This window comes from Lagopus muta, chromosome 1 (genome assembly GCF_023343835.1).
Source record: "Lagopus muta isolate bLagMut1 chromosome 1, bLagMut1 primary, whole genome shotgun sequence".
In the NCBI taxonomy this organism is placed as follows: domain Eukaryota; kingdom Metazoa; phylum Chordata; class Aves; order Galliformes; family Phasianidae; genus Lagopus; species Lagopus muta.
The window spans coordinates 130,766,856-130,884,107 of record NC_064433.1 but is presented as its reverse complement, the minus strand read 5'-3'; the positions used below and the strand labels follow the sequence as shown (position 1 = coordinate 130,884,107).

The 117,252-nt window shown below is 41.3% G+C and overlaps 2 protein-coding genes across 8 annotated transcripts; one reads left to right on the top strand and one right to left on the bottom strand.

Annotated features, from left to right (window-relative positions):
- The first annotated feature begins 16,406 nt into the window (after positions 1 to 16,406).
- On the top strand, positions 16,407 to 54,793 carry CNGA3 (cyclic nucleotide gated channel subunit alpha 3). Of its 3 annotated transcripts, XM_048961793.1 has the most exons (9): positions 16,407 to 16,824; positions 28,432 to 28,563; positions 34,117 to 34,233; positions 36,970 to 37,149; positions 38,119 to 38,172; positions 41,095 to 41,214; positions 42,589 to 42,696; positions 44,370 to 44,476; positions 47,438 to 54,793. In XM_048961793.1, the coding sequence occupies exons 2-9, from the start codon at positions 28,463 to 28,465 to the stop codon at positions 48,844 to 48,846; spliced, it is 2,196 nt and encodes a 731-aa protein (XP_048817750.1). In that variant the 5' UTR covers positions 16,407 to 16,824; positions 28,432 to 28,462; the 3' UTR covers positions 48,847 to 54,793. The 3 variants fall into 3 exon arrangements, with proteins under 3 accessions (XP_048817750.1, XP_048817733.1, XP_048817742.1); XM_048961776.1 differs by lacking the exon at positions 38,119 to 38,172; XM_048961785.1 differs by lacking the exons at positions 38,119 to 38,172; positions 41,095 to 41,214 and having other exon boundaries at positions 16,408 to 16,824.
- A 1,302-nt stretch (positions 54,794 to 56,095) lies between these two features.
- On the bottom strand, positions 56,096 to 104,114 carry UBE3A (ubiquitin protein ligase E3A). Of its 5 annotated transcripts, none has more exons than XM_048961744.1 (14): positions 103,991 to 104,114; positions 95,678 to 95,745; positions 88,554 to 88,700; positions 87,873 to 87,990; positions 84,814 to 84,858; positions 76,093 to 76,403; positions 70,748 to 72,003; positions 63,688 to 63,832; positions 59,899 to 60,104; positions 58,202 to 58,366; positions 57,607 to 57,762; positions 57,442 to 57,515; positions 56,461 to 56,604; positions 56,096 to 56,248 (listed from the first exon to the last, which is right to left on the bottom strand). In XM_048961744.1, exons 4-14 carry the CDS (start codon positions 87,890 to 87,892, stop codon positions 56,128 to 56,130), a joined length of 2,643 nt encoding a protein of 880 aa, XP_048817701.1. In that variant the 5' UTR covers positions 87,893 to 87,990; positions 88,554 to 88,700; positions 95,678 to 95,745; positions 103,991 to 104,114; the 3' UTR covers positions 56,096 to 56,127. The 5 variants fall into 5 exon arrangements, with proteins under 5 accessions (XP_048817701.1, XP_048817684.1, XP_048817692.1 ...); XM_048961727.1 differs by lacking the exon at positions 103,991 to 104,114 and adding an exon at positions 103,575 to 103,779; XM_048961735.1 differs by lacking the exon at positions 88,554 to 88,700.
- Positions 104,115 to 117,252: the final 13,138 nt, after the last annotated feature.

The following is a 117,252-nucleotide window of genomic DNA, read 5'->3' as shown; positions in this document are numbered from 1 at the left end:
CTCAGTAGTGCCTAGGCTGAACTGTGTGAGGGATGAGTTCAGCACATAGAATCTTTAAGGTTAGAAAAGACTGTCTACTCCAACCACCAGCCCACTGACCACCTCCCTCAGTGCCACATCCACATGGTTCTTCAACACCTCCAGGGACGGTGACTGCACCATCTCCCTGGGCAGCCTGTGCCACTGCATCACTGCTCTTTGTGAGAAGTTTTTCCTAATATACAACCAGAAACATCATAAGATCAGTCTTCTAATTACAAGCCTGTTAGTAAGGTTAGTATGGTTAGTAAGAAATGAACATAAATCACATCTGAGACCTAAACTGAATATCAGCTCTTTTTGACCAGCCCTTGCATTCGAAGCAGCTCCAAGGGCTGGATAGGGGCTTAGAAATGTCAGAGCCATCCTCTCTCCTGAAAGATGCTCCACATGCTACTCCTACTGCTGCTCTTGTAGCATGTTCAGGAAGGAGAAACCTTTCCACCTCCAGCATCATTCCCTGCCCCAAGCAGCATCCTCCCTGATGAACTCAAAGGAGAGAGATGCAGCATCTGAGCAGCTACCCCTCTAATTCGTTGTTTTCCATATCGCCCTAAGGCTCTTGTGAGAAAGATGTTGGGAAATGCAGGACACATTCTGTGGTGTTATGTTGGGACTGTTCTCAATTTCATTATTTAAAATAGAACCAATTATTGTCATTGAATTTCACAGGAGGAATTATGGCAGAGTTTGATGGAAAGCTTTTGATTTTAGGAATGTGGCTAATTCCAACATCTTTAGTTACACTGAGGTAAGCTGCGTGTTTGAGGTTTGTCAGAACTGAAAAACTGAAGACCAACCTGAACAGTCTGGCAGATCTGCCCTGGTTTACTGTAAAGATACAGAGCAGATCAGATTGATGAACCAAGCTTTATTTCCATGGAATGACAAGCTCCAGCTAAGCTTTCCCTCATCCTGGGATGTATTCTGAGTTCACAGCATGGCACATCCGACTTCACATGTGCTGCAGTTCTTTATACCTCTCCTGTTCATCTCTTTTAATACTTCCAGGCAGATTTCTTCTGCTTTGTTGGTCAACCAGAATCCACATGTTGCACCACTGAGCTTGCATTGATCAGCCTTGGTTACAAGAAGCCTGCATTGGCTTGGGGTCCAACCTGCACTGTTGGAGCTACAATGAGGCTCAAAGTTAAAGCAGATCTTGGTTGCTGGTTCTTGAATCCAAAATGTGGGTTAGCAGTTAGTCATAAATGCTTGCAGATGACGACTTTTCAAGGTCAGCATTCTCCTGAGGTTAAATCACTGATGTTTGTATCCTTCTCAGATAGTCCTGTCCTGTTAGGATCTGCCTGAAGCTGCGGCTGAGGCTCTGTGTGGTGCCACCGCAACTCCCAGCCCAGGAAGATGGAGTAGGACATGGCTCTGTGGCACTGCAACTCTGGGAAGCTGTGGGTTGCAGAGCCAGTCTGCCTGCTTGAGGTGAGAGGGATTGTCTGCTGGGAACATGATGATGAAAGGGCTGGAGCACCTCTACTGTGAAGAAAAGCTGAGGGAGCCGGGCTTGTTCAGCTTGGAGAAGTTTTCAGAGAGATCTCATTGAAGCCTTTCAGAACATAAAGGGAGCTTATAAGACAAGATAGACACTGACTTTTTTCACAGTCTAATAGTGATAGAAGAAAGGAGAATAGTTATAAACTGAAAGAAGGGAGATTTAGATAAGATATTCGGAAGAAATTCTTCACTCAGAAGGCGGTGAGGTGCAGGCATAGGCCAGGTTGGATGGGGCCCTGGGTAGCCTGAGTTGGTGTGGGGCAGCTCTGCCCATGGCAGAGATGGGCTGTGAGGTCCCTTCCAACCCAAACCATTCTGTGATTCTATGATTTCTTGATTCTATGAATACAGAGAGGGGCTTCTGTGGGTCGACAATCTCCTCACCTACTACCAGCAATTCCTGAAATTACCAAATGGAAAAATTACCAAGGGAACACCAAACCTTTTACCAAGAGAAATGTGTGTATAGAGTGTATACAGGTGATTCAGTGTGGTGAATACAGGTGGCGAATATAGCTGTAAATGTTTGTTTTTCTCTGCTATTCTTCACATCTTTCATTTTCTCTGCCTGTCTGCAGAGCCTGGCTTTGTTCTGAAAGCCTTTTCATACATACTGCATTCATTTACCACCCGCAGTTGCTGCCTCTTTGTTCTTTCCTGTTGTTTCCATTGATCTAACATGAAAGTCACCTTGAATTGAAGGAGCTTTGCCCTTGCTATGCTTATAAAATCTCAGAAAATATAAAAATTATCATACAAAATACAAGGGCTAGGCAAGTTTTTGTAAGGATTGCTGTTGTAGAAGGTCATGGATGCTGAATATGTGACATCCATAAAAAGGCAAGATGACAATGGATACATTAGATTAACTTATAGCGTGCCTGAAGATGAGAAAACAAGGCAGAGTGTGTCATACCTTTCAGAATTTGTTCTGGTATCCCCTTTTTTTTTCAAGCAGATAGAGATTCAGGTACCTACTCCCTGTTTTTCATTCATATCAAGAAGGCTGACAGGGGGTCAGGCTGTAGTTTTCATGTGCATGTGTTTTATGATGCTTATCACTGGAGAAAATGTCTTTCATAAGAAAGGTTAAGCCCAGGCTTAACAGCACCCTCTATTTTTATGCAGTTCCTTTACAGCACAAAAGAATCTCAGACTTTCCCTTACCAAACAAGATAGAGTGCTTCAATTTAACTACTTGGAATTGGGTGCTTAAATAATTTTTGGCACATGGATTTAAAAGCATCTCATCATACAGTTGCATTGTGAATAGGCCTGCAGTGCTGGCAGCTGGGACTGAGTCTGCTTGTTCTCTTAATTAAATACGTGTCTGAGTGCACTTAGCTGTGCTGGTGCTGGATGGGATGAGTGGTGCCACGCTTGCTGCTCCTGTACAGCTCTGCTAGCTTCTGTGGTCACACACAGCAGCTACATGCTGTGGCCATACACTCTCATCCCAAGTACAGAAGCCACGTGTAGGTTTCTTTCCTTTTCATGCTGGTATTCCTCATCTCTCACCATCAGCTGTGTCTCACACCAAACTTTCCTTTTCGTATATATTTGCTTTTGTGTCTATGTGCTTTATACGGGCTGTGGCAAGCTCTTTCCAACTTCAAAGAAGCCAGAAAAAAAGGTGAGGTCGGGTCTAATCATTCTGCAGAAACTGGCAAACACAGACCCGAGAATAGCTGAGTAGTAGCTAAGGTGGAGTAACTAATCAAAAAGAAAGTCAGCCTTTACCATACTTTTAATCATATCTTGTATATTTTTATACTACATCCTATACATGTGCACACGCTCATCTATTGCTGCTTTGCCTTTTCCTTGGATTAGTTTATGGGTACTTCTACAGAGGCTTGGGCCTTCTGATGAGCTGTGCAGTAGGGTGTCCATAGGGTTAGCTTATCGATAGGGTTAGGGCTATGGATGGACTTAAGGTTAGGGATAGGGTTAGGGGTTTGGATTGGGGGTTAGAGGTGCTCAATAGCACTGCCATTTTGCTCTTTTCAGCATGGCCCCAAATAACTTGAAGGGGTTGTTTTTACAGGCATTGTAGACACCAGTGTGCATGACTTCAATTAATTCCAATAATATTCACCCAATACTTTTCACCACGCATTACCTAAAAAACGTGCCTCATCAGTGACCTAAATGTCTTTCTATGTCTTTCTATGTACTAAAATGTGCAAAAGAATGTTAGCTGAATTAGAGGTGAGAGCCACACTTGAGAATTTTCTTCTGAGAGCAGGTATCTAAATGTACCCCCATGGTGAGGGGTATGTGGGTGTCCAGGATCCAGATTTAGTATCTAAGTGAATGGAGCTGAAGGAAAATCCAGTGATTTGGGCTGTAGATACGATGCTCATAAATACTATATCCACAGATAATCCCTGGCACTCACAAGAGTTCTGAGCCCTGTCAGTGGAATCATTCTTTTGGTGAATACTTAGGGAATATCTCAGATTTGTCTCCTTATATCCATTATATTCAAAAGAAAATGCTTGATTATTTTAAGAAGAATGGAAGAAATAATTTTGTTCTTAGAAAACAAAGGCATACCTACTGATGCCAAGGCACACCACAAAAGATGCCACTAAAACTTTTAATGAGCTGCTGCCCAGAAAGTCACAAGGGAACACTTATCTGCCCTGCAGTGTGCACTGAAAAATCATTCAAGTCTGAAATACAGTCATAAATGACATGAAAACATTAACATAACTTTTATTTGGACACTTTCTGATGGCAAGCCAGGTCTTTCAGTTGGATAATAAAAACAGCAGCTTCCTGCCTGAGAAAGCAGCAGCGGATTTAGTTTGCACCACATGGGTGGGAGGGTTCAGCTGCACAGGGAGCCTCAGGCTCTCCAAGTGCTGCTCTCTGCTGGCGTGCATTTTCACCTTCTCCCTGTGTTTGCTTTTCTGCTGCACTAGCAGAAGAAGCCCCCATGGCTCTTTTCCCACGTCAGCTTGGCAAAGCAAATGAGAAAGGAAGTTACTGCCTCACAGAAGAGCACTGGGCTGTTCGTTGGCATCTCAATCCTGCCAGGAGCCAGATGCTCCCAGATTGCTCAGAGGCAATCATGGCCCCTGGGGAACCTAAAGGGACAGGAACTTACGGGGACATTCATGCCCATCCACTTATTCCTGGTTAAGTGGCTGATGCACCGGAAAATTATATAATTTGTTGAGGCTGGGAAAAGGGATTTGTACACAATTTATTTCAGTGTTGAAGAAAAGACATTGCATGGATCCTTCAGTGTCTTTACACAGAGCCACAGCTTCACAGGGAGTGACTTTTTTGCTATTTATGTCAAACAGGACATAGCCCATACAACAAACTATAGTTTTCCTTTAGGCTGACACCCTCTACTGTTCATTCCTGCACATTATATGTTAGCAAAAGCATTAAAGTAACTGCAGACTTCTGTGTGGAACAGTGATCTCTTGACCACTGGCCGGTTTTTCTGGTTGTTCTTTGAAAAAAGCAGAGCAGAGATGTAGCCACCTGACCTACCTTGCATGTTTTTTTTTGACAAATAACATGCAGCAATGCCACTTTCCAGTAGTTCAAATATAGGAGGATTATTTTTGAAAATACCTTCAGTGTGAAGAATAACCCAATCACACTTTGACGCTGCTGAGTGCTGGAGCCTTAGCTTAGCAAACAGAAACTTGTGAAGTCGAGTTCAGTGGAGTTTCATTGCAGGTGGCAATCACTTCCATTTAAGAGATTTTGGAGATGACACTTATCTTCTTTTATGTGTTCAAAGAGCAAACGTGAATGAGCTCTCACAATCACAATCTCCATCTAAAGAGGCATCTAGGCTGCATACCTCTGAATAACAGGAACACACAATTCATCTGCTCTTCATGTAATCAGAATGAGCCATGCTTTGAGGATAAGGTTGAGGCAAATGAAACATCCCAACAGTAACATATTATTTGTCACAGAAAAAGAAGTTCTAAAGTCTGAAGGACTTACAGCTTCCTCTCCTTGAAAGACAGCTACACGGCAATGAAAGCAGCAGGAAGAAACTGCTGTGCACTTCTCCCCAGCCACTCAGTAGCACAGCAAAAGTATCTAAAGCTCAACCTTCTTACTTTGGCAGAAAAACTTCTAGCACATGCTGCTTTCTAGGAATCCCCATCTCTCTTTGCAAGGAAAGAGTTTAAGAATAAAGTTGAAAATACTATTTTCTACAGGCATGAATCTTGTTCTTTGCTGCTATTCTCCATATAGAGGACAATAAATAGACAGATGACCTTTATGAATATTCTCTGCCAAAACATTCCTTTCCTTCCTGTCATAATCAGCATCAACTCAGCCAGTACTTGTTATTCTGTGTGTAGGCAGGTGCAAGCAGGGTTAATTCTTATCAGCTGTGCAGGGTCTTAGCAGGATTAGTTGCATGAGTTCTTCTGTCTCACTGCCAGCCTCTGAAGCTATTTCCAAAAACTCTTTAGCTCCTTCCCTAACTGTCAGACTTGCTGACCGCCCAAAGTTTTCCCTGGGTTTCCTCTGTGCAAAAGGCACAGTCCTCAGAAATCCCTTTTCCCAGCTGCAGCTTTGCTGCCATTTCTCATTTGACTATTCAGGAGGCATCAGCAGATCAGCAGCAGTCCCTTTGCAGGCTGCTAATCCTACTCATGTTAGAATATGAATACACACAAGTAAGTAGACAAAGGTGCCTCATAGGAAAACCTGAACTGAAAGAGAGGGAAAATTATAAGAGCTAACGATGGGTTTTTCAGGTCATCCAGTGCAAGCTTTCCACAAAGCTGGTTCTTCATGCCCCCAGCACTGATGGCACACTGACACTCCTCTCTGTTGTCTGTGTACAGTCCAGTAAGGAGCTCAGTCAAAACACAGGTGAATTTAGCAGAGGCATATTGATGCCCTTACCTTATTAGATCCAAGCAAAGATATTTATGGGTTGTGACAGAGATGTTTTCACTGTGTGATCACCAACATCTGACTTCAGACTGCCACCTGAGCTTCCTCAGCTCCTTAGTGAGGCCCAGCAGTGACAGCAACTGCCTGCCCAAAGCACGATGCGAAAAGCTTTGAAGCCTTGCTGTAAGTTCCACATCAGCATTCCTTTTCCCTTTGCTTACTTCTAATGGAACACCATTATGTGACTGAAAATGCCTGTTTGGAAGAACCAAGCTGTGTCCTGACCAGTCAGGCCAGACACACACTTCACAGAAATTCCTTTGGAGAGAGCAGAATCATTACATATTCCCTAAGAGAGGACTGTCCTGATAAGCAACATAAAATATAAGCATGCTCCAACTATCCCAAGCTGCTCACCTGGGAAAGAACAACAAGGATGCATTTGCAAATCATGCTTGGTTGAGCAGAGTTGTATGAGAATTCACAGCAGCATCTCTCCAGCTCCCCACACACCTGTAGCACTCTGCACGGCTTGCTGACCCCTGTCTGTGGGCACACTGACTGCACAGGACCACAGACAAGCTTCCAGGCAGGCCTGCAGGCAGTGGCAGCTTCCAGACCAGGAGCTGAGTGCTTTCCATCCCTCAGAGCTGAGCGCTCAGTAAGGCACCAGGCAGCCAAGGTCCTCATCTGTCTGGGCTTTGGTCTACTCTTGTGCAAATGCCTCTATTGCCTTGGCACTAACATCAAACAATCTTCTGAAAATTTAGCGTGTAATGTTTCATACTGTGACTTTGCCTGTAAAAATGACTGCCTTCTGGGGGCTGCTAAGGGTTTTCATTTATATATCAGTGGTACAAAGCTCTGTAGGATGCAATCCATTGATTTAAGTGGGATGCAGAGCCCGCTGCTGTGGATTCTGCATTTATTTTTATTCAAACCAAGGAGAAGCTCATTCAGCTGAGGTAAGTATTGCACACAGCCCTATCCTCCCCCCCTTACTACACCTTATTACACACGTACCATTTGAACCTTTCTTTTCTTGTAGCTGGGCTCCAAATCATAACTGGAGCTGTTTAAATGCCAGTGGCTTTTTAAGGCCGAGTTAATCTGTGTTCCTCTTGGGAATGAAACCAAATGAGCTCTCCTCAAGTTTGCAATTCAATCCAATTATTGCACAGATTTTTGTTCATTGAACTTCTTTGAAGCGGAACAATCAGAAGAAATGGGTAACAACTGCAGCGCAAACAGGAAATGATGACTTCTGAACCTGAAGAAAATGAGATTTTAAACAGTCTTATTCTTCTCTCAGCATCCTGGAGGAGCCTTACTGCAATCACAGCAGTCCTAGGAGAACTGCTGCTATAATAGCTAACGCCTCTCATGGTAGAACCTCATCACCAAAGCTTCAGATTTGGAGAGTGATCAACAACTAAGGTGCATCAGGAAATATAAAGTGTGGTATCACAGACGCATTTATTTCCCCAGCAGTTTAATGCTCATGTACCTCATTGTGGAGACAGACCTCAGTGATTAGCCTCAGATCCCAAGCATTTTCTCACAGAGAAGGAAACTAGAGTCACTTCGCTCTGGAATAAAGTGAATACCTTGCATGTTTCTGCCTATGCTCAACAGCTGAAGTGTTATGTCTAACAACCAATAGACATTACTTGAATTATTCTGGTTAATGTTTGTAAGCTGGAAAATGATTCTTGCTTGAAAAGTGGCAACTGAGACACAAAAAGATTAGTAAAAAAGCTAAGAGCCAGCATCCAGATCTTCTGCATTCCAGCTGGTTCCTTATCCAGAAGTCACTCCTTCCTCCAAACTACCCAGGAAGCAAATCCTGAGTGGCAGCAGGCATCAGCAGCAGAAGCTTAGTGTCTAATGCAACAAGTTCACCTCTCTTTGCCTGCAGGTGAAGGATTGCCATCACGTTGGTGAAGGTGATCCTTCCTCTCTACTCAGCATTGGTAAGGCTGTACGTGGAGCATAGTTCTGGGCCCCAGAACAAGAAACCTGGACATACTGGAAAGAGTCCAGCATAGGGTCATAAAGATATTGAAGGGCTTGGAGCATCTCTCCTATGAAGAGAGACTGAGAGCTGGGACTGTTCAGCCTGGAGAAAAGGAAGCTCAAAGTGAATCTCATCAATGCCTATTAATACCTGGAGGGTGCACAGCCAGGCTCTTTTCAGTGTTGCCCAGTGTGAGAATGAGAGGCAAAGGGCACAAATCAGTCCACAGGATGTTTCCTCAGAACATGAGGCAGCACTTTTGTGCTATGTGCGCGATGGAGCAGTGGCACAGGCTGCCCAGAGGCTGTGGAGTCTCCTCCTGGGGATCTCCAGAAGTTGCCTGGACACAGGTCTGGGCACCCTGCTCTGGGGGCTCTACTGGGACAGGCCCTGGCCCAGTGGGACCCAGAGGTCACTGTCAGTCTCAGCCACCCTGTGATTCTGTGATTCTCTGAAGTTTCTAGCCAGAAAGGCATTGGTTAAATGTCACTTAAATATTATCATCTTTCTGCACTTCAAAATAAACTATAAAAGCCAAAGTATGGGCATTGGCAGTTACGTTCAGTGAAGCCAGAATAAAAACACTATAAAACAAAATTCTTGACACAAAAGCAAAACATGAAAGACAGAAGTAGATGAGTGCAGTTGAACAGGGCTTAGAGGGGTTCACAACATGAGAGATGAAATAAAACAATAGAAAGAATTCAGAACGGACTGACAGCTGAGGAATTTCACTGGGAAGCTCTATATGATTTGAAAAAGAATAAAATAAAAAAGAAAGGTACGAGAGAGAATAATAACAGGTAGCCAAGGAAAAAGACGTGGAAGATTGTAGCACAACGAGTTGATTTTTCTTTTCTCTTTTTCTCTTTTATTCTGAACTCCAGATGTTCCCTTTCTTATTGATCATAATTGCCAGCTGCAAGCTACCAGTGGTGCTCTGCCGAATTTCAGACAGTGTGGAACAGAATTAATATTTAATCTGTATAGAAAACTACTTTGTTAAAATCAGACGTGGTAATTCATGGTTATGTTTTCTGTTATCAGAGAGCAATAATTTCAGATCAGTGAGTTAAATGATCAGCTAACAAATATTTATATCTAACAAATCAGGAAATGGGAAAGTGAAAAGATATTTCTTTTTCTTTTTTTCCTGTTATCTTTGATACCTAAATAACTGGCGAAATCCAGCTACCAGCATGTTGATACCTACTGGTAAGTAGGTTTGAATAAGAGCATTATTGTCACGCAGGAATACATATTGTGTAGAACTGGAACATGTTGCCAGATTTGACTACAGCACTCCGGATGGATTTCTGCTTCTTCATGTCTACTACTTAGACAGTGACTGATAACAGTAACTGGCAACAGTTAAACACCTTCATCAGTTTGCTGTGTATACTTAGTGCTATTAGCCAAGTGTGTTTAGAGCATCAATGATTCCATACCAATGCTTCTCCATGTTTTGTCTATGTCATTTTACATAGATTCCTGTTAAATTATTCCCATTGGGAATTATTTAGCAGAATTAAATCTGTGAGCTTTGTAACCACTTGTGTTACATTTTAGACATAATTTCAGATATAATTACTAGGCACAGGCACTGAGGCTCTCTTTGGAGAGAGATAGTCCTAATACCGATGTCTGGATCAGACATCAATCTTTAGAAAAGCAGTATCCAGCTAACATCATTTTCATTTGGGTAAATTTATGTCAATGAATAGCATGTCCCAGCATTTTTAGGCAACTTTCAGAACAACAGCGCTTAGAATTGATACTATGCTCACAGTAGCCCCTGTGCCTCATAAGTAAATTACACACTCACAGAATGGCCAGGGTTGGAAGGGACCTCAAGGATCATGAATCTCCAGCCCCCTGCCACATGCAGGGCCACCAACCTCCACATTCAATACTAGACCAGCCTGCCCAGGGCCCCATCCAACCTGGCCTTGAACACCTCCAGGACGGGGCATCCACAGCCTCTCTGGGCAGCCTGTTCCAGCACCTCACCACTCTCACAGTAAAGAACTTCCCCCTGAAATCCCACCTAAGTCTCCCCTCCTTCAACTTAAAACCATTTCTCCTTGTCCTGCTGTTATCTACTCTTTCGAAGAGTTTTGTAGGCTCCCTTTAGGCACTGAAAGGCTGTAATGAGGTCACTCCACAGCCTTCTTTTCTCCAGGCTGAACAAGCCCAGCTCCCTCAGCCTGTCCTCATAGGGGAGGTGCTCCAGCCCCCTGATCATCTTTGTGGCTCTCCTCTGCACCCTCTCCAACAGCTCCCTGACTGGGGGCTCCAGACCTGGACATGGTACTCCAGATGGGGCCTCACAAGAGCAGAGTAGAGGGGGACAATCACCTCCCTGTCCCTGCTGGCAACCCCTCTTTTGACGGAGCCCAGGATACCATTTGCCTTCCAAGCCGCAAGGGCACACTGCTGGCTCATGTTAAGCTTTTCATCTATCAAGACCCCCAGGTCCCTCTCCACAGGGCTGCTCCCAAGGACCGCTCCTTCCTGTCTGTATGGATGCCTGGGATTCCTCTGGCCCAACTGCAAAACTCTGCACTTTGCCGTGTTGAACCTCATCAGGTTCACCCAGGCCAACCTTTCCAGCCTCCTGAGGTCCCTCCGAATGGCATCCCTTCCTTCTACTGTATGAACAGCATCACTCAGCTTGGTGTCGTCAGCAAACTTGCTGAGGGTGCGCTTGATTCTGTCATCGATGTCATTGATAAAGATGTTAAAGAGCACTGGTCCCAAGACAGACCTCTGGTGCAAGAGGACCAGAAGGAGTGGCAGCTGGATAAGTAGCCCCCTACCTTTAGTTTCTTCCCACTTTGTATGTGTTCCAAAGCACAAACTTTGCCTCGATGGTGGAAAAGGTTTCTTTCTTGTGACTTGGCCTGTAATGGGGGCATCTGTAATAAGCCTTCATAAACTTGGAGCAAGTTTAGACCTTCTGTTTACCTCACTTTTTTGTGTTTTTCAATCCTTGAATGACGGCTGCATCCTTTATAACAGTGATTCTCTTTCTTGCTAAGGGGCTTTGCTAACACTTTGTCCTTCTCTTCATCACCTCCCAGCTAATCCTAATTTCTCCTGTTTATCCTTCCCTTTTCTTCCTCACTCTTTCTTACTGCCTCCAAAAGTTTGGTTTTACCCTTGCTCTATCTTCCCCTTTGTGTCTGTTGTGCTGCTTTAGTGAGGCATGCCTTGCTATTTAGACATCAAATGGTTTTATCACATATTCTTCTGCAGCAGCAGTGATCATCCTCCCTGTCTGGGCAGTGCCATGGAGCACCGTGTCCCAGGTATCCTGTGCTAGTAACAGTCACTGCTTTTGAGAGGCCCTGTTTCAAGGGAGAAACATGCAGTGTGCCTAACGCAACAGGAAGGCTGAGAATAGGGTGGAATGCTTAATGGAGAATGCTTAATATTGCTGATATCTTTGTTATACATTTTAACTACCTACACAAAGAATATTGTTGTTGGAACTTTAGGCTTTAACTGAGGCTTCTACTCCTCTAGAGACCTGGAAGAGCAGAACTGGTATTTACACAGAGATTGATGACTTCTCTCTTAAACTATACAGACTATTCCAGGAAGAACCCAAGAGAGAAAGGAAACAATCGGTGCATGCTGTAATTTTTCTACACTAATTTGAGTATGCTCCCTTGTCATTTTGAGAAATAATTATCTATTCTTAAACACATGTCATTGAGCTTCACCTAAAAACTGAGAAATAATCCTATACATAAGAAATGAAGTAGCTATATTGACAATGCACTATTTCCTCGAATGGAAAATAACAATTTTTAAGCAAACGTGCATGGTATTTCAGAAAAGCAAAAAAAAGGTTTATTCTCTACGTACTTAACATCTGATAACTTTATTCCCCATGTTCCCAAAAACCAAACCGTTACTTCTGTGAGACTTTGATCTCTATTAATAATGTAATCTTAGATATGGCTACATCTTCTTGTTAAGATTTTTAAAGGACTTGTGACATGGGAATGGGTTTCAGTTGCATGAACGCAGGTGTCACTTCACTTGAGATGCAATAAATAAAGGAAACAACTGAGACTTGCATACATAACACAAGATCTACAGGAGACTTGGGCCCCCTTTGAAAAGCAGCTTGAGGCCAAGGAGGGTAAACTGAGGTATCTAAAATGGAACTGGACACTTATCTTAAAGCAACTTTAAGGGAATCCTTTAGGGAGTGTTTCTATTTTGGGTCAATTATAATCTGTCCACGTGCAGAAGGTATTTGCTCAGATAACTGAAATATGGTGCCTTTGTGTTGTTCACTGAGAAAACATTCCTTTGATTCACATTGGTCCAAAGCATCCAGGTATTTTCCCTGGAAGATTAGTGACTTTTCCAAGTGACTGGCCACTTCTAGGAACTTTCTTATTTTATCTGTAAAGTTATGGTTGAGCCTAAAGTCAGTGCATGCAGTGGAAGAAAGCTAATATGACAGACTGTCCCTCCATATTTTTCTCTGGAGAAAAATTGCACCTGATAGATGAAATGCACCAATATAGATTACTAGGATATGCAGCCAGCTTAGCAAAAAGAAGAAAATTGATATTATTCCCTGCCATGCTTTCATGTTTTTTCTTCTTTAACCTAATTTTAACCAATGATAGAAGAACACAAAGAGCACAGATTTCCTCAGTGTCTGTTCTTCCAAACATATTCAAATGAGAATCTCATGACACGGTGCACTGCTACCAAAACATTGGATAATGCTTCATTTAACTGGAATGACAGTGAAACAAATGTGTTTGTTGAGGTTTGTTTGAATACTTCGATTGCAAATCCATGATAGTTTCTCAGATACCATCACTATCACTACAAGAAAACTGCTTCTTGCCAGTCACCAGTGAAGCACATACAATGAGCTCTTATTACTGCGTATTAGACTAACAATCTATCTCCTTCACTACTGTGTTATTACCTCTTACAATCATTCCTCTGAACTTGTTCAGGCAATAACAACCTTACTTCATGCTTTGTTTGCATCTGGGAAGGACCTGAGTTCAAAAGACAGAATTGTGTATGCATGTATAATTCACTTTTGACTGCCTCCCTTAAATAGTTCATTTAAGTTCATTCAAATACCTACATTTTTATCAAGGTTAAGTGCCAAAAGTAAGAGCTATGTCACAAATTCACATATTCCTGGGCCAAATACCAACCTGAAGCCAATCATTTCAAAACCAAGGAAACAGCATCTCTCTCCCAAAATACGGTAAAATGTACAAGCTGAGAACTTGTCCTCTCTTAAATTGCAGGCTGTGGCCTTCCTTTCTTGGCATTCATCAGAACTAGCATTCAAACTGCATCCCAGACTTAGTGGTGAAGCAACATATCATGCAGCCACAAGTCCTCACTGCCTTGAAGTTCTCTGTCTAAGGGATCAGATTTAAGACCTTTCTGGAAATGTCCACAGTTTTTTTTGCTGGATTCCCTGCCCAGGCTCCCTCCATATAGCAACTAGAACAGGGGGGCAACACACCCTTATGACAAGAAGAAGCGAGGATCTGCGAACAGTACATACCTAAATGGAGAACCTGCAGCCTGAGCCTTCTGAGGGAAAACACCAACTTGGCACTTCTCGCCCTCCTGGTAGGCTTGTTCTCATGTCGCAGCTTCCAAGAAACTGCTGGGAATCTACAGGGGACAGTAAAGCAGCAAAGGATGAGAAAAAGCTCTTCGAGATTTTCTACCTTCCTGTGCATTTCTACTTTGACCAAAAAAACCCCAGCCTATAACTCTGAAGATGGCTGTGATAAGTGTTTCAGAAAGACTTGAATTTCTGATTGGACTTTAAGACTTTGGGTTTTTTCTCTGGTTAGTGTTTGTTGTGTGATGTTCTTAATCTTTCTTATGTGAAATAATTCTCAAGGTAGAGAGAGCCACGGGAAATTCTGTCCCTCTTCATGAACCCAAGCAGTTACATGCACTTTTGGTGTCGTGTTTTGCTCAATTTGCCTGAATCAGTGTGCAACAGCTTCACAGTGATGAATGACATGCCCTTTAATAACTCTATTTTTTTCCAGCTCAAAAGGCATTTTATGGAGCCTTCACACACAGCATTTTGTTTCCAGCTCTTCTGGACCCTGGACAAAAAGCATGATCAGAATCAGATGAAGTTCAGAGGAGTGTGAAAGACTTCAGTGATCTTAAGTGTGACAAAATGAGGAAAATGCATCAGTACAGGTCAGGGGCTGACCTGCTGGAGAGGAGCTCTGCAGAGGAGGATCTGTGTGTCCTGGTGAGCAGCATGTTGGCCATGAGCCAGCAGTGTGCCCTTGTGGTCAAGAAGCCCAATGGTATCCTGGGGTGCCAGGATACTCTTGAAAAGAGTGTGGGCAGCAGGGCGAGGGAGGTGATCTTCCCTCTCTCCTCTGCCTTGGTGAGCCACATCTGTAGTGCTGTGTCGACCTCAGCTCAAGAAAGACAGGGAACTTCTAGAGAGTCATGAGTGGCGCTCTTCATGAGTCAGTACTGGGGCCTGTCCTGTTTAATGTCTTTACTGATGACTTGGATAAGGGCATTGAGTGCACACTCAGTAAGTTTGCAGATGACAACAAGCTGGCAGAAGTGTCAACATGGCTGGAGGAAGGAAGGTCCTACAGAGTGACCTGGACAGCCTGGATTGCAGGGCTAAGGCCAATGGGATGAAGTTCAACAAGATCAAGTGCCAGATCCTGCACTTTGGTCACAACAACCCCAGGCAAGACTACTGGCTTGGGACAGAATGGCTGGAAGACTGTGTGGAAGAAATGGACCTGGGAGCGTTGGTTGACACATGCCTGAACATGAGGCAGCAGTGTGCCCAGGTGGCCAAGAAGGCCAATGGCATCCTGGCTTGTATCAAAAATAGTGTAGCCAGTGGGAGCAGGGAAGCGATTGTCCCTCTATACTCAGCACTGACAAGGCCATACCTTGAGTACTGCGTTCAGTTTTGGGCCCCTCACTACAGGAAAGACATTGAGGCTCTAGAGAGTGTCCAGAGAAAGGCAAATAAGCTGTCGAGCAGTTCAGAGCACAAGTCTTATGGGGAGCAGCTGAGGGAACTGGGATTGTTCAGTTTGGAAAAGGGGTGACCTTATCGCTCTCCACGATGACTTGAAGGGAAGTTATGGTAAGTCAGTCTCTTCTCCCATGTAACTAGCGATAGGACTAGAGAGGATGGCCTCAAGTTGCACCAGGGGAGATTCAGGTTGGACGTTATGATTCCATGATTCTATGAGCGCAGCAAAGATGGTGAGGGGCCTGGAGCACCTCCTTTATGAAGAAAGGCTGTTTATCTCGGAGCAGACTGAGAGATCTCACTGCTGTCTGTAAGTATCTAAAGAGTAGGAGTCAACTGGAGGGGCCAGGCTCCAGGACAAGGAGCACCAACAAGTAGGCTCAAACTGGAACACAGTACATTGCACACAAACACGAGGAAGAACTACTTTACTGTGAGGGTGACAGAGCACTGGAACAGGCTGCCCAGAGAGGTCTCCTTCTCTGAAGGAATTCAAGATCTGCCTGGACGCTTTCCTGAGGGACGCGCTGCAGGAAACTGCTTTAGTATGGAGTTACACTCCAGTGGAGCTGGATCCGCAGCGGTTCCAACCTCCACGATTCCGTGATTCTGTTACAGTTAGCCTGGTATCGGTTTAGGGGCAGAATACTAGGGAAAAAAAATTCACTCAGCAGCGCACGAGCGGAGGGCGCTTTCCCTCCCGGAGAAGGCGCCGCTCCCACCCCCGCCGTGGGACGCCGCCCCCTCACGCTGCCCGCCCGGACCCGCACGCACGGCAGGGCTCCCTCGGCTTGTCAGCCGGCAGCAGCGCTACCGATGAGAACCGCCCTCTCAGCACGGCCGCCGCCGGCGGGTGGGCCGGGCTCTGGCGGCGGAGACGGCGTGTACGAGACGGCGGGATTGGCGGGCACGGCGCGGAGCCCGCCGCCCGCCCTCTCCGCACGGAGCGCGGTGCCGCGGCGGAGGCGCTCCCGGCCCCACGCAGCCCGCCGGGCCGAGAGGGTTTGAGGCGGCTCGGCGTGGCGAGAAATGTGCCGGGGCCGCCTGGCGGCTTTGACATGCTGATCCTTTCCGAGCGCTTAACAGGATCGCAAAACCTTTCGAGCGGCTTTTCCCCGTCAGCCCGGCTTACGCGCGCGGGTTTTGCCCGTAATCCGCCCTCGCCGCGTTCAGGGGCGGCCGCGGTGGGCGCTGCTCTGCCCCGCCCCGCCGCCCCCGCGGGGTACCGCCGCCCCACGGCAGCGGGCAGCGGGCAGCGCCGCTGGGAGCGGGCGCCGAGAAAGTTTGGGTCCGGATACTGCCGAGGGAGGCGTGGAGGGTGAGTAGGAGAAAAGGCAGCGTCTGTCGCGTCCTACCTGGGTGAGAGACCGTAACTCGTAAGTTTGCAGTGAGAACGTCGCTTGGCGGCTCTTTTGTGCCTGTGGTGTAACTTCAGCTGTTCGGTCAGTGTGTGTCTCCAGCGTGGGGCTTGCGGTATGTAGGGTATATGGCTGAGGGTCAGGTATGTACCCGAGGCTGTCCTGCTCAAACAGAATGGAGCAAATGCTATGAGAGCTGCGAAAGCGAATTGTTTCATGCGGTTGAAACGTGTGTTGGCTTTGTGTCTGGTAGTGTGACATCTTTTGCAAAACTTGTGCCATGTCAAAATGTGCCTGTGAGTGTGCAAGGTCCAGTAATTGCTGTGGTCAGTGTCTTTCTTTGAAGCATAGCCTGAGCTCTGGCTGGAAGGAAAAAGCCAAAGGGATGCATGGAAGAGTGACTCGTGTGGAAGAGTGATTTGGATGGTGCTTTCAGTCTCTGGAGAAATGATGTTAAGAGCAGCTAAAGTCATCCGATTAGAAAGCAACACAAGTGGTATGAGGGCTGTCAGGATGTCTGATCGGCCATGGGTAATGGTGGCAAACAAGTGGTTAGCGTCAGGAGATAGAAAGCATCAGCTTAAAAAATGGCATAGCATCCTCCCATGTCAGCATCTCTGCTCTGCCTTCACTGCACCCCTGTGCATCTCAGGCTTTGTCATCCACTTTGCACTCAGCGCTGTCATTTCAGTTCAGCACGTTATCCTGCAGGCTTCTCCAGCCTTGCCGTCTCTTTCATTAGCATCTCTTAAATCCTCTTCAGCCCACTGCCTCCTTGCTGCCTGTGAAACGTGACAAATCGCCTCTCCCACTTTCCTTCCCCAGCCAGGCGGGATGGCTGGGGCAGTTTGCATGGCGTGAGCAGGGAGCGGGTTTGAGGGGTGACATTCACATGCATGTGCCTTTTATAATACTGCCTTTTATAAATATCCTTACAGAAATGTGAATCCAATGTGTTCAGGCTGTATTCATGCCGTTGTTGTGTTCACTTTGAACAGTTTCTTTGGCAAATAAACACCCTGATGGAAATGTCAGAAGGGCCAGATTTTAGCCAGAAGCCTTGCAAAGAGCTTGTGTTCTGTGCGTAAACAAGGATACCTGCAGCGTGGTAATCCATGCTGGCAACAGAAAAAGCACAGTGTGCCTTGGTTGTCCACCCAGCTGTAATCTGGAACTTACTGTGCTGTAATTTACAATGCTGTGTTCAATGTACACAGCTGTTTTCTCCTGAACAGCTTCCAGTCTAAAAAATAATAAATTCATAGAAAGCATTCTGCAAAAAGAATGGAGTAAATCAGAAAACTGTCAGGTATTGTTAATAATTCATAGAAACAGAGGGACACCCAAGCCAAATCATTCAAAAGATTATTATTTAAAAGATTATTTTGCTGCTTCAGGGCATCAAGCATGCAGCCTTTGAATGGATCAAGGATAATTGTATGCATCTCGTTCTGAAACTCAGTTATACACACATGAATATGCAGCGCTGCATGTAATGCATGCACATCCTGGAGTACTGTGTGGAGAGGTGTCCTTGACAGATCTTCAGTGCTGGGTTTATGAGGTGATGAATACAAATAACATGCATTTTTTAGAAGAGAGCAGTGCTTACTGACTGTAGAAAATGCAATATGATTTACGAGAGAATTGTAACATTTGAAAAGTGTTCTTTTGAAAGAGCTAACAAGGTTTAAGCGCTGGTGTTCTAAGGTGTTAGTTGTAGGTAAGGATATGGTGGTGGTGCAGCCCGCTTGTTATTTTTCCATAGCATTGGGGTTGCTTCAGTAGCTTTCATGCAAAGCTGATTTCTGTGAGAGTTTGCCACCATACAGTCTGCAGGTTAATTTAGAAACCTTCAAGTCACTGAAAGAAACAGTTGAACCATCTTCAAATCACACACTTGCTTAATTTCTGCAGTCTCAGAGATCCACATGCTGCCTGCGCTGGTTAATACATCGTGAACTATTGGCTGCCATGCATAATCTACACAGCGCTCATGGGGGTGAACTACAACTCTTACCAGATGATGTAACAAGGATCATGTAGGTGGAGGTCAAGGCCCGAAATAAATCCCAAAGGCTTACCAGGGTTGAACCTGAGAGGCTGTGTGAGGATTTGGGAGTGTGTCTTAACTAAAATGATATAAGTGATCCAATGCACCTTATCACCGCTTCCATTAGTGATAAGTGAAACAATTTTGAAAGCCTCAAGAACAACAGTATATTATCAACTATACAAGTACATAAGATCCAATGTATAATTACATGGAAAGTCACCTGTTACTCTGTGGCAGTGATAAATATTTCACCTTGAAAAGCTGTTTTTGCATTCTGCTGTGTTAGTTATCTGCAATGCTTTTCATCTAAACAAATAAGCTTTAAGAAACAGCTTCGTCTGCCATCGTGACTTGATAAACAGAGACACATAATATCAGAAGTTTTAACAGATGTTTGCTTGGTTAGCAATTTTCAGTTGAGCTAGATTCGACATATTATGTCCAAAATGGGAGCTGCTATAGTAGTCCAAATGTGGCATCTTGATGCAGGGAGAATATCCAGATTCAAAACCTCTTTCACAGATGTTTAAGCTGAAATGTATTGTTGCAGTGTTGACAAGCTACCCAGTTCATTTTGGCGGCTTAGTTGATAGCTAGCAAATTCCTAAATTTGATGTAATTTGTACTATTTATGTCTGCACCTGTGTGTGGTATCTATCTACTTATTTGTTCACATCTTTATTACTTAGTTACTTCTATTAAGCCTGCGCCAAATTGTCAAAATCCTAAGCCATAAAGCTGCTCAGAGGCATTCTCAGCACAGTGAACCCGTGAGTACGCAGGAGGGTATCCTGCAGTGTGCTCGTGGAAGGCTGTGAAGAAAGGAGAGAACCTGATTTTGGCTTGCTTGATTTGAAGCAGACTTGAAAACTTCCTCATTTTTGAGGTGCAGGTCCTAAGCACAGTGCAGTTTGGCGCCCATGGGTGATTAGACTTCAGAAAGGGAGAGATGGAGTTAGGGCCGTGAGCTATGAGCCGCCTACTTTTCGGGCAGGAGTTAGATGCCTAGTTGTTTTTAGAGTCTCCTACTTCAGCTTCATTCATTTAATATGGATTGGTATATGTGGCTTCCTTAAAGGAGCAAAGAATGTCCTGGGTTGGAAAGCATGCACAAAGATCAAGTCCAACTCCTGGCTCCATACTGCCGTGCCCACAGCCCTGTGCATCCCGTTCCCCGCCCACCGCCCTGTGGTGCAGCCCCTTTCCCTGACCCCCAGCTGCCCTCCCCTGACAGCTCCATGCCGTTCCCTCGGGCCCTGTCGCTGTCACACAGAGCAGAGCTCAGCGCTGCCCCTCCGCTCCCTGTGAGGAGCTGCAGCCGCCATCAGGCCTCCCCTCAGCTCCTCTGCTCTGCGCTGAGCACAACGAGGGGCCTCAGCGGCTCCTCACACACCTTGCCCTACAGACCCATCTTTGTTGCACTTCTTTGGATGCTCTCTGGTTGTTTTGTCTCGAGTACCTGATTTTCTGCATGCCTTCTCTAGGAAACCTGGATGCTTGACTTGGCAAAGCTGCTGGGTGGTAGAGTTCCTAAAAGTTAGATCCTGCAGCCTTTTTACCTTTAGTCCTAAGTCTTTAATATTGTAATTATAAGGAAATGAATAGGACCTAATTTTCAAAATCAGGAAATGCTCATATGAATCTGAAATTTTTATTTCTTGCTTGAACTCATGTTTATTTTTAGACAACTGACTGCCAGGGTAAAATGGATCTTGTATACCAAACAGTGCATATAAAATAATTTGATGCAGTGTTAGTTACTATTTCACCCACAAAGAAGAGGACTGACCAGTGTATTAACTACTTGTGTTTGGAATAGGAAAAGCTATCAGTAATGTGTGATTTACTGCATCTTTAGTAGGATAATATGTATTTCTCATTTAGCTCCTGTTTCATTCTTGGTGGTTTGTGCACCAGAAAGCAACAATCATGAAACTATCTGTTTCTTTCAAGTAGCTGGTAGCAAGAATAGAAAAACTGAGAAAGCGTGCTGAAACTCTGCTGAAGTCACTGGTAGAGGTGTCAGTCTTTCAAGAGCTTGGGGTGTTTCAGATGGGTTTTATTTTGCTGTCTGATATCAGAAGATTCTTCACTTCTGAAAAGTCGAGGCAGCCTAAGACAGTTTTGTTTTGTCAGTGTGCTGAAAAACAGGTCACTGAGCTCTAGAAAATTCAAGGTGTTACACGAGTGGGGATTAAAGGACTGAACTTGAGCTTGGGGATAAAAGGCAGTGAGATGGAGGGAAGAGGGTGGCTTAGCTTCGTTATCATCCAACTTTGTTGTAGATGGCATAAATTAAAATAATTCTCCTCAAATCAAGTCTTTTTAGTGTGTGACAGTAATTGGTGAGTGATCTCCCCATCGTTATCAACACATGAGATGTTTCATCTCATTTTCTCCCATGGACTGCTGAGGAGGAGGAGTGGGAAAGCATCTGGCAGCCAACCAAAGCCAACCCTCTGCATCAGCCATGGTTGTAAGCAGAAGGGCAAGCTCTGTGCAGTTCTTAAATCTGTCTTGTAACTGTCTGCTTTCAGTAAAGGTTTAGGGTTGTGTGCTCCAGCTAGCTGGAGCTGTCTCTCTGTGTGCCCTGCAAAAAGTATGTGAAGGGCCTCTCATCTCTTCATCATTTTCCTGGTTCCTGGTAGCCCCATACTCATAAGCTGCTCCCTACTTGGTCTCTAACAGGTTTGGATCCAGTTTAACGGGCTGTGGAGGACACTGCTATTTCTAAATACTTCAGGAACCTAGGTGTAGAAGGAACAAATATTTCTCATTAATCAGATTACCACTAATTTGCCAGTGTTTTATGTGCTTCATGCAAGACCAAAACATGTTGCTTTGGGAAGTCTCACCACCTGCTCTGTACCCAAATTCCTGCACTGCTGATGTCTCTGAGTCCTGTGCTCAGTCTCTCTCCACCACAGCTGAACACACGTAGCACAGTTTTGTGATGACAATCCATGCACTCTTCCTACCTCCTTCCAAAAATTGAGGCACTTTACTGATGAATAGTGGGCTTGGATTACTGTGATTTCTTTCCTCTGGTCTAGTGTAGAATAGGGGCTCAGCTTGCCCTGTATGTTGAATTGGGATTTTACAGCTGAAATCATTGTAAGGCATCTAAAATGAACTCTGAGTTTGCCTACATAATTTTATTTTGTGAGATGAAAATACTTTATAATAATAAATATTAACATATAAATAAAATAGCCATAACAAGTAATAATTATTAAAAGCTTATTTCTTGCCTTTCACAATCATTCCTGCTGTGCATTTGCTCTGCAGTGTGTTTTGTTTAAGGGGAGGACTAATAGTATTCCAGAGAGGTCCATGCTGTCATTTCATAGAGCACTTTTAATATTCTTTTTTGATTTTAACCCTTGCCACGTATAAATCCTTCCACCTTTTTAGCTTTTGTGTCAGCAAGCTTGCTTGGCACTGAGCAGAGCATTTCACTGAGCTGTATGTATATAAATATATAATGCTCAGATTCCCTTTCTGAGAGCATATTACCACTTTGGAATCATAAGATAGTAGTTTACATGCTTTTCATCAGCATCCATTGATTTGCATTTGCCTACACTGCATGTCACTTGCCGTCAAGTTTTGAATTTGATCTAGTTGGTGTGGATCACTGGAATTCCCTGCACTTCTCTTTTGTTTCTGCAGTAACTTTGGTGTCCTGAGGTGTTTATCTCACTGCTTGTTCTTTTCAGTGTCATTAATGACAGATTTTCATATGAAAACCTTATTCTTAAACTTCTGCAGCATTGAAGGTCAACTGTTTAATCCGGTTCTTGCTTTCTAGGCTAATAGTTTTTCATCCAAAATAGCATTTGGTTTTATATCTTGTGAGTTGTGTAGTTTCTTCAGTAGCCTGGCTTTGGAACATCTAAATAAAGCATGGAACTGTTTTCTGTACACACTGCTCAAATGGTATGTTCAAAGCATTCCAGGAGATTAGGACTATCCAGTTCCAGTATCTATTAGTAGTGTCTAATTCCAGATTAGTAGTATCTAATTCCAGGAGATTAATAACAGCTGGAGAAGCCATGCCAGTTTCAAGCTTAAAGAAAAACTGTACTCGGTGTTTTTTAACCAGTCTTCCCTGTAGAGAAATTACAAGTCTGAAAATACATACATCACATCTACAGCTTTTAAAATATAGAAAGGCACTATTCACTGCTCAGCTGGTTCAGAAGCAAGCACAGAATCATGGAGTAGCTTGGGTTGGAACAGACCTTAGATTGTCTAGTCTACCTCCTGCTAAAGGCAGGGCTGCCCCCCACCAGATTAGGCTGCTTGCGGCCCCATTCATCCTGGCCTCAAATGCCTGCAGGGATGAGGCACCCACAGCTTCTTTGGCAGCCTCTGCCAGTGCCTCACTGCCCTCTGAGGCAAAATGTTCTCCTTAACATCTAAATCTCCCCTCTTTTAGCTTAAAGCTATTTCCCTTTGTCCTATCACTATCAGATTGTGTAAAAAGTCAGTATCCCTTCTGTTTACGAGCTTCCTTTTAAGTACTGGAAGGTCACAGTAAGATCTTCGCAGAGCTTTCTCCTCTCCAGGCTGAACAAACCCACCTGCCTGAGCCTTTCTTAATACCAGCCCTCTGATCATACTTGTGGCCTCATCTGGACCTTCTCCAACAGCTCTGCAATCCTTCTTGTGTGAGGAGTGCCAGGCCTGGACACAGTACTCCAGACAGGGCGTCATGAGGCTAGAGCAGAGGAGAACAATCCCCTCCCTCTCTCTGCTGGCCATCCCTCTGTTGATGCAGCCCAGGATATCGCTGGCCTTCTGTGCTGCAAGTGCGTGCTGCTGGCTCTTGTCCCTCTTCTTGTCCACCAGGAGCCCCAAATCCTTCTCCACAGGGCTGCTCTTAATGAGTTCTTCTCCCAGTCTGTACTTATATCTGGGATTGCCCTGACCCAAGTGCAGTACTGTGTACTTTGGCCTTACTGACTCTCGTTTGGTTCTTGTGGGCCCTCTTCTCAAGTGTATCTAGGTTCCTTTGGATGGCATCCTTTCCTTCTGTCATATTAACTGCAACATTCATCTTGGTGTTGTCTGCAAACTTGCTGAGGATGCACTCAATCCCATTGTATTTATCATTAGTAAAGATATGGAAGAGCACTGTTCCCAAAACAGGACCCTGGGGAAAGACACTAGTTATTGGCCTCCACCCTGGACGTAGAGCCATTAACCATAACCCTCTGGCTGTGACCATCCAACCAATTCTTTATCCACTGAATATTCCACCCTTCAAATCTGTATTTCTCCAGTTTAGAGATGAGGACGTGGTGTAGGAGCATGTCAAAGGTGCTGCGCAAATCCAGCTATATGACATCAGTTGCCCTTCTTTCGTCCGCTGATCACTCCATTGTAGAAGGCCATGAGGTTGGTCAGGCACGATCTGCACTTTGTGAAGCCATGCTGACTTCCAGTGAAGACTGAGGCAAATAACTTGTTGAGTATGTCAGCCTTCTGCATGTGACATCTGTTGTAGTGAGTTCTCCCTTCTCGTTTACCAGATGGAGGTATACTCTCCTTGGCCTGTCTCTTCAAACCTTTAAAATTGTACCTGTACAATCCCTTCTTGTTACATTTCACATCCCTTGCTAGGTTCTGTTTCACGTGTGCCTTAGGGCTTTCCTGATCTCATTTCTGCATTATTCCTCAGTCTCAAATCCCTGCTTTTGCTTCCTGTACATGCCCCCTTTTTTCCCCTCAGTTTAACCAACAGGTCCTTGCCTAGCCATGCCAGTTTCCTGCCTCTTCTGCTTGTTTTCCTCTACTAGGAGACAGGGAGCTCTTGTGTTCTCAGAAAGGTGTCCTTGAAGAGCTGCCAGCTCTGCTCTCTTGTCCATAAGGACAGCTTCCCAGGGAATCCTGTCCAGCGATTTCTTAAACAGCTGGAATTTTGCTTTCCTGAAGTTCAGGTTCCTGACTTCGCTTTTTGCTAGGCCTGTATTCCTCGAGATCACAAACTCGGCCAGGCCATGATCTCTGCTTCAATATTAACCTTTTTAATGATCTCCTCTGTGTTGGTCAGCACCAGGTCCATTATTGCTTCATCTCTGGTTGATTTATCTACTACCTGGACCTGGAGGTTATCCTCAGTGCACTCCTGGAGTCTCCTGAATTTCCTGCAGCATGCCATGCTGCTTTCCCAGTGTTTCTTTTTAGTGAGATGCTGCATGTTGACAGCAAACAAGCTACATCATGCCTACACCTCTAGGTTTTTATTATCTCATACTTCTGTTGTCTGTGCAGTTATTCATTTTATTGGAGACTCTAAGCCAGGTGATCTTGGTTTAAGAACTGCTGTAGATAGACATGAATTAGCGAATCATTGGAGCTAGTGGCAAGGTTTTTGTTACATTAGGTGGCAGGTACTGGTAAAGGTTGGGTTGGATGGGGCCATGGGCAACTGCTCTAGTACTTAATCTAGTGACTGGCAACCCTGCCTGTGGCGGAGGGGTTGGAACTTGATGATCCTAGAGGTCCCTTCCAACCCAAGCCATTCTACAATGCTATGATCTTAACTTGGCACTAACTTGGATTTGGAAGTCTACCCTTGAAAAAAGCTTCTGCTCTGTCACTTATGAATCATTCTGATTTTCTCATTATCAAGCTTTTAAAGCTTTGAAGTAGAATAACATGCAAGTCCAATGGTGGATGCGTTATGGTGTTGATTGGAATAGGGGGGAATCATTTCTCTCTCAAAATTCTATTTTGATTTAAATGACAACAACAAACAATTGGCTGAGTTTTGAAGGAATCATAGAATCATAGAATGGCCTGGGTTGAAGAGGATCATAATGTTTACTTTCTAGTTTCAACCCCCCTGCTATGTGCAGGGTCACCAACCACCAGACCAGGCTGCCCAGAGCCACATCCAGCCTGGCCTTGAATGCCTCCAGGGATGGGGCATCCACAGCCTCCTTGGGCAACCTGTTCCAGTGCGTCACCACCCTCTGTGTGAAAAACTTCCTCCTAATGTTTAACCTAAACCTCCCCTGTCTCATTTTAAAACCATTCCCCCTTGTCCTATCACTCTCCACCCTCGTAAACAGCCATTCCCCCTCCTGTTTATATGCTGCCTTCAAGTATTGGAAGGCCACAATGAGGTTCCCCAGAGCCTTCTCTTCTCCAAGCTAAACAATCCCAGTTCCCTCAACCTTTCCTCACAGGAGAGGTGCTCCAGCCCTCTGATCATTTAGTGACCCTCCTCTGGACCCCCTCCAAGAGCTCCACGCCCTTCTTTTGCTGGGGGCCCCAGGCCTGGATGCAGTACTCCTGATGGGGCCTCAGAAGAGCTGAGCAGAAGGGGACAATCACCTCCCTCTCCCTGCTGGCCATTCTTATTCCTAAATTATCTTGCATTGGACTTCCAGTGTATAGCTGAAAACAGCGGAAATGCAATAGGTAGCAAGAGTAACTATTCATAGAAAGAAGCAGTTTGCTCTTGTGCCTTACTTTCTGTATGAGCACAACAATTTGCCAGCAAGGGGCATGCTGCTCTGCTTTTAAGTGAAGCAGTTGTGACAACCTGGCTACTGTGTTAGAGCCTCCCAGTATAACTTCAAGCCTTGGAACCTGGGAAGTGAGAACATAAATTGGAGGCCACCATCAGTAGTAACAAAAGAACAAAGACATTTTATTTTTATCTTGAATTATCTTCAAATTAATATATGAGAAATGGGAGTTACTGCTGTAGCAAAATAAATCTACTCATCACCAAGTCACTATTGCGTGTAATCTATCTAATTCTGCTGTACAAAGCCTGTAATAGAAGCAATAATTGTAACTCACAAATAGTTAACGATAATTTTTCTCGGAGATAAGAGAAATTGGTATCATATCTACTTTGGAACCTGCTCATTCAGCTAGTTAATTTATTAAAATGTTTGTCCATCCAAGGCTGAATTGGTTGAAAAGAAATGGTGTTCCTTGATATTTATAATGGATATACCTTAACAGAATTGTAGAAATAATTCTTTGAACATAACAAATTGATTCATCTTGTGAAAATGATTCAGTGAACATTTTTGTATGCAGTTTTCAGTATAAATCATCCATGTCTTAGGAATCAGTTCTTCTCAGTGAACATTCAGATCTAAGAGTGGGTTGAAAGTCCTCTATTTATATCGGTGTGTCGTAGAAATGCTGATTTTCTCCCCATCAAAGCTGAAGTTACCTGCTATGTGCAGGGCTGGGTTTTAGATCAGACACAGTTATGTATCAGTTGACCTGTGTTGAGGTAAGATTAGAAATAAGAAACACTAACCAGATTTTCAGGTGTTAAATAAGATATCCAGGGGCTGTTTCCAGGCCAATTTTATTATTTCTGGATGCAAAATTTAAGTTAGTCTGTTTTGCGTTTTGAAATATATTAAATTCCTTTAAAAGTTATATGCCATTTCCTTTAGGTCTCTGGGATTTGGATGGAGGGTAAGTCAAATGTCTGTCTTTTAAGAAGCTGAATGCATAACATAGACCTGTTAGTGGGCAATGAGTTTTACTTCAGGAGTGATGCAGGGGAGAGTTTTTGTGTCTGTATTTTGTTTGCCGCTAGTTGCATGCTATATGGTCTTAAGACCATACAGGGTGAGAAAAGGACATTAGATGATCTGAAGCAGTGACCACATCCCAGGAGAAATTGCTTCTAGAGATGTCTCAGATAGAAAAGCTCCCTGACCAGGGCTTCAGTAATTAAAAAAAATTCAAAATTCAGAACTTGCAGTGAAGTCTTTCAGACTGCTGTTTTTAAAGCACTTGTGTTGACTCTTAAAAGCTGTTGGTAAGGCACTGAGGGGCACATCTGGAAAGGAATTAAGTTGAATAACCTTCCTAAATCTTACAGGAGTTGGATGGTTAGATATCTCAACAGACTTTGTCTTGAAGCGCTGCCATAAGAATGATAGACGAGAAGGCAACAGAAGAAATGTTTAGCGCATTGCTTAGATAATGTATGATTAATGGATGCTGTGTTTTAAGCTGAAGGACACATTTGGTTAATGATCTGTTTGCTTCCTATGCAATTTCAGAATGAGAGATTTCATCATAAAACAGAAACAGGTTAGCACAAGAGGACTGACTTGAAGCGGATTGGTTGTCCCAGCACATAACTGCTTTGCTTTCTAACTGTAGTCTTTGAATGAAATTTTGAATGCAGTTTCTCTGTGGATAATATGTCTGATACTGTGGATATCCAGAATCCCCAGAGACAAAAAATGTCGTGTCACGTAAACCTTTTTGTTGGTCCTGATGGGTTTTCTTTGTTACAGGGCTTTTTCATTGTTACGCTTTCATGAGCACTTCTTCTGTCTGGTAGAAGTAAATCTGGGAACGGCTCTCATACTATGTGTATAAATATTGCTGTCCATGAAAATGGTTAAATTAGCTTTTTACTGCCCTCTTGTTGTAGTCAGTCACCGTTTCTAAGAACTGTTACATTGCTTTTGGTGCCTTCATTAAATGCATTTTTTTCCCTGTGTTTCAGCTATCAATTAGATGTTGATATGTAAAGCAAAATGGCAAAAATCAACACCCAGCACTCCTACCCTGGCATGCATGGACTGTCTGTCAGAACTACTGATGAAGATATTGAAAGGATTGAAAATGGCTTTATCAGGTAATGCGTTTGTTTCATCGCAATCAGATAGCCACAGAATTTGGGGCAGTTCTCTGTATCTGTATTTTGGAAGTGATCACATCTCCGTTGACCCTTTGTATTTAAATGACCTAGTGGTGTATTTCCAAAGTACAGAACAGACAGCAATGGGAAGGTTATCATGGTTTGCAGTTTTGTATCCAGGACCTGTATCACCTGAGGAATAAAACACATTTTCCCATTGATGGGAATTACACCATCTCTATAAGGATAAGCATCTTTCTTGAATCAGCTTGCAAGAACCTGCACTTGGAGTGTGTATGGGACGAGCAGAAAAAAGGCTCTTGCCAGTACTATGCAGTGAAAAGCTTTAGGAAAGTTTTTAAAAGCAACTTCTTCAAACTGTTTAGCTCCACTGTTAGGAAACGTGTAGCATATAAAGCATAACAACATTTTTTTTACTGGCTTTTCAGAGCTTCACACTGTACAGTTGAGCTGTACTTGTTTCCTTTCACTTTTCTCTGTTTCAGGGCTTTTTTTTAAGTGGCTGCATAAAACATGCCTATGTGCTGTACACATATATTTTATGCAGTCCCAGTCATTTCTCTGGTCTGGGCAAATGCTACTGCAAGAAATTGTCTGATGATACACAGCACTTGTGCAGGCTGGAAAACGTTGCCTGCTTTTGGCTTCTTGTGGTCAACTGCCTCAGCTGTGGGGGCTTTGTCAGACTGACTCTTGTTGACCAAATATTTAAAAGCCTGTTAGAACTGCTTGTATTGTGATAATTTTGGATCATGTGCCCCTAGCGTGTTGTGTGGATGTGATCCTTGTCCTCTTCACATTATTTATTTTTTTTCCATTTCTGCTTTGCTTATGTGATACCTTCTGGTATGTAGGTGTACTCACACTAGTGAAAATGGAACTGCTTTGATTCTCTGCAGTATGGCTTGCTTGATTTAGTTAATACTGCTTCATGTTGTTCTTCGAGAGATTGGAAGCATCAAGTCTCTTTGTCTTCATTTACAAACGTACCTCAAAAGCAGGGAAAACACACATTGCATTGAGCCTTCATTTTTTGCCCCTTTTTTTTGTAGAAAATATCAGTGATTGGCAGCTTAGAACTTACTAGTGGAAGTGAGAAGCGTAGTTACAAAGGTTTGAATGTAGAATTAAATGGCTGCAGTCAATGAGGCAATGGCTTAAACATAAAGGGGCGAAATTTGAATTATGAATTACACTTTATGATGATAAGAGTCTTGATGGACCATTTATTTAAAATGAAGTTCATTGTGGTCAGCATTGATTATGGGATTTCATAGATGAGTAAAAAACAATTACAGGGTCACTCTATAAAAGAGATCTCACATTTAAGGTTTTTCTATTGCTGAAGTGATTGCCAAAAAATGCTTATATAATACTTTTGTAATGCAGCTAAAAAAAATGGTATGTATATGGGCAAAACTCAATATGCTTGTGTTCATTAGGACACAAATGCATTTTAGACCACTGAATCTATGAGAGTATGATTGTTATTTAACAGAAGACCATTTTAAATTTTCTTTTATAAGACAGAAACCTTCCATTCTGTTTCTTTTGGCAGAAGTTAATCCTTTTTTCCACAAGAAGACAATGGGAATTATGGCGAGGGGAGCTAATAAAAAGTATTTCATGCATTATCTGTCACGAACATCGCAGATTGTTTCTCTTTCCCGTTCTGAACTTAAAACCTCAATCACTGTCAGCAGAAACTGCCACTTTCAGATCTTCGCATTGAAGACAGTTGTGGGGCATTGGTCTTCATGCAAGACTTCATGCAACTTCATGCAAGAAGAAATTCTGATACACATTTTTGAAATTCAGATTAGCAAAAATTAAAACTGTAAACGCAGGGGAAAACAAACAAACAAACAATCAATCCAGCCAACCATAGGTTTTGTAGACTAGTGACACTGCTCCTTATTTTCATTTAAGTCCTGCTGGCTCTAGTTCAAGAAAACAATTAAGCACATTACTTAGTTCCCATTACAGTTGGTGGGTGTTAATTTTATGCTTAATGCTAAGATGTGCTTAAGTGCTTTCCTGTAGTGGAATGTGGTATTATCAAAGAAAAGCACTCACTGGAGCAATTAACTGAAAGCTGCTGGTGGTCTTCAAATTGTAATTTGCTCATCTGGCAGATGAAGTAGCTAAGCTACTATCCATTGTATTTGAGAAGCTGTGGCAGTCTGATGAAATTATCACTGACTGGAAAAGGGGAAACATAACCCCCATTTTTAAACAAGGAGAAAAAGGAAGATCCAGGGAACTACAGGCCAGTCTTGCCTCTGCCCTGCAAGATAATGGAGCTGATCCTTATAGAAACTGTGCTAAGGAACATGGAAGACAAAGAGGTGGTTGGTGGCAGTATGGCTCCACTAAGGGCAAATTCTGCCTGCCAAATGTAGTGGCTTTCTGTGATGGGGTTACAGCATTGGTGGGTAAGGGAAGAGCAACTGACACATCAACACTCCTGCCCACCCTGGTGTCATCTGCTAATGTACTCAGTGTGCACTCAATGCCTTCATCAAACTTGTTGATAAATATTTTAAACAAAACTAGCCCCAGTACTGAGCCCTGGAGCACACCATTTGTGGATTTAACTCATTCATAATGACCTTTGGGACCTGACTATTCAGCCAGTTTTTACTCCAGTGAACCATACATCTCTCCAAGCCGGGAGCAGCCAGTTTCCCTAGGAGAAAGGTGTGGGAAACAATATCCCATGAGGATCATCCAACTCTTGGCTCCCCACAGCACCACCCCAAATTCAAGCCCTCAGAGTGGTGTCCAAATGCTTCTTGAACTCCAGTAGGTTCAGTGCCTTGACCACAAGAGAGCTTGTTGCCTGACCACACTTTGGTGAAGAACCCCCAAATCCCTTTCTGCAGGTCTGCTATACAAGCCTCTCATCCCCCAGTCTGAATTTATATCCAGGGTTTCAACTTAAGCTGAGGAGGCACAGTTATCTAGTGTTCCTACTTTGTAACCTGCTCTCTGTTTCTTAACGTTGTGTAGTCTCTTCTCGTGATGGTTTCAAACTATGTAACATAATGGGACAATAATGGCAGTCCTTTCTGTTCTGCTGCAGATACCAACCAAACTCATGGAGTCCAGGATAGGAGTGAGTTTGTGTTCATAAAAATAAAGTCAGAATTAGGCCACGCGCACTGAAGGTGTTACTTCAGAAGCCCAGTCTGTAACCTTCCTCCGCATTGATAGAAAGTCAGTTCACAAATGAGTTCTCTTGTGTTGTGTGAATGTGGTTGAGAAAAATCAGAAATGAGCCTGTGAGTTTTATAAGGAGTTACAATAGTGGAAGGAAGAGAGCATTTTAGATTTACTTTTCAGTTTGCTTGTGTGAATTAAAGTGGAATGTGTTCATAATTGCGGTGTAATGTTGGACAGATGCTTCCACAGCAGTTTCCTGGTAGCGTCCTGTGAGTATTACTGTAAAGGTGAAATGCCAGTCCTTTAGTGCTGTTTCTGCAAACTTCTTTTGATATTCTTGAGTTGTCTGTACATGCTGCAACTTTTTTTGTGCAGTAAACCTGAATTTACTAAAAGCAGTTAAGCTGCTGCAGCTTAAATACTCCTCTTTTTTTCTTCAAACCTGTGTTCTGTTAATTAAAATAATTTTCTAAGAATTCTTTCTGCCTCCTTTGAAAATGTCTTTTCAGGACTCAAAAATGATGGTGATTAGTAAGTAAGAACAATAGCAACATTAGAATCCATGCTGTTTAAGAACAAGCAAGATACGTATTTTCCTGTAAGGAGGAATACAAGGTAGTAAAAACAGGCATAGCACTGCAGTCTAAAGGATGCTGTCAACCCTTCCCCAGCAGGAGTGCAGATGCTTCAGGAAAAGAAACGGAGTGGGGATAAAGGAGCAAACTGCAAGTATCTATGCTTGCCTTAGTCTTAGCATCCAGCTCAGCAGAATTCCTAAGCTGGGTGTAGGCCCTGTGTATCCAGTAGCCTATAATGGGTTTCTGTCCCATGAGTTTGCTCGTTGTCCCTTAGGAGCTGGGTTGACCTTGGCAACCCCAACAGTCACAGCGCCCACAACGTAAACTGGGTTGTAAAACTTTTTCAATTCTAACCTGTATCTCTTGGTGTCTTATTAGAAGAGGAAAAGAAAACAATTAAGAAATTGTGAATCCCAGGAGTCGCTATCTTTTGTAGCGTGGAGATGCAATGAAGTTTTAATTCTTTGTCTGCCAACTTCCCTGCTGTGAGTACAGACAAAACTAAGCTGCTAATTATCCTGTTGCTGGCACTCAAAATGCTGCTGCCAGTTGTTATGAAGTTAGTGTAAGTATCATCATATTCAGTGCTTTCGTGGCAGTGTGGATTAACAGAGTCATGTGAGAGATTGTTTGCATTACGAAGGGAGAAAAACGTGATCCTTGATGAAACGTGGTGATGGCATCTTGTAAAGGAAAACACAGAGAAAGCCTCAGGAGTCATAAAAAAATCCACAGTGAGCTTTGATAAAGTCCTGGTTCCACTGAAGTCAGTTCCAAAACTCCATTACAGAAAGATAAAGCCAAAGCTTCATCTATTATTTTTCAGTCTAATTATTTCTGTGCTAATAAGCAGTCTTACAAGAACTCACGTGAGCTGGCAGACACTGCATGTGACTTGACAGTATAATCACTATCTGCAGTTGCATGCAGCTGAGATTCTGCATTGTTTTCTGTGTCTCATCACCACCAGAGTAGCTTTGAACATCTATAGGTCTGTTTTACCATGCAGTAGGCTGATTTTCACTTATGGAGCGAGTAAGAACAGTAGTGGTGCTACTCAGTGTTATCTACTGTAGAATCAGTATTTTTCCCTTTCAGTTTAGACAAGGAGCAAAAGGAAAAAGAGGTGTTTGCTTTGAGTCATAAAATGGAACCACATTGGTGGAAATATCAGACTGTTAAACCCAAACAAGGTCTAGGAGATTAATACTGAAAAAAACAGTGAGCAGTCACTTTGAAGCCCCCTGGAGGCTCGGAACTTTCCTCCCTGCTGAAGGAAAGCTGCTGATGCAGTGCAGGAGGAGTGCTAGGAGACTAGCAAATATGCCCAAGGAGGCTGTGGATGCCCCATCCCTGGAGGCATTCAAGGCCAGGCTGGATGTGGCTCTGGGCAGCCTGGTCTGGTGGTTGGTGATCCTGCACAGAGCAGGGGGGTTGAAACCTGATGATCATTGTGGTCCTTTTCAACCCAGGCCACTCTGTGATTCTATGATTCTATGAAGTGTTCTTCTCTTAATTGTGTATCACCAGAGTGGTAATTGACATGTAAGAAATCAGCTTCTGACCTTGCGGGGACAGATGGCAGAGCCTCGTCTGCCTCATTCATGTTGGATGGCTCCAGAAAAGTGGGAATATGGGTTTCACTGTACATTTATCAAATGCATGTCTTATTAGTAGAAAGAGGATAATTTGCAATATTGTTTTCTGGTGCAGTGGTGTTAATAATTGGATGGGGGGAAAATCTGCTGGAGGCTGAATATAATTTAAAAACCATTTCCTTTTGCAGAACCCATTCACTGTGTGAGGATACATCTTCAGAACTGCAGAGAGTCATTTCTATGGAGGGAAGACATCTATCTGGATCACAAGCGAGCCCATTCACAGGCAGGGGAGCAATGGCAAGGTAACATGCTAATTAACACCATTTTCAGTATTAGCATATTTGAAAGAGACAGATCACTATTTATTTCAAGGTAAAGTAAGAAGAGCCATCACTTTCCAAAGAAGATGGATGGAGTGCAGCTAAAGATCCTGTATAGAACGTGACTGAGGCTTCTTTAGACATCGATTCTGAACTCGTTGCTTTCTTGTTTGTAATAAAAGCCTTGGGATCCTAGAGGTGCTGGATGAGCTCACACAAATTAGTCTGATTAAAGAAAAAGATTTTTTTTTTTTACAAGATCTGATTTGAAAAATATTGAACGCTGAGCAAATGCAAGAAGTGACAGCAGGAATGACTCAAGACTGTAGAGTAAATGGATAAGTGGTTCTGGCTGGTAGCTGATGCCGTGTTATTTTCCTATCAGGTGTGGGCTAACGATTGTTGCCTTGTTGACGGTTATCTCTGGCAAAGGAGGAGATAGGGTGTTTGTGTTGTGAATGCTGGAATTTCTGTTTCTAGAATCCACTTTTGTTTGTAATGAAATGGGAGCCTGAGACAACGAATTTCAAGTCAACCATTTGCTCAAGTCATTTACTTTACATAGACTTAAAACACAATCCTGAAACAGAGCTTCAAAAACTTTTTGTGTTGACTTTAAAGATTTCCAACTGAGACTGCAGAGCACTCTCTCTCCTGATGCCATGATGGTACATGCTACAGAGCATACTGAGTTTAAGCATAGTGTATTTCAAAGAAAAATATTGCTATAAAACTAGCAATAGTTTTATAACTATTGCTAAGTGTTAAATGTTGCTAAGTTAAATGACTAAAACTAGTCATTTAAAGAGTTTACGTTTCAAGGTTTTGGGTGGTAGAGAACAAACTTGTGTTGCCTTATTTGGTTGTCAGGTGATGACACCACTGTGTGTACATTACAAAGTCTGCAAGAAGTTGGTTTTAGGTGGAAAACGTTTTTTGGTGTATATTGGAAGCACCTACATGTGTAAATCAATACTGAAAGCTTCTTAATGTTAGTTTATATTATTCTATACCCTTTTCCAGAATACTTTGAGTTACATGCATGTATAACTTCAATTTCTGACTCTCTGAATCTGCAAGGAAACCTTTGATACAAACACGAATGCTCAGCAGTTTAAATAAAGTATAGTAGTATAACATGCCTCTCAAATGCAGATTCTCAAAGACCTAAGATAACAGCCTCTGCTGGACTTCACTGAGAGTATCTTAGGACAAAAAAGGTGAGAATAAAACAGTATGGCAGAAATAAGAAAAGGCTTTCTTCCTTCAAATAGAGAAGTTCTCAATCTTATTTTGTAGAATCTGTTTGGCTTCTTAACTAACAGTTCTCAAAATACCTTGTTTTCTAATATAAGTAAGAGCATCCATGTCAGTGGTTTTTCACACCACTTAAGTGAAAGCTGAGTTCTGCTCAGATAAAGAGGAAAAAAAATCACAATTTAATTTTATGCGATGCTTTCTAAATGAGTTAGGAATCTATTAATTCATCTCAGACTTTGATGTGGAGCTTTGTTTTAATTTTGCATTCCTGGTAGATTTTGAATTCTCTTAGTTGTTGGACATTGGTGACGATTTATATGGTGCTTTGTTGGTATAGGTATAAAAGAACTAAAAATGTCTTTGTCTAATTTCTGACATGTGGTATTGTTCCTGCTTTATTTGTCCTTTTATTTCAAGGTAAGAAATCCTGGGCAAGATCTATGAGATGGTATAGTTAGGCCCTGGAGAAGTGCAGTAAGACAAGTGTACTTCATCATAAGATTGTAATATTATCCAACATGAAGGGAATATGAAGAGCTTTCCTTGAGTAGCCCAGAGCTCCTGTAAGAAGTTACAGGTTGTTGAGGATTTCGTTATGGCATTTTCATGGACAAGGTTGGGAAACCTGAAGTAACACTACTTTTGTCCAAATTGGTCTGCTAATGAGAAAGAATAAAGAATATTGTTTGGGGAGTCAATAAAATCTAATCTATATATTTCAGGGTCTGTTGTTTCCAGTTTTTCAGAAGCACGTTTTTGTTTGAACTTCGGTAACATTACAAGAATTTGTAATGTGTTTCAGTCAATTAGTGGGAGCATAAAATGAGTCGTAACAATACAGTGATAAATTAGTTTTGTTGCCATGATGTTCTGCTTATCCAATTTCAGTGCTCTGCTTGAAATTTAGGATTAGGAAATAGTGCTGTCTATGCAGTAGGCAGGTTTATGTGCAGTGTGCAATTAATATATCTGCAGACAGACTCTTTACAACCTAAGGGAAGGTGACTGAAATTTTACCATTCCTTCTTGCAAAATCCATCCTTCTTCACCAACTATTCAGCATTTTTTTCTACTGTGTGTACCCTGAGAATACGTTCTTGTGAGTATTTTATGTCTCCTGATCTGTCAGTCCAAGATTCCTCATTATCACATAAGGTCAGAAGTTTTTTGTCTCCATTGTGACCACTTGGCAAATCCATCTTTAATCGGAGTTTTTCTATCACCTCTGCAGTGCTGGTACAGTGATGATGTGTGAGATACTTTCCTGATCAATTACAGGAGATGATGTATGAAATTGTGGAAAGTGTCTTAAGTTCACACTGTTAATCTATCAGGCCTCATTTCAGTGTCAGGTGCAGAAGTGGAGAAAAATCCCCCTGAACTGATACTGTGGGGAAAACTTAATCCATCTGACGTCCTTGTGTGGTTCAGTCAGTGTTGTGTGTCTGTTCTGCACAGGCTGTCACGATTTGTTGTATCTCTGAGGTCGTGGGCCACAAGACATCTACACCATGAAGACCAAAGGCCTGACTCTTTCCTAGAGCGTATCCGAGGGCCAGAGCTTGTAGAGGTGTCCAGCAGGCAAAGTAACATCCGCTCCTTCCTGGGCATCCGTGAACAGCCTGGGGGAGTAAACAGGTAAGCAGATGTACTTAGATTTCAGGGGAAGACTGAATATGTAAATTACTGTTCTAAATGTAACTCCAGCCAAGAGAGGAAAATGAAGTCGAAAGACAAAAGTTTGCCTTCTGCTTGGCAGTATAATGTGGAGCACAGAATCCCATGGCTTTTTACTTAGTTAAAGATTGGAATGTAAGCAATTAATCACTTCATTTGTATCAAGAGTCCAGCTAATAAGTTAAATTAAAGCAGAAACTTCGAGGGGCTCTGCATGGTAGTATAGGTGACATTGATTTGTTGTCAGTGATGAACACAGCCTCATCATCTTCATTTGATCTGCTCCTTAGAAATTCAACTTAAAAGCACATTTTGTTGAATTAGCCAGACTGCTGTCCATTAATTGCTCAAATGAGCAGACAGTTTTTTTTCAGATGCCTCTGTCAGTAACAGTTGCAGGTTCCAAATCATCAGGGAGAACGCTGATCTTGGGCCAACAAGCCTCTATACAAGGAAGTATCCATCCTTGCCTTCTCCTGCTTACGCTGTGGCTGTATTACATTAACTCTCAGTTGTTCTGCTGTGAAAATTCAATTTTGCAGCACTGGTAGGTATGCTTGTCACAGAAACCTTGGCGCTGCATTTGTGAAGAAGACTTGGAAGGACTGGAGAATGTTCAAAATAGCAACGGAATGCTTACAGGGCTAAAAATAGAGAGCTGCATGTTACCATGCACTAATACGCCTGAGAACAAGCTTCAGCCATCAGGTGTGGTCACAAACGTGTATGCCCAGCACGTGATAAAGAGAAACTGGTGCCTTGAAATAGTTATGCAAAGGGGCTTAGCGCCGCAGTCAAAGTTGACCTTCCTAATCTTATCAGTGTATATCAGTGAGAGGCCAGTAAGTCAGGCTGTCATGTTGGTAAACACGTGTATGAAATGCCAAAAACCTTTACGCTCTTCAACATGTTTTATTTCAATCGCTGCAGTCCGTGGCCCTTGGCCAGGTTTAATGTCAACTTTAGCAACAACACCAATGAAGAGTAAGTACTGATAACTTCCATATGCCCTTCTGCTACTAGCTCCTTTTTTTTCCCTTTCCAGCCTCGTAACATTTGTAGTATGAACTCCTTATCTCTTCTTAAGCCCTTTCTAAGGCTTTAAGCCTTTCTAAGGTTTTAATTATAAAGAAAGATCTAGTTTTCTCAGTATTAGAAGCATCCTTCGTGATCCCTTTTGTCTGGTTACCCTTACTTTCCAAGGAACGAATCGGATTAATTAAGCATTTGGTCCTTACCTCCTTTTATTCAACTGGCTGATTTCACTGCATTACCAATTGCTCTATTAATGCTTCAATTTTAAATGAGATTAAGATATTCATTTTCTGATGGTCCTTTTCCTCTTCTAACATACTCAATCTCCTTTTGGAAAACTTAAGTGCCCCCAAAATTTCAAAGTTGTCACCTGAGATGTGGATATGGAGCAGGGTGCCAATAAACCCTTTCTGTAGGCATTCAAAATGAACACTAACCTTCTTTCTAAAATGTGTGTTTTAACTCGGCCTGATATGGTTGCTGTAGATGTAGAGAGTGTGATAGGCAACATAGTAAGGCTTCCATTGCAACAGAAGTTTTGACAGAAGCTGCTCTATTTAATTTATTTGACAAGGATATTTTACAGTTTCAGACCAAAGAGAAATCTCTTGAAAAGGTGAAGAACTCCTGTAATTTAAAATCACTCAACATTAATGCTCGTTGCATGTATTAAACCACAGCTATTTGAAGACATACCTCCTCTGTAGCATCTAGCAGTAGATTTTTATGTCATGGACTAGCAGCAAATTTCGTTTAGAAGTGATGCTGTGAAAGTTTTGTGCACATATCTCAACAGATCTTCCTGCTCCTGAAGCAGTGTTTTGGTTTGACTCGCATAAATTTTGTTAAAGCTGAAATGGAAGTGCAGCAAACAGTGACAGAAATGTGCAGCATTTTATTTAGACTGGGATAATTAAAGGTGCTGGAAGCCTGGAGCCTGGCATGCTTGCCAGGGCACAGAGGACTGATTGGAATGGAAATGCTGCTTAGCCTGTTTCTGACAGTGACTCGTGGACCTCGGGCACAACTTACATCCTTCAGGTGTTGCATTATTGCTGACTGAAGACAACACCTGTCTGTCTACCTGCCTGACCGTCTGAAAATTACTTGATTTGCAAAGTAGTCCACAGCTGAGAAGTGCAAATATTCAGCTCATTCACAGACTGTGACGGTTTCTTTGGAGATAATGAAGGCATTTTCTGAGCCTGAAGGTGCTCCTTGTAATGTGCTGGAGACACTGAATAGATGGCACTGTATTGCTGTCAGTGATGACAGGCACAAACAGCTGTTAACTGGATTAGTTTACTCAGTTGTACTAAGAAGGGAAAAAAGATGCAGGTCTTTCTGAAGTTGTGTTTTTTCCCATGTGTGGAAGACCTGTGAGTTCCTGCTGTTGGGGAACTGTAGGTAGTGCTTTCAAGACTTCGATTATGGCCAACCTTTTCTTCCAAGTGACCTCAACTGCCAGACTACAGGTAGCTGGGATTACCATGTTAGGAGATACCTCGAGAGATGAACAGCAGCCGCAGAAATGGAAGAGCCTCACTTCCACTTTTTCACTGACTGTATCTCAGCCTACTTTTCCTTGTCTAACAGCCACAAATACAGGGTGACACTGCCCTTTGGAAATGTATTACTTTGTATCCATCTCTTCCATTCCAGTACCAATGCCAGACTCCTGAAGTTTTCCCCAGCAGTGTGATAACGCTAACAGCAGCAACTGTGCATTGGCTTTTCAGACACCAAGCATAGCAATGCACAGAGAAATCCTGACATGTTTTCTACATAGGAAGGTGTTTTCAGGACAGATTGAAAAGAAATGCAGTAGAAGTCCAAGGGGCCAATGGCAGAGAAATAAACCATTTGAGTAGCAGTTCCTGCTGCTGTGTAGAAGTCAGCCTTGATGAATGAAAAACTGTTTCTTTGGGAAGCTTGTATGAATAATTTTCCAATTGTGCCCCTTGTAGTGTATAATTTTAAATGTTTCAGTGGTGTTGATTAATTTGATAGGTACTTTTCTAGCTTTTTTTTTTATTTTAAGCAAAATTAGTCTGAGAGTTTCCAAATTATATTGTGATACTGTGTCTCTATGGAAATGTCCAAGGGTAAGAATTAGAGCATGTACACATTGCTGATAGGTAAGTTGTTCACTGACCTATTGTATTGGTAAGTGCTATCTTCTTCCAGTCACAAGTCATCTTGTCCTGTTACAGAGATCTAAAATAGCTCATATTAATTGTGTTGACAATAAAACATTTACAAAATAACTTCCTTGTATGTGGATGTCAGAGATGAAGTGAAATGAGACGCACCTGGTTTCTCTATATTTGCTGCTTTTGTTCAAACATGGACAGGGATTCTTCTCCAAGGCAGTTGCTGAAAGCAGAGGTAATCAATTAATCACAGCTATGTTGGTTTTAAACAGCTGTGAGAAGAGGTTCAGCCTCATTTCATGTAATCACCAATAAAGCTTCAGATGGTCAATGTGAGGTTCTGTATATGTCATGAATATTGACCGTTTGTTAAGCCATTTTGTGGTCTGTTCTCATTAAATAGATTTCTTTTTAAGTGCTCAAATTCTAAAGATGGAACAAACTGGAAGCATTTAATTAAAACCAGCCTGGTACACTGCTGTATGAAAAGGCCAAGAAAACATGGGTCACTAATGCACAGAATCAGCCAATTGGTTGTATAATGTAGTGGTGTTGGTCTGAGAACCATTTATACCAGTTGGATAAATGGTACCATTGAGAAATCCTGTCCTACCCCATCCAGAATCCAGGTCAGTAGTTCCCTGTACCTCACTATTCACCCTCTCCCCTAGCTATTAGAGAATTGATAATATTTCTAAGACTTCGATATGTTGCACAGCAAAAAAGAAGAAAAGAAAGAGGTTAAAGAGGAAAAGAAAGAGGAAAAGAAGGAGGAAAAGAAGGAGGAAAAGAAAGAGGAAAAGAAAGATGATAAAAAAGATGACAAAAAAAAGGAAGAGTAAGTATAACGAATGTACTTGTAACACCTCTCCTGCACTCCAAAGCATGGTATGGTATTGAACTGGAAAACTCCTACTCCAGTTATTGATCTGTAGGCTACAGAATGTTATACCATAAACCTTCTATATGTTTTTGCTTTTGAAAGGGTGCAACTGGTCAACAGACTTGTTGTGTCTTTAATATTGTTGTTTAGATCTTCATGAGTGGCCCCCCAGGACATTAAAAGGGAGTTTGTCTACCTCTGGGCATTTGGTTTTCGTGTTCAAGGTCACTTTATTCCTATTGGGGTGTTTTAGGATAGCAGCAGTCTTTGCAAATCTGAACTGGATTTTCATGGTTCCAGAACATGTGTAACAATTTAGAGCTCACACCAAAAATGTAGTTTGGATGAAGAACAAAAATTTTACATGTAGAGAACTACAGATTTGCTTAATAAGTTTAGTTATTATAATTACACTGACCAGCACAACTGATTACTCAAAACTTAGCATAGTTCTTTATTACTGATTACTGAAGTTTTCTCTTGCTGACCAGGAAGAGCTGCTGTATTTCTGCAACAAAATGAGACCATTGGCATGCTTTTGATATAAATAGTTCCTTGTTTTGTTCCCCAAAGGCTGACCTAAACTCAATATGATTTATATATATTTAAGTGTGTACTGTGTCAGTATAGAGATGTGTAGGTAGGAACAGCTTCCAACTGGAATCTACTTGATCTAGGTATCTCAAGTTTCTTAACCAAAGCTTTGATTTGAAAGCCTGTGTTCAAATCTGTGTTCTTCAGCATCAGTTACTATGCAAAGACAGCCTGAGTTTTACAGTACTGGAAAGTAGCTTCAAAGAAAATAAATGTTTCAAGAGTCAAAGAGGTAATGTTCTCTATTGTATGAAGACCATATTTCTTGGTCACCAGCTTTGTGATAATGACCAGTTTTTTGAGAAGAAATGGCTCAGATGCTGTTGTGAAGATGGCAAAGGAAATACTCGTTAGATTAAAGCTGCTTCCTTTTTTTAATGTGTAGGTAGATTTTTACTTTGACGTTTTTAGATGTATTTTAGATACTTAGATACTTTTTAGATGTTCTGCTTTGTCTTTAGTGGGGGTCATATGCAGAAAAGGTGTTATTTTCAGCCTCAGCAATTTGAATAGCTCTGTTTTTCTTTCCAATCCCACTTACTTTTTCCAAAGCTGTGTCAAGCAGGAATGGAGCATCTCAAATAGGATGAAGGTAGTATTTCATCTGGGGTCATGGCTTAGGTACTTTCTCAAGCAGATGTGAGTTAACCATGAGACGATTGGCCTCCAAAGGAGGGGAATACCAGTAAGCTACTGTGAAATTTCCACTACAAATGTACATGTTTTGCTTTCCAGGCAGAAGAAAGAGGTCTTTGTGATTGATCCTTCAAGCAATATGTATTACAACTGGCTGACCATCATTGCAGCACCTGTGTTCTATAACTGGTGTATGCTTATATGCAGGTATGGATTTAAGTTAATAACAATTTTGGGATTCAAATTTAAAGTGTCTATGTTTCCTGCATAAATCATCCCGTAGTTTTTTATGAATTGCTTACCTAGAAGATTTACATATGTCTGTAAGTTCCTCTGGGAAAAGCTGGTCAATGCTTCTCCTTTATCTGCCTCAAAAACCCGACTGTAAGGCGCAAGGAGCATCCCCGTGCTGGCTGGCTGTGGCCTTGGCGTGCCACCTACTGGCTGGATGCAGAGATGTGCCTTGGCCACTGCAGGCTCGGCAACTTTGTAATCGCAGAATCACGGAGTCGTGGGGGTTGGTGGAGATCATCTAGTCCAACCCCTATAGGAGCAAGTTCCCTACAACAGGTTGCACAGGAAAGCATCCTGGCGGGTTTTGAAAATCACCAGAGAAGGAGTCTGTACAACCTCTCTGGACAGCCCTTTCCAGTGCTCTGTCACCCTCACAGTAAAAGTTTTCCTCATGTTCATATTTCTGTGTTCCATTTTGTGCCTCTTGCCCCTTGTTCTGTTGCTGGAAGCCACCAAAAAGATCCTGGCTCCATCAATTTGACCCTCACCCATTAGAAATTTATAAGCATTGATAGGCTCCCACCTCAGCCTTTCCTTCTCCAGGCTGAACAGCCGCAGGTCTCAGCCTTTCCTTACAAAGGAGATACTCCAGACCTCTCATCTTCTTTGCATCCCTCTGCTGGACTCTATCTAGAAATTCTCTGTTTTTCTTGAGCTGAGGAGCCCAGAATGGCAAACAGTGCTCCAGATGTGGCCTCACCAGGGAAAAGGAGCAGGGAAGGATCACCTCCCCTGACCTGCTGGCCACGCTCTTTTCAGTGCACCCCAGGATGCACCCCAGGCCTACTTAGCCACAAGGGGGCAAAAAGCTGGCTCATCACCAGCCTGCTGCCCACCAGGACCCCCAGGTTCTTCTGTGCAGAGCTCCTTTCCAGCAGGTCAACCCCTAACCTGTACTGATGCATGCAGTTTTTCCTTCCTGGGTGCAGGGCTCTGCACTTGACTTTGTTGAACCTCATCAGGTTCCTCTCCTCCCATCTCCAGCCTATCCAGGTCCTGTTGAATGGCAGCACAGCCTTCAAGTGTGTCAGCCAATCCTCCCAGCTTTGTATATCAGCAAACCCTCCAATAGGGAACAGTGGGGAAGGCTGCAGGCAATGAGGGGTCATCTTAAATTAATGCGAGGCATTTATGGATGCTTGAAGGATGGGAAAATGTTACTCAAGTGTTTGCTTTCCTGTTTGGGATGTGGGAAACAACTTCAGTCAAACTAACAGAGTGCTGTGGAAAGGGTTCACCTTGTGCCAAATGGCAGGGAGAGATGCAGATGGTTGGCCTCCCAGAAGCAAATATTTCAGTTGAGAATCACCTTAATGGTGATGTTTATGGGTATGAGATGAGCATTCCTGGGGATCTTTCGTGTAAAATCTGAGGCACATTTAAATGTAGGGGCACTTGCATGCCCCTATCTGTGCATTCACATTTGTGAATTCTGCCAGATCCTAGTGTCTGTTTAGGCACAGCTTCAGTTTGCAGATGTCTAGGCATGGAGATGTGCTGCCCTTCATTTCATTGCCAGTCCACACTAGCACACTGTGGTTATATAGTTGGTCTAATGTTCTTTATTTCTATCTTTGTTTCTTTAGAGCCTGCTTTGATGAGCTACAAGTTGACCATATCAAATTATGGCTGTTCCTGGACTATTGCTCTGATATCATCTATGTTTTCGACATGTTTGTCAGATTCAGGACAGGTGAGTTTTCTGGTGATTTTACAGAGTTTTCTGATACAACATGGACATCAAAGCAAGAAACAGATCTGCCAGGGTAGTGCCCTGTCTCAAGCAGCAGTGGAGGCTTTGGGAAAATGCAGTGTCGTGGCTTAAGGCTAGACTTACCAACACCTGCACTTCATTTGGCTCATCTTCAGCTTCCTCATCTTGTTTTTGTAGTCTAGGCAGGCTAAGGTTTCATAATGAAGTGTGCCAACAGATACTGATTCTAGCCTTAAAAAAATCATCTGTTTTAAACTAAACAAGTTCATAATATAGGCCTACAGTGGTCCATACCACTAAATCGCTAGAGTAGTCCTTGATGCACTTTGACCTATTCCAGCTAGCACTCTTTCAAGCAGCATCATGGCACAGCTAGGGGACAGCAGAGGCTGGGAGTTGTTGCTGGTATTATTTTTGGAGGGGGCTGGGAGAATTTGTGAGCATGAATAGAAGCTGTCACTGTAGCTGGTCTCCAGGCCAGAAAATGTTTCCTGGCTTGCACTGTTTACTGGTACATCTACAGCCCAAAGCATCACTTGAAAAGGTTCAAAAGTGCACTGATCATTACAAAAATGAGAGTTCTTTTAAATCATTGAATTTTACATTTCTTTCTTTCTTTCTTTCTTTCTTTCTTTCTTTCTTTCTTTCTTTCTTTCTTTCTTTCTTAATCATGCTGACAGCTTGACATCAGTTATGGCTTGTGACAAGTTGTAAACATAATTACAAGACAGCTAAAAATGCTGTCAGTTTGAGAAGCACACAACTCACAGCAGCAAGCTGAATTCTAAAATCTAGCAGGTACCTTGTTCAGCAGAGATGTAAGTCTGTCACACTGAAGCCTAACCCTCAAGACTGCCATTTTTGGGACAACTTTGTATAGGCTATATTCTGCTAAAAAGCCAACTCTGCCCTCTAAGTTCCTCTTTTGCAGTTGTATCTGTCACTGTGATGGGAATGAACTGAGCAGAAACTGTGCAGTACAAGTTATAAGCTTTCCACAGGCTGCCCTGGTGATGGCTGTCGGAGCAGATTTGTTCTGCAGGCCTGAGTTGGACCAGAGAAGTGCCTCAGAGATCTGCTGAGAGCTTTGGTGCAGTGTATGCTGCAACTTCAGGCACTCACATGGGGGAGTTGGTTCTTTTAGGTGCTGAGATCTTTGACAACTCACTTTGCAACCCCTCCTGGCTCCACATGTGTCTGCTGTCTTCTCCTGTACCTGCAAGGTGCAGGAAGCCACTGGGGAAGAGCGTGACTCCATGCTGCCTCAGGGTAGGAACTGACTTCACACTGGGATCTGAGCAGCCCCACAGCTACTGTGATCCGTGGCAGCTTCTCTGTGGTGTGCTGCAGCTTCATTGCATTTCTCCTACTTGATGACTGCAGTGAGGCAGAAAGGCGTCACCTCTCACTGATCATCATTGGTTCACACCATGGTTGGATGCTTTCAGGAGGTTTTTCTGTAGAATGCAGCTATATGAAGGGACAAAACAGAGCTGAGAAGCTGTTACCTACCTTCAGAAGGGATGTGTTTTCAGAGCTATTTTTAATAACAATGAGTCAGAAATCCAGTTGCCTGGCCAGCTTTTCTGTCTAGGTATATAGCACTGCTAATAAGGACATATTTGAGCAGCTCTTCTAGCAGTTTCCTGTGAGGTGACACATCCGTGCCACAACAACTGATTCTTTTTGTACTCACCATCAGTTTACAACTACCTACGGACTGATACACACATACATGAGGCAGATGTGCAGGTATGCAGACATTCCAGAAATGCAGCAGTGCTGCACAGGGCAGAACGAAGTGCAGCTGGGTCCCCTGCAGCAGATGCTTCTCTGAGACAGTTGCTGTTGCAAGATTGCTAAACGAGGAGCAAAATGTGATAAGCTCTGATAAACAGGAAATCTCTCTGTGCACTTTTCCTCCTGCTTGCCCTAGCGGGCAGACACTTGGATGCAAGTGTTTTGCAGTGTGTAGGCTGCTCCCTGTGCAATGTATTTAATGCTGTGAGCTTTCAGAGGTAAGATCCAGTCCTGCAGCTGTGCTGCTCGTGCAGTGTTCTGTGAGCACTCTTCCGCAGGTATAGTTTAAGGTCTTACTGCAGTTTGCATCTTCCCATAGCTCTTAAAATCTAATGCTTTTCAGAGTCTTTGGAATGAAGAAATACTAATGTATAAGATTCTGCTTTCAGGCAGCTCTCTCACTGGAACACACAAAAGGAAGAGCAAAGCATTTGCTGCACCATGGAAAGTGAAGTCAGCTGTTACACTGGTGCAAGAGAAAAGGCATGGCTCCAGGGAAAATGGTTGTCATGGCCTTGGGGGTATCTGAATTCTTCTACAAAACTCTCTGGCAATCCATTACACCTACTTAGCATTTATTTAAAAATATTCCACTTTGATTTTATGCACGATTGCTAAGCACACGCTTAACTTCAGTTCTGAGTCATGCCAATGATTCATGAAATACGAGGCAGACCAACCTCCCTGTTCTTTTTGCAGATACCTAAAAGGCAAAGGTACGGCTGTCCCAGAGTGGGGCAGAAAACTGCAGGGAGCGCTGTGCTGAGAATGCAGTCATTGCTCTCATTCGTGCCCAACCTGGTAGTTTCATGCTTTTGTTGCCCTCTTTTTTTGGTTTGAATCAAAAATAAAACTGGGTTTTGTTGCTTAAACACATTTACTGTATTATATATTTTGTACGTGGCCCGTGACAATTCCTCTTTGCTCAGTGTGTCCAGGTGAGCCAAAAGGTTGGACACCCATACGCTACGTTGCTATTTACTGAACTGAAGTATTTAAATGTAGAATAAAGCATGATGTCACAGCGTGTTCCTGGCTGTATGCTTAACAGCACAAGCTTTCATGTTCTCAGGTGTCTGAAACATAAGTCATTCCGTACCACTGGTGGTAATTCTGAACATCTCTTTCTATTCTTTAAAGGCTTCCTTGAGCAAGGCTTGCTGGTAAAGGACGAAAAGAAGTTACGAGATAATTATACCCAAACTGTGCAGTTCAAGCTGGACGTGCTGTCTCTTCTGCCAACAGACCTGGCGTATCTGAAGCTGGGTTTGAACTACCCTGAGCTGCGATTTAACCGCTTGCTGAGGATTGCTCGCCTGTTTGAATTTTTTGACCGCACAGAAACCAGGACAAATTATCCAAACATGTTTCGTATTGGAAATCTTGTCTTGTACATTCTCATCATCATCCACTGGAACGCGTGTATATACTTTGCAATTTCAAAGGTAATTGGCTTCGGAACCGACACTTGGGTCTACCCCAATGTATCCATCCCGGAGTATGGGCGCCTGTCGAGGAAGTACATTTACAGCCTGTACTGGTCAACGCTGACGCTGACAACCATCGGGGAAACTCCTCCGCCTGTGAAGGACGAGGAGTATCTCTTTGTGGTCATTGACTTCCTGGTGGGAGTCTTGATCTTCGCTACCATCGTCGGTAACGTGGGCTCCATGATTTCCAACATGAATGCCTCCAGGGCAGAGTTCCAGGCCAAAGTCGATTCCATTAAGCAGTACATGCATTTCCGAAAAGTAACGAAGGATTTGGAAGCCAGGGTTATTAAGTGGTTTGATTACCTCTGGACCAATAAGAAAACAGTGGATGAAAAGGAAGTTCTCAAAAATCTGCCCGACAAGCTGAAAGCTGAAATTGCCATCAACGTCCACTTGGACACACTGAAGAAAGTGCGTATATTCCAGGATTGTGAAGCTGGACTGCTCATCGAGCTGGTGCTGAAACTGAAACCTACTGTCTTCAGTCCTGGGGACTACATATGCAAGAAGGGAGATATTGGGAGGGAAATGTACATTATAAAGGAGGGAAAGTTGGCAGTGGTGGCAGATGATGGTATAACCCAATTTGTAGTCCTGAGCGATGGCAGCTACTTTGGTGAAATCAGCATCCTCAACATCAAAGGCAGCAAATCGGGCAACAGGAGGACAGCCAACATAAGGAGTATCGGTTATTCGGATTTGTTCTGCTTGTCTAAAGATGATTTAATGGAAGCCCTCACAGAATACCCAGAAGCCAAAAAGGCTCTGGAAGAGAAGGGCCGACAAATTCTGATGAAAGACAATTTAATAGATGAGGAAGCAGCAAAAGCAGGAGCTGACCCAAAAGACTTGGAAGAAAAAATAGACAGGCTTGAAACAGCCCTGGATACACTGCAGACGAGGTTTGCGAGGCTCTTGGCGGAGTACAGCTCTTCTCAACAAAAAGTTAAGCAGAGACTTGCCAGAGTAGAAACCAGAGTGAGAAAATACGGTAGTGGCACCTTATCCATTGGAGAAGATGAGCCTGAAAAACCCGAGCAGCAGAAAAAGGACTGATAAGAGCATTTATATTTCATTACTTAATGGAGAAGGTTGGAATGTGTGAAAGCCATAAATGTATATAAATACGTGTGTGCATACATAGCCATGATTATTTTTATATGGACTTGAGAATGGTTTTTAGCATTTTTAACTGAAGCAGAATTTTCTTGTAAATAGGATAATGTCACCTTCTTCGTAGGGGAGATTTGGTCCATCATTTGGGTACATTTTTGTACTGGGAGTGGATTTCTTCTAAGTTATGCTCAGACCACCCGGTGCTTGTATGGCATGTGTAGGTCTTGACACACTGTCTCTTCACACACACGTTGTGTTAAGAAGGCATTATACTTAAAGTAGAGGGATTACTATGATTCTTTTTTTTTAAGGCTTTGAAGGTATTTATAGAGTACATCTACCTTCCTAGACTATTAAATGCATGGATACACAGCCTGGCTTCTCAGAATCCTTCTTTCACAGTGAAGCAGTCTGCACAAGCTGTAGGACTACAGCTAAGGCAGCGCTTGGCCTACACAGTGTAGATCTGTGTACAACAACCCCCACTTGAGAGGGAATCCCCAAAAGCTCACTGATGGAAGATGTCTGTATAACAATAAGCTTTAGAAAACCTGGGAAGAGCAAAGAGCAGCTCCTGGACACTTGGTTTGCTCAGTGCTGGAAGGACACTGCTAGGAAATTATGCTGCCCAGAGAGGTGGTGGATGCCCTGAACCTGGAGGGAGACACGGTCAGGCTGGATGGGGCTCTGAGCAACCTGATGTAGCTGTAGGTGCCCCTGTTCATTGCAGGGGAGTTGAACTAGGTGGTTTTTAAGGATTCCTTTTAACTCTAACAATTCTGTAAGCTGCAAGGACTGCAGGAAAGGATGTCCCTTTCTGCCTGCCCCCTTTCCTTCCCCATAGGGTTCCTGCAAGCTGGGAACAGACCCTCTGTTGAAAAGTCTTTCTGGCATTGGATCTGTTTTCTTTATTTCATTAACTAACACAGGTAGAGCCACTCCAAGTATTACTTACACCAAACATATGCCTGCCAAAGCCCCTCCCCACACCAAAGACAAAAACTTTTGTTCACCAGATGGGTCCAACAGCTTCAGCCATCAGGGAAAGTGTTTGCTGTTCCCTTTTCCTTTCTCTCTGCTTATCACATGCCAGAAAAAGAGCACTCCTGATATAATTGGCTTTGGTCACTTTAAAATGTGTAGCTTTTGGCACTGTGAAATCACATCCTTTGCCGTCTTTCATCTCTGTAAGACACTTGTTTCCCCTTAATGTGGATACAGCATGTACATTAAATTATTTTGAGTAGCACCGTGTATTTTTTCTCATCCCTCACCCTGCTTTTTTAGTGTTTTATCATAGACTTCAGTAGTTCCAGTACTACATAGCCCAGAAGACCCTGATGTGACAGAAATCCAAGTGGGGACCACTGCATTCTGTGCTTACTGCAGGGCAGCTGGGGCAGCACCCTGCTTCTGTGCCCAGCTCTCCACCCAGAGGCACAGCAGGGATGGGGCCTCATCCAGCAGAAATACACACTTACAAACTTCTACTACCCAAAACTCCTCTCCTGGCAGGAGCTGGGCTGATCCTTGAGCCCACCCAAGAGCACAAAAGCAAGGAACATGAAAGCTGTTAGGGACTACATAAACACACAGCCTGAAATGGCAACCAGCAGTTCAGTGAGCCCACTACCTACTTTGCATGTTAGCACCAGACAGAACCTGGGGAGGAGCTGGGGACTATGCCTGGTAGTGTTGCTCAAAGAGGAGACCCAGGGGTTTTAATATCTTCTGCAGGTGCAGGAGGGCCAGATTGAGGGAGCAACAATGGAAAATGGTGGTGACAGCAAACCAGCACGTCTGCATACACACAGCCTCACACAGCCAGTGTTTGTGGTCAGCCTGGTTGTGCAGACCTCACTCAGCAAGAGCTGAGGAACAGCCCCTGCACTTAACACTCTCAGACATCAGCTCTACAGTTTTGTTCTGGCCAAATATTTATTAACCGGCAAGCAGAGGACTCTGCTTTACATTAAGAAACAAACTACTCTTTTTCCACACCCACACCAGTGTCTCTCTGAGCTGGTCTGTCCATTACAGGCTTAAATCTGCTCCCACAGTGCTGGCCAGGATGAGCAGGGAGTTCATCAGCCAAACCTCTTACATGCTGGGCACAGCAGTACAGCAGGAGGCAGCGCTGACCGCAGGAGAGCTGTTCCACGTCTGGACTGGCAACATGGCAGCGTTTGTGCTTGGCTTCAGAGTCCCCTGGCACTATGAGCGTTTCCATCCTGGAACAGACAAAAAGAATCAGATCCGTGTTTACATAATTCAGCATTCATAAAACCCTTTGTGTGTTCCTGACAGCAAAATGAATTATTTACTAGATGGGTCTGGCAACTGCGCAGGCAGCTGAAGCCAGGCTTTGGGCTGTGGCGGCTTTCCGGAGGGAAACTGTCAGTCTGGGAATCCCCGTTTCCACCCTAAATTTACAGCAGAGAGATGAAAGGAGGATGCTGAGCAGTGGAGCCTTCAGGGAGCCTGGGGAAGCCCCACTGTCCTTCACGCTACCTGAGGTGGAAGGACATACATCCCCCCCCCCCCTCCCCCCCCCAAGGAACACCCTGAAGGTCTACAGCCAGCTTAACCTTTTGTTCCCCAAATTCAGATTTTGCAACCATTTCCAGCTCAAACTTACTCACTGGGCTCACAAGCCAAATGCTGAGGCTTGCAGCGGCCCTCATGGCTTTGCTGCGGAGGAGGAGATTCCACAGTCAGGTCTGCAGCACGAGGAGAGGTAGGGCAGACTCTGGGTGCATGAGGAAGCCAGCTCCTGCAGCCCCATGCACTGGACAGCAGGCTGTCCTCACCCTCCAGAACAAACACAATTACCTCTGCACCAGAAAACCAGCAGCAGCTCTGACACTTTCTCCGAGTGCTCTATCACTGCACTCACACCAAAACTATCCTCCCAGGATACTGAAGACATCATTCAGCTCCAATACAGATCTGCTCTATGTGTAGTTTGTGTTTCAGTTTTTTGCCTCTTTGGACATCTGGTCCATTTGTTTCTAGGCTTTAATTCTTTAGTCTTCTGGTCTCATCACCAGCAGTTGTTCTCCCCTTCCTCTTGCTGGAAAAGCTGCCCCACCAAGGCCACTCACCCTGAGCAGCCTCTCCAGGTGCCCAGTTCAGCAAGAACCAGAGGCCTCTGCACACAAAAAGACGGAGAAGCACTAAAGCATCTTTTTTTTTGGCACTGCAAAAAGCTGTGCTGCAAAGATCCACTCATTTTCAGAGAGCCAATTGTCTGAACGCTGCAGTTCAGATATGTCCAATGAACTTCAAAGATTGCCACTATTTTCATACTATATACAGATTTAGGCAATTAAGAGCAAGTCTTGGGGCTGACTGTTCCAGTGCTCCACACAATGCAGCCTCACACAGCAGGGGTTTGGGGACATCCCTGCGATGCTACACCAGGCAGGTCATTGTGCACATGTCCTGCTACTGACCTTACAATTCAACGTATTTGGTTGCTTCAGTACCACTGAGAGGCCCATCTGTTATAGTTGAAGTTGTGCACAGGTACAAGTGGTGAAGGCAGCAGTCAGGAAGTGTTCCAAGTAACCTGTAGATGTGGCACTTCAGGGACATGGTTAATGGGCGTGGTGGGGAAGGGCTGATGGTTGGACTTGATCTTTTCCAGTCTGAATGATTCCATGACAGACGTGTAGATGTACATCATAGGCACAGAGTGGGAACTGCAGGTAATTGATCACAACCTTTTGTGGGTTTGAGGCTAACCCTAATAGCAAACAGCTCGTATCAGAAAAGAACTGTGGAGCTAAACTTGGGAGAAGCTTCTCTTGTATCTTTTGTATTGAAAGTTGGAGTTGTTCCATGTGATGAATGAGGCACAATCCAAAGCACACCGAAACCTCAGGATGAAGGCATTCAAAGCCACCAGAAGTCTTTAATCCCCCTATGGTGGGGATTACTGCAGTCTGAGGCTCTTACTGCAGTGGTGAAGGCTGCTGTTAGAAGCGTGACTCACGGAGACCCTGGCTCATGCTAGCCCACATCAGTATCTGTTCTCCTCAAGACATGGGGAGGGAAGGCAGTCTCCTTGGTTGTGGTGGTCCAGGCTCATGTTAGTGCCTGCCAAAGGGTAGATAAGCCCAGTCAGAAATTCACAAAACGCTATTCCTTCATTAAGTGATCTTTGTTCACACACTGGTGGCTTTCCCTAAAATCTTTTTAGCAATCAACAAACGCCTTCACCTAAAACGTCTCTGTTCCCTTGAGATTCTACCACTACTATACCTTTAGGCTATACCTTTAGGTTTAAGAAAACCAATCCTTTCAGTCCTCTTCCAAGTACCCAAGAGAGATTTTTAAAGACAGGTGAAGTAAACCTAAACTTGTGATGCTTCTGTAGACCCAGAATTTGCTCAACCATGCCGAAAACCAGTGAAAAACATTCAGGTTTGCTCCCAGAGCCCAGCAAAAGAGAACTGAAATGGCATGTTCTGTACCTTGATGAGCCCTTCCAGAAACAGACCATCTGAACTCCTGTAGAGCAGTAGAGCAGCTTGGAGCTGCACCACTTCAAAAGTTGCTTATCTGGAACTATAACAGCTGCTGTTGGAGGATTAGCTGAAATTTATAACACTGTTGAGGAGATAAGAAGGCATTTTGGGAAAGAGGGCAAATATCTGCATGGAAAACTTGTCAGTTGCAAAGTCTTCATAGCTTACCTGAAAATGATTCCTCAAGAAACAACCTACAGTTTTAAAGGCTAACACAACTATGCATTATTTTAATGCTAAAGAATGACAGGAAAAGTATATTTACAGTAACAGCACTTCAGTGAGAGCTTTGTATTTCTAGGCAATTATGTGACCTGTCCAAGTTTTGGACGTGCCTAAAAACCGTAAGAAACCTCAAGATTCCATCACATCCATCAGTTGGGCATAACCACCATCACAGAATCACAGAATGGCCAGGGTTGGAAGGGACCTCAAGGACAATGAATCTCCAACCCCCCTGCCACAGGCAGGGCCACCAACCTCCACATTTGGCACTAGACCAGGCTGCCCAGGGCCCCATCCAACCTGGCCTTGAACACCTCCAGGGACGGGGCATCCACAACCTCTCTGGGCAGCCTGTGCCAGCACCTCACCACTCTCTCTGTAAAGAACTTCCCCCTGACATCCGATCTCAACCTTTCCTCCTTGAGCTTGACCTCCTGGAGCTTACCATCCATAGCTACACCAGAACAAAACATATCACAGATATACTTTGAACAGTATCGGGCTACTGATGTCAGTTACACCTGCAACAAAACACCTCACGGCACTCAGCAGACTGTTCTCACCACCTACAGTGAACAGAAGCCCTAGGTCCAAATGAATCCACGAGCATCATCAAACCATCTTGCACTTCCCTCTTAAATCTCACACATTCAGAGATGCAAGTGCTTAAGTGCCACCTGAAGATCAAAGATGAGAAGGCAAAGAGTATCCCTCCCTCCCCAGCAAGGCAGATGTGCATCAGCTGGGACTCAAAAGCAGAACACTGCCAGGCCCCATGCCACTACAATGAATGAAAGTTCATTTCTGGAGAGTTTTTATACATCTTCAACTCTCAAATTATGCTATGCTACAATGTTTTCTAAACAAATAACTTAATATCCAGTTTATCAAAGTAAGGAAATCGTTTTCTTTTTCACTGAAACATGGTGAAAAAAGGTCACTGTTTTATTCAGCATCATAGTTACATAGCAGTTGTCTATTACTAGAAAGTAATTATTAAAATAATCCTGAAAGACATCTTTTCTTTCTCCAATGATTTCAAAACTATGCCTTTTTAATGCCAATTCCACACAGCCACTGATCTGATCTGCAGTAGTCAGTTATAGCAATTGTCAAGGCACAAGCTCAGCTCTGCACGCCAGCTGTAGCTTGTATTATAAAAGAGATATGCCAGTTCTGTCTTCTCTTACAAATGCATAATCCCTTTCTCATATATTGCAACAGGAGAAATTAACATTAAACACAGACTACAAAAGGTAAAGGATTTATTTCTGATATGATTTGTTGAGTTAAATTAAAAACCTACTGAATATGTTCTGTAGCAGATGAACATAACCTCATTACTTACTTTCTAACAGTTTATTTAACGGTTGGAAGTGTACAACATGAAGTAGGCCTTCAGGTTTAATATTTTTCAATTTTGCTTATCATTAGATGAGATTAAAACACAGCAGCCATCCCTTTAGATTATGTTGCAACACTGATCATGTGCCTTGATAAGGAGGAACAAATGATTCATTAAATAAATGGCGATGACACAACACGTAGGGAAGACTTTGGATTGTCTATTTAAAAGGTCAACATAATAGGCAATTAAGAATAAAACTTCATTTTAAGTGCACTTCCACATGCTTTGTTTATAATGTAGCAAAAACTTCCTAGTTCCCTCCCCCCAAACACTTCATCACTCCCTACTCTAAAGCCGTTCAGTTGAAAATGCACTTTTCCCCAGTAAACTTTTTTCTTCTTTAGAAAAAGTAACTAAAATTTCTACCCTTTTGTATGCTAAGAAATGTTTTTCTAATTAAAACCACAATTTATTACAAGACATGTGAAGACAACATATAGTGAAATGAATTTTAATTGTTGTGCTGTGACTAAAGTAAAGTTTTCAAGGCTGCAATTTAACATTCCAAGTTCTCCCTTCCATCTTTATTGATTCTTAAGGTTTTGCACAGAAACTCTTTGGGGGCTAGAACAGCAGTAATTGCATCACACTGTTTTCCAAGACTTCAAGTTTCAAAAGCAAACTCTTCAAAAAGTACAGTTCTTGATTTGATTAGATACAGGGACAAAAATATAGCACATACTTGAAGGTTACATAGTCTACAAATGATGGCAATAGTTTCCTTGGGAGAGTACAGTTTGTTTTCTTGTAAATACTCAAAAAGGCTCAACTTCAAGCAGTAATAAACACAAGCAAAAGTGATTTAACCCTTAAAATAAATATTCAGGAAAACCTCTCTGTACATACAAGTGAAAGAATATGTAACACTTTCACGCTAAAAGAAAAAATAAAGATTTTGTTCATATAAGCAGCTGAAATCTGCTGTTCCAGCCCAATGTCCCCAGTAAAGAAGGGAGGCACAAACACAGGTGACTACTGTAGCTCACTATCTTATGGCCTTTTTGGACAGGGACATCACCACCATCTTTTTTTTTTTCATCCCTTTTGTTACATTTATTACAGCATGCCAAATCCCTTGGCGTATGTGATGGCCTTCAATAATCTTTCTTTAAGCTTGTCTTTGCTTGAGTACTCCGGAAGCAAAAGTACATTAAAGCATGTGTGAGATGTAGGTAACCTGTGGGGAAAACAGAAAATAACTGTGATGAAGGAACACGTACGCATGCACTACGCGCAACAAAATACGCTGCTATTTCATTACTATGGATTTCAGAATTCAAAGAGCATCCTCTTTGCTTCAAGCCTCAACTTTCAGATTTAACTAAGCTAATAAATTAAATGAAAGCACAGAACTTGTTTCCGTTTATAAACAAGCAAACAGAATTTTACCTCTCCGTATCTGGGCCATTTTTGGCTATGATCATCTTTAACTTTCCAAGTCCTCCCACAGGGGCTCTGTCTGTGCCTGTTGTAAACTGCAAGAATAGTCTTTTCTGTTCATCCGTAAATGAATGGACTATCTCCCAGAATTCCCTAGTGAGGAAGAAAGAAATAAGTGAATTGACATCAGTCTTCAGTGCGAGACCTTCAAAAGCAATTAAACTTTGGCATTTTAGAAGTCCAACCAATCTTACCAATTCACAAGTTACATTCAAGAAAACCCTCACAACATATTTACCAATCACTGAGACAACCAGGTAGAAATTAGAAATATTACCAAAATACTGTAGTTTACTTTGATCCGCAAACATTCTCTGCCTCACTATTCTTCTGCCCCCTGCAGTAGTACTGGTTCCCCTATACTGCTCAACTGAACCACCTGCTTTCTTAAACACCACAAACCCAACTGCTGTCAAGAGCTCTGCTCCATCACGAACAACAGTTCTATGACACAATCCAGAAGACCAAAGACACGTGTCTCTGATTCTTGCCTTCACAGAGCTTCCCAGTCAAAGGGGACAGAAAAGGAATAAGCACACTAAAAGCATTTCCCCTCTTTGAAATTGTTGAGTTTGCTTGATTTCTGATCAGAGAAATAAGAAGTTCTTCACACACTGTGCCTATTCAAACAATTCATTCCCCCAAAGAAAACCAAAGCGATGCTTATTTATTTAAACTGTCCGATTTGAATGACATAAGAGAAAGATAAAGTCCCAAATAAACGAACATTCAAGATTTACAGAAGCTCACTGGAGGCCAAAGCATTAATGCTCTAATTAACACTCTAATGGCAGTACTTGAGTAAAGTGGAATTATAGAGAAGACTTAAATCCAATACCTCAAAAATACAAAATCTTATGCTATTAAATTTGTTACAAAGAAGCAGGAAAGCGAACTGCATGTAATCCTTCAGAAATTAAAAAAAATTACCTAATAATAAGAGAGTCTCTTGTATAGCCACCATCATATTCTGTAGTTTCTTCTAGTGCTTGAAAATCTAAATTCTGTAAGAAGATGACATTTTTAAGAATGACCACTAATTACATTAGAATCAAAAAAGTTCCACTTTTTCTGATGTACATTCAGGACTCTTACCCTACTTCCACAAATAAGTAATTCAATTTCCTCTGGTCTAAATAAATATTTCAAAGGAGATTCATTGGTCACCATGTGGAATCCTCTCCGAAAGGCCTTGAACTGCTTTTCTACGGATTTATTGAGTATATAGTCAGCATACAGATTGACAAATTCCTGTAAGGAAACAACCCCCAAGAAATCCTTAGTACTTTGATACACACTCCACTCAAAGAGTCCCCTATTAATGTAAGACTCCAAAATAATTTAACTCTATGGCTCTGCCCGGATAACCTGGGCTCAGCTTCTACTCAGTAATGGTAGGGAGCAAGTCTCAAATGTTTCTCAAACAGGTCAAAACACCCCCATAGAAGCTATGTATTTATATGTATACATATATATGTACACAATATATATGTATATATATAAATACATACGTATGTATGTATTTATCAGTGCTCCCTTTAACAAAACAAAAGCAGAACAAATAAATATATAAGTAAATATAGGCTTTTACACTTCCATTGTGAGAGCAAATCTCTATAGAGTATTTCTGTACAGAGCACCCAAAAATTACCGATTACATTTAAGTAAGTTACTTGAGCACAAAGCATACCTTTCTATTTTCATTTGTAATAGGAATTTTATCACCGTTTTCCTTTAAATCATGCATCATTGGATTGCCAAAGAGATCCGTGTGAGATATTTGAAAAGTTATCATCATATCATCTTCCACACTTCCTTCATACTCTAGCAAATCTCTCAAACTCTGGTAAAGAACCTATTAGATTAAGATACAGAGCTGTCATCAGTAAGTTTCAATACAGAGCAATATCAGAAGACACGAAATAATCTGTCATGAAAACAGTTGTGACAAGTTACTTAATTTCCATTCACTCCTAACAAACAAACATCAAACTCAGTGTTTGTAAAAGCAACCAGGAGCACATGCTAAAGAAAGAGAAAGATATAAAAGGCAACAAATGATAGTAACGACACGAGGAAAGCTTACTATTACCCAGGGGTCGTGTCAAACACTGTGGTCTGATCTGTGGGTTAAGAGCCAGTGATTAACTTCTAACTCTTTTGAACCCATATTTACATCCAGAACATTTTAAACCACTAAGTTCAATTTGTGCATTAAAAATCACAGAAATAACTGAATCAGAGAAAAAAAAAATGGACAGCAGGTTTTTATCTCCTACATCTTGATTTAAAAGTGAATTAGGAAGTAATGTAAAAGCAAGCAACATAGATAGGACAGTCATTAAATTAAGAAAGTGTCTGTACAAAAAAAAAAAGGTAAAGTAGTTAAGAAATCCCAAGGTCTTTACAAAATAAGTACAGCTTAGGTCAGAGGTTGACAAGTGCAATCTGAAATTACTTCTGACAGTTACTTCCACTGAAAGAAATGTCAGTCTTCCTCCTTACAGTGCCTTAGGAAAAGACTAGGACTCTCTGGAAACCAAAGCCTATGCAGAACAGAAACAGTTCTTTGGCTAGGACAGAGGTGTAGGACTCAGACTGAATACAAACTGAAGGTAAAAGAAAAAACAAGTGCAAACGTATTTTTGTAGTTAAGTAGAAGTAATAAGTTCTCTCTTTATGTTTTAACTACTGAAAGTTTACATGAAAGCCTCACTCTTTTACTAGCTGTATTCTTTCAACATTTCACATCATCTCTTAAAATCCCTCATATTGGAAATGACAGGATTTGAAACCCTTGGTTGTACCCGGGTAGGAAGCCCCTATCCATCCTCCATGTTCTATTGTTAAAGAAAGTACTGTGTGGCTTGATTACCTGGAACTTCATCTTTGGTTTGTGAAAGCTCTGAAGTAAGTCCTTAAGTTATATTAAAATACCAAGAAGAAGCACAATACAGGCATCAAATCTTTGCAGGTCAAGAGCCACTGTAGTGTATTTTGTAGGAAACTATACAATGCAATTCTACCTACTGTTTTAGAAATTTCTTTGGGAAGCTATACAGTGATTAACAACAAGTCACGTTAATAAACTATTTAATAGTTAGTTAATAACACACAACATTAAGCAACTTTGGTAGTTTGCAAAACAAACAAACAAACAAACAACAAAGAACTAAGCTCTATTAACATCCAGCCTTATTTGTTCACAACCTCCACCAAGTCAGATACAGGTTTTCATTGCTATGGATTTGTTTAAACAGATACAGACTCTACACAAAAGGTTAATTTACTTTCAACTTTGACAGTTCTATGGTATTTAATTGAAAACCTCACTAAGGCAGTACACAGAAAATGCAGTAATAAACACAAAGAACATAATGAACTTACAGGATGAGAGTCTGCCAGATCACGGAAAGTTCCTTTTTTGCCCATTAGCTTCCTGTAGACAACCATGGGAAAATGTACATCCAGTATACAGTTATTGTAAATGGCGAGCCCCAGCACTATGCCAATCAGTGTAAACTGACCCTCAGTTTCAAAGGAGGACGGATTAAACCAAAACAGTTTTGTAGATTCATCATATGTGAACATGCCTGTAAAGAATTATTTTAAATAGTTATGGTCATATTTAAAAAAAAAACCACAAACAAACCACCAACATGTAAAACATAGCTTCATAAACCGCTGTATGTTAGAACATCTCTGAAACACTGAGAATTATGCTGGATTTAACAGCACAGAAAAGCTACTTACCTTTAGGGTAACAGAAGCTACTCAAAATGCTAGCACTCAACATTATCACTAAAAGCACGCATGAGCCTTGTGATACTAAATCCTGCAAAGCGCACTGAAGCTGCATGTATACAACCTTCTATCCCTCCTATTACTGACGAAGCAGCAGCACATTGTTAACACAGATTTTAACTTTGATAAATCCAACAGTGCAAGAGCAGAATCTAATAAAAAATGTGGATGAAACTGCATCGAATTCTAGTTACTGTAAGTGGTGGGCTTTCCTCAAAGGCTTTTCCATGCTGATTCTAGCCAAAGAACAGGACTACATGCAGTTCCCTCACTGAGCCATGCAGCAGGAAAGGATCTGAGGGTGCTGCTAGTCAACAGCTGAAACGAGGCTGCAGTGGGCCCAGTTGACCAAGAAGGGCCAGTGACATCATGGCTTGTATCAGAACTAGTGCAGCCAGCAGCAGCAGAGAGGTGATCGTCCCTCCGTACTCAGCTCTGGTGAGGCCGCATCTTGAGTGCTGTGTTCAGTTTTGGGCCTCTCATTACAAAAAAGACACTGAGGCCCTGGAGTGTCCAGATAAAGACAGTGAATCTGTGAAGAGTCTGGAGCACAAGTCTGATGGGGAGCAGCTGAAGGAACTAGGATTGTTCAGTCTGGAGAACAGGATGGCTCAGGGGAGATCTGACTGTTCTCTACAATGACCTGGAAGGAGGCTGTGGTGAGGAGGGGGTTGTCCTCTTCTCCCAGGTAACTAGCGACAGGATAGTAACTGCCTTAAGATAATGGTCAGGGGAAGTTCAGATTGGATATTAGGAAAAATTACTTTACAGAGGATTGGAATGAGGCATTGGAATGTGCTGCCAAGGGAGGTGGTGGAGTCATTGCCTTGGCCGAGGTGCTCAAGAACTGTGTAGATGTGGCACTGAGGATGTAAGTGGCATGGTGGGGATGAGTTTGACAGACTCAATTATCTGAGAGGTTTCTTCCACCCTTGTGATTCTATGAACTGAAACTTACAGTGATGAGCTGGTGATAAGAGTTGCAAACAAACTTAAAATGAGTTAGGTGCCCAACATGGACTCACACATATACATATAAGCATATAAAAATGTAAACATTTGCTTCAGCTGTCACACACATTCTAACTTGATGAGAAAACACAGCATGGGACTGCTGTTTCATAGAAGGGTTGCAATTTTAATAGTATGTCACTGTTATAAGGGGTAGTGGCTGTGTCTTTTTCCCTATATCCCCTCATTTCAACATACTGTTTCAGGGAACTAATTTCTTGCCAAGTTCATAAAAAGCTTCATTAAACAGCTGAACTGGCATGTGCTGAAAGCTGAAGGGAAAGGATAGGGCTATATGAATGAGAGTAGGGCAAAGAGCCTCTTATCCTTTTTGCTGTAGCAAGCCACCAGATTAGCTCTTGCTCATCAAATCAGTTTTTATACAGTCTATAAACTGTTTAAATGAATCCCTCTATGAAGTCCACTGCTTACAACAAATGTCTAATAACAAAGGACTAACATTTTTCCCAGATTCACCTCTGAAAAGGCTCTAAAATGAAATCCAATTTTATTCACTGACCAAAATTAGGAATACCACGCATTAAAACCACAATATAACATCAGAAAAAAAAAAGGGAAGCTGAAATAAAGGGAAAACAATAGAACAACGTAGCTAGGAGTATTATATTCTTTTATATATTATATATAGAATATATTATTATATTATTTTACCATGAAAATTACTGGTAATAAATCCCCAACTCCGTGTTATTGCTTCCTTGAACAAAATATTTAAGGTGATTTATAATATGAAAAATCTAGCAACATACTTGCAAACGAACTATTATAACAATAAACATCACTCCATGTAACTATCAGAAGACAGCTAATAATCTTCAAAGGATTTTTTTCTACATTTACAAATCAGAAGTCACGCTTGGTAAATACAGTGTGTAAGCTGTTATACTACAGTGCATATTCTTAGGTGCAAAATAAAAATGTGAGAGCAAGCCATATTTTCTGCTTCTACATACCTATGGCATAAGCAGATAAGTTAGTTTTTGTCAGTAAAGTTAATATAAATGAAAAAAAGCATGTAATTATTTATACTTGAATAAAACAGCAGCATTTAAACCATGCATGCACAGCTAATGTATTATGCATTTGTATCTGTAGGGAACACACATACACTAGCCAGATATTACTAGCTGAATCAGACTTCAATTCTGACACAGGACTACTTCCGTATGCAGCGCTGAATAATGAAAAACCCCACACAACTTTCATTAACCCAGTGTTAAAAAAAGGAATTTTACTTTGGAAACAGTACTTTAATCAAAACAAGGAAGCCTTAATACTTTCATACACTCTAATATATTCTGACTAGCCTTGCTAACCTAGATTCTCTCCAACAGCAGTTTTCTGAGTAAGACTTGTCTATGGATCAGTGCCACTTTTTAACAAGATCTGGCTTGCGTGTGCTGAAGGGCAAGTCCCCAGGTTCAGATTCTTTTACCTCTTCTGAGAACTTCCTTTCTTGTCTGCTCAAAATGAATACCTGTTTCTGTGTCAATTTTCTAAACCACAAAGCTCAATACAATGGCTTATTAAAAAAAAATAAAATCAGTTTGATGAACACAAGTTACCTACCAGCCACAAGCTGTTAAGCTTTAATGGAAGCTATGTTACAGGAATTAAACTGTTCTATCAAACTCTAAATAAATCATGAAATTAGTACAGTAACTAGGCAGAAGTCTTTGATTTCTATACTGACACGCTGTATTCACAATAATATTTAAACAATTTTAATCCTCTAAAAGCTGCAAGCAAGTTGCAAATTAAAAGCAGAGTATAGGGAAAAACAGTAAATGTGATTAAAACACAAATATAAAAACTTTGACTATAACAAATTATTTGCAGTTCTTCTTAATCAACTACAAGCAAATCTGACACTACTGGTATGCTGTAGCCATTTTAGATTAAACCATTAGAAGATCTGAGACTTTTTAGAATGAGATTTTTCTTAAGCTGAGGGAAGGGGGGGGGGTGGAAATAACTCAAGAACTCACCATAGTCCTACTCTGGTTTTATTGCAGAAGTTCTTCCTCTTTGGTTTGCTTACTAATTCTAGAAGCTAATCACAAAGCAAAGTGAGGAGAAAGGTGAGAGAACAAACAAAGGAACCCTGCAAAGGAACCCTGTCCTACTGATTCATATTTAAGCAAACGATGGCTTTCACTAACTGCAGTTATGCCTCTCATCACTGCTTCTCAGAAGGACAACTGATGGCAAAACGCTGAACCCTCAATGACTTAAGTACTCTCATGAAGACCAAGAAATCAATCTGTGGAACATCAGGGAAAAGAAGGCACTACAAAAACCTTCCCTTCTGAGTATTCAGTAAGTTATTAGACAACATACCAATATCTGGATTGAAGATTTCTTCCACAACCAGTTGAAAAAATTCTTTGGAAACACCTCCTTCATCTACCCCTTGCTCTCCTTCAAATTCAACATACAATTGCTTCTTCAAGTCTGCAGGATTTTCCATGGCAATCATCTCTAGCTATTGAGTGAACAGATGTAATTATTTAATTAGTACATCTCAGTGGAACATCAAGTAACTAAAGCAAAATCACCCTCCAGCTCTAAGAAGAAAACATGTATAAATCACAACTTAAAATATACCAATATTAATGGTAAATCGCTTTAAACACGTAGTAATTTGGGAATTTCTGTAGCAAGAAACTTACCAAAGATGAGATCCGTTAGCCAGTTAAGTCTGCTAGAGTTCTCTACTGTCGTTCTTTTAAATACTTACTTCAAGTAAGTCAGCATTAAGTTGGACAAAAATCACAAAAACAAATACGAAAACAAGGTGCATTGCTGTGATAACTGAATTCATCTGACAACAAAAGACTGCAGCTTGATCTACATAACTGACAACTACATGTTTTGTGAATACGCACATATTCTTCGGAAGCTTCACGTGATAACTTATAACAGAAGACAGAAGACATGCCTTTATAAGGTGACCACATCTCACTGTCAGTGTAGAGGTGTGAGGAACAAAAACAAAAAGACACTGATATTATCCAAACAAATCTCCTTTCCTCCTGACCCTAAGTGAAGAAATCTCAATTCTCTTGCTCTTTTGTCTTCAGCGGCCTTAAGCAGATCTATGGCATTTCTTCCTGGGAAGCATGAAGTCAAACAGAGGGGATGTTTTATAGCAAAGGGTTTCACTTCTATATACAAACTGTTACGGGGCTGTAACACTCTTTCCAACAGAAATTCATCCTTTAATTAAACAATAAGTTAGAGGCTTTATACGTGGCAAGAAATAATCCTGTTTGAAGTGTAAACATACTAAACTTGTACAGTATTATTATATTAAACATATCTACATGCAGAAGAAAATTCAACAGCAGTACAGTTAAACAAAGATGAACCTGTACATTCCTCTATGAAGAATTCTATGTTGCTGACAGTAACTGTCAAGTGTATTTACCAGTACGTACTGTTAGCACGCTAAACCATTTCTATTTCACTACTCCAGCTTATCCCCACAACCACCAGCACATTCCTTAATGCCCCAGAATTTTACTATGGGAGTGTAAAGGAAAACAGAAAGAAAGAGAATAAAGAAGGAAGTGACACCAGGGACTGAGACATCAGGGCAGATGAGTGACAGAGCTCAGGATGGGTGAAGACTTTGAAGCTCCTCATGCAAAAGGAGCATGTGGAGAAAGCATCACAACAAGTACTGAAAATTAGTATCAGGAACTGTAGATACAGGGTACCTCCATAGGATAGAGATAGGGTAGCTCCACTGATTATAAAGCACTATTAAAGAAATGAAGGTAAGCCGTGAAGACCCACAGTGAGTGAGGTCAGATTACTAGATGAGATATATATTTAGATTTTTTTACATGGAATGTTGTAATTTGGATATGTACCATCTAAAGCAATCTCCCCATACAGTAGTCAATTGACCATCACTGGCAATGAACTATTTTAGCTCCTAAGGAGATTAAAATAACATGCTTTGAACTTCACCATGTTTTTAACAAACAATATCTCTTCTATAAACCCATGCTGTGATTCCCCAAATTTGATATTCTCATCATGTTTCCCACAGTAGTACAGTATAGCATCTTGCCTTCCACTTAAATCTTAAAACTGTACAGACGTGGTAGAAGAATTTTGCTTCTGAACAGGACAAGCTATGTTCTAAGTAAAATAGACAGTCATTTAAAAAACATAGCAGTAATTTTCAGATAATAAATACTGGTTATTATACATGAAAGCTGGATAGACACAAGTGGTGCTAATAATAGTTTTTTTTTCTTCCCAGCCCATAACTTTGTTGACTGTATATTTACTACCAAATATCAAATTACTATTTTGAAAGTTTTATGAATTCTGATGAGTTCTGAAAAAGCAGGTATTGCATGTGCATTTTAGTTGAGGCAGCAATCCCTTTCCACAGCACAAAAATTCTCATGTCAGGAAAGCATTGCATTTCTCTTTAGTTCTCTGGCTGAGAACTAGACTGCAATGAGCAACATAAAAGAAAAGTAGTAAGACAGGGGAAGGAAGCACTCTTAGTTGACCAGTGCTGGCTGGGGAGACTGAAACACTGTGCTGGATGTCTGAGAGGAAGTCAGATAAAGGATTACCAACAAACCCATATTTGAGTCAAAGTCTAATGTTCCTTGGAGAAGATTTTATAACCAGGACAATGTTGCTAAGCTGCTCAACTGAAAGTCACGGATTTAGCTGCTCTTCTGAACATCCGTGTCTCTCAACTGATGCTTAACAAGAAAAAAATAGAACTTGGTAGAAAACAGGCATAATCAGAGAGGTCCTGAATTTCAGCCTAACTGCAGCAGCGTTTCTATAGCGAGGAAGTATGAACATCAGCTTAAAGGATTTGTATATTTCTTTTGTAAATAACCAGATCTACTTCAGGCACGCTAACACAGATACTGCTGGATCAACCCAATCTAAGTGTACGTGAGTTTTAGAAGCTAACATTTTCTGCCAGCATCGTTTGAGCTAAACATATGAAATCACAACACTTTCCAGCAACTTCCCAGAAAGCATAATCCTAAGCTGCATTTCATGGTCCAGATATACGCTTGCTCACGTTGCTGGCATACATCAATAAAGTCAGAATAAGGGCCGAGATTTTCAACTGAACACACAAAGAACAATTTAAGTCTACATGGACACCATAAAGCTCCTGGAATACTTGGTGCCTAACAGTGTGAGAATCTGCACGCTGGTTGCAGTAGTCACACAGTTTTTGCTCATTGATCCAGCTGGCAGAGTCATTTACAAGAGGCTCGCTGCCTACCAGCTGTCTGGATTCAAAACAACATTTGTCCAAGTGAATTTCTACTCTGCAAGGAAGTCCCAGCCACAGATACTAGCTTGCTGGAGGAATCTACCACTGCAAATCTCACCTTGTAGCTCATACCTCTTAAATTACTGCTACCTGAAAATAAATCCATATAGAATCTGTGCAAAAAAAAAAAAAGAGTAAACTCAGAGGAAGAGGATGAAAGAAGTAACTGCTGGGAGATGAAAAGGCAGAAGAGGGGATTTAAGGATAAGCTTTTCATTACCACCACATCCATGTAACATGACTCAGTTTTATTAGAGCTAACCTCTTGAAAGAAATGCATTATACACAGAAAAAGCATGTCAACTGCTTTCTAGGACTGCCAACTGAGCTCTCAGCTCCCAAGTGTGAGAGTTCTGTAATAGAAGTGAAGACTAACACCTTACCATTTTCCCTCTCAGGAATTTTCAGACTAATGTACATAAAAATAAGTATACTGCAAGCATACAGTACAAAGTCTGTTTCATCAAGCTAATTTCAATAGAAAACAAAAATAAAGGTTCAATGGCACACAACAAGCAAAGAAATTGAACCATGAGTTTATACATAAAAATTTTGCTTAGATCTATTTATTCCAGGGACAAGTACAGTTCTCTTCATAGAGAGCAGCTGTAAGTAAGTATTTAAAAGGTATTACTTCAAATTCTCAGGATAAGAAATAAATCCTACTGTAATTAAAACACACTGGTGTTCATATTTGTTTTAACGAAGTCCAAAAAGCAGGACGTACATGATGAATTCAAGTTTAAATACTGAGAGCAAACCAGCTTGACTGATTAGCAGAGATCTGTAGTCAAGTTCACTTGCTCAAATAAGTTATGAAAGTTGATTGCTACAGTTGTTTCTAAAATATCCAGTACTGTCAAAAATATGATTAAGATCACTTCAACCTCACTTTATAATCTATATTCTTAGAATGACTTCATCATGAAATGGTCAGTTATGCATGTTGTAAAAGATTCTGTAGAAAATACCCTGTAAAAACACTGGTGTACTGACACGAGCATAAAATTACTTGTAATTGAAATAAATCAAGCTATTCAGATCAACAGTTCATTGAATACAAATCCTGTAAGTAAAACAAAGGAAAAAACAACAACAGTGCGTGAGTGAAATATCATAAGTGGTGTTACTTACCTGTAACTTAAGCACCAAACAGATTTAAGACTATACTTTCACAACTCAAGACTTGGCAAAATCTTTCTAATAGTTTTCAATGAGATCCTTGCACCCTTGCGTCAGTATCACATCCTAAGCTGCAGCTGTCACCAATATAAACCCGTACAAACTGTTTCACTTTTTGTACTGTGTGTTTCTATGCCAATACTGGTGGCATCAAACTTGTCTTTGACCTGCAGTTCCAACTCTGAGTGCAGTCAGAGGCACCAAGTCACTTCTATGATTGGGACATAATCAAGACTTCTGTCCTGACTTATTTCATGCTACTGAAGTGTCAGGAAGTGGAAACAAATCGTGACAATTGTGACGAGCACTTCCAAATTTGTTACAGGAAGCACTTCTAGCAACAGCACCAGCTTTTAAACTGACAGATCAGATAGCTGCTGAATAAAGTGCAAGGCGGTAGCACTGGGCAGAATTACCCTGACTAAATTGTCCTGTTACCTGCAGATTTACAGCTTAGAGCCTTCCTGAGGTTTGTGTGGGTCACACCAAATGCCTGCACTTATTAGCACCTGATAGAGCCTTCTTTCATGACTGGCAAATAAGATGGGTAACTTTAAGACACATTGGAAGCATTATGTCCTTGAACATTGGTAACTCTTACTGTCAACTAAAACACATTCATCATTTAAAGGTGACTACTATATGCTGTATTATTACTATTATATTCTCTATTAGTATTTGTAATCATAGTTTACATAGAATCACAGAATTGTTTGTGTTGGAAGGGACCTTTAAAGGCCATCTAGTCAAATTCCCATGCATGAACAGGGACACCTACAGCTACATCAGGTTGCTTAGGGTTCCATCCAGCCCAGCCCTGAACGTCTCCATGGCTGGGGCATCCACCACCTCTCTGAACAATCAGTTCCAGGCTATCACTACCCTTACTGCGAAAAAAAAAAACAACCAAACCCAAAACAATCCTTCCTTACATCCAGTCTAAATCTCCACTCTTTCAGTTTGAAACCAATGGTCTGTACAGCAGTGAATCTTTAATCATCACCATTTCTTGAATACAACCCATTTTTCACTTTAGAGAAGTGCTTGGGCCATGCTTGTTTTTGTTGACCAACACTGTAAGTTCAGCTCACTGTTTGAATGTAAAAGCATTCAATTTTTCCTTTAGTTTCTGTCTCAGAATAAATAGTCTACAATTTCTACTATCCTTAGGTTTTCAGATCACAGTAACATAACATGTTTTGACAGCTTACATTAACATCCATTACAGGATCCATGGCAACTGCCCAGGCATGTATTTGTAGACTCTGGCCAGTGCCAGGACTGCTGCACATGCATCACAAATGAGTATATGTTTGATTCAAACCACCAACAGCGCAGTCATGTTTGCTGTGGTCCATCTGAGCTGTAAGAACTCACCAACTAGTTGCTGTCCATGAGCTAAGTTACATTAAACATTTTTTGGCCCCCAAAAATTTCTTCCCAACCTTTAGTATGAGGAAGGTCTGCTGTTTCTCTGCTAGACCTGATGTTAATAAAACATCTTCCCAGAACTAGCTCTTATACTATTTCAGTTCATTTTCTCCTGAAGAGAAAGTACTTTACTCTTTTCCATTATTTATGTGTATCAAAGTTGAAGAGCATCAACAAAAGAAACTTCGCTACTTTAAGGTGGCAAAACTTAACTGGACATAAGGTAAGCTTGATAGATAATAAAACTACAAACAGCATTCTAAAAAAAAAAAATAATCAGAAAATGGGTACACAGGAGAATTTAAACTTACAACAGTGTATTCCTCATCTGCCTATTACAAAAAGTATGCTTTCAGACCAAAGCCATCTTTGCATAGCAAATTCCCCTCTTCATTTCCCCCTACCAGTACTCGAAAGCAAAAGTCTTCTGTATCAATTCCTAGTATTAACAATTCCCGAGAAGCAGCTAACCCACTGAGAAATTCAGATGTATGCTGCAAATCTAAGTGGGAGCTCTTTCAGGGCTCTCGTAACTGATCTTCAGTAGTAGCTGGAAGTCAAAACAGAAATAGCTGCTGCATTGAGAAGCAAAGCCATCTCTTCTCCAAAGTCTCTCCCAAATACACGCCCTGTCTGACGTGTGAGTGGCATGCTTTAAAAGCAAGTTTAAGTTTAAAAATTAACAAGGACTGTTTTGCTTTTAACAAAAAAAAGGACTTCTGAAAAACAACAGCTTTAAGCAACAAACTAAATGGAGGAAAAGTTCTGAAATTAAGGGGCAAATTTATGGAAAAGTGTTTCCCGTTAAATACTCCTTGTAGTTTGTATTCTACACAACTCCCATCTTCAAAAAACACATTAAGTGTCTTTGTTTTACTTCAAGAAGCTAGCATAATCAGAAGCAGGCTGCTCTCACAGTTCTCAGGTACTAACAGGATCTACTTCCCCTTTCTCAGTCATGTTATTTGCACCAAATAGCAATGAGGCTTAGAAAAGTGAGAAGTTCTACTTATCAAGTAGTCAATCTTTACATATGCTTTGTACCTAGAAGTCCAAGTCTCAACAACAGCACACAGCTGAAAGGTTTTAATTCAAACACCCACCTGGAAAACCCCCATTATGAAAAGATGATGCAGCCCAGAGTTTAGAGAAAATAAGACAAAGAATTTGGCCGCTTTCTGCATCAAGATGTAACAGCATGAAACCTGTCTGTGAGGGTTAAGAACTACCTTAAACACTTGTGATGGCAAGTGATCTGAGACGAACATTTAAGTCTCCAGCAGCACGTCCAGAATTTCAAACTTAATACGGTAAAGCTATTTGAGATTCTTGCTGAGGAAGTCTAGCACATAAAACACTGAATTCACATGTAGTCTTTTTCAGTTAGCCAGAGCCTTTGCAGTCTGTGACAGTCAAATGCTACAAACCTAGGTTCCATGTTGCTGCGTGACTTACCCGCACGAGTGCATCATCTATGATGTGATCACGTCTCACTTTAAGTCGTAAATATGGGTTGAGCTGCTGTCCTTGAACTAAGCTGTAGAGCACAGTTATGCGCCGTTCACTGTACATCCGGATCCTATTGTCATAATACAGTCCCAGGTTCTTAGTAACAGCATTCAATATGAAGGGACAAGTCATAAAAGAGAATTTATTTTCCGTTTCTACTTTGAAGAAAGTGTAGTCTTTGTCCATTTCTAGAACATCATTCAGTGGTTCATTAATAAATTCTTCAAAGGGGATAAGTGGTTTTCTGCAATCTATAGTTTTAACACCAAGTTCAGTTTCCAGTGGGTCCACTCGAGGACCTTTTTTATTTCTTCTTTCCTCACCCAACAGCTCTTGAAGAGTTAGTTCACTTGATTCCGGGATGGGTTCTTCATCTTCCTCTTCATTATGATCCGTATCCACATCCCCTCCTACTACATTTGCATAGTAAACCATTTTCAAGCACTTGGAAGCAGCAACAACAGCATCGTCATCGTTCACTAAGTTACGACTGTTGAACTCGTTGCTTATGACTTTGTAAGTAATAAGCTGCTGAAACGTCTCCATCATTCTCCGAATTTGGTCTGCTCTATACTTAGACCACAATCTGACCAGTTTTGCTTGAGCTGCAAGGGGCAGCTTGCTCATTGCTTTGCAAAACAATGGCAGCGCCATTTCCAGATATTCTGGGCTATGAAGATTGCCATTCTCCATAACGATAATAAACAAATTCAGATAGTTAGGATCCCGAGAGTATACATTGTGGTAAGTCAAGTCACATTCCACATTAGGTGACAAGTACACAAGTGCATTTAAAAAGGCAGTTTCTATTTTTTCATTAGAAAGTAACCTATCGTAGACCCGCCTGACTGCTTCAATATCTACAGACACTTCATCAGGGCCTAATTTTTGGAGGTTATTATCTCCTTGTGTATTATCACCTATTCTTGATGATGAAGATGATGACGCGCCTGAATCTTCTTCCATAGCAGCAGCCGAACAGGCAGCTTTTTCCTTTTCATCTTCATCTTTGTCTTCATCCTTCCCTTGAAGAGACTTGAGCTCCTCCTTGGTGTGATGTTTGGCTTTTCTGAAACTCTGTACCAGTGCCTCAGCACTGGAAAATACTCTCCCAATCACTCGGATTAAAGGGGAATAATCCTCTTTCTCTCGACATAGTTCAAGAATTTCATATATCTTGTCTTCCGTTAGAAAAGTCACATCTATAACAAGAGAAAATATTATTATTAATTGTATTAAGATAAAAAATTAAGAAAATGCTGTTAACATGCTTTACATGATAAAGCTGTGCATATTATATCATCAACACATGTTAAAAAAAAACAGTGTCAACTTAGTGTCAATTTATAAATTCAAGACATACCTGACTTTCATTAGCACGATAAACAACAAACTCAGAATTCTTTTGTATACCATCTTATTTGCAATGTTGATCAGAGAACATGCTGTGATAGAAAAACAGCCTTGCAGTTGATTGACTTCGTTTAGTTTGATAGTATTAGATTGTCTAAAGAAGAGTAACTAGAGCAATCAGCAAGATGTTAAAACCTTAAAAGCCTTATAATAAGGCTGTGTGACACAATACCAATGCTTCTGGTAAATCAGTACAGCCAATACACAAGTCATTACGCTACCTGAACTAAACTGTATCGACTTTTTTCCAACGGAGCACACACATGATCCAACTTAAGGATAGATTTTTAAAAGACTCAGTAACTTATTTTGTTGAATATTAGAAATAAGAGTATTAGAAATAAGTAAGAAATTTTATGAGTTCTGCAATAGTTTTCACATAATACATACCTGAAAAACATTCAAAAACCCCTCAACACAGGGTTATAAGTTTTTGCTGCCTTCTAAATTACACACACTGTTGGGCAGGTGGGTTATTTGTTTGTACGAATAACAACTGAACATACTCATCAACATGCTATTCATATAGTCAAGGTGGCTTACACATCAACAGCGTGGTACCTGTTTCCCAGACCCTGTACTCATTTTAAGGTCCACTTGCTAACCCAAATTTTTCTATCTAGTGACAAGTGAGAAATAGCATTGGTTACAGTTTTCTCCACTTCTTAAACAGCACCCACAAGTGCTCTCGCACCAGGTGATGATTTCAGAGTAAGATTACCACCAAACACACTGGTTATACTGGTGGTGTTGATAAATACAGTGATGTGATGTGCATTCTTAGATATGCAGAGATACTACTATGCGGACTGTTTTCATTCTATCTTAATCAGATTCTTCTGAACTAATACACAGAATGAAAACTGAATTATAGCCACCTCTGCAGACAGTAAGCCTATCACCTTTGTATAGACAGTATATGTTGAAGTATTTTCAAATGTTATCGCCTATATTAATGTCTACTTGGAATGAATGTTACATTAAAAATATAAACTAAGTCATGCAGAGAGACAACCCATTTTTTTGCAGAGCCTCATTACCATTCTTAGAGCACAGGTAACATAAGCTTCATCTTTTCTATGTCATGCTACTAAGATTGACTTCCATTAAATAAGACAGCAGAAAAAGCTTCAAAACTAAGATCTGTCCTGTTGAATAAATAACAGCAATGAAGATATTATAAAAAGATTAAATCCTGGTACACTTCCTATTTTTATTTGCTGTAGTGCACATGTAAGCAGCAAACTCGACTAGAATACATTCCGCCTCTCAGATTGTTCTGTGCCATAACCCTTGAAAACAAGGACTACAGCCTCAAGTTCACTGACAAGTGCATGGAAGTTATACATAGCTCAAAAAATTACTAATTTTGATAATTTAATATTATAGTTGATAATTTAATAGTAACACGTTTTAAATTTAGCCGGATTTCTCCAGTCATTCTTTTACATGCTTTTAATATTTAAGAAACAAACCATGTGCTACTTCTTGTTAAAATATTAAGTGTTACCATCAGCAGTTTCACAACAGCTTTGTCATATCCTGAGACCATGCTCCAACTGAGTTGCTATGGAAGGGTCTTACTTTATAGCAGTGATCAGCATCTGATGTATCTGATGTATCAGATACTGACTGGCTGGAGAACAAATCCAGCATAAGCAAAGGTTCCTTCTAACTCCAGTGACTTTTAGCTGACACATCTGAATATGTGCAGTTATTTGTGCCTTCTCTCACACTTTCTACTATAACTAAGTCTTCTAACTGTGTAAACACAGCTCCTCTCAGACCTTGCTCTCATTGATACCCACAACAAATCCACACACAAAGTCAAATTTCAGCAGGGATCCAAAAGCAGCACTTATCTTCCAATTTCACCAAGTACCTTTTTGACCATGAAAAAGGCTGACAGTGATCTATACACGGTTGGCAAACTCCCCAGTCAGCGAAACTTATTAATCACCTTTTTATATCTCTGTTACGACCGTGTCATTACTGCCTGCCCACCATCCTTTCTGTTCCCAACTCAATGTACTGGCAATAAGAGCTGAAGACATGTTTCCAGGCTAATTATAACACAAACTTTGAAATGGTTCTTTTTATATTTGACTGCATTTCTAATCTATATTTGTTTGTTTTTAAAACAAATTCATTATTTCCCTCACTTTTTCCTTCCTCTTTTCAGAATGTCATCTAAGCTATTAGTGACGTGCTAACAGTTTCCAAATAAACCTTTCCTAAGAGATAATAATTCTAGCATTTATCATTACAGAAAAGAATCATAGAATCATAGAATGGCCTGGGTTGAAAAGAACCACAATGATCATCTAGTTTCAACCCCCCCTGCTATGTGCAGGGTCACCAATCAGCAGACCAGGCTGCCCAGAGCCACATCCAGCCTGGCCTTGAATGCCTCCAGGGATGGAGCATCTACAGCCTCCTTGGGCAACCCGTTCCAGTGTGTCACCACCTCTGTGTGAAAAAGATCATTTAAATAATTTCAAGAGGCAGTTCTTCTAAATTATTTGAAACTTCCAACCCTGTGTCAAGCATAAAAGCAAGCCACATATCCTTTTCCTTGGCTTTCATAACTTTGAATGTAGTTTTCTCTGAAACTGTTGTTGAAGCGTCTTAAAAAAAAAAAAAAGAAAAATAACTAGAGTGCTCTAGAGTTACTCTGTCCATACAGCTACAAAGACAGGTCAGTTTTTGTGATTTGACAAAGCACAATGTTTGAGTCACTGCTATAGACAATGAGCTGCCTTTGGATGGATTGCAAAGATTCTTACTTACCTATGTTGCAGAGGGATGGTAGGGCAGAGGTAAACAAATGAAAATCCTGTATGTGCACATCTTCATTCATATACACAAGACTAAGAGACAAGCCACAAAACAGACCTAACATGTCTCTTGCCAGTCTAACACTAACTGGGCTCCTTTTTCCCTTCTCTACTGTTTGCATCTTTGCTCACTCAGATCACACACAATTTGGGGACACATCCTCATATCAGCTAAAGATGAAATTAGTATTGACTGCAGCATCTCAGGTCTCTTAAAACAGTTATATTTCATTGATGATTCTACAAGTCTTTCTCTAATTCTTTGCTGTGAATGGTTTCCCATTTTTTGCTTAAATTTTTTTCATTTGGTAGGTGGATTTTTTTTTGGATGCTTATTTTTAGGCAACAATCAAGGTGCCAGCTTACACTGTGGTCTCTTTCTCTAGTGTTCTCTTACCTTGATTTGCAAATAAATAATCTGTCTAGTAGTCATAACTGGAAGGTCTGGCATTCAGTAAAAACACAGCTTCACACTAACGGTTAACTTTGTACAATCACAAGGAGGGCATGTTTTAAAGCCATGCACAGTCCAAAACAAATCTATGGAAGACAGTCTCAGGGTTTTATCAGCCCTATTTCCGCTTAAAAAAAAAAAAAAAAGCCAACTGAACAAGCATATCATCTATTGTATCATTTTTGTTTACCTGTTATATTTCTTAACACTGGAATTATTTGAAGTGCAACTCTTACATCTCATTTACTACAGAGCAATTACAAAACTGGCTAAAGTAGTCAAACTAATGCAGGCATACAACAGCACTTAAGAAAAATCTCCATGTCTGCAGTAATCTCAGAAGGCAAATGAATGAATGAATTCATCTAAGATGACAGACCAATTTTGGAGATGCAGTGAAGATCCAGATTTGGAATCAGTGTTCAGCATTCATCCAGATATCTCACATGATCTGCAGTAAAATATTTTAAGGCTGACCACTGTATTTTACTTAAGAAGTCAGCAGAACATCACCACACTGAAATCTGCTGGTTTGTACTTGAGCATATTGTGTTCTATTTTATAAGGATTCCAAAGTATCATCTTACCTTTGAAGTCATCTCTTGGGCCTTGCATTTCCTTCTTGTTCATTTTTCTGTCAGTGCAGGAATTGTTATGGGCACCCTTGGAGTTGTTTTCTAGGTAAGCTGAGCTCGTTCCTTTCTTGGAGGGATGAGGATCACAGAGTTTTGCATTAATCTTATAAAGCTCGAGGGCCTTAATGGCTGCTGCATTGTTATCCATACGGAGAAAAGTTGGACAGGAAGCACAAAATTCATTCGTGCAGGCTTCATTTCCACAGCCCTCAGTTAACTGGTGGTAGTAGCGCTCTATTAGATGCTTTGCAGCTGCTCGCTTCCTGTAGCAAACATTCAAACAGTAAGTACAAGGATTAGTAGAGCTTTCACATACAAAGCTCATTCAAAGCATCAGCAAGGCAGAGATTAGTCAGGCACTGAAACACAAGATTTCTGAATCAGAGGGAACATCAGGAGATTCCTTTATAATGCGGGACTCTCGTCTTGACAAATGCAAATGTATTTAACGCAATTTCATTTATGGGTCCTCTGAAATGAAAAGGTAAATCTTGTTTACACACAGGTACGAGCTTCACATTCTAGTGTTACAGTGGACACAATCTCAACTGGTAAAAAAAAAAAAAAAAGAGCAGTTTAGTTGCAAAGCAAGGCTGAAAGTAAAACAGAACTGGATTTACAGGTAATCAACTCTCTGATGCAGTCTTAAGAGGTACAGTTGCCATTGAGAGGACAGCTACACGATAAATAATCAAGGCATTTATTTAGTAATACTATCAATAAATACTATACAATAGGATATAAATCCTTTAAAATATGTTTTCTCTTTTAATATACAAGATTCCAGATGATCACGGTTATCTGATATTAATCTGTTATTTAAAAGAGCAGGAAAAGCGTTACTTGGTTAACTGAACAACTGACAAAACCATGATTAAAGATGAGCTCAATAACCTCAGCTTAGTGAAGTATATGGCTCTCAAACAGCTATTTGCCAAATTCTCCCCTTCCCCCAAAGTAACACAAGGCAAGCATTTTGAAGAACAACAACTGTATCTCTAGATTACTCAATGTGCCTAGCACTGTACACACACAAAAACATCTAAATGGTCAGTTTCTAGAGCCACATGTTTACAGAAACATGCAAATGGTAAATAAAACACCTGAAAGCTACTGCTCATTAAGACAGAAAGAGCTACATTGCAGCACCAAGAACACCATATTTCACTGTATTCTCAAAACAAAACAAAAAAAATCCTATTATTTTAAGAAAGCTAGTTATGAAAGCAAGATATCAAATAGAAACAAAATCTCTAACATTTTGGAAATGTCAAACTTATAGGTCTTGAATGCAACGATACGCTACATGTCTAAAGGTTAGAAGGTGGGAAGAAGACATAAATCAGAAACTGTGACAGCTGAAGTTGCTTTTTCCAGAAGTTGATGCACGCACAGATTCTGCATAGAACAAGTGCATTAGAACTGAAGCCTCAGACCTGCTGGTACTCCTCGGCACTTGCTGTGCCTAGCCATTAACATGGGTTGGTTAAGTACTAGAGTTTCAAAGCAGTGGCTTCAGAAGGGGAAGTGTCCTCATGTTCTTAAAGTAACTACTGAGATGTATGTTATTCAACAGTAACACCTCTATTCCTTCTCTACGATCATGAGATCTGTAAGAGCAAAAGGGAAGAAAACCATTACTCCCAATGTCTGCCTGACCTAAACTTTCCAAGAACAGAATAAAAAAAGTTTCCCTGGTGCCCTGAGGCAGAGTTGGAAGATCACAAAAAAGTAGAGCAGCACCATCAACACCGTCAAAGCCACTACTGCGTAAGGAAATAGAATAGCTACATCCTGATCTGAGGAAAGAGTTCCAGCCTTTCCAGTTTTTACATATTTGGTTTGAGGCCTGTATCTGTGTGCACATGCATACAGAATGGCAGTCATCCTATATCCACATGAGCATTTTAGCTTTATGCTCCCTCATCACACTTTTCTTTCGTTTTATTTCTCCACTGCAGTCTACATGTAGGCTCTGCAGCAATGTTTTTTCTGACCTGTGTAAAAACCTATGAATGTTCTAAGGATTATTTCTCATAAGCCTCTCTACACGTGGGCATACATTTTCACCTAGAGTAGCCAGAATTGTTACTCATATTAAATACACTGTGAAAGGATGACCAATTCCCTACAAGAGAGGGCTTACATTTTCAAGCTGGATAAGTTGCTAAAGAAGCATCCACACCTTTCCTGCTCGTGTAACATTAACTATTTCAGTATATAAACGCTGATTACGTTAGCACTATTTCATTACATCAAACACTATGTTTTAATCAGGTAATATCTGAAATACTAAGGCACAGCATTAAGATTAGAGTTGTCTCTAACAGCTGACATCTAAGGAACTCTTCTTTCCATATCCATTATGATGGAAAGCAAAAAGCATAGAAATGGCATTTGTGAAAACTAAAAAAAGCTACTGCAGAACCATTACATATTTTCTCGTATTAATTCTTGATTTTTATGTAAAAAAAAACCAAACAACCAAAAACAGCAAATGTAAGTGAACACTGCAGCACCCTTTAAGCTCCTACGCATGGGTGTAGCAAACAGTAACTAGTTCCCAACAAATTCAATGGCTAGTTAACTGTACATCAGCACAGAGACACAGCATAGCTCAGACTGCAGCGGATGACTTATATGCATCTTTATAAAGACCCACACTGCTGTTGTCTATCTGATGTCAAAACTTGCTTGTACGTGCACAGTTATACACATTTTACAGATTTGCCTTGAGGATAACTTCCCACACAGTAGGCCTTGTATAACCTTCTTAAGCAAGACACTATACTTCGGTGAGGACAAGAGCCTAGTGTAATATATATATAACTTCTTCCTTCCCCAAAGCCCAATAATTCCACAAGCACATTTTCCATTTTAAAAATTAATATTTTCCGACTTACTTATGCTGCACTTAAAAAAAACACAAGAATCCCTATAGGCTTTTTTAATTGTTCTTTAACTAATAAAAAGCCAGATAAGTACTTTGCATCTGTAATTGAAATGCTGCCAAATCTGCGGGGTAGCACAAGAAACTGTACAACTGAGCCTCCACTTTCCTGGAGACGTTGGTAAAATAACATTTTGAAGCACGGAATGATTTAGATTGGGAAAGGCCTTCAATATCAAGTCCAGCCACCAACCTGGCATACCAAGTACTATCACTAAAACATGTCCATAAGCCACATCAGCATGTCTCATGAACACCTCCAAGGATGGGGACATCCACTCTTTCCCTGGGCAGCCTTTTCCAATGCTTGACCAACTCTCTTGGAGAAGATCTTTTTCCAGGTACCCAGTATAAACTTCTCCTGATACAACCTAAGGAAGTTTCCTCACATCCTAGCACTTGTCCCTGGAAAAGAGATTGACACCCTTCTCCTCGCTGCAGCCTATTTAGGCGGCTGTAAAGAGCTATGAGGTCTCCCCTCAGCCTCTTCTCCACACTAAACAGCCCCAGTTCCCTCAGAGACTCCTCGTAAGTCTCACTTTCTAGTTCCTTCTGCCGGATGTCTAAAAGACATACAAAACAAGGAACTGAATGTGGTAGTTCAAAAGTTTCAACACAACACATCTAATTTGCGCTTCTCAGATATCTTAAGCTAAATACAGAGAAATGCTACATAAAGTAAATATTTTTGCAATAGAGGAAAATAGAAACTTAACAGGCTGAGTAATTATACCGCACTTTGGAAATAAGAACACCTTCAAGCTCAAAGCAGTCGAAATCTTACATACCAAAGTGTAGTTATGGACAGCCATCTTTGCGAATATGAACGCTGGTTTTTGAGAGCGTCTTTCAAATTTTGCTTGTTTTCCTTCTTCTGCTTAATTAAGTGTAATAACAGCAATGCCTGAAGAGAAGTTTCCAGTAAAAGCACTGCCCACAAAGCATGCCTGCACATCCAAATGCCGGAAGTTCCACCCAGAGCCGGAACTGAGCACCACCCCTTGGTTCCTAGTGATGCTATAATACCTTCTGCCCACTTCAGCCAAAGGCATCCCAGCTAATGTATGCCTGCAAAAACACACACGGAGCTCACACTTCCAAACTCTGATCCTTTCAACATGATGTGCCTTTCAGGCAGTGAACACCCAATAGCTGGGTGCAGACTTTGACTCCCTGAGTGAAGTGGGTGGCACTCACTTCACCACACATGCTGGATCTGATGTGCCTCCAGGAATTGTGTGCTGAAAGAGTCACAGCACCTCCTCAAGATGAACCTGAGAACAGAAGAGTCTCCTGGATACATGGAGCAATGCAGAGACCGCTAGAGAGATGGTGTCACTAATATGGTCAGAACATCCCTCAATCTTACCTCACAAATTACTTTGTTACACTCTTATTTGAAAAGCATTCATTACTGCCATTTCTTCTGCTGATTATTAACTAACTCTAGGCACAAGAAACATAACATTATTCCACAGACTAATTCCACAGTTTCATACCCAGGTTCCTATCATTTCAATATTCAGTTAGCCAAGACATTTAGAGATGAATAAGGGATTAACTGCACCCTGGCTTTTCAACCCAAGCAATATCAGAAAAAATGCCTGATTTTTTAATTTTTCTGCAAAACATTTCAGATCTGAAGGCATTAAATAATTGTCTAATAATTGACTTTGCAAAACAATTAATGTAAGCAGTCAACATATGTAAACGAGACTAATTACAGACTTTATACTTTACTGTGATTTAAATGCTACACTTGAGACTACAGAATTAACACCTTTTCAAAAGATTGAGAAATACAAATCTTAATAAAAAAGCCCATAAATGAACTTAACTACAATGAGAAAGTAACTTGAATTACTATCGGAAAAAACTTCAGCTTAGGATTAAATAGAAGCTTACAGTGCCTTACTCTCTTTGAACAAATTTGTTACTGAAGACAAAATAAGAAAGTACAGAGGAATTACCAGGTGTTAGATTAGTTTTCATAAGTTTAACTGCACAAAACATTTCAGTAGCTCTCCAGATTTTAAGTTATTAAGTAAGGAGTCCTAAATACTAATACACTGTACTAGCTGCAAGGCCAAGAAAAGATCAATTCCATCTTTAATGGAAAGAAGTGAAACAACATACTTGCAGGAGGCCTTCAGTCTGTCTCATATTCAGAAGAAAACAAATTTTTTACCAAATACTAAGCAAAATTATTTACTGTATTTTGTGTTGTTTTCCCTCTGTCAAAAACGTCCTGACATTTGTAAAATGTAGTTAACCAGATTAAACTCCATGCCGTACTGTAAAAGCTCACATTGTACGGTATGACGTTTAAACAGTATTTCACAGCCCGACCAACTGCACCTCACTAACAATAAAACATACAGACTGTTTTCTGAGATGCTGATTCTAATCACCTCCTTCTGAGCCACTGCTGTATTCTAGTAGCAAATTTGATCAAAAATAAACTACTTTACAAAAAATATTTATATTAGAGGACTGACTATTGCAACATATATCTAACCTACAAGAAGGGACCTAACTGCTCATCATCACACACTCTCCTTGCACAACTCCAAAGAAAGAGGCCAAGTACAGTAAATGGAACATCACACAACCCTATTTTCAAGTTAAAAAGTTTCTGGAGTTTTTAGTAAGCTTGGTTTCATGGCAGAATTCTTTTACTGAGCTCATTCTATTTGACACTGTTCTAAAACAGCAACCATGGTCACGCAGATACTAACTGCAGGTAGCATGGGATTGAAGACCTAAGCAAACACTTTAGCTCTCATTTCAAGAACAGCCTAGCATTTACGGATTAGAAAGCTTCAGCTTATGCAAATCCAGCTCTCCTCTCAGCTATGAGGAAAATAATTTAAGGCATTCCATGCCTAAAAGGCTCTAGGGTAGCACTGGTATGATGAAACACTAATACAGTCACAGTTCATATTTGCAATGGCTATTAATCATTTTTCTGGCATATTCTGGGAGGCTGCAGCAGAATTTTCCTTTTGCCATTCTTTCGGGGAAATGACCCAGCTACAAAACCTACTCCAGTGTGAGATGACTATGCAACACATCTAATGACAACATTTTAAGAGGGACAGTGATATCTGATGGTTTCAAAACCAAACAGACATTTTAAAGTTTAAAGCAAACCATCCACAAGACCATAAAGGAAGCTAAATTATAGAAAACTATCGTATCAGAATGCCCAAGCCTTGGGCATGACAAATGACAACATATGACAGGTAGTGAAAATACACAAACTTAAGAGCTGTCAAGTTATTCTTAACGTAAATGAACAAAATTTAGTTCTAAATAGGTTTTTAGAATGCTGCACGAATCAACGCCAGATATGATTGCAGGTCTGTAGCAGGAGCAGACAGCAGAAGATGCTGACACTGAGAATGCAAGAATTTGAATGGATGCTAAGGAAAAAAAAACATAAAAAAATAGACTCTGAGCTAACACCAAGATGTTCATTAGGCAGAGGGAGAACTTGAAAAGCTTGGGATAAGTAAGACTCTTATTCATGTAAGAATTTGCTGCATCAGTGTGAAAGACTTGGATTTTCTTTTCATTAACACATGCGAAATGCATGACTATGCTCCTGGTATGGAGCCTTGCAATGCAAAATACAAACAAATAAAGCAATTATATCAGCCAACCAGTGCAAAACAACTTGTCATTGTGCAAATAAAATGCTTCCATAAATTCCTACACTTACCAACAAATTATAAGCACATAAATAGCATTGTTACTATTTTAGCAACACTGCAGGCCTGCAGGTCAAACTGTTATTCAGCATACCATTCCACCTAATGCAAAGAGCAACTATGCAGCAGGATTGCAGAAATTCTCTTTAATTGGTGACATATACATCACATCCTGAAATAGTTCTAAAAACTCACAAGTGTACTAGGTATAGAGGCTCTATACTATGTATACACGCTGTATATGGATCCCTATAGCTTGACTGGCTAGTGTATATTTTAGACACATAAAACCTATGTAGTCAGAGCAAGTCTGATCATCATTCTGCACACACACATACAAAAAACACCTCAGCTTTTACAGAAAAGCTGCAGATGTTAATTTTTCAGATTCAATTTTAGGGAGCAAAACATACTGTCAAATTGCTAGAAGAGAAATAAAGTTGGATTGGCTCTTCTTCCTGATTAACCCCCTTCTTTATACTTTCTTCATTTCACACCTGTCAGGGTCCTCATTACCTTACCTATCTGTGTTTGCGGTGGGTAAAAAACAGCAGATCAGCTGATAACGTCCAGGAAAGACTACAGCCAGGCCACAGCCAAATTGTTTAGGCCAGGAAAACACAGAACCATAACCCAATTTGCCCCAGGATCACTAAAATAGGCTGCTACATCAGCAGAAGACATTACAGCAGAGCCTTTGCCCTACAAACCTCTGACTGACATTTGTCCATATAGCAGTTGTCAGTTACCTCACAAAACCTGTACTCCTATGCAAGCAGCTAGGCAGCACTTCTGGTTTGCATGAGAGAGGGCAAGCAACCTTACCATCCTAGGAGAAATACTCTTCTTTGTACAAGGAAAGAATTTCTTCCAATGAATTTCTAAAAATGCATGGGGAAAGCATTCTTTGTTTCTTTTTCATCCGTTAGGTAATGCAATGCAGTGTAAAGCAGCCTGCCTCAGCTTTGCCCCCTCTATGTTGGGACACTGCAGCAATACACTATGTCCATGATCTGCAAGACACCCAGCCCGTGATGTGTAGAATGCTAGACCACTTGACGGGAGGCTGGGGACAAGACAGTTGACTTAAGGCCACAGAAAATGTCTGTGGCAGCAGCAAAATTAACCCAAATCTTTTGAAGCCTAGGACAGTATGCTAACAAATGGGTTATGCTCCCTCTATTATTTCAGAAGTTCTGTTCTTAGCCAGAAGAGCAATGTTTGTGGCTTCCCTATTTGAATTTTAGCACAGGATGATTTGAATAGCTAGAAAAGAATCTTTGTTTGCTAATGCGCAGAAGAATGAAGCCTCAAGTAACTTTTATCTCTTTAAAAATGGACCTCTCGTTCCCACAACCTTTTTTTTTTTTTTTTTAATTTGAAACTGAAAGGAACATTTCAGCCAAATACAATCTTGCTTCTAGTTAATTTTGACTTCTGGGCTAACGAAGGCAGACCAAAACAAGGTTCTAAACTGCTAGGAAGATGCTAGATGAATACTGTGTAGTGAAAAGAAGTTAGTTTGCTGTTTTTAAGAGTACTTAGCATATGAATTTCCCAAATCAAATCAGACTATTTTTTTTTTCCTTATGCTAGCAATTGATCTGCTCCAATAGATACTAGCAGACACCATGCCTTAGTAAAGAGTTGCCTTCAATCCCACACATGATATTAGTGAGTAGCATGCAGAAACTATACACTACTGCCACATCTGAGTATAAACCTGCAGATTTTTGACACTTATGCTACCATCTACTGGTTCATGTTAAAATAAACTCTTGAGCTCTCCCTTCAACCCATTCAACCCATTCACCTCCCCACCCCCCCCCCCCAAAAAAAAAATCACAGTATTTACAAAATCATTTTTCCATAGTGCAATATTAGTGTGATATTTTGTAATGTGATACCGTATTTCCACTCATCTTCTGAGGTACAAAAGTAACTCTTATGTCCAAATATTCAAAACATTTTTAAACAAGATACACTGAACTCATCCACTCAGGTACTTACATTCGGCTAGTTTCAATGTTTTCAGAGTGAGGTTCTCCTGGTGATCTGCAAATACAGACGAAGTCTTAAGTACTGTTTGTTATTTTAAGTCATTACAATATGAAAAGTTACGAGAAGGGAAAAGCGATTAACAATGGTAATTATATAATTCTGAAGTATCAGCTTTCCTGCACTTGCACATTTAACTTGTTTGACCAAACTCTAGAAAGTTTAACATAAATCTGAGAACACAATCAAGGCAAAGGACAGCATTTTTCCCCACAGTTTATGCAGCAGCAACCACCAGAGGAGACTTCTGTTGGCAGTACTTCCTTATTCAGATTGCATGATGCAGCAGTTCTGGCCTAATTCCTCATAACCACTTCTGTAACCAAAAGGTATATTCAAAGTTTACAGTGATCAACAGCTGAACTTTAAGATGCTGCAGCTCAGAAGCAGGCTTCAACATTCTCTAAGCAAATTTCTTGTCTCTCATTACTCAGATTTATGTATGTAACTTCACAGAACATAAGAGTTACAATTTCCTATTTCTTCATTCCAATCAACAGGTCAGCCAGTAATTTTGAGAATTAGATGTTACTGCCTGGCATTTGTACCTACCATTTTAACTTAATATAGAGTTGTTTAAGGGGTATAGTTTCATATTCACTTAAGACAGCTAAATTACAGGTGCCTGACTCCTCCTTATTCCCATCTTGTTCTTTAACTTCCTGAATCAGCACTAGCATAATTTATTTTTAAAACATTAATTTTTATCCTTCTGGGCTCCCCCAATCCAGTGAGACTTCTAAGCCAGAAGGCAAGGCAATACAAATACAGTTTTGATTTCAACCATATTAAGCTGCTTTTCAATAATCTTGTGAACTGTACTCAACTTTCACTGCAGTAGATTTTGGTATAGTTGACTGGAACTGCTGCACTGGATCTATTGCGTAGAGGAGTAGAAACACACACAGTCATTACAGCAACACTTGGTAGCTTACATGAACAAAAACGTCTTACATGACAGAGCTTTCTCAAAACAGAAGTGAGCGAATATCTGTAAATATAACTCACTCATTTTGTAGGTTTCAACCAAGTTTGGTTAGCACAGCTAATGTTCTCAGTATTCTCTACTAAAACTTTAGTTCCTTTACTGACACACCAACTTTCTAGAATTTACCAAACTGTACTACGTTAGCAGATGCAGTGCCTAGAAAGCATTTCTGGCACACAATTTTAAATTCCTAAGCTAACTGGATACTGTGCAGTGACAGATGATGCAGAACACAGGAAGTTATTTGTTTATATTTCACTAAGTTACAAAATTCAACTGACACTAGGAGTGGAACTCACTATCCAACGAAGTGTATACTCATGCTTAGAATGCACAGCTAAAAAAGAAGTTAGAGAAACAACCCAGCCTCAAAATTTGATCTTTTTACTCCCTCCAAATGATCCTCACCATACTTATTCAAACTCAGGACTGACAAAAGAGCTGCAGTAGAAAAATAATGCTCAACAGCAAAACAAATGAAAGTTTAATCTCCCCTTTGACTCTCCAAACCAAGTCCCCAGATACTTAACAAAGAAGAGCAAACCTCTTCCTAATTATTCGCCTAATTATACAAGTGGTTGAAGCCATCCAATTTGAGGAGTGAAGGAGAGAAGCGTCTATCTTCACACCAGCTAGCTCCTCTATTAACAGGCATGACTTCAGAAACCAAGAGCACAGAGCCAACCTGAAAGTTTGAGGCAATTGGTTTCTCTGTGTTACTCGTATGCAATGTAACCCAATGAAACTACGGATGATGGCGATGCTTTAAGTTGCTATGAAAATACACACAAAACAGTGGTGTCAAGAAGTCAAGACTATTAGTTGCTTTGATCCTTTAAAAACACAATATGAAAAATTGCAGAAAAGAACAGCAGATTAGCATCTAAACCTAATGTTGTAAAGAAAAAACTAGATGGCAGTCTGCAGTGCAGACAAGTAAACAACAAATCAGTATACCCAATCTCTTTTCCTACCCTTATAGTTTATGTATAATATATGAGAAGACTAAGTTCCAGGAAAGCTCAGGGGAAAAAAGACTAGCTAAGTTTAAAAAAGTTTGGTCCTCTGAGGTAAGTAGTTCAACAGGAAAAGGATTCAAATTCCTTCAGATTATCTTTTGCTGTAACGTGAGCAGATCTACCATAAGAGTGACTTGCAGAAATTTTAATCCACTCAATAAACGGATTTTAACAGGTTTCAGATGACAGTGTAAGCAACAAATATGATGAGCTTTGAATACTCATTAAAACAATACGCAAGACCAATCTATTTACAGCAACTGTACTTATTTGTTGAGAAGCTGTTTATAGTAATTGTTTACAAACAGAAAACCTTTCTTATTCTTCTAGGCAGGCAATAATACTGAAAACAACTGTGTAGCATGAGAAATCTGAAACAGGTTCTGTTCAAAGAAAAATCTCAGAGCAAACGCTCTTACAAATTCCAGCTCTGAGTAAGATTGTAGAAATTGATCAAGACACAACTAATCTGAATACTGCGGTATGAGCTAGCAAAGTCAGGTGGTGGCTCACTTCCAACAACACTGGGAGCAACTTCTCCATTCTGCAAGCCCTTCCTTTTACCTCCACTGTAACTCCCTAGGAGAGAAAAGTAAATGTATGCAAGTCTACACATTTTTTTTTTTTAATCATCAATCATTCTGGACAAATACTTATAATAAACTGAGCAAATTGCTTAAATTAGTACATTAAACAACTTACACAAAACTTAGTTTCATAGTGAAGTTAGAGATATTTAAGTGATGGTTTTGCTCTTAAGAGAAGCACAATGGAGCACCACAGAGCTTGCAATTTAAAAAGCAGGCAGGGACAAGATAAGTGAGCTTTGAGATCAGTCTAAGTAAAAGTGTAAGTCCATTTTGCCATCTGACTTATCTTAAATAAACAATACACCTTAGTACTGCCTACAGAATTAACTTCAAGTCATACAAATTCAAGTCTTAGAATAAATTTCATTTTAACAAAATTACCTTGAGAAACAACACAACACGTCTTGATCTTACCTTTTACAAGCTGTGGCCATTCGGTGACATCAGGGTGATCACAATTTTGAGTCACTGATTAAAAACAGTTGTCACACCAGTCCTGTGTCACGTTGGGCTAAGCATGAGCTTAACAACTCTAAATAAGTAAAAATAATTTAGTTAAAAGTCCTTACAAACTATTTTCAGCCAGCCCACTGAACAAAAACACAGATGCTAAGAATTACTGCAAAATAAAGACCTCATAAAGATCTTGTTCAAAGTATTATGCAACTGCCTGAATACTTCACTACAGTGCTCACAACTGGCAAAATTGAAAATTCAACTTATTTTTAATCTCTCTAAAAAGAAAAAACAACAAAAATACTCAACATCTCCTGAACCAGTGGAAAGCACCTGATGTCAAGACAAAAAGCATTTAAAGATTTGGATGTACATAAACGTGAATTATAGGTTCTAACTACAATAACATTTGATAAATTGTTTCCCTTCTACAACTGAATTAGTAGTAGCTCATTACAGAGGTTCTGCGTTTGAAAGGGAAGAAAAAGTAACTTATGCTCTGTTGTATGCCTTTCCCCCAAGTGAAGCTGTTTTAAAGAAACAAGTCTTGCCACTGGTGGCCCATCTTTTATGTTATTTGCTCCATTTACATTGCACGGACTCTCCTCTCTCCTCTATGTTTTCAGAAGTGTATTTTACCTGTCAATTCTTTCCTGTGATCTGGCTCCACTGGTTTAAATTGAAGACTTGGTCCTTTACTTTGTCACTTAGGTGGCAGCCAATGATCACTCAGCAATACTCGGGCTCAGAGCGCTATGGGACCACCCCAGCTGATTACTTCCACGGCTGAAAAGGAACCAATTAGTCTCTTACCTATTACTATTATCTACTCTATAGTTAACTGATAAAATATTTCCAGACATAAGCCTCAACACTCAGTATCACCCCATTCTCTCTCCCACCCAAGCACTATCACTCAACAGACTGCAAAGAGGCCTCTGATGGAGTCAGATCAAACAGCACAAGTTACTTTCTGTTGATATGAAGTTTTTAATTAAATTGAAACATCATTACTGTATTTAGTAAACAAAGGCATTAGTCTCTAAACAGCCTATAGCAACACAGATCTCTGTCCAGTATCTGAAAAAAAGTTTTATTTCTGTGGCTCTAACAGGTGAATATCCACATTTTTAGGTTTTTATGCAGCAAGGTGCACAAAGGCTAAGGAGGCACTCAGACCAGCTCTCTACAACATCTGTAGTCATCGTGATCCCATGCAAATACTAACAGCACATCCTATAGCATGTTTCAGCAAACATGTTTCATCCTATAGTGTGCTTCAGTCCAACATATCACAAGTCTTTCAGTAAGGTCTTCAGTCTGACAGAGCAACCAAGAACTCTCACTGCTAATTTGCATCTAATGACACATCTAAGATGAAATGGCTGAACAGGTCCTACAGTTTTCTAAAGTTTGTCTGAAAAGCTGCTGACTTTTGCTGTTCTATTACAACTTGCAACTCTGCTACAGGCTGCATCACTAAAATGAAGTGAAATTGACATTATTTTTGAAATAATGCTTTTCGATCCGGTGCACTTAGGGTGTTTTGTGTCCATGACCTCTCCCATGTGACTGGGAAGAAATGCATGAAGTGCTGGTGCTGGATTCAAAACCATGAGATTTTGGACTGTTAAAGAATATACTCTGAAGAGATAGCTCCACAGCCACGGGCAAGGCAAGTCTGTGACCAGGCCTGATAGAGACCCATCTGTTAGACACCAAAGCACCAAATACAGAATTTACAGCCCCCATATTAAGCAAAACAGTGTCCAAACCAGCACGAACCTCACTAAGTTGTTAACCCATCTAAGTTTTGTAATGAAATCTAGATCTACAAAGTAAACTTATAGATCAAGACACTGAATCTTGGAGCTGCAGCCCTTTTTAATCTGTTAAATGATACCTTAAGACTGAATTTAATGTACTGAAATCTAAAAATCTCATGCTTCATTTCAACAGTATGGATACCAGCAGCAAGAACCCTTAACTGATCACTTCTTGCCAGCAGGGAGAGGGAGGTGATTGTCCCCCTCTGCTCAGCTCTTGTGAGGCCCCATCAGGAGTACTGCATCCAGGCCTGGGGCCCCCAGCAAAAGAAGGGCGTGGAGCTCTTGGAGGGGGTCCAGAGGAGGGTCACTAAATGATCAGAGGGCTGGAGCACCTCTCCTGTGAGGAAAGGTTGAGGAAACTGGGATTGTATATCTTGGAGAAGAGAAGGCTCCAGGGTGACCTCATTGCAACCTTCCAGCACTTGAAGCATATGAACAGGAGGGGAATGGCTGTTTATGAGGGTGGATAGTGATTGGACAAGGGGGAATGGTTTTAAACTGAGACAGGAGAGGTTTAGGTTAGATATTAGAAGGAAGTTTTTCACACAGAGGTGGTGATGTACTGAACAGGTTGCCCAAGGAGGCTGTGGATGCCCCATCCCTGGAGGCATTCAAGGCCAGGCTGGATGTGGCTCTGGGCAGCCTGGTCTGGTGGTTGCGACCCTTGCACATAGCAGGGGGGTTGAAACCAGATGATCATTGTGGTCCTTTTCAACCCAGGCCATTCTGTGATTCTATCTCCTTTCTCACCCCAGCTTCCCCAGGTACAGTTGCTGCCAGTCCTGCAGGACTGGATACGACTAGCCAGAAGTCTCTAGGCACAGATGAAATTCATCTTTATAAAACCTTACTTGTTTATCCATCTGCAGAGCGCTGTCTGTGGCAGCAAGAGATCAGAACATTGAAACGTGGGATGGGTGTGAAGGAGACCACCAAAGATGCCTAGCGCAGAATACAGTGTTTGAACACAGGACATTTTGACTGCTGGATCCAGACAAAAATTGGTAAAAGAGTCAAAGGGCTCAACTTGATTAGGAAAGGGGAGCCTAATACAATGGAAAAAATGCATTGTGAAAAAGGAAACTGAGGTAAAGCAGATATTCATCTGTCAGAGGTATTCCTTTACAAAAATTTCTGGATGTAACTTATCTTTCACAAGGTACCATTCTAAAAGCTCCACAGCAAATATTTATTCTTAAAGCTGAACGACTCAGAAAAATGATCTCTCCAGACATTACTGTCATGATTAACATTGCTTACACGTTAGTCTTTCACAAACATATAGGGCAGCTGAAGGTAACAAGCAGAGTTTATGTCTGTGCAGTACATCCCAGAAACTTGAGCTGGCTGCTGGAGGCTCTCTGGGACTGGGCATGCTCCGATACAGGCGCATCCTTATCTGTCTAGCAACTATTTACAAGAGGTGGACTGAAGCAGGACTGCAACAACCCATATTATAATTACCAATACAATGGACAAGAACCATACCCTTAAACCATGTATATGGCATAGAGTAGCCATCATCAGGAGAAAGTAGGATAAATAATGTTTGCACAGTACTTGGAGACAACATCCATGTTTAACACGTAGAAAAGATACAGCTCCTCTGAAAGGAACACTATCAAATGAAAGGGAGGGAGGAAGAAAATAAGTAATAAGCCAGTGAAAGCAAGCAGTCAGAAACCATGTTCAGATGCTTCAGAAGTGGCTAAGTAGCAACCTGGCTGTACAGCCTGATGAGATCTTCTCATCAAGTATTTCCTTGAACCTTTAATTCTGGAATCACAAACATTACAGTTGGACTAGATGATCTTGTAGATCCTTTCCAACCTTGTAATTCTATGAGTCTTTGAGCCAAGGTGAGGCTCCCAGCTTCAACAAACAGAATCCAAAGCTACACCATGCAGAACACAAGTACATATTCATCAGCAAGTAAGTCCAAAATAACTTCCAGCTATCAATCAGTGTAAATTAAAAGTTCCGCAGTTCAGATTTTCTAAATCTACTATTTTTCCTATATTATTTATCCTATAGGTTTCCATCTGCACATCTGGTGGCTGACACTCAGTATCTGAAGTCTAGGAATGCCTTTGAACTGAGGAACACCTGTGACTGATAGCTAAAAGGACCAATGCACTCAGAAGTGGCATTTTTCAGAATTTGTTTTCTTTAGAAAACAGTTTCAGTTTCCCCCTGAGTAAGCTTAAAATTCAACCTTTAAGACCATCTTTTTAAAAGATATTAATGAAAAAGAAGGTGATTTATCAGTGCAAAAAAGTGCCAAGTTCCTCAACTTCCAGTGCAGGAATTTTACTTGCTCTAATTTAAAATGATCATCTCCCTCAGGAAACTTCCTCTCAAGATCACTTTTCCATGTTTACTGAAGAATCCCTCTGAATCCTCCAAGAACGAATGCCCTTCTCCAAACTGATACATTTCCGGAATGACTTTGAGTAGCATGATGAAGTGGACAGTCATCATCCATACAGTGAAAGGTGCCCTTGTACTACCACAGCTAGCTTAACACTGCCAAAAAAGAAACTGCAACTAATAGGAAAGCTGGCCATTTATCATGATCCCCAGAGGTTCCTTCCAACCCCTACAATTCTGTGATTCTGTCTTACGACTGATTCATCAAGTGTCCTGAAAGAAACTGCAGAATATCCTCCATATTTCTAAGTTCAGTCTTCACTGTAACTTGCAGAAAAATAACAGTAAGGTTCCTTTTGTTGCTTGCTTGTTTTTACCAACACAGAAAGCATGGAAAGATGCAAGATTCCAGAACTTCTATTTACAAAACTATCTGTAGGTCAAATTATCAACTACCTTAAAGAAAAATCAAATATATGAATAAAATCTAATTACATAAAAACTAGCGGAGCATCCAAAAAGAAACAAAAAACAGCAGTAAGGCATGATTTTATTATTATTATTATTTTTTTTTTTTTTTACTACTTCACAAGCCAAACTCATTCAACTACAATAACAGCAGATAAATACAAACCAACATGGCTGCTAGAAGACAAAAACAGTGGGGTTCTATCCTGAAAAACATCAATCAAAGCGACTACAACAGTCAACAACTGATCAGTAAATACACATACGCTCTCTGTATTACAGACGCCATTCACAAACAGTTCCTGGAAAGGTACACAAAGCACTTCAGACACATTCAAAACTTGAGCCTAATTCTCCAGTTACTCAATATTCTTCCACACCATTCCAGAGGCAGCAGAAAAGAGCCGTGAAGTAAGCATGAAAACAGAAGAAAGTGCCTTGTGATGAGGTAATGAAAAGAGTTAAAAGTTGACTAAGATAACTGATGAGAATACTGGAAAAAAACTAAGTCTTTTCACAACAGAGAATGAACACACACAAAAAAGATACTCCAACTAAAAGAAAACACACATATAAAAAAGTATGACTAGAAACTAAAGGTTGAAAAACACAGTACAAACACAAGCATGCAGGATAGCAAGTAATAAACTATTTGCAGAGAGGATCTGAATTTGGTATTATCTTCAAATTAAGGCCAGTTACTGTTCAGGAATCAACAGTTTAATGAAAACATAAATTACTGGGTTTAATAAAGGTAGAATTTGGTGCACCTGGTAAACCTCCAAATGCAGAAATCAGATACAGGCTTATATAAAAGCTTCATTTTATGGTATCTGCATACCTGCTATGCCTTGGCTACGATACCCACAGATAACACAGTCATTGAAAGTGGCCTAGTGTTTGCTACCATTTTTCTTTCTAAAGCGAAAGGCTTCTCATTTTCTTTATTTGTTTCTCCTGTTTTCTACAACTGTCTCGACAACTCTGGACAGTAGATTTCCACCCCTGGCATCCCCCAAATTTTTCTTTTTTGTCTGAGGTGTTTTTTTTTTTTTAAGATCATAGATACATTTTATTCATCTCTGCAAAAAAGGAAAGATCTGCAATTACCTTTAGCTACTAAATTTATCATTTGGACTATAGCTAACTTCTTCTCTACTCCCAGCCTCGCTCCATCTCTGAAAAACCATTTGTTTCTATCTCAGTTATGTCTGCTACTTCAGGCTTCCTCCAAAATTACACACTTTTGAATGGAAAGGTTCTCCTACATCAGAAAGTGAAATACAATCACCTATTTAAATTCGTTTTGGTAGCTCTCCATTTACTGGGTAGGTATCAAGTTATCTTCCAAACAGCTAAGTTTTACAGCTTCACTTCAGCTTAAATATTTAAACTTTTATTCCACCTATCCTTTTTGCTTATGCCTGGTTATTTTGCTTTCTTTTTTCCACCCATTCATCACATGGAGCCTCTCATGTAAAGCACCTTTCTGTTCACCAGATTCTTCAGTGACACCAGCATGTTTGTTTATATGTAGGTTGTGTTAAACCCGAACAATCATGCAGTTCTGTTTTTCTGATGTTCTGCTGTTCTGATGTTCATTAATTGCACACTGTGGTGGATTAGAGGGGGACCCTTGCTCATCAGCTTACAAAGTGTGTATCATTACAAAGACCACACGTGTGGAACATGTACAGCAGCAAACAGTCACACGTTCAGAAGAAAGAAGCCAGCAGAGATAACTGCAAGGAAGAAATAATGGTTTAGGTCTGAAAGAGGGCTGTCATACACACAACTGGTATTGAAACTGGAGAGTGAGAAGCAGGTGGGAGGGTGACCCCGCTGGTGCTGTGGGTGCAAAGTGAATGCACGCTACCTGCCCAATGCCTGCTGGAGTACAGGACCAATCCACAGAATTATCATAGCCCAGATGTTCCTGAGAGAACGCTACTACTTATATCTTTTTATTTATTTATTTTATTTAAGAATTACAGTTTTTTAATTAGCACACAGCGCAGTTAAAGTTTCAGTTCAGAATTAATCATTTTTAACTCCCACGAAACAGAACTTTACAGAAAGAAGAGACAGCCAACAGTCCTTCCACAAGGACAGGACTTTAGAACTTTTATTTATTTATTTATTTATTACTATTTTTTCCATGTTTGATATCTTCAAAAGAAGAATCTAGACACAAATATACAGGTATAAAACTTGTATCAGGAGTTAAATTCTTCCAAGTACTTCAAGTGTTTAAAAAAAAAGTATATTCATAGCTTAGATGTAATTGCTGAAGTAACTCCATATGATTTTTATTAACACATATTTGATAATCTAGAAAAATCTGAACTCTAATATTTTTTTCTGAATGCAGCAATTCAGAAAGATAAAAGGATGTACTAAAGAACATTATAGAACTTGAGCCACTATTGAGCGGTGCAGACTCTCTCTAATGCTGGACAACTGCAGCATAACGTTAAAAAACGGGAACAAGAGTAACTACAAGGTAAAGTTTGATTTTGTTATAATGCATGCACAGTGTTTTAAGCTTGCTGGACACTTAACAGCCCAGACAAAGAGAAAACACCATGTGGCACAGGCCGACGTAAGAGAAAATTACTTTTCTGAGTTTCCAAACATCCCAATTTGTAAATTTTGCTTACACTGATGTTTGATTAACTTTCCTAGGAGTTCTGAGTCTATTTTGCAAGTTATATTTTAAAAGTGTAGAGGTCTGACTATGAACTTGTACAGCAGCATGGAAAAAGCAGCATGGAATACCTTCAGCAACAGCACCAGGTCTTATCCAACCAACGGAGAAATAGATGAATCATAGTAGCATAATGCTGAGCTTGTACAACAAATTAAAAGGGAATTCATCAACGTTGCATCTTTATTTTCTCCAAGAATATCAAGTAACACAGCTATGCAAAGAAACTAAGCCTAAAAGTAATAGACATTAAAGTTGAGAAAATACGGGAAAAATGAATGTTTGTGCTTTCCTGAATTTATTTTCAACTCGTTTAAATCAGTGAAGTGTAATTATTATTACTAGTCATAATATATATATGCACAATAGAAGTGAAAACATAGACGTACCATATCTTTCCAGAGCTGCAGAAACTTCTACTTCCCAATTCTAAAATGGACTTCTACAGTTCCTGTACCTATAATGCAAAACATTGTATGTCAGTTTTTGCACCATGCACAACTCACTGTTGCTTCAAAGTGATATAAGTGAGAACAGCCGTTCAATTAGTCACAAGTTTACAATGAAATGAAACACAGGACTTTCAATACCAGCCAGAGCAGAAAATGCTTAGTTATGTCTGGGAAACTGCAAAAGCTGAACATCCACACACACTGTTCCCTATTCTTTCCTCTCTAGTGATGCAATACAGTTTTATAATTCCGTTCATCCATTTTATTATAAATATCCATTTCCTTCTTCTAGAAGATTCTGGCAAGGTTTCTCTCCTGCTCCACCCTACCCCACCCCCACCCATTTTCGTCCTCTTTAAAAAAACAGTATTTTCTAAATTAAAGACATCAGTATTTATAATAACAATAAAATGCTTTCAGAAGTCACAAACAGAACCACACCTTGGTCCTGGCTGCACAGAACTGCTGAAGTTTGGTAAGAATTCCTATAAAAAGTTCATTTTTAGAAAAGCCGTAATAAATAAGGAACTCAGGCCTAAACATACCCTGAATATTGTTAACAAGCAACTAACAAGCACAGTACAACCAAAGCGAGGGGTGTGAATTACATCGAAATAGCCATATATCTAAAGAAAACTAATATTTACTTCTTGAAAACTTACTTATTTGGTTCACAGTATGCTGTCACTGTCACAAAGATTAATACTTAATTTATTGGTTCTAAAGCTCTACTAAGAGCAAATAAATCCAGTGTAGCTCATTCAGTCTGATTTCCAACTTAGATCAGTGTTCCCACAAAGGAAGTCCTGATCCGGTTACCTTAAAGAGTACACATTCAATTTTGTCTTAATGATGTGAAATGACAGAGCACCCCATCCAGTACCCAAGGCCCAATTCTACTCTTGGGATACAAAAAGAATGAATAGGAACATCTGTGCCAGTTCAGCTCCACAACACCGCCAGGCTGTGCATAACTTCCTATATTTCCAGAAGAAAAAAAACCTACATGGAGCAGTCTACCTGTTCAATGCAGTAAAATTCCTACTTCAACGCAAAGATACGGTAATTATGTGGATTTACATATAGTCAGGGTGAACAACAAACTCATAGAATTGCATCAATAAAACTTTACTACCACTCATAAGAATAAATTTATCCAAAGAGTGAGAGAAAGCAACATGACTTTCCTGATGGCAGGAGGTACTACCAACAGCAGACATCACAAAGAATAATTACTCGTTCATAGGGAAGCCACCAAGCAAACTCTGCTACAAACACAAACAATGTTTTCACATCTCACACCACGGGACTTCCAGCTTGTATCGTAATGTATGCAAATTCTGTCATGTACACACACTTGTACATGCAGAGTAATGTTATCTATACGTAATTAACTAATCATCCTCTAAGCCACAAAGCATCAGCTTGTGGAGCGCAAGCAAAGTATGAGTGAAGAAGTATCACAAATACATTTAGCAGAGATCTAACAATTGCTGCCTAGCAAGAGGTGACTAGAAAACAAAAGGTCACAACAGAACCAAATCCACGTAGTTGAGGACATTACAAATTAAAGAAGCATAACAGAGTAGAGGAGATGGAGGCAGAGGAATTGCTAAAGATGATGCAGCTTGCAACAGAAGAGAATCATAGAATGGCCTGAGTTGAAAAGGACCACAATGATCATCTGGTTTCAACCCCCTTGCTATGTGCAGGGTTGCCAACCACCAGAGGGATGGGGCATCCACAGCCTCCGTGGGCAGGCAGCAGTAGTCCCAACACAAAAATGGAGCACACAGACCTCCAGCTCTCTCTGCTCAGCCACTCACCAGCAGCTACCACAGAGGCAAGCAGAAGCCTCCTAGGAATTCAGCAGTCTGCTGAAAAACATCCACTCATGAGCAGCTACGTGAACAACAAAATGGAACGCAGGACCTGCAATGCTCGCCTAACAGGAATGGATGCAATTGTACAGAATCAGACGTACTTTAACATTTACCACCAGTATAATTACTACTTAGCATTAAGCCACATCTGCTTCAAAAAAAGATGCAAGTGGACAAAAGTGTGACTAAAAGCACAGCTACTGCTATTACTTCCACTTCATGTAAAGAATTCTCAATCTGTCACATAACTATAGCCAAGACTGCTGCTTTTCGATGCCCCTGATCCACACGTTTTCTGACTTCAAGTTGCTCTGCATATCAACAGAGACAGTAAGCTACTGAGTTAACTAAACAACTGTGGTGTAAGAACTGCAAAAATAGTTAGGAAGTTATGAAAAACACTTCACAACTCTTGTGCCTTGCCTGATGATCGGTACAATGAAGTCACACCAATTAGAAGCTTGACAGCACTTTTCTAACTTAAGAAAACCACAAAGACCCCACAGTACACAAGCTAGCTGTCACAATACCGGAGGTATTTTGCCCAGTATAATAGATTTTCTCACACAACATTAAGTATGTAAGTTGAAGAAGAATCATTTTCTTCCATAAGAAATATTCTTAATGTGTTATTCAAACAAAACAACACTAACAGTCTACTTTCAGTCAGATATCCAGGTCAAAAGAACCATGCCAACGGACTATATTTAATCCCTCTCTTACAAAAGAAAGGGCTCAACCTTTGCAACCCAGAAACACCAGTACCTCAGTAAAGTTATACACTCCCCGAAGAACACTCATGTTCTCAGAACTCAAAGGATTTACAGCTTGTGTGGACAGTTATGCATTTCCACCATCCAGCTTTTGCTACAGCAGTTGGAACAGGCACCTAAGTGCTGCTGCAGCTGCCAGTGTACACTGGTGTACCTTGGACTTTCTAAACATAGAATAGAGTACTAAACCCTAACACTGATCATCAAGACTTTGGACGTTAGATTTCACTATGAATCAGAAACTAAGTGTTATCTGAATATAGCTATGCAAATAAAGATGAAAGCATCCTACCAGAAATTCTGAAGTAGTGACAGGCAGCATTATTTAGCTTCGTAAAAGTTTTTTAATGCCTTTTAAGAAAATAAAAATAACATACAGCAAAAATCAGAATTACTGAAGCCATCAGCTCAAATGCATGACTATGCCTAAAGCAGAAAGAGAACAAAACCAAAAATCTTCACCCATGAGTATGGTAGCATTTCCCATTTGACCTGCAGACCGATTTGGAAGTTCAGCTCCTTTAAGAGCCAGTTCACCACGCTCCAACACCCCAAGTCTGCTGAGCTGCAGCTGCTCCAACCCGGGTCCCACAGAGCATACCAGAGCAGGAGAGCACAAGCACTGCCAGGGCCCGGCTGCCTGGACAAGCCTGGCATCTCTCAGCACCGCGCAGCTTGGCACTGTGTTACAGATCTCTGTGCCTTTCAGGGAGAGGGGGAGGTCTATTTTTCATTCCCACTGCTCACTTAACCAACTTACTTGGCATAATGATCATCAAGGACATGTCAAGGAGTCCCAGAAGGGAGTCCAAAGGGAGGAGAAGCAGAGTCATCTCAATGACAGAGGCACAAAGACCTAGCCTCGCCCTTACAACTCAAGCTAGGTTGAACAGCTGGAGTCTTGCCACATTGCTCCCAAAACATCAGAAGGAAGAGGAAACCAGGTGGATTCATTGTTGCCACACCAATACACAGCAAGCCCCAAGCCTCAGTACTGGTTCCATAATTATGCGCCTGTGACCCCACTGGTTATTGCAAGGTCCACCAAGACCAAAACTTCCATCCATCTGAAACAGATTCTGGAACTTATGGTTGATGCACTTTTTTATTTAGTTACTTAGGCCACATCCTGTGAAATTAGGTCACACAAGTATATTAAGTATGACTTTTGATGTACTAATGAACAGAACACGAAAAAAACTAGTAATTGCCACACCAAGCAGCCAGCTGGTACATCAGCTCAAATGTGTACCAAAATGTCACAATTGGAATTTACCTCCGGTCCAGTCTCACTGTTGGCACAATACACAGGGTAAACATGACTCAAAAGTACTTGAATGCACAGCTGTTTGGATGGATGCGAGCAGTGACACTTTCTGATGAAGTCTTAGAAAGCCATAACATGAATATCCTTTTCAAACCACCACACTGAAAAAACGTTCAAGCCTCTGTGACACCTGCTCAAAGTTTCTCTCTGACACATACATACCTGTCCTAAGGAAATGTAAGTTGCTCCAAAAGAAGCAGGCCACCCCTCTTACTGAAGACAGGGGATTGGGGTTCCAAAGGGAAGCCACCCATTTAGATCCACTCAGCTGAACAATTGCAACTTCTCTTAATTCTTCACCACTCAGTAGAACACAGGTAAAAACCACCATGTGAGGTGATTACAGAACGAGACTTGATTTTCACCCCCTTCCTCCATTCAGCAGTTACTAATATAGAGAAGCGGGCTCAACCTATTAAAAGTGGAGTAGTTAACGCTTCCTTTAAGAGATTAATACATAACAAGTCTACGTAAGGTGATAATTCTTAATTTATAATGTAAATTATAAATTTACAGCTTCCTCATATGTTAACACTGCCAAGCAGAAATCCTGGATCTAAATGTTTTATTTAAATAACCTTTTTTTCTTTAGATACTTTTACTATGAGCCTACTTTCCTGAAGACTGTCTCACCAGCTCATATAGCTACATGTTGCTTCATTACAAAACACAGCCCGTTACACCCTATTTGCTGACTTTTGGCTAAGCAACTAAATAATCATGCACAGTACTATCCATATGAGCGAGCAGTCTCCAGACTTTCACTCACAGCCCATACGTTGCTGTACAAGGCTGCCAGGTGTTGGCTGTATATACAGGAAGTCAGTGCAGTAAATGTTAGTTAAGGTCAAAGTATTTGAGATGACAAGAACAAAAGTCACTTCAAGCACGCAATTTGTTCACTGCTGTTGTCTCTGGGAAACAAATATTTAAGCAATAGTTACAGCGCTCTCTTGGGGGAGGGGGATTGGTCAGGCAAAGCGGGAGATTAATACAAGTAAACAATAAATGTTAAATTATTTGGTAAAGACCCTGACAGTGAATTTCTTGCCCTTCTCACGTGATGTGCAAATCAGGATTCAATTACTAACAGCCAGACCTTGAATCCCGGTTCTCTATGAAAATCATGGCTCAAATACATGGATACTAAAAAAACCCAACCATTTACCAAAATGCTAGAAACATAAAACGTACCTCTCTTTAAAAACCCATATTGATCCAACAACTGAAGTTGAGTGAAGACCTGGCCTACCATGACCAGAAAAGAAATTCTGCACTTCCAATGAGCCCCTGCACTCCAGGAATTCTCTCTCTTTGTCTTTCAATTTCATTGTAAGAATTTATCTTCCATGTATGAATACACTGGTGGGAGGGGGAGAGGAAAAAACCATTTCCTGCTTTTAAAATATGAATACTCCTTGGACATTCCCTAAGTAAACTGAAACTGAAAGTAGGGAAGGGGAAAAAAAACAACAACAAAAAACCAACAACAAAACCCCAAAACTTTCCTGCATAGCAAAAACTATGATGAATATTTAGAAAAATATAAACACTTAATTTGTTCCATTAAGTGTCGTATCATGTATCACACTAATTACTGTTTATACAAGATGTTATATGCTTAAACATGTTCACACTTAAACGTGTTTATGTTTACCACTATTAAAACCTGACTCAAAGATTTATCCCTTCCCATCGCCCCCCATACGTATAGTTAAATAGAACCTATGAATTCATGTGAAAACTAACGAACACATTCACAAAGCACACACTTATAGTGAAACACACATGATTTTATACACTAGAGGTACAGGTCACCTCATATTTCTGTATCAGGTTGTCTCTTACAAAAAAATCAATGAAAATGAAGCGAATCTGTTTCATTTTCCCACATTAGTTAGAACAGGTGCAATCTGTAGCACACTCTGATAGGCATTAAACATCCCTAGATATATTTAATGCATAGAGTTTTACCTTCCATCCTCAAATCATCACTCACATGCCTTTAAGCAGGAGCAGTAATTAAAAGATGACTAGAATTGTTTGTTACGTGAAAAACAATCAAAAAATCACACATCGGTTTTGAGGAGGATGTGGATTAAGATCTGGGATCTGAAACTTACTGCTTGAAAAAAAAAAAAAAAAGACAGACACCTCTGACTGTTTGAGGTTTTACGTTGGTTTTTTTTTTTGTTTTGTTTAAGTAGGTGCACACAATCATATCCCTAAAAACAAATAAAACAAAACAAGCAACAAATCAAAGCATTTGTTTTGCCATCTAGCTTGAAGTTTTTATTTCCAAACACTTGGGAGACACTGAATACTCCAGCGAGGAGAAATACCAAACAGCTCTGGTAAACAGAAAAAGAACTTGTTAGTTCCTGTAGGAAAGATACCACATTAAATAGGAAACGCAGAGTGGAATGAGACATTCACAAGAGACAAAAACATCTGTAAAACTGCACTACAATTATTTCAATTAAAGTTATTTTTCATCCTGTAAACCTAAACAGTTGTATGCTTTTTATTCCAGTGTTACATCTGAATTGACAACGGTGCTATTATCGAGACAGTCATAAGCACTGTAGACTGCATCTGTTTCAAAAGGCAAACGTAGGTGAGGAAAGTTACTGAAAGTTATTGGTAATGCACATTTCATATTTTCAATTCAGCCCAATCACTAAGCACTGAGTTTCACAGTACTCTCAGATAGAAAAAAAGTCCCTCTAACTGTTTCCAAGATCAAAGTACACAGAGTACTCAGAGACACAATATGCAAATAGCATAACACCACCCAAAGCAAGGAGTTTGTGAGCCCACTTTCCATGAGCTTTCTTTCTTACCATGAAGTACCTGTCACCACCCCAGCCCTCTCCCACCCATGGGAGGTGCCTATCAGTACTGTCACATCACCCTGCAGCTTCACCCCCAGCAAGCAATCTCCACGCAGATGCTACCTGTATGAATTCTTTGAGAACTTTAACTTTTAGACCTCTGCCTTCCAAATCACAGAACCAAAGCTGTATTAGATATACTGACAATACAACCAGGCAGCTTTTACTTCCTTGGGCAATCAGAGCTACACTCGGGTACAGTTTCACACTGGAGAACTCTCTGACACACATGCAGTAGAGGCACAGTAAAACAAATCTGCCAAGCAGGCTCACACAGAACATCAGGTTAGTGCAGCATCCTGCTGAGATAGTGAAGTTTCCATACAGAGGGACCATCTCAGAAGTGATGTGTAAGACAAGCTTTGTCCCAAAAGCCCGATACCAACACAAAAAGTATTTTCATTAACAGGAGAGTGGGGTAGAGGGAGTGGGGGTTAGCAGGAGTCTGTAGGTTCTCATCACTTAAGGAACACGGTCATTCACGAGTTACTGCTAGGGAACAAAGCATGGCCCGCATCACCTCGGACACCCGATCCACAAACCGACCGCCAAGCCCCGCGATCCCGCAGAGTCCCTTTAAAAAGAAGGCAGCGCAGACACTTAACACTTGAGAGCCACGTCCGGCAGCCAGCAGCGACAGCTCCCACTCGGCGGCAAGACCCGACACCCCAGCCCGGATCGGGGAAACACGAGAGAGAGGAACGCACCACGCAGGCCCCGCACTCGCTCCACGCCCGGACCGCCCCGGCTGCCCGCACTGAGCGGGGGGAACCGAGACGGGGGAGGGCCGGGTTCACCCAAGGTCGCCCCGAGCCCCCCCTGCTCCCCGCAGGGCCGGGAGCCCCGAGGCCACGCACCCTCCCGCGGGGCTCTTCCCGACGGGGGAGCGGCCCGCGCCGCCTCCCGGCCACCACCCCCCTCCCGGCCCCCGCTCAGCGCGGCGCAGCGCCTACCGACCTGCGCGCCGCGGCCTGCTGCTCCCGCTCGCTGCCGCCGCCGCCTGGGCTCATGCGGGGGCCGCGCCGCGCTCGGGGCCGGGCCGCAGGCGAGAAGGAGGAGGTGCCGCCGCCGCTGCCGGAGGAGCCGTCGGGGCGGAGAAGAGGGGCCCGCGGCCTGGCGGGAGGGGAAGGGAGAGGCGAGCGGCCTGGCGGGGCGGCGCGCAGAGGCGGGGGGGCGGGCCGGGCCCGCGGGGCGCCTCCTCTCGCGGCCTTGCTCGCACTCAGCCCCGCGCCACCATCTTGGGAGAACGCGATGTCAGCGCGGCGCAGGCTCGGAGGACTGGCGGCGGGCTTGGGGAGGCGGGAAGGCGGACTCGCCGCGTCCCGGCGTGCAGCGCGGGCGGAAGGATGAGGCGGCCGCGCCACGCCACGCACCGTACTGCACCATAGAGTTCGCGGGCGGTTTCCCTTCTGACTCTTTCACTCGAGGCTCCCGGCGGAAGGGGGCCAGAGCGACGCTTGCGTGCGTGAGGCGGAGGCCGCCATGTTGGAAGAGGGCAAAACTTGAGAGGCGGGAGCGAGGCGGAGTTTCCCGCTTGTCGAGGGCGCGGAACCGAATGTGCGCGTGCGCGTGCGCGAGCGCTGCTCAGCGTGTGCTGCCTGTGGGGGAGGTGCGGGCGTGTGGGGTCAGCGCCTGCACGCGTCTTCATGTGGACGGGCGTGCGGGCACCTTTGCCTGCGGCATGCATATAAGCAGCACGTGGGTATTCGGAGCCACGAGAACGGTGTATGTATGTTACTAGGGTACATACATACGAAAATAAAACTTTTAAGCCCACGTTGAATTCTTTGTATGCTTTCAAGGTCTTGAAGAGGACAGGTGAACACTATGGTGTGTGCACCAGCACCTCCAAGTCCACCGCAGGGCTGCTCTCAATGAGTTCTGTACTCATGTCTGGGATTGCTCTCATCCTTTGCATCCTTCAGCAGTTTCAACAATCTCTTAGTGTAAAATCTGCGAGTTGGAGGCAGATGACAGTAGGTAGAGGAAACGTGCGGGATGGATTGTGGTCTGATAGCGATAGGACAGAGAGGGAATGGATTTATACTAAAAAGGGGAGAATTAGGTTAGCTGTCAGAGGGAAATTTTTCACTCAGGACAGTGAGGCTCTGGCACAGCTGCCCAGAGAAGCTGTGGTGCCCCATCTCTGGAGTGACTTGAGTTGCTGTAAATTAACTATGACCATCAATGTCCCCAGGCTGCTTCTCTGCAGGAGAGGATAACTGTACTGTAGTGCCTTATGAAATATGTTACATTTTCCAAAACACTCAGGTATTGCGGTATAGACACGCTTTTGTACCTTGAATGTTTTCAGCCAAGGTATAACCAGCTGCTGGGAAGCTACTGGATCTGCCCAGCTAAGCAAACTCTGCATTTGGACAAATGTGAGTGGAATTCTCAGTGGAGAAGCTGCTTCTGCATACCTCCTTGCTAATCCGTGCTGCAGCACTTGGGCATTGCTAAGTGCTGCTGCTGAGGGAAATGAGTGGTTCAGTGGTGTCTTGCAGTGATCCCCTACACAGAATGGGCTGTGGTGAGATGCTTCAATTACCTGATACAAGCAGTGCTGGGTAAAAATGTGAAACCCAACAATTATAGCTAATGGGCTGATTGCTATGTAGAAGCCCTGCAGAAAACCTAATCTCAGCATCCAGATATTTGTAAACAAGTGCCTTTTCTTCACTGCTGGAGGAGAGCAGATGCAACCTGCCTCCCAAGTTGTGTGGAAAAGGCAGTGATTTCCAGCATGAGGAAAAGGAAAAAAAATTAAGAATTGAATTCCGATTCACTGTTCACTGTGTGTAGTGCTGGAGAGAAACCATCAGGTTTGCTGTGTATTAATTTCAGATGTTGATGTCTCACTTCAGAAAGAATAATCTTTCTGAAGATATCTGGAGATATCTTAGCATATGAAGAATGCTGCATGTATGCCATTCTTATTTCATGTGAAAACTCCAATACAAAGAACCCAGTAACACTCCTTTTTGTGTGTGTGTGTTGATTCCTGAGAATTATCTGTGGGAAAATGAGATCTTGAAGCTCTGTCAGTGTAGCCCCTTAGATGAGAGGCATCTTTTTGTGAACAGTCTACCTTAGTTAATCCTCTTTTGACAGAGAGTACACTGAAGTGTTAGGAGCCTTTGGGAGCCAAGCCAAATACTTCAGCCTGCTGATAGCTGGAGACTTTATGTCTCCCTTTGCAGTTAAAAGATAAGGGACAGGAAAAAATAATCAGTAATATAATGAAATACTGAGTTAGAGCCCAGCCTTGGTAAGGGAGAGAAAAATCCCTGTGGTGACTGAGTGATTGTGATGGAAATACGAGTTGTTCCTGGGATAAGAACGAGTGGTCTGTTACCCCCAGCTGTCCCCTCTCTTTTTCCCTTGAGGAAATTTGGAGATTGGGATGACACTCAGCTCAGATCTCTTCATTTGCGGTGCAGACAGGGAGACTTAAGCTTTTCAGGCTATGAATAGGGGAGTGTAAGTTGGTTGGATAGATGCAGTGTTATCTTCGCTGGAGGAAGAGAGAAAGTCAAGAGAACATGGTGGAGGCAGCATAGCCTCCACAGCCCTGGCTGGTGAGAATATGCTCCAGCCCTCTTGGGGGGAAAAGAAGGCCGGACCAGAGTGGGCATTGTTCCTAATCTGTCTTTCTTGCCTTTGTGTTTTATGGTCAGAAGTCATCAGGTTTAGAGCAGTTAGTACTGTGCCACCCAAAATCTTAGAATCCGTGCAGAATCTTGACTGCTCCACCTTTCGCTCATGTAGTAAACATGACCCTCCTTGTGCTGAGACCTGTGGTAAGGTTTTAGGTAGAGTGAGTGACAAATGAAGCGAGGGAAAATAAGGAAACAGGCACTTCATTTTCCGGAGTCCTCTGGGGACCTGTTTTCACCATATCACACATATTTTTACATAATATGTTTTTGTTTTTGTTTTTGTTTTAGTCCATGTTAATTTTTGATGTCTGAAACCAGTCTTAGCTTTTATTATTGGCTTGATATGTAGGAATAGCAAGGAGGATATTTAAACCACCACAGTACTGCTCTTTTTATTCATGAGACATAGAAGCATCAACCTGAAAAACACAGAAGCTAAATGCAAGCAATACAGAGAAAAGTTTGTTTGATTCCTTGTCTCAGCTCGACACTCCCTTTTGTCAGGCATGCTTCCAGTTACCCTAAATTCCCACTGGAGGCGGAGTAGATGATGAATGCTTGGTGAACAAACTATCAAGCGTAGCTTTTAGTGCTCCATTCCAGGATGTGAGCTACTGACCTCTGCTGCTTCATTTCAACCTGAAGGATGTTTGCCTTTCAGAAATGCAGGCATTTTTGAAAGGCAGCTCATGCTTCTGAGTCCTAAAACAATACTTGTTCTGCCCTTCCTCACACAGACTGGTCTCTGGGTTAAGGTGTTGTGTGGAAATTCCTGCTACCTCAACCTCTGTTCCATCTCTAGCTGTAAGGCTGCTCTCAGCTGCTGGTGATGGTGTTTTGGTTCCTCTCTGTGAAGGAGGTTTCCTCTGCATTTTGCTGCTTTTCTCAGCACAGCAGTCTCTGGAAGGACTTGAGCGGAAGGAAAAGCAGCACACGCTCACCTCTTTGCCCTTGAGTCTTTGAGTTGGCTGTCTTTCTGCTAGCCTTGGGTACACCTTGCTCATTATCTTTGCAGGGGCAGATTATGGACACAGTTGTTCTTCTCATGAGGTGCAGAGCTTGAACTTCACTGCAGGTCTCCAAAATATTCTCTTCAATCACCTCTGCAGATGAGCCGAAAATGCTCCTTTGTGCATTCTACCTTCTTTCCTTTCCTTTCCATTTTTTTTTTTTCCTTCCCTGTGCTATGAAGATGACAGCACTGCAGGTATTCCCGACCCATTTTTTCCTGCCTTTTTGCTCACTGCTGTGCTCACATGCTTCTCTACGTTCACAGCCCAGCCTTGGCTCCTGAGAGGGTGTCTGGTTTCAGGAAGAAGTCATGAGTTGTTGCTGTAGTTGTGAAAGATGCTCAGATGCAATACTTCTGTATTTACTCAGAGATTTCATGGGAACATCTTGGTGTGTCCTGCAGCACGCAGCTGAAACTATCTTGCATCACACAGCTATGCAGGTTTGGGTTAACTCTTGTTTCATTTGTAAGGGAGAAGCCCTTGACACAGCTGTTTTCCTGACCACATGCCTACATTATTTTTCCTAGATATATATAGAAGCCTGACATGCTGAGCAGAGCAAAATGACTTTGTGCAATTAATGTGACATGCTTAATAATGCTTGGAAGGGTGCAGGCATCTGCATTTATCAACCTACCACAGCTAAAAAATAAAAAAATAAATAAATTCTGCCAAGCAATCCCAGAACAAACACATGTTCTTCTAAAACAAGGGCCCACGAGGTGCCCAATAGTTGATATTGCTTTTGAGATAAGGCACTGTATTTTTCCAAGAGAAACTTCTGTCACACCAGGAGCTCCCTTTACCCTTGGGTTATACTACTGGGTGACAAATTCCGTTTATGATCTTTTTTTCCTTTGGCATTTTAATGTCATAATTACTTTCCTATTTAAGCAGCTTGATCCTTGAATACAAAATACGGTTTGGTTAATAGCACTGCAGTGGCACTTAGGTGAAATCAGGTCCAACTAGCTATCCGTATTTTTTTCCCAGTCAATAATAAATGATTTTTAAAAGGTCATTATGACGTAATTGAAAAGTAGAAGACTTGGGTAATTGGCATAGAGTATGCAGCTTTCCACACCTGGTGGTTTTGGTACAGCTGCATTAGTAGTACTGTTGTCTGGGGAGACTTTAATGTGGAAAGGAGGGTGCTCCAAAAAGGTGTCTGCTTGAAAACAAAACCTTGTTTAGCACAAGAAGAAAAAGTGTGGAGCTATAGCTCCAGTTTGCCCTGGGGTGTCAGGAGCTCCAGTTTGCCCTGGGGTGTCAGGAGACATGGATGTGAAGCCTGGCTCCCCTCCTTTCCTTAGCAGCAATACATGTCTTACTGCAGCTCTTCTTCAGCAGCTGCAGACAGTGAAAGCACAAAAGCAGGGGGGAGCAAGGGAGGAGAAAGAGAGTTTAAGCTGTCTTCAAGCCTTGTTCTGCTGTGAATTGCCTGTGTTTTGCTAAGGGGTGGAATTTTAATTCCTATGTTTTGGGTTTTGATTCCTGCATCACTTCCAGGCAGTGTCAGACATTGACCACTGGAAGAACCTACCTGAGGAGAAGAGGATGAAAAGATCAATTTAAGTGGGAATAAGTTTCTTTTAAACCTGGAGGCTAGAAGAACTAAAGCTAGCATGTCTCAGACAACCCCTATCCCAAATGCTGAGCTCACCATGGAAGTACAGAACTGGCAGATGCCTTGCAGATCTCTGTTGAAGGATGAAGTGCTCAGTGTCCTGCTAGAGCATGTTCTGACCCACATGCTTGCATTGCTTTTTTTGTGGAAGGTACAACATCATCCCCCATCTCAGCCCCACGTGATGCTGGCATGTGGCCATGCCACACCTCCTGACTCTAGGGCTGAAATGCACCCCGGTGCACTTTGAGCAGAAGAGATCATCCAGGCCATTGTGCACCCAGCAAATGCATTCAGCAGGTGTTTTGTCCGGAAAAGCATTGAATATCTACTCCATACATTTCTATCCACCACTGTCCAAATGTAGACTTACGGTAAGGGGTCTTTGCATTTGTGATTTTGCTTTCACAGTTTTGCTTACATAATTTTACACTTGGTAGTATAAGAAAGTAATGCTTTCTGTTTGACATGCTGGAGGAATGCAGGAATGTTCACAGAGAAGTTAAAATCTTTCATGCCAGAGGAAAATCCCATTGAAGCAGTTGGGAATTTAGCTCAAGAGAGTGCTGAAAGGCTTGGCCCTTGGGGTGGAAATACACATTGGAGTTGTACCAACGAGCCTCAGTGTTCCTTGTTCCCTTTGCTTTTCTCTTCCAGATGTGATGACTGGGTGCAGAACTCCTTTGAATGAAAAAGAAGTATATTTTAAAACAAGACGTTCATTTTCGTTTGTCAGAAAGTCTGCTCACACGCAAAACAGCATATTGCTTTTTGTGTTGGTTTTCTAGGCTGGTCTTTAATGTGTGTGAACTGTGAAATCTTGATTTTACTTTACTTATATGGAAAAGGCCAAAGCTGTGATCAAATGATTTGGTTTGCAAAGATGGGATGAGCTTCGGTGAACTAGTTTCCTTACTAACCTGCAGCAATAATTTATTGCAGATACTTAAAAAACAGCCACCATACTGTTTAGAGATACTGAAGAAGAACTATAGTGGTTGTCATGCATATGAGAACCAGATTCAAACAATTGCAATCAATATTAATTGCGATTTCTTTTCAGTTTTTGCCTTCTAAGCCTCTAAGTTACCTGACAGCCTTGCAACTGTGGAAAAGATGTTAAAAAAAAATTAATAATAATCATAGGACAGGCATGATTCCATGCCCTAGGATTATTCTGTAGCCCTTGAACTTTGCAGTGACGTTGCTTTTGCTAAAGGAAGCAGCAGGTAAGAGCTTTTACCAGTTACATTTGATTTGAGAGCTAACTGATTTCCTCGCCATTCTAAGGAAAATACTGAAAATAAATGCTATTGTATGCTTCCAAATTAATCAAAATTGATGCAATTACAGACATAAAGGCATTGTAAATCTGGATGAGTGCTCACAAGGTGTAACTTCATGTATGACTTCTATATGATTTAGATTCTAGTAGCATAGTAATAGTGGCCATCACTGCATAACCTGCTGCTTTTCAGTCTCTTGTTCTTACTATATGAACCAGACTTGATGCTTGTTTGTTATTCATAGAATTACAGAATGGCTTAGCTTGGAAGCAACCTTAAAGATCATCTAGTTCCAACCTCCTTGCCATAGCCAGGGTTGCTGACCATCAGGCTGCGCAGGGCCCCATCCAGCCTGGCTTCCAGGAATGGGGCATCCGCAACATCTCTGAGCAACCTGTTCCAGTTATTCACCACCCTCTGAGTAAAGAATTTCTTCCTCGCATCTAACCTGTATTTCCCCTCCTTTACTTTAAAGCCATTCTCCTTTGTCCTGTCACTATCTGCCTATGTAGAAAATCAGTATCCCTGACTGAAGAGGCTGAGCTCTCTCAACCTTTCTTCATAGGAGAAGCACTCCAGCCCTCTGACCATCAGCGTGGCCCTCCTCTGGACCCGCTCCAACAGCTCTGCATCCTTCTTGTAGTCTGGGCTCTAGGCCCAGACACAGTGTTCCAGGTGAGGCCTTACAAGGGAAGAGTAGAGGACAGTCATTCCCTTCTTATCTCTAATGACCATCAAAGAGGTGAAAAAGTTTAGTTCATTTTAAATTGGTCTGCTATTGAAGACACAGTCACCAAGAACTGCCTTTCGTGACTCAGTCACCAGTGGGAACTTCCATGCTGCAATGATCATTTTTCCTTCAGTGTACGTTTTGCCATCTCCAGTCTGAAGTTAATGACTGGAAATTGCTGGAGATTCTGTTCCTCAGAATGAGGGAGGATGCAACAAGATGCTTTATATAAGATTGGGGTTTATCTTCTATTAATGGCATACTGGCATACAGGATGGGTTCCCTCTCCAGAGGGAATATCCTTTTATCATGTTATAATTTAGTTAATTCTATGCTTACAGTTACTCTCTTGAATGTTCTATTAAACTAGTGAGTTCCCAAGTGTAGCAAGTAGTGCCTCTGTTTGTTTGTTTATTTCTTCTCATAAAAACACTCCTATTGGACCTGAAAGCAAGATTCGCACAAGAAAATCTTTGTCCTGGGAGTGAATGCTGTGGCTTGCTTTCTCTGCCAAGACTCTAGGCTCTTCAGTTATAAGCATGTAGGATCCTCAGCTAAGACATGTGTAATGTGGTAAGTATTTGTAATCATTTATAAACTGGAATCAAGGCTAAAGCCTAACTTCCAATGCTGTAATGCTTGTAACGCTGGAAATACTATCTTCACACAAAATATCAGAAGTGCACTGTACACTTAATTACTAATTAAGGCTATTGAGACAATTAAGACTATTTGAAACACTAGGTATTGTGCCTAGATAATTTTTTTTTTTCAGACTTAAGTGATACCAAATCTATAAAGTCATGAACTGAATGCAGTTGAGAATAATATTCAAATTTATTTGAACACTCAGGGCCGGATGTGATCTCTGGAGATTAATGCCTTGATTGTTTTGTTACCATATGCAAATATTGGATAAGGAGGAATTAGGGAACAATGGCACTGTCTTTCATATTGAACTTTTCTCAGCAAAAGCAATGCTGTGCTAGTACAGATGCAGTGGGCATCAGCATTTGCCTTCCACGTGAGTTTATGGGGAGGTAGTATGGAAAAGGCCAACTCACGCAGTGACACCTCCTGACCATTCCTTTGTGTTTGCTTCTTTGTTTCTACTCACTCAAGAGTTAAAGGCTAACATCTGAAAAGATTGTTTTGGGGTAAAACCTACTTGTACTGGGTTATGATACAGCTATGAAAAAGATGATTGTTATTACCCTGATGAGGAATTGGTAATAAAACAACAGTGGCTTAATTTTAATTAAAAAAAAAATAAAAATTGGGGGTTGATATTACTCCACTCATTGTCAACATAATCATTCTTATAGAGGCATTGTAAAATGAAATGGGTATTCATGAGGAATCACTTTCTGATGAGCCCCTTTTGTGCTGTAGATTCTACTGCAGTGAGCATCACTGTGTATTTGTAATTATTTTTATTTTTTACCATCTGAGGATGCTTGGAAAGGTGTGTGATATTGTTAGCTTTGTGGCTGTGAAAACGTTTTCAGCCAAAGCAGAACAGATAAAAGGGAAAGCACCAGGAAGAAATGTTGTTACTCCACAGGTGCTGGCAGAAGCTGATTATTGAAATAGAGTTTCTCCCTGGAAGTTTGTGGCAGGTTTTGATAGCTGGAAAGAGTGATGATTACTGTAGGGTTGTCTGTGGAAAAAATAAATTCTGTACCTAAAGCAATTATAAATGTAGCATACTCATTGCTAGGCAGTTCTAATTTCTTACGCACTTGAGAAAGTAATCTGAGAGACTTTGAACCTCCCGTTGCACTGAAAAGGTCACTGAGAAGCTTTTGCAGACACAGACCTTTGTGCAGTTCTTTGTAAGGATTGCAATGTGAGGAAACCCTACTGTTGACCTAAACTCACTTTCAACTTTCTTGTGACTTGAGTTCTGATATCTGATTTTTCATATATGAATTCATGAATGCAGTAAAAGGGATCTTATAACTTCAATAGAGTTTCCTTACAATGGTCTTCTTATAATGTTGTGTTTTATACCTGCTCTATATGAAAGATGTCAAGTGCAGTCAGAATTTCAATTTCCACTTATATTGCCAGAATATGGTTAAAATGAATGTATGCTGATTAGTTTTATTACATTATTTACTGCACCTATATACCATCTCTGTATACATTTACATTTAACACAGTTACAAACTGAACAGCAAAGTTAACTAGCACAGTGCAGCCACATTACACCATTGACTCTCTGAGAGCTAGTTTAAGCACATGGTAACCACACTTGGGGAGCTATAGCAAAGCCTTCAGCTCAAGAGGCTTCTAACTCCTCAGCCAAATAGACAGGCAGGAGCATCCCTGGCTGCTGCTGCTAGCCATCAGATCCTGAAACAATGTGGGATTCAAGCAGGAGAGATGATGTTTCAGGGAAAAATTCTTCAGGGAATGTGAACCAGCCCCTCCTGCTTTTTGAACTGTGGGTGGCTGGGTCATCCTTGCTGCAGAGCTATACACGCAGCAGGGACTGCTCCTTCGGGGCATTCAGCTCTGACCTGGTACATCTCCTGTTGGTGTCAAGCAGAACAGAAGTGAGACTGAGCTAACCGCTTATGACAGCTGCTTAAGTAAATGATGCAAGTAGCATCTCATATGTGGGACTTGCAGGACACTGGGGGCATCGGGGTTGATGTCTGAGCCGTGGTGAAGGGATTGCAAGGAAGGAGATCCTTTCTCAGCTCCCCTGGCTTCTGTTCTCAAAGGTTTAAAATAAGTTTTGACTGGATAAAGCAAGTGGCTTTCCCCAGCTCCATCATTTAAGTCTGCAGGGCCCAAATTGAATGGCCTTTAATGTTAATCTTTAAATCTTTCAATGTAGTGATTAAACATGACAGGGATTATGCCTCTGCCCAATGGCTGCTCACCTAGGTGTGCTGCTGGTAAGATTGGAAGCACAAAGCTAAATGCTCTTAAGCATTCAAGCACGCTGCTATTTCAAAATATAACGAGCCCTGTCATGTCCTCTGTTGATGGAGCATTTCATTTTTGCTGGAGGTAGAGTGAAACAAACAGCTGTTAATGAACGTCTTCCAAAGCAAAAAAAAAAAAAAAAAAAAAGAAGAAAGAAAAAAAAGAAAAAAAAGAAAGAAAAAAAGATGGTGGACAAAGGCTAGAACAGGAAATGTAAAATTTAAGGTTTTCACTGTAAGTATTTTTTAAACAAAACATTGTTAAATTTTAGATGTATTTATGAGTGTAATTTTAATGGAAAAAAGTCTTACAAAGAGATGATTTCCTCAAGTATCCAGACGAGAGACTAAGTTATGCATACAGAGCACATCAAATTGAGTTAGACACAAAACCCATTAACTAATAAAAACCTTCCCGTGCTTGCCAAGATGCTTAAAAAACTTCCAGGAGATATAGAAAAGAAGGTGCACGTGTGAGCTGAGGAGTCTAGTTTAACCAGCAGCCAGCGTTTTAATTCTTGCAGGATTTCTGCCTCAGTGCTCTGTTTGGGATGGACAGGGCTTGTGTATGGCTTTTTCTTCTCAACGTTTGTGCAAGTCTTAAGGCTAACATACAACTTTTGCAGGATTTAAACCCTTCTCTAAAGTCAACATCTTTGTTTCCTCCTAGACCTTTTCCTGTGATGCTAATTACTATTGCAACTGAGTGCTTCGTGTATTTTCATAACATCTCAAAGAGATGAATAGGTAGCATCATTGTATTTCAGAGATTAACAATAGAAGGTTTCAGGTAAAAAATGAAGTAATTTTACTTATTTACTGAGGGAAAATGCAACTTCAACAAAATCAGGCTATCCATCAATCAGTTTTACATGGAAACCCCTCTGGGAATTCTGACTGTGTCAGAAGTAGGATTCTTATTTTTCCTCTGGGGAAATCAAACTAAGATGTTTTTCTTACACCTGTTGGGCTTTAAGAAGAATGCACTGTTTTTTTTTTTCCCACTGGCTTCAAATATTTTATTTGAAATCTTTTCTCATAGGAAGAAGTAAATCATATTTACTTATAGTACACTTCACTAAGCATGAGATTTTCTAGCCTTCACCTCCACCAGTGGAGCAGAAGGCTTAGTGGGATGCATCTCATAATACCTATTATCTGAATAGGAGTTATATGCTGTTATGTGCCATGGCGAATGGCACCTAGGTTGGGAGTTTCTCAACAGCAAGAAAATGCTTGGACTAACTACGCTGCAAGTACCTGAGCATGCTGTCAGCCAGGACAGCTGGAGCTACCCTCAGACTCGAGCTGGCTCTGCAGTGTAGGATGTGACAGAGAGCAGCTGGCCCATTTGGGGTGCAGGAGGTTTTGACATTTTGCTGGAAACTTTCAGAGGCATTTCTTGATAGAGCAGAAAGCAAGGAAAGTTGTGGTGCCTGTAAGTTCCTGAGCACAGATGCTTTTCCTTTGTTTTTTTTGCCTTTTCTTTGCATGCTGCTTTGTCAGCCCCTGCCTTTGCCTTTCTCCGCATTCTCACTTCTCTCTAGTCTTCTTTGCTTCTTGTACAATGTTTTATTTATGCAGCACTGTTCGTCATGCTGCCGTGCTGCATACCAGTCCCTGCTTTGCTCTTTTATGCTCTCACTACTCAGCCAGTCCCAATTTTCACTTTTTGCTCTTCCTCCATGCTTTTCTTGTGTCTCCAATCTCCACACCTTGAGATCCTCCATCTTCCATTTTGTTTCTACTAATCATAGAATCACAGAATGGTTGGAAGGGACGTCACAGCCCATGCAGACCCAACCCCTGGTTTGGGCATGGCTCAGGATGCCCAGGGCCTCATCCAACGCATCCAGGGATGGGATACCACAGCTTCTCTGGGCAGATGTGCCAGAGCTTCAATACCCTTTGAGTAAAGAATTTCCTCCTGATATCTAATCTCAATCTTCCCTCTTTTAGTTTGAAACAGTTCTTTCTTGACCTATCACTTTCAGACCATGTGAAAAGTCAGTTTCCTTCCTGATTATAAGCTCCTTTTAAGTACTGGAAGGCCAGAGTGAGATCTCCCTGGAGCTTTCTCCACACTGAACAAGTGCAGCTGCCTCAACCTTTCTTCATAGGAGAGGTGCTCCAGCCTTGTGTCTGCTTCTGGACCCCCCTGAGAGATCAACATGCACTTTCTGGCCTCTTCCAGGCAAAGCTGCATCAGCAGAATTATTTGAAGCAATATGTGTGAGCAGCACTGTCACATCAAGTAGTTTAGAGGTTGTCCAGGGAGGCCAATGGTGAACTGGTGTAGAATCTGAATGCAGCGCACAAAGCCATAAAGGCTGTGATGTGAAGAGGAAACCATCTATATGGAAAGGAAACTGTAATCTGTACTTCTCTGTACCTTATGTTTGGAAACAGATCATTTGTTTGAGTAGTACAGCTGTGTTAAACTTAAAGAAACAAAGACCTTGCCCAAAGGTATTCTTCATCCCAGCAAATGAACTGAAAATATAAAACATGTGGGACACTCTGAGTCTAAACAATCTAAAAAAAAGGAAAAAAGAAAAAGAGCTTTAAGAGCTTTTAATATGTATTTTGAAAGGGTTTTAAGGACCACAAAAACTGCTGGTGTGATTTAGCTGTGTCCAGAAAGCTGATGCAATTCCTGTCAGTAGGGTATTGCTTAACACATCTGGGCAGACTTCCCGCTGGTGGCATCTGCAGGGCTTCTCTGCAGCCCAATATACAACATGGAGGAGCTGGTGGCCCCACTCCACACTGCTCTCACTCACCTTGTCATTTCCTTTCCCTTGTTTGCTGATTGTCACCAGCTAGGTCCCAGCTGTGGGGCTAGCTTGTCCCACCGGACAAGTAAGTGCATTTGAGTCCATGATGCCTCAGACTCCCAGAAAAGGGAATGTAAGCTTCCTTGCACTCAGTTTCATAGGTAAAATCATCAGGAATAAAGGTACCTGTGTGGTCTTTTTATTTGGGGTTTCGTTTTCATAGCTGAATTCTTTCTTGTCAGAGTGTGTACATAACCCTGTGATATCAAAAACCTGGTTTAGGATCTGTGAACTAGCTGTGCACAGCTCTTTTACAAAATACCACTTTAAAGCACTTCTCTTTCTTCCCCTGGTTTTAATGAATCTTAATGAGTGGCAAACTAATTTGTGTATGTGATTGTGTGATTTACCAATATTCTGCTTTTTTTTTTTTTTTTTTTTTTTTTTTTTTTTTTTTTTTTTTGGTGAGAAGAAGAATGTCCTTATGAAAAACATATAAGGATGAATATCTGTGGGCACGTGTGTGCAAATTCTAATTCAGAAGTAGAAGTGATGGCAGCTAACAATGTCAAAATACAAACGTATTTTTTACTCCTGTCAG

What these genes read in the sequence shown, in the direction of transcription:
- CNGA3 (XM_048961793.1), top strand. Translation starts at nt 28,463, where the DNA reads ATGGCAAAAATCAACACCCAGCACTCCTACCCTGGCATGCATGGACTG. An exon ending in GGCAGGGGAGCAATGGCAAG is followed by an intron (nt 34,234 to 36,969) that starts GTAACATGCTAA and finishes TGTTCTGCACAG; the next exon opens with GCTGTCACGATTTGTTGTAT. An exon ending in GTTTGTCAGATTCAGGACAG is followed by an intron (nt 44,477 to 47,437) that starts GTGAGTTTTCTG and finishes TATTCTTTAAAG; the next exon opens with GCTTCCTTGAGCAAGGCTTG.
- UBE3A (XM_048961744.1), bottom strand. Translation starts at nt 87,892, where the DNA reads ATGGCCACAGCTTGTAAAAG. An exon ending in ATGGCCACAGCTTGTAAAAG is followed by an intron (nt 84,859 to 87,872) that starts GTAAGATCAAGA and finishes CTGTATTTGCAG; the next exon opens with ATCACCAGGAGAACCTCACT. An exon ending in TACTTATTTGTGGAAGTAGG is followed by an intron (nt 57,516 to 57,606) that starts GTAAGAGTCCTG and finishes ATCTTCTTACAG; the next exon opens with AATTTAGATTTTCAAGCACT.